The sequence below is a fragment of the Podarcis erhardii genome (assembly GCF_964252035.2).
Source record: "Podarcis erhardii genome assembly, chromosome: 13".
In the NCBI taxonomy this organism is placed as follows: Eukaryota; Metazoa; Chordata; class Lepidosauria; order Squamata; family Lacertidae; genus Podarcis; species Podarcis erhardii.
Window position 1 is genome coordinate 20,150,773 of NC_138502.1, and position 144,179 is coordinate 20,294,951.

General features: G+C 41.0%; 7 protein-coding genes and 1 long non-coding RNA gene across 8 annotated transcripts in view; 1 reads left to right on the top strand and 7 right to left on the bottom strand.

Moving 5' to 3' along the window:
• Nucleotides 1–15,427: 15,427 nt before the first annotated feature.
• On the top strand, nt 15,428–30,307 carry LOC309327707 (serine protease 27-like). Its single transcript, XM_081837109.1, has 6 exons — nt 15,428–15,796; nt 25,427–25,453; nt 26,994–27,156; nt 28,370–28,641; nt 29,313–29,482; nt 29,973–30,307. Exons 1-6 carry the CDS (start codon nt 15,646–15,648, stop codon nt 30,267–30,269), a joined length of 1,080 nt encoding a protein of 359 aa, XP_081693235.1. The 5' UTR covers nt 15,428–15,645; the 3' UTR covers nt 30,270–30,307.
• Nucleotides 25,906–26,467, bottom strand: LOC309327727. The gene is made up of 2 exons (XR_014150632.1): nt 26,382–26,467; nt 25,906–26,238 (listed from the first exon to the last, which is right to left on the bottom strand). It is a non-coding gene; the product is annotated as an uncharacterized lncRNA (long non-coding RNA).
• A 7,843-nt stretch (nt 30,308–38,150) lies between the features above and the next one.
• On the bottom strand, nt 38,151–43,198 carry LOC309328440 (vomeronasal type-2 receptor 26-like; the record flags this gene model as incomplete). The annotated part of the gene is made up of 5 exons (XM_081838436.1): nt 38,151–39,307; nt 39,647–39,773; nt 40,581–40,808; nt 41,097–41,957; nt 42,911–43,198. 5 exons carry the CDS (start codon nt 43,196–43,198, stop codon nt 38,397–38,399), a joined length of 2,415 nt encoding a protein of 804 aa, XP_081694562.1. The 3' UTR covers nt 38,151–38,396.
• Nucleotides 43,199–45,950: 2,752 nt separating this feature from the next.
• On the bottom strand, nt 45,951–57,501 carry LOC309328442 (vomeronasal type-2 receptor 26-like; the record flags this gene model as incomplete). Its single annotated transcript, XM_081838438.1, has 5 exons — nt 45,951–46,852; nt 47,576–47,702; nt 49,332–49,544; nt 55,421–56,281; nt 57,214–57,501. 5 exons carry the CDS (start codon nt 57,499–57,501, stop codon nt 45,951–45,953), a joined length of 2,391 nt encoding a protein of 796 aa, XP_081694564.1.
• A 2,824-nt stretch (nt 57,502–60,325) lies between these two features.
• LOC309328443 (vomeronasal type-2 receptor 26-like) lies at nt 60,326–73,771 on the bottom strand (the record flags this gene model as incomplete). The annotated part of the gene is made up of 7 exons (XM_081838439.1): nt 60,326–61,227; nt 63,212–63,338; nt 67,338–67,418; nt 69,338–69,550; nt 69,918–70,778; nt 72,736–73,027; nt 73,554–73,771. The coding sequence occupies 7 exons, from the start codon at nt 73,769–73,771 to the stop codon at nt 60,326–60,328; spliced, it is 2,694 nt and encodes an 897-aa protein (XP_081694565.1).
• Nucleotides 73,772–104,838: 31,067 nt separating this feature from the next.
• Nucleotides 104,839–111,959, bottom strand: LOC309327701 (vomeronasal type-2 receptor 26-like; the record flags this gene model as incomplete). Its single annotated transcript, XM_081837097.1, has 4 exons — nt 104,839–105,740; nt 109,141–109,267; nt 109,668–109,895; nt 111,123–111,959. 4 exons carry the CDS (start codon nt 111,957–111,959, stop codon nt 104,839–104,841), a joined length of 2,094 nt encoding a protein of 697 aa, XP_081693223.1.
• An 11,264-nt stretch (nt 111,960–123,223) lies between these two features.
• Nucleotides 123,224–129,356, bottom strand: LOC309328444 (vomeronasal type-2 receptor 26-like; the record flags this gene model as incomplete). Its single annotated transcript, XM_081838440.1, has 4 exons — nt 123,224–124,187; nt 126,336–126,462; nt 126,870–127,097; nt 128,799–129,356. 4 exons carry the CDS (start codon nt 129,354–129,356, stop codon nt 123,286–123,288), a joined length of 1,815 nt encoding a protein of 604 aa, XP_081694566.1. The 3' UTR covers nt 123,224–123,285.
• A 9,228-nt stretch (nt 129,357–138,584) lies between these two features.
• LOC309328445 (vomeronasal type-2 receptor 26-like) overlaps nt 138,585–144,179 on the bottom strand; it is a gene marked incomplete at its 5' end in the record, with an annotated part of 7,431 nt that continues 1,836 nt past the window's right edge. Inside the window, 2 exons of the mRNA XM_081838441.1 lie at nt 138,585–139,501; nt 144,030–144,156. Of these exons, the coding sequence (XP_081694567.1) occupies nt 138,600–139,501; nt 144,030–144,156 (1,029 nt within the window). The 3' untranslated portion in view covers nt 138,585–138,599. The remainder of the gene's footprint in view (nt 139,502–144,029; nt 144,157–144,179) is intronic.

Consider the following 144,179-nt stretch of genomic DNA (forward strand, 5'->3'; position numbering starts at 1 on the left):
ACTTGACATTGGTCAAGTCCATTAATATCAGTGGGACTACTCTAAGTAAGGCTGGCATTGGACACAACTCTTAAGTACCTCCCTACCCACTGCCACAAATCTTAATTCTACCTTTACTACATTTCCTTCCAAAGGGGTGGAGGTAGAAATCTCTAGGTCTCTTAGTTCTCAGACTACTTGGCAATCGCTCACCACCCAGGAAAATCCAACCGCTTTCCACACTGGCTGGAACTCTTGTCTTTAAGCCACAAGTAGGTGGAAAGACAAACATCGTGTTCTTTTTCCTTCAGTTTCTGCATGCAAATTGGCTTGCTCACCTATCTCTTTTTTAAAAAAAGAAATAGCAGTGTTTTATTGCTTTACCGGGAAGGGTGGGTTGGATGTGTTGGAAAGCCTGAAGGTGCACACCTCAATAATAATAAAAAAGCATTTTTATAGCCTGGTAGTGTGAAGCTGAGGTAATCTGAGGTAAAAGGTGCAAACTCAAGAATATTGGTTCTGTTCCCAGCTTGATAAAGGGATTAAAGTTTTGAAGAAAGCCTACATGTCCCTCTCAATTAGTGTTGTCCCTGCCCCTGTATGTTTGGCACGGTGGAGATATTCACTATCCCTTTAATTCACAGCACTCGCCTTCTGCCTTTTGGCCAATATGTTCAAAGTTTAAAACAATAGCCTACAGATTTAATAGACATGATACAAAGTGGGAAAGGGACTGGGAGGGGAGAAGGAAACAAGCCAGTTCAGGTTTAATGAGGCAGTTATGGCAAGAAAGGAGCCAGATAGCAAAAGAGTCCAGCTAAGCTGATGAAATGGGCCTTGCTTTCTCACCTCTGTCTCTGAGGCAGCCAGAAAAAAAGTCTGCTGATGGAGGCAGTTTTGGGAGGAGAGGAGTCAAATAACAGTAAGACCTAGCCTATAAATGAGGAATGGAATCTCTGGCTCTCCAGATGTTACTAGGCTCCAACTCCCATCAGCCTCAGCCAACATGGCCAATAGCTAGGGTTGATGGGAGTTGTAGTCCAACAACATCTGGAGGGCCACAGGTTTCCCATTGCTGGGCTTGGTCCAGTAATGGCTATTAGTCATGATAGCTCAATGGAGCTTCCATATTCAGAGAAATCAACCTCTTCTTGGTAGTGGTTCGCTTACTCTGTTCTTTCCCCTCGCTGATTGCAGTTCCAATTGTGAGAAGGTTATCTAATCACTGAAATATGAGCTGGTGTCTGCTTGCCACATGGAAACATCTTGGCAAACAGTATTACAAAGGTTTTGGAAATTACTTTTACATTTTGCCTCGAGCCGTCCTTGAGCTCAGAGGCCTCTGCCCCTCGTTTGGTTGCTCAGATGCTGATATTTGATTCTGTACACATTGGGTAGGTACAGAGAAAAACAAGATGACCAAAGTACACTCCCTCCACACTTACAAAATACATTTTACTTAAAAAAGTGTTTTCTCTATGGATGAAGTATGGGGCCATATATTCACATAGTTTTAGACCCAATGGTCTTATGCCTCTGGACTTCGTGATCTCAGGGGTGGGAGTTTCTTAGATGGACTTCACTTACTGCAAACGATCCTACAGATTCCTTCCCTCTTTAGATGGCAAAGTGAGGTGTCCTACCTAATCATGTGGTTGCTTGTTCTGCTGTGTAGGGCCCTAGGTGTCCTATCCCCCCTGATTCTTCCCTGCCAGCCCCACTGACAAATAAAGAGTTACACATTGGGCTGTGCACTGTTATCCTTCACATAGTGCCTCCCCCAGAGACAGTGTCTACATTTTGCACATACCCATTCTATGCATGAAAGGAACGACTCATAGCCACTTTTTACAGAAGCATTGACCATGGACCGGCAGCGAGTAACAAAACAATCACTTCATTCATGTCTTTTAAATTTCTGGATCAAACTTGCCAGTTACCAGGGGTACTGAGTGGGGGATGGATGGACAGGGGACTAGGTCCCCTATTTCTGTTGAAAGTCCCCCCCCCCAAGTTCTGCAGTGGCCACGCACACACACCACAGGGTGCGTTTGTGTCAAGCTCGCAAGCTGTGGGGCATATGCACGACATGTCAGCATGCTCCACAGCATGCGCGAGTGACATTGCTTGGCCCTGTGGCCCCTCAATTGCGGGGGCAAGGCAGCGCGTGTGCCAATTACAAAGGAATCTGCCAATAAGTGCTGTGCCTTGGTAGTGCAATTAAGTCCAGGATGATTAATCCCAGCTAGTTTCATAACACAGTGACACAATTCCTTGAATAAGTAAAAGAGAATTCAAACACTCCCCAAATCCCATGGCGGAGCCCAGCGACACATTGCTATTACGATACCCAGTGCACCTCATTCAGGCAAGCGCTCGGTTCAGGAATGTTTCCAAATTCATGCATAAACAGATGTGAAATGTATACATTTGCAGCAAAGAGTTGGAAGAGTAAGGAAGCCAAGACCACACTGGAAGAGAGAACGGCTTCCCGGGGGGTCTTAAGGAATTTGCTCTAGCTACAATTGGCTATAATTAAGGTTGGGACACAGTACTGCCAAGCCAACACATGCATTTAAGATAATACATTATGACTACACTGCAGATGTAGTAATGACAGATTGGGAGGGCAATTTGGATCAGGAAAATTGTGGTGCCCCCAGCTAGACTGTTTCATTTTATTATTTTTCAAACTAAATGTCTAGAGATCATTTCTGGCTTTCCTGATGTATTTTGTAGACTGGCCCTAAAACACCTCCAGGTGTGTTCGTTCTCTCTCACTCCTCTCACACAGGGATAGATGGATGAATCTGTCAATTTCACCCCCCCACCCCCCCGGTTTCTCATTTTTCTAATCTTAAGTTCAGTTCTTCACATTTCCAAATAAGTCTGCATTCTTTTTTAAAACTTCTCTTGAATGTTCAGCAGATATTTTATCCTTATATGCATGTATGTTAATTTCACTATACAGTGGTACCTCAGGTTAAGTACTTAATTTGTTCCAGAGGTCTGTTCTTAACCTGAAACTGTTCTTAACCTGAAGCACCACTTTAGCTAATGGGGCCTCCCACTGCCACCACGCCACCGCTGTGCAATTTCTGTTCTCATCCTGAAGCAAAGTTCTTAACCCGAGGTAATATTTCTGTTTTTTTTTTAAATGATATTTATTCAAGTTTCACAATAAAAACATACATAAACAAAAAACAGAAAAACACACACACGTATAATTTCCATCCTTATTTTCTTAAACCTAATTTCCCCGACCTCCTCATACCTCCCCCTTCTGTATTCTAATTTCATTATCTAATCAGCAAATCCAATCCCTTATTTCCCAAAATCTTTAATAATTCTGTTCTTTTTCCATAATTAACACCCCTGAAAACCACATAATTTTTAAACCCATGTCAATTCTAGCCTTCATTAATTTTATAATATTTGTTAAGATAGTCTTTAAATTTCTTCCAATCTTCTTCCACTGTCTCTTTCTCCTGGTCTCGGATTCTGCCAGTCATCTCTGCCAGTCCCATGTAGTCCGTCATCTTCATCTGCCATTCTTCCAGAGTGGGTAGATCTGGTGTCTTCCAATACTTTGCAATAAGTATCCTTGCTGCTGTTGTAGCATACATAAATAACGTTCTGTCCTTCTTTAACACCACTGGCTAACCATACCCAGGAGAAAGGCCTCTGGTTTCTTCAAGAAGGTATATTTAAATACCTTTTTCATTTCATTATATATCATTTCCCAGAAAGCCTTAATCCTTGGGCATGTCCACCATAGGTGAAAGAATGTACCTTCATTTTCTTTACATTTCCAACATTTATTATCTGATAAGTGGTAAATTTTTGCAAGCTTGACTGGGGTCATGTACCACCTATAAATCATTTTCATAATATTCTCTCTCAAGGCGTTACACGCCGTAAATTTCATACCGGTGGTCCACAACTTTTCCCAGTCAGTGAACATAATGTTATGTCCAATATCTTGTGCCCACTTAATCATAGCTGATTTAACCGTTTCATCCTGTGTATTCCATTTCAGCAGCAAGTTATACATTTTTGACAAGTTCTTAGTTTTGGATTCTAACAACTCTGTTTCCAATTTTGACTTTTCCACCTGGAAACCAATTTTCCTATCCAACTTATAAACCTCCATTATTTGATAATAGTGTGGCCAGTCTCGCACTTTATCTTTTAGATTCTCAAAACTCTGCAATTTCCACTTGTTACCCTCCTGTTCTAAGATTTCACAATATTTTGGCCATTTAGACTCCATATTAAGTTTTTTCAATGCCTTTGCCTACATTGGTGACAGCCACCTTGGAGTTTTGTTCTCCAACAAATCTTTATATTTAATCCAAACATTATACAATGCTTTCCTGACAATATGGTTTTTATTTTATTTTTTATAATAATTTTTATTCAGTTTTTAAAACACGTAATTAAAAAACAAACACATCACAAAATACAAACAAACATAAACAAATCAAACATAAATAAATTCATAATCTTATTTTCTTGTAACTTCTTTCAATCGACTTCCCCTTACCTCCCTTTCGCTGCATCCTTATTTTAAAATTTTTTAGCAACCCTTTAGTCAATTTATCCATTTAGTTCCCTTCATTAAATTCCCGTAAATTTGTTAATTACAGCTGTAGTTCTCTGCTTCTTACCCCTTGACATCTTAACACTCCTCAATTTTACAACAGTTTTTAAGATATATTTTAAATTTCTTCCAGTCTTCTTCCACTGCCTCTTTCCCCTGGTCACGAATTCTGCCGGTCATCTCTGCCAGTCCCATGAAGTCAATCACCTTTGTCTGCCATTCTTCAAGAGTAGGTAGTTCTTGCATCTTCCAATACTTTGCCAGAAGAATTCTTGCTGCAGTAGTAGCATACATAAAGAAAGTCCTATCCTTCTTTGGCACCAATTGGCCAACCATGCCCAGGAGAAAAGCCTCTGGTTTCTTAGTAAATGTCCATTTAAGGACTTTCTTAATTTCATTATAGATCATTTCCCAGAATGCTTTCACCCTCGGGCAGGTCCACCATAGGTGATAAAAGGTACCTTCATTCTCATTACATTTCCAACATTTATTATTGGGCAAATGGTAAATTTTTGCAAGCTTGACTGGGGTCATGTACCACCTGTAGATCATTTTCATTATATTTTCTTTTAAGGCATTACATGCCGTAAACTTAACACCAGTGGTCCACAACTGTTCCCAGTCAGCAAACATAATGTCATGACCGATATCCTGTGCCCATTTAATCATAGCTGATTTCACCGTTTCCTCCTGTGTATTCCATTTAAGCAGCAAATTATACATTCTTGACAGATTCTTAGTATTGGGTTCTAACAGTTCCGTTTCTAACTTTGACCTCTCCTTCTGAAATCCTATTTTCCTGTCCTCTTTAAATGTCTCATTTATCTGATAGTAATGCAGCCAATCTCGAACTTTGGACTTTAGTTTTTCGTAACTCTGAAGCTTTACCCTTTCACCTTCATATTCTAAGATTTCACAATATTTTGGCCACTTAGAATCCATATTAAGTTTTTTCACCCCCTTGGCTTCCATTGGTGACAACCACCTGGGAGTTTTAGTTTCCAGTAGATCTTTGTATCTGCTCCAAACATTATATAATGCTTTTCTAACAGTATGATTTTTAAAACCTTTGTACACCATTGCCTTGTTATACCATAAGTATGCATGCCAACCAAAACAATTATCATATCCTTCCAAATCTAAGATGTCTGTGTTCTCAAGAAGTAGCCAGTCTTTCAGCCAGCAGAAAGCTGCTGCTTCGTAGTATAATCTTAAGTCCGGCAGGGCAAATCCCCCTCTATCCTTTGCATCAGTTAAAATCTTAAACTTAATTCTGGGCTTTTTGCCCTGCCAGACAAATTTTGATATATCTTTCTGCCACCTCTTAAAACAATCCATCTTGTCCAGAATTTGTAAGTTTTGAAACAAAAAAAGCATTCTAGGCAATACATTCATCTTAATAGTAGCAATTCGACCTAACAAGGACAATTTCAACCTTGACCATGTTTCTAAATCTTTCTTTACTTCTGACCAACATTTTTCATAATTGTCTTTAAATAAATTCAGATTCTTAGATGTTAAATTTACCCCCAGGTATTTCACTTGACAATATGGTTTTTAAAACCTTTGTGAGCCTTAACTTTGTCGTACCAGAGATATGCATGCCACCCAAAAAAGTTGTTGAAACCTTCCAGATCTAAAATGTCTGTGTTCTCAAGAAGCAGCCAATCCTTTAACCAGCAGAAAGCTGCTGATTCGTAATAAAGTTTCAAATCTGGCAGGGCAAATCCCCCCCTTTCCTTTGCATCAGTTAAAATCTTAAATTTTATTCTGGGCTTTTTGCCCTGCCAGATAAATTTAGAGATGTTTTGCTGCCAACCCTTGAAACATTCCATCTTGTCCACAATTTGTAATGTTTGAAACAGAAACAACATTCTAGGCAATACATTCATCTTAATAGCTACTATTCGACCAAACAAAGAAAGCTTCAAATTTGACCAAATTTCTAAATCTTTTTTCACTTGTTTCCAACATTTCTCATAATTATCTTTAAATAAATTCATATTTTTAGCTGTCATATTAATCCCTAAGTATTTTACACTCTTAACCACAGTTAAACCTGTCTCATTCTGAAACCTCTCTTTCTCAGTAACTGTTAAGTTTTTTTTCTAATACCTTAGTTTTTGACTTGTTCAATTTAAATCCTGCCACTTGACCAAATTCTTGAATTAATTCCAAAACCCTTTTGGTACTAGATTCTGGCTCTTGTAATGTAAGTACCAAGTCATCTGCAAATGCTCTCAGTTTATATTGTTTCGCTCCGACCTGAACCCCTTTAACCAGCTGGTCCTTTCTTATCATGTTCAGCAAAACCTCCAGGACCGAAATAAAAAGTAGTGGGGAAATTGGGCACCCCGACGTGTCCCTTTTTCTATCTTAAGTTCTTCCGTAATCACATTATTCACTATAAGTTTAGCCTTTTGTTCAGAATATATCGCGCCTATACCGTTTTCGAACCCTTGACCTACCCCCATCCCCTGGAGATTCTTCTTCATAAAAGTCCAAGAAATATTGTCAAAGGCTTTCTCCACGTCAACAAATATCAAAACAGCTTTTGTATTTATATTAACTTCTAACATTTCCAAAATGTCTATTATGTTCCTTACGTTATCTGATAAATGTCTTCTCGGGAGAAAGCCTGCTTGATCCCTATGAATCTCCCCCATCAAAACTTTTTTCAGTCTTTTAGCTAAAATGTCAGCAAAAATTTTGTAATCCACATTTAGTAAAGAAATTGGGCGGTAGTTCTTAAGTTGGGTCTTTTCAGTCTCTGTCTTCGGTATAAGCGTGATGTAGGCCTCTTTCCACGTTTCAGGAGCTTTTTCCCCCTCAAGAATTTTGTTACAGACTTCCTTCAAAGGTTGTAATATCCATTCCTTTAAAGTTTTATGATATTTGGAAGTCAATCCATCAGGCCCCGGAGATTTGCCCAATTGCATGTTTTGAATGGCACCTTCTATTTCTTGTTCAGTTATTTTCTGGTTCAAAAGTACTTTATTTTCACTTGAAATTTTCTTCAGTCCATTTTTCTCCAAAAATTGTTCTATATCAGAACCTTTTTGTGGCCCTTGTGCATATAGTTGCTTAAAGTATCTCTGGAAGCAGCTTCTAATCTCAATTGGATTATAAATACTCCTTCCATCCACTTCCAAATTTGTCACTGTATTTAGTTTTTGTCTCTTCTTCAATTGCCAAGCCAAAAATTTACCACATTTATCTGCGGATTCAAAGGTCTTCTGTCTCATTTGTTTGATTTTCCATTCCATTTCTTGATTCATCAGTTCCATATACTGGATTTGATATAGTTTAATTTCTCTCAAAATCTCCTGAGACTTTGGTTTTGATCTTAATTTCTTTTCTCCTTCTTTTATCTTTTCCAAAATCTTATCCTTTTTCGCATTTTGGCTTCTCTTTTTTATTGCATTTTGTTGTATCAAGAAACCTCTCATAACGGCTTTGCTTGCGTCCCAGATTACTCTTTTTTCAACATTAGTCCTCATATTAATCTCAAAATAGTCTCTCAATCTTTTTTGGGCCTTTTTGCAGAATTCTTTATCTCTGAATAAGGTGTCATTCATCCTCCATCTGAAGGTGCCAGCTGTTGTTTGATTCATCTCCATCTTCACGGCATTATGGTCGGAGCATGTTTTTGGGCAGATTTCCACTTTTTTTTATCTTTGGTGCCAATCCTCTAGTAACCCATATTTGGTCAATTCTGGTCCAGGTCATTTTGGCTTCGGAAAAGAAGGTTCCCTCTCTCTCAAGAGGATTTTTTGTTCTCCAAATATCAACCAAGTCCATATTGTCAGTCATTTCAAAAAAAGTTTTTGGTAGTCTTCCATCTTTAGAAATCACTTGTCTTTGTGCTTTGTCCATATTTGTAGAGACTACCCCATTCATGTATCCCATCAAAATTACATTAAAGTCCAAATAGTCCAGCAATGTCTCATGGAGCTTCTTAAAAAATTCAGATTTACCTTCATTCGGTGCATAAACTCCTACAATCAGAAGTTTCTGTCCTTGAACTTGAATTTCAATTGCCAAATATCTTCCTTGTTCATCTTTAAATATCAATTTCGGCATCAGACTGTCCTTTGCATATATAACAACTCCCCTTTTTTTCACTCTGTCAGATGAGATAAATTCTTGTCCTAGTTTTTTATTAATCAGTAATCTTCTATGTACTCTCATCACATGTGTCTCTTGTAGGCAAATCAAGTCCAATTGTTGTTTCTTTAATATATGAAAGACGTTCTTCCTCTTGCGAGGTACGTTCAAACCGTTACAATTCCAGCTTAAAAGTCGCAGAGCCATGATGGGGTTATTTGCTTACTCCTCCTACTGCTCCCAGTCGTTGTTCGTCTTCTGTTGGTGGCTGCAATCCAAACGATAAATTTGCTATATCCAATATTCCTTTTCCTGGTGATGTTGGTTCCTCTCCAGCCTCCAGTTCCTTCAGCAGGTTTTCTCTCAAGAATTTATCTTTGTCACTCAGTGTCTTTATTCTTATTTTCTTTTCTTTCCTCTGTATTTGAAAGATAGGCCTTGGGGGAATTCCCATCTAAAGAAGATTCTGCTTTTTACTGGAAAAAAAAAAACCTGAGGTAATATTTCTGGGTTAGCGGAGTCTGTAACCTGAAGTGGTACCACTGTAGAGTGATACCTCGGGTTACATACACTTCAGGTTACATACGCTTCAGGTTACAGCCTCTGCTAACCCAGAAATATTATCTTGGGTTAAGAACTTTGCTTCAGGATGAGAACAGAAATTGTGCTCTGGTGGCGCAGCAGCAGTAGGAGGCCCCATTAGCTAAAGTGATGCTTCAGGTTAAGAACAGACCTCCGGAACGAATTAAGTACTTAACCCGAGGTACCACTGTATATATTTCATGCACACTTTGTCCTGTACATTTTTGCACACATTGCTTGGAGGGACAACCACACTGCACAATTAAGAAAAGTGTTAATTTCAAAGGATAGTTGTGTTTAAGTTTGCTTATTATTTTCGAAAGTGCAAATTTTGATAGATTCAGCTTTCAATGCATAATGAACTGAATTTCTTCTCTATCACAATACTTGATTTCCCTTAGATATGTGCAACATGTAATGAAGAGTTCTGCAGTCAATAATTTTAATCAGCTCATTGTTATATATGCCTCAAACTCCCAGCATGTTTTTCAGGACACTGAAGCTGCAATTCCAAGCACACTTACTTGGCAGTAAATCTTTTTCTCCTCCTTGAAGCATACTTTTGAACAGAGATACATTATGTTGTGCTGCCAGGAGAACAACAGTTCCCACATCATGCACATGCACTACGCAAGATTTCCACAACACCCTGCCGTGTCATCACCTCAGTTTACCTAAATCCTGCAAGTCACACCCATCTTGCAAGTTGCAGCACTGGCCAGTTTTATATAAGCTCCAAGAGGTGGCGAATTGCTTGATGCCCAGTCTGTTGAGAAACCTCAGGGGCTTCTCCTGGTGATGGCAGTGTAGCTTCTGAGTCCAGGTGGATGCTTTGGGTCTTTCCAGACCACACACACACACACACAGACATTTCATGATAACTCTGGATGCATTGTCCCCACCACCGCTGATGTTCCAAATCTGGCCTGGATCTGAAACGGCATTTGAAAATTCACAGAGTTAGAGTCCCAAATCCTGAGCAATGCTGGATTCTTTTTTTTTTTGATAAAGTTTTTTTTATTTGATTTTACATTTAATGTTTACATTTAGACATAAGTCATAATCACAAAAATATAGGATTCCCTGAATCCTTGGACTTCATTCCACCCCTCCATGGGTTCCATTGTTAGTCCCTTTCCGCTGCATCTTACATTGTCCTCCATTTTTTTTTAACCTTACAAATGTTATTACAGTCCTGCTAATGTTTTTAATTGTTTACAGTGTTCTCCAAGTTAAATTATAAAATTTCCCCATTCCGTATCTTCCTAGTTTCTGATCTTTCCAGTAATTTTTGCCAATTCAGCATAATCCATCAACTTGATCAGCCACTCTTCTCTGGTAGGGATTTTGTCATCCTTCCTGAGCAATGCTGGATTCAGTGGGAGTCTAAGATCAGTGTAGGCAAGATGAAGCCAAGAAGAAGAAGAAGAAGAAGAAGAAGAAGAAGAAGAAGAGGAGGAGGAGTTCGGATTTGATATCCCACCTTTCACTCCCCTTCAGGAGTCTCAAAGCGGCTAACAATCTCCTTTTCCCTTCCTTCCCCACAACAAACACTCTGTGAGGTGAGTGGGGCTGAGAGACTTCAAAGAAGTGTGACTGGCCCAAGGTCACCCAGCAGCTGCATGTGGAGGAGCGGAGACACGAACCCGGTTCACCAGATTACGAGTTTACCGCTCTTAACCACTACACCACACTGGCTCTTAAGTAGCCTCAATATGTAACAATCAATTCAGTCAAGATGATTTAATCCTTCTTAGTCCATTTCAGATTGGGCTGGCAACTGGTCCTCTATCTTGTGGTGGCCCTTGTGTCCTGCTTACAGGTTTCACATAGCCATCTGTAAGAACAGAATTCTGGACCTGATGGGTTTTTGGCCTGATCCAACGGAGCTCCTATGTTATGTTCTGACCCTGAGCCTGTCAGAGGCAGTTTTAGGGTAGTGTGACCCACCAGTCACAGTGGGTGCCATACTACAGGGAATTTCACAATGCTGTAGAACAGAGTGCAAGAGGTGGGGGGATTTTAGCATTGCACAGGGCACCGCTGAAATTTGAGAGCCCAAAGTCCACCACTGAGCCTGTGCTTTCAACAATGCCCAATAAATCCTGCCAGTAGAACACTGCCCACCCTTGTACTTCCATGCCAGGAAAAAACTTCCATTGCTTTATTTCTGCTTTTCAGGTTTCTATTACAGACCCAGGAGCATGGCCCAGTAAACAAGACAGCCAGGAAACAAACAAAACAAATACAATGCTGGCAACACTAAAAGGAACCTCAGAATCCTAGTACAGTGGTACCTCAGGTACAGACGCTTCAGGTTAAGAACTTTGCTTCAGGATGAGTACAGAAATTGCACAACGGCGGTGTGGCAGCAGCTGGAGACCCCATAAGCTAAAGTGGTACCACAGGTTAAGAACAGTTTCAGGTTAAGAACGGACCTCCAAAACGAATTAAGTTCTTAACCCGAGGTACCACTGTACCTGATGACCTCCTCCCCAGTCAACTGCATCCAATTCACAAGATTATAAAAAGCTGACTTACAGTGGTCCATTTGGCCCAATAATGTTCACAATGGCTGGCAGCAGTTCTCCAGGATTTCACCAGCCCTAACTGGAGATTTTGGGGTTTGAAGGCCTTCTGCAGGAAAGCAGATGCTCTACCAATGAGCTACAGTCTTTCCCCATGTCCAGATTCCCTGCCCAGATCTGGAGGAGGAAACCACTGCATTTCCCATTCTCCTTAGCTTTCAGTTCACCACATGTAACCCCCCAGTCCTCTCTTGCTTCCCAGATCTGGCAACGAAACCCAGACATTTTGCCTCATGTTGCCAGACCCCACATCTTCCAACAATGAAAACTTGGAATCTTATGTTCCAAGAAATCCTACGTTCCTAATAGCTGGGTTGTACTGGAGTTGTCTGAGTTAATTCTCCGTGGTGCGTAATAACAGTAACTATGCTTGCTTAGCACCTCCGAGCTTTTTTATGAACGTTAGCTAATGAGCTCCACCACACCCTAGCTTAAGAAATGATTATTATCTTCATGTGACAAGGCTGAGAAAAGTAGGCAATTGAAAACACTGTGACTTCCCTACAGGCAAATTTCTCCAATATGGAATGGGTCCCTTCCCTAAAACAGGTAAATGCTACAACATATGCACGCTTACTTGGGAGGGAGCCACCAAGTGATTTACTTCTGGGTAAATGTGCATAAAATCAGCATGCCTTAATGCCCTTTGCTCCTCACCCCATTTTCTCTCTCTCCCTTTTGGAACCTGTACGTAGATGCAGTTAATGCAGCAGACAATTATGACCTTTTAAAATGAAGAATAAATCTTAAACTATGGAATTCATGGCCACAAGATGTGGTGATGGCTGCCAATTTAGATGACTTTAGAAGGAGCTTAAACAAATTCACGGAGCATAAGGCTATCAAAAGCCATTAACCACTATCATAATATTTTGCCTTTGGTGCACCTCTAAATAGCAGTCATTGGGGAACAACAAAAGGAGGGTGAAATTGCTTGTGGGCATCTGGCTTGGCCACTGTGGGGAACTGCATGCTGGTCTAGACAGGGCTTTGGTTGGAGCCAACAGGGCTCTCATTGTTCTTACCTCCCTCTTTTTCAGTGCAACGGCTCCACTCAGATTCAGCACCCCACACCTGCCCCTATGCAGTTGTCCTTAATCAAAACCACAGAAGATTCAATCCCAAAAATATTTTCACAAGTTTGGCCCCAAGTTTCTGAACTGATCGCACGAATCTTCTGAGAGTTATGCTTTTATTTATGTCTTACATTTATGCCTGGCCTTTCTGCCATCATGGAACTGAAGGCAGTGTGTGCACAGTTCCTTGCTTAACTTCAACATGCTCCTGTGCCTTTAAACTGTGCTCTGGAATTTTATGTAATGGGGCTGAGTCCGGTTGTTGTCTAAAACTTCGGGGGGGGGGGGGCACCAAGTTGGTGAAGGCTGCCCTAGAGAAACACTACCAGTCCAAGTAAAGCAGTCCAGGTCTAGATAGCCCAATAGATTGATTCAGTGCTTTTTTTCTGGGTGTATGCAGGGGTATGCATACCCCTAAACATTTTGTGAATCTAAGATTGGCCTCATTGAGGGGCAGTATTTCAATATGAGTAGGAAAATGAGAGTACCCCTCACCTTTTTTTTTAATAGAAAGAAAGCACTGGAATGATTCAGTATATGGCAGAGTCATACAGAAGCGTGTGTGTGTGTGGAGATGAAAGGACAATTTCCTTTATGCCTGCTGAGAAATCAGAAGCTTGAAATTCTACTTTGGCTGATCCACCTAGATCAGAGTTGGCCAACCTGCAGCCTTAGGCCTAATTTCAAAAACCTTCTACAAGATATCATATCAGACCTCTGGCTAGCAAGAACAATGCTCCACCCACCTCTGGCTGCAGTCTTGCCCCTTATTGGCAAGAGGCCACTGGCAGATTACCCCTGAGGGAATGTGGCCATTGACAGACAAATGGTTGCCTACCCCTGATATAGAACATCTCAAGTGGCCCGACTTGCTAGTAGAACACCCTTGGCAGCAGTTGGTTGATGTTCTGGGAAAGTACATGACTATGCTTTCAGCATAGCATAGAGAGACTTTTTTGTTTAACATTTCAGGCATGTTAATTTAGGATGAGAAATGAGTCCTGCCAGATAGAGATCCATCAAGGTAATGCCATTGATTCCAATCTTTGTAACCCCACGGTAAAAGCTAAACCTCGTTCCCTGAAGAGTCAGATTTCTTGAGGGATAAGGAAACATCACACGTATTTTCTTTTTTCTTTTACGTCTTAGTTCCTGTTAGGGAAACCACAGATAGAGAGATACTTCTGTCTCTCCGTCTCATATATACAGTAGATGCAATATAGCCAGACATATTAATTAGAACATTGCAATAATCCAACCGATACATGATAACAAAACCATGATGTTGAATATTTATCGCCGGGCAGATCATGGAGAAACAAAGGCAGCACGCTGTAACGGTTCGCCCACATGCCGTGCACCTGATAGCGGATCTCAGAGGCTTTCAACTAAGCAACAGCCTATTTGCAAAACTCAATGGGAGAGTGGCAGCAGCCACAGCAGAGCAAAAAATAAACAGTTCTACCTCCATCAGAGTACAGAAAACACCACAGAAAACCGCAAAGCTGATGGTTGGCCAACTCTCAGTCTATGGAATGTGCTTCCCTTGGACACCAACTGTGTTTAGCGTCAGGGGCCAGCTAAAAACCTGCCTTTTCTGTCAGGATTATTATTTTCATTTTTTATGGCTGGGTGGCTGGAAAAGTGACCAATGCTCTGTTTTAATATATTCTTGATTTTATTTTCTTTTTATTACTGATTGTTGTATGTGCACATTTAAAGCAATTACTAATCCACCATAAACATAGATCTCTAAGCAATTTGCAACAAAATACAATACAGAATAATTTACCTCATAAATGAAACAGTAGAGTACTAAAAGTGACCGGATAAGTTAACGTTTCAGAAATGAAAATGTTTTTGCAGCACATCAAAATCCGTTCAATGTTGGCATCTGTCTCACTCCCACTGGGCAGGTGTTCCATCATGCAGGGGCTAATGCACTGAATTCTGATTATAGAGATTTGATTTTGGGAGCCAGAAACACCTCCTAAAGCTCAGCCCCTGTCAATCTCTGTGATCTAGCTAGCCTATAGGGAACAAGGTACTATGTGTTTATTCTTGCAAGTCATCCTAGGATGAAGGGCGGAATATACTCATCATGTCCCTGAAGTTCAACTGGCCTTTACCAGAGGCCAAGCTTTCAGTGAGGCAGGCTCATTGTTGTGGAACTCCTTGCTAATAGAGGTTCAGCAGGAGTCATTTACCTCCTACATATAATTTCTAATCTGCTAACCTCACCCTCCTGTTCCTCAACACATGGAAGTATTGAAGGCTAATTGGCCCATATGATCAGCCCCATGTTTTCCAAGAGCTGCGGTTTGGATTAAGCAGCCTCTTATATCTTCCTGGCTTTGCCATTTCTCCACCTTTTATATCTTCCCGGATACCATTTCTCCACCAGGTACTGGCACATCCTCCAGGGATGCTGGAGCACAGCTGGCTGGATTCTCCGGGTGGATATCTTAGGCTTCATCAGCCGGCTTCCCCACTTGGCTGCCAGACGCCACACTCACAACCCAGCACATCAGTCAAACCAGTTTGGTGACATTGTGCCCGCCCTTCTGAGGGCTAGGTATTAAAGCATCTGCATCTTGGAGAGAAACAAGCCCTGTCACCCCAGAGGGCATCCCTCTTGCCGCTCTCTCCCAGTTCGGGGAGGATTGAGTGACAGCAGATCCGAAAACAAAAGAAAAAGAAAAACGGAATCATGGCAAGACAGCAAGGGGCACCCAGATTTGGCACCGCAGGAGTTCTGCTACTGATTTTGGCTGCCCTGATGATTCAAAGAGGGATCTGCAAGCAGTGGCATTATGGATATAATTCTTGTGAGAATGACCAGCAGATAATACCCGACAGAGGTAAGCATTAGAAGTTCCCATTGCATTCATTTAGGCCACCTTTATTTCAACAATTTATATACTGCTTAAACAGCAGACAACAAGCTCAACAAATGCAAGAAAGATTAAAAGAAATCAGGTAATAACTATCAGATCAGAAATGCCTTAAAATGCTCTATGAGGAAGGACCATAGCTTAGTGGTAGAGCACTTGCCTTGCGAGCAGAAGGTCCCGGGTTCAATCCCCCACATCTCCAGGTGGTGTTGGTAGAGACCGCCTGCCTGAAATCATGGATAGCTGCTGCCAGTCAGTGTAAACAGTACTGAGCTAGATGGATCGATGGTCTGACTTGGTATAAGGTAGTTTCCTATTTGCCTATGCTTTCTGAAATATAAGAAAGTATTCAGTAGGTGTCTGAAGTTTAACAGGGAGGGTCCTCCTGTCTGATCCCATTTGGAAGAGAGTTCCACCAAAGATTGTGGGATCGAGACACCTAAGAGTGGGTCTAGGATTCAAGAGTCCTGGGGGGAAAAGTAGTACTTCGGGGTGTGGTGAATTTGGAAGGCAAAACACCTAAGGCTTGTAGGGGCAAACATTCAAGATCCTTGGAAAAGTGATCCTTTAGCCAGCTTCATTTTTATTATTGTTAATGAACAGAGTGATTAAATGATGATAAAAAATGATATTTCTGTCCTTCTAGTGCGTGGTTAGGGCCAAAGAATGAATTCTAAGCTATGATTTTTAGTACAGAACCAGTGGTTGCCAAATGATTCTGGAGTAATTAGGTTAGTGTGGCCAAGCTGTGTGTGGTTTTTTGGGGGGAGGGGGGAGAGTGGCATACAGGAGAAAAGTCTCTCTTGACCCACGATGGAAAGGCTCCTGCTTTTCCTAATTTGACTCTATGGTAGTGATACCGAGTGGGTGTGTTGATTAGTTTTCCTTTTATTTATATCTCACTTTTCTATTAAAATAATAACCAAAGCACATTACAAAAAAAAAAAAAAAAAAATACACGCGTACACACACACACACACACACACACACAATAAGAGAGTGTAATGATACATCATTAAAACAAAACAACAGTAGGAGATCACGGAGGAAAACATCAAGAGGCAGAAAAACTAAAATTAGACTTAACAATTAACAATAATTATACATTTAGTTTTTCTGCCTCTTGATGTTAATTGCTGCTTGAAATATTATTGCTAGACACTGGACAGATTTACTAGGGGCCACACTTCCAGCAAGTAGGTTTACTAGGAAACTCAATCATAAGCTAAGTAGCAGGGGACAAAGCAAGACATCCCCCCCCCAAACATGGTATGATTTTATTCAAGATGTAAAAGATGACTCTTGCATTCTGAGTCCACATCCAACTTTTCAAAGTATACGGCTACCCTGAGACAATGCAACAAACCTTTCTGTACCTCTCTCCTCTCCCCCACACTCTGAATGCACATTGCTGTATGGGTTTGTAATGTGACTTTTTAATCTTTTAGCCTTTATCAGCCTGAGAATTCCGTAAAGATGTTCCTGACAGTATCCTCTTTCCCTCCCCCTCCAACACAATTATTCTTCTTATTGCTAGTTTCTTGTTTATGTTTGCATTTATATTTGCTACTGATCTCTGTATCCTATTTTGAAACAAAGTGCCTCCTTGAAATATGCAAATCAGTAAAAATATGTTTGTTTTAGTTTTTTATATTTTTAATTTTAAAAACAACCAATAAAAACTATTGATATAAAAACTACAATTATATTGAGAATAGGGAAGAGTATTTTTCAATTCTCCACATTTCCACAACGGCTTTCAACATTTTAGTTGCTAATTTATGCTACCATAACACACTTTTGTGTGCAATTTTGCCTAATATGCACATTTTTTTTGCAAAGCAACTTTGCCCCATATGCATTTTGTATGTCATTTCCACTAATATGTGCATTCATATGCACACCTGCATTTCTGTGCACATTACTTGGCTGGAGAACTGCACTGCAAAAAATAAAAAAAGAGAAATGCTAATTTAAAAGGATGACTGTTCTCCAGTCCATATCTTGTTTCAGAAAGTGCAAACTGGGTAGACATGCCTTTAAATACAAACTGAATCAATTCCCACCCCCATCCCATCATAAAACTAGCAAGTTACTGATTATGGAAGAATATAATGAAAGGGATGGTAGTCACATGGTCTTTGGAAATTCCAGTGCTAGGTGAGGTGGGTGTACACGGATCGTATAACAACCCTTATAATTTCCCGCTATTCAGCATCATTCTGAAGCATTGTGGGTGATTAAAAAGGGTGGCTAGACACAGCTGCCCAGTCCTGTTTGGGTCACTGCTACTGCAGCCAGGTAGGCCCCACTAACAGAGGGAGGGACCCACTAGAGGACACTTTGCCCAGGGAGCCCATCTCAAACTTTGAACTAACCCTGCTTCCTACTCTGTGTCATCTTGCATATGGAAAGGAACTGAGACCATAGATGTCCTAACAACTGCAGTGTTTATATCTGGATGCACAGAAAGAAGAAGAGAGTGAGAAAGGGAGGTTGATACCAGAGAGCATTTCACATAGACTAAACTTCTTTGGTCACCATCTCTCTTTCTCCTACAACACACCATTTACAGTAATATGTGGTTAAGCCTGCCTAGTGCTTCCTCCTTTGTTAGAAGTGGGCAGAAAGTATGTTGCCAAGTTCTGAACTGGCCCCGGGAGCATCACTTCAGGAGCAGGCTGGATCAACACCAGCTTAGCAGGTGATAGTGCTTATCTCTACAGCCTGGAAAAAACAAACACCAGTTGCTGATTTCGGCATATCAAACAGCTGCTTCAAGGCATAAGAGCAAGCTAGGCTGGATTGGTTTCCTCATCTCCTGGCCAGTTGCCATCCTGATGTACAAATGCGAAGCTTAAGAAGGGACCCATCCTGCTGATCCTAAAAGATGGCTGAGACGAGGAAAAGCGCTGTAGGAGACCATATGTGGGAGACCATTTGCTTTGTGTGCAGAAGGTCCAAGATTCAACCCCTGGCCTTTTCAGGTAGGGCTACGAATGCCCTCATTTGGAAGCCTTCCTTATTAGGTTGTCCCTAGCATCTGGTGTCCAGATTTTGCTGCCACAAAACATGGAATTTCCATAACTTTAGAGCCATTGATAGGCCTATTTCTTACCCCTCAGAGCAAATGTTTGGAGTCACTGATGATGTGGCTGAGTTAGGGGGGTGGGTGGCACCACTTTGCAATAGTTCTGGTCCTACTTGGATGGTCGTTTCCAGAGGGTGATGCTTGGTCAGTGCTCTTCAGCCATGTGGAGCCTTCCATATGGGTTCCCTCAGGGTTCAATTTTATCCCCTGTGCTATTTAACATCTACATGAAACTGCTAAGTGGGGCTATCTGGAGTTTTGTCAGCAATATTCTGATGACACAAAGATCTACTTCTCCTTTACATCTATAGCTATGGCAGTGGATGGGCTGGACCATTGTCTTGCTTCGGTAATGGACTGGATGAGAGCCAACGAACTGAAGCTCAACCCAGATAAGACTGAGACACTGTTAGTGGGTGGTTCCCTAGACCACGTGGGTGCCTGCTCTTGATGCGTAGCTTGCGGGTACTTCTGGATCCTTTGCTGTCACTTGAGGCTCAGGTGGTCTAAGTGGCCCAGAGTGCCTTCCATCAACTTCGGTTGATGGCCCAGCTGTGCCCCCATCTGGACAGGATTAGCCTAATTTCTGTTATCTATGCTCTGGTAAACTGTAGGCTAGATTACTGCAGTGCATTACATGTTGGGCTGTATAAAATGGTTTGGAAACATCAGCTGCTGAAGAATTCAGTGGCCAGATGGCTTAGTGGGGCAGGGCAGTTTGAGAATATTACACCATAGAATCATAGAATCATAGAATCCTAGAGTTGGAAGAGACCACAAGGGCCATCGAGTCCAACCCCCTGCCAAGCAGGAAACACCATCAGAGCACTCCTGACATATGGTTGTCAAGCCTCTGCTTAAAGACCTCCAAAGAAGGAGACTCCACCACACTCCTTGGCAGCAAATTCCACCAATCCTGGCCGAATTACACTGGCTGCCAATTAGTTTCTAGGCCCAATTAATAGTGCTGGCTTTGATGTTAAATGGCTCAGGACTGCAATACCTGAAAGACCACTTCTCCCCATATGAGATGACCCGGACCCTGTGATCATCAGCTGAGGCTCTTCTTCATGCGCCTCCTTCATGAGAGGTCTGGAGGGTGGCAACACGAGATCAGGCCTTTTCTGGAGTGGTTCCCCATTTGTGGAGTGGTTCCCCATCTCTCCAGGGGTGGATTCATCTGGTGCCTTCATTATACATCTTTTGGTGTTTCTCTTCTGCCAGGCCTTGGGCTGATTAGCATTCTATGTCCTTTTAAATGTGTGTGTGAGAGAGAGAGAGAGAGAGAGAGGGAGGAGATTATGGGTTTGTTTTGTTCTGGTTTTAATATGTATTTTGTGTTTTTATTTTGTATTTTTATGCTGTGAACCACCCTGAGATCTTCAGATGAAGAGCAGTGTATAAGTTGTAGTAATAATAATAACAATAACAATAACAATAATAACAACAACAACAACAAACAACAACAATAATAAATAATAATAATAAATAAATAAATAATAAATAAACAAACAAATAAATATTGAGACCTGCCTAGCCCTGAAATAGAGAATTTGCTACTCTTGGTGACCCTTGCTTTCATGAATTCCCAGCTGCACACATGTGGGTGGAGCTATTTGGAAAAAGAAGGGTGTGTGAGGTATCTGGGAATGTTACATGATATTCCAAAAGATATTATGGGATAAGCTGTTTGAGGACTTCTTGAGTGTGCTGTGTGCCAATCTGGGTGGTGTGGCTGATTGGATTAATTATGTATGGATTGTGTGCATATGGGGTGCGGATAATGTGTCTGTGATTCTAGTCCTGAATGATTTATGCAGTGCTCTCTCTCTCTCTCTCTCGGGAAAAAAATGAGATGCTGGTACTCATATCTTGATAAAAGTGCCATGGGTGTCAAAACAATATAGTTGCCATGGGCACCAAATAAGAAGGAGAAGGAGGTGATAGTACTTTCTACTGGTGGATATCATCACCCTTTGATCTAGGACAGAATGGTTGTTGAAGAAGCTTCCAGGATAATCCTACAGCCACAAATATTTTCCTACAAAAGTAGTAGTTTGACAAGTCTGCCACTGGAGTCCCCTAGTTTCTTTCACAGAATTGTAGTTCCCAGGATTTCCCCTGGGAATGACTGTCAAACCAATTTACATATGTAGCATCAGTAGGCCCACATGGAAATGGGAGGCAGCAATAAATAAATACTTGGGAATAAAATTTTCACTGTATTTATTGCTACAGTTGTCTGCAAATTATTATATGATGCAGGCTTCCTTGTTGTGAAACTCCACTGCGAAGTCTTCAAGCTAAAACCTTTATGCTGAATAAATGGATGGTTAATTACTAATGATGATTTCCATAATTAGATCTGATATAACTTTATTTGTTAGCTTGCTCCTCAATGGCAGGTTAAATAGCTCCGTGACCACATGATTGACAAGCTATAATTTAATCCTGAGGTTGGGAGAGTGGTTTTTAAACATTCCATGGCATCAGTTTAATGAATTCAAAGTCTGGCACTAATTGAACTAATGAATACTGAACACCAAGCTAATTGCACTAGATACATTTGCTCCTCAACTCATCTGACATAATGGTGCCAAGGTTCAAGTGAAGATTGCACTTCCCTTGAATTTAGTTTAAATACAGTGTTTAAATAATTTGCTCCCACTTAGCACATCTTATGCTTTTTTTCTTTATTGTCCTCCTCATGAATTTGTGTGGTATGCATGTACCATACAAATAATAACAGATTTGAAGTTGGCTTTTCCTAGACAAATCAAAGTTAAAGCTAAGCATGATTTATTCTTGGATGGGTCAAATGTCAAACTCTGATTACATTTGTAGATAGTTTTGCTCTTGTCCTTGTGACCATGCCAGAGGAGGGGCAGGGGAGTGCAAAAGGGGGGATCTGGGAGCCTGAGACTCATTTGTGTAGCACTAATCCAGGGGTGGCCAATGTTGTAGTCTCCAGAGGCTGTTGGACTACATCTCCCACAAGCCCCTGCCAGCATGGCCAATGGCCAGGGATGATGGGAGTTGCAGTTCAACCACAGCTGGACTGCCCCTGTACAAAGCAATGGATGCACATATCCACCCTCTTTCACCCCTTCCTTTCCCCCCTTCCTGAAAGAACTGCATGCTACTGCATGCCACAGCCCAAACCTCCAAGGGATATGGCACTCCCAAGTTCTATATAACCTTCCAACCTTTCTGTTGCTTGGGAGATTTTGTTAGCAGCTTGTGAATCACCTTAGTCATCCTGTCTTTGGATGTGACTGCACACCTCACCCTTTCCCATCTTGTATCTGTGGCTTTGCCATGGGTTGGGAAATCACTAATCTCACAGAATGGCACACCCTCATTTCTCCCACTGTAACAAAGGGGAAAAAAAAGCAAACTGGAAAACAAAAAACCTAAAGCAAGATTCAATTTGTATTGAGAAAGATAGTTCTGGCTGACGAATGGATTAGGATGATGTGAAATCATGAATATTAAGATTGTGGGTTCTGACTCTGCATGTGTGAGATGTATTAGAGCTGCTTGTCTGATTAGGAATATCCGTCAATTAATTGCATCCCTTTTAGGGATCTTAACTGATTGAGGTTGCATATGTTGCACATCAGGAAAAATATGCATATACTAATGAAACTAGCATACAAAACTATTATATTCAGGAAAGCTGTGCAAAACTATGTTTACTGGGCAGAATTACATATAAAACTGTGTATATTAGGATAAATTTGCACTAAAATGCTGATGAATTTTCACAAACTGTTGCAGAAATGTGGAAAGCTGAACAATGAAAAAAATGAGAAACTGAAATTGACAAATTTGCAGTGCACATTCAAAACATTGTTTCTAAAGGAGTCCTATTCAAAGCAGATCCCTGCAATTGATGTGCCTCAGTTAGTAATGTCCAACTTAAACCTTTTTCCTAGCTTCAGGCATCCTACCTGTAATTTATTTGTCAGATTTGGCATTCATGCAGCCTGACAGAATTTGACATGGAAGCTGGTTTACCTGGTGGTTATGGGCAAAGTGCACACATATTTCTTGGGCTTGACTGTGGGTTAGCAGCCAAACCTAACAAATGCATATTCTTGCTAGTTGGCATGAGAAGCTGCTAAGTCCATGGAGCTGTATGGCTGATAGGCAGATACTCAGACCATAGAAATGCAATTGGTAGAGAGGGCTCAGTGTAGGGTTGCCATATTTCAAAAAGTGAAAATCCAGACACAAAGGTTTTTGACCTTTTTTCATAAAAGTTATTGAACTTTCCTTTCTGAGGTTTTTGTTTTTAGTTTTTGATAAAATCTCAACAAAAATATATATTTTTGAGCTAATTTTTAAATGAAAATCACCAACATCTATACTACTGACATGGGATGCCATATGTCAGAATTCCCTGGACATTTCAGTGATTTTTGCCTGGATGTTGCTTAAGGGGGCTGAATACCAGCTACGTCTGGAAAATTCTGGATGTATGGCAACCCTAGCTCTGTGCATATAGTATTTTGCCTGTATAGTTTTGACTGCTACTGTTTCTGTGAACTGAAACTGAGAAACTGTAAACTGTCCTGGTGGTAGAGGAAGTAAAGCACATAGACTCTCCTACCTGAATCAAAATACATTATACCAGACAATCAATGGTGATTATGTGATATAATAAATTGATTAGGATTGATTACATTTTTGGTTATGTCAGACACAGGAGATTAGTTAACATATATTATAATTTTTTTAAAAAGCAATTATATTTGATTTGGAATGAATTAGATTGTGTGCCTTTCTTGTAATCAGAAATTACCACAATGGTTGGATGTAACTGGGATATATATTTAGAGGGGAAAACGTTGTACATGCTATACTGAAAACGAAAGCACTGGATTCTTTTTAGCTTGAAAGGTATACAATTGATAGGCATATTTCAGATCCCTAATGGTAATCAGGTAAGTGCCTAATTTTCTGGGAGAGAATGAACTCCAAACCAGCTATTGTTTCAGGAATTCCAAGAAGAAACTTCCAGGCAAAGATTTGCAATTCAAATCTATTGTGATGTCATCAGACTTGCTGTGTGCTCCCTGACAGGGTGGACTAATTCAGGGCGACTAATTCAAAATACATTATACCAGACAATCAATGGTGATTATGTGATATAATAAATTGATTAGGATTGATTACATTTTTGGTTATGTCAGACACAGGAGATTAGTTAACATATATTATATTTTTTTAAAAAAGCAATTATATTTGATTTGGAATGAATTACATTGTGTGCCTTTCTTGTAATCAGAAATTACCACAATGGTTGGATGTAACTGGGATATATATTTAGAGGGAAAAACGTTGTACATGCTATACTGAAAACGAAAGCACTGGATTCTTTTTAGCTTGAAAGGTATACAATTGATAGGCATATTTCAGATCCCTAATGGTAATCAGGTAAGTGCCTAATTTTCTGGGAGAGGATGAACTCCAAACCAGCTATTGTTTCAGGAATTCCAAGAAGAAACTTCCAGGCAAAGATTTGCAATTCAAATCTATTGTGATGTCATCAGACTTGCTGTGTGCTCCCTGACAGGGTGGACTAATTCAGGGCGACTAATTCAGGAAACACTGCCCTGCATCTCAGTTGTCCTCATTTGCCCTCAATGATGTCAGTGCATAGCTAAATTTGTTTAGCTATGTAATTGTGCTGCGCCTCAGTCAACCCAAATTTAATATCTTATATACTGCTTGATATAACAAGAACTCTAAGTGGTTCACACAAGCTGCAGTCATAAAACTGCAAGCAAAAACAAGTCAGTACACAATATCGACATGCAATAAATACCCAGTAAAGCATTGAGCAAAACGTTAAAACAAAAACACTGAAATTGCAAGTGCACTATTACCGTGATTTGGAGAAAAGACATGGTGGACCACATCCCTGAAGCATCTCTGACAGTGAAGGAAAAACTGGGCAAGATGGACAAAGCGTCTTCTGTCAAGGAACTTCATGTGTTCCTTTCGTGACATCATTAAATGGCATTGATTTGATATCTACAAACTTAAGGCGTGCCCCCCTTTCTTTTAGTAGGAAACTCTTCCTGTGAAACACTGTGCAGCAAAAAGCAGTTCAGTTATTAGATCAGCTGTGCTCTCCTCCAACAGTGCATTGGCCGATGCCATTCACATTCAATTGACATCTTATTGGCCAGCATCTTTTGTTCCCACTGCTTGCCCTTGTCTGAGAGCTGCGAGATGGAGATCCTGTCTCCTCCTGTCCATTTCACACCAAGGCTTAGGTTTAAGCACAGTGCCTGGGGAGGTGGGAGAGAATTAAAAAAGCAGTGTCAGCATCAGGAGCTGGGGAGAATATTTGGGGCAATCCAATCCTCCCCCCAATTATTTTCTTCTTCTTGGAATAAAAGTCCTGTGATTACTTCTGGGTTTTGATTGTGTATCTTTAGCTTTAAATCCTGGGTCACAGTTGCCCCTGTTGATTCCTCCTCTTTCTGTTGCAGGTTATCATATGACTCGTTCCCATTGGGGTAAGTTTTTATCACCAGACTTTTTAACCTTTTACACTGGGTTCTGGGGATAAGCAACCTGTGGCCCTCCAGATGTTGCTGGTGTGGGCAATGGTCAGGTATAATGGGAATTGGAATCCAACAACATTGGAAGGCAACAGGTTGTCCATCCATGTCTTGTGCATTCCAGGGGACCCCACTAAGCAACACAATATAGACATCCACATCCTGCTTCTCTACTACAGATGTATCTTAGATCCTGTGTTTAGAGGTCACCTATGACAAGGCTAAAAGTGCAAATCTTTGCAGTGGGATGCAACAAATTCCCTATGAGCACAGGCAACCCAGGACTCAGCTATGCAGTTGCAAATACAATGTTTTAAGTGTGCTGTAGAGTGCATTATACAAATGTAACAGTAGATGGTGATGGTGAGCTATGGCAAATTCAATATATTTTTCAAAACATTAAAAAAAAGCATTTTCACAATGTTTTTTTATATGTGTCTAGATTCCACCCCTGTTACTTCTTAAAAGTTGCTTTGGCATGGAATTTGGTCTCCGTAGTTGGGGTAGATGGTTTCAATGCCTTTCATCTCTTGATATAAGGCAGCTTCCTATGTTCAAAACATGGGAGAGGTCTTGGTCTCCCCTTTGTTGTTCCCACAAAGGTTGTCTTTTCAGTTAGGGCAACATTAGTCCCTCACACCTGTTAAATTTGAAGTTTGATGCAAAGTTCAGAATGCTGAGAATCTTGTAGTGTCTTTAAAAGCAAGCTTACGAGGTCTCGTGGCTGAAACAAAATGAATCTGAAAATGAAACATAGTAAGGTGACGTAGTTCAGTGCTCTGTGTTATCCTTTTCCCCTCTTTGTGCCTAGCAGAAATAGAATAAGACTGCAATCCCTTTACACACTTGCCTGTGTTTAAGCCCTCTTGTCAGTGGAACTTACTTTCCAGTTCATAGGCTGCGCCGCATTTTAGACACAAGGTGTAGACATGTGCCAAATCTACTTCCTTTGCAAAATGCATTGTCTAGCAGGCTTTGGAAAAAAAATGGAAATAAAACCAGTATCCATCCAAAAATTTTCCATTCCCCACTCCTCCATGAGTGATTTTACAGCTCTGGTCACACAAGAAGGCTTCCATTGAAAATATCACCATTCCAATCTCTGAAAGGCTTTCAGTATCATCACCAGCACCTGAATTAGGTTCAGAAACAAACTGGAACCCAGTGCCATTGCCTTAGCAAGAGAAGCACATGTACCCAGCAGGTGGGCCCCTATTAACAGTTGGCCCACTGCATTCTAGACCTTTTGGAGTTCTTGGAAACTTTTCAAAGGCAACCCCAAATAGAACACAACAGTAATCTAGGAGTGATGCAACTAAGGCATCAGATGACCACTCGGAGAACAGGATGCTGGGCAAGATTTGGCCTTTTGTCAGATCCAGCAGGGCTGCTCTCCTGTTCTTAAGGAGTGTGTTGACTTAGCCAGATGTGCAGTGTACAGAACAGATTGCTCCCAGTGTTGAGTTTAACCCCACCCATCTCTTTCTTTTCCTAGTATGTGGGCGACCAATCACCCTGAATAGAAATGTCGGGGGTGAGGACTCTGTGGAAGGTGAATGGCCATGGCAGGTCAGTGTGAAGAAGATGGGCAAGCATATCTGTGGAGGGGCTTTGATAACCCATGATTGGATTGTGACCGCAGCACATTGCTTCCCACCGTGAGTAACCCAGAAATGGCTCTTTTCCTCCCACCTGTAGTCCACTGAGCCCGAGACTCTTTACAAGTCAGGTGGGAGACTATCCTATAAATGCACCCCCCCCACTGAAAAGTCCCTGTTCTCTGTGTCAACCATGTCATCTCAGATGTTGTGGGAACTATAAGAAAAGCCCAGAAGATATAGGCTGTTTTCAATATATAGATAGGTTCGCATGAAGATGTGTCATCCTTTGGATATCCTGGCCCAAGCCCTGCAGGTCTCTGTGTTAGACTACAGTCTTGGGGGTAATGCAGATTATGTCCAAGGCAAAGAATCCAGTTGTCTATAGACTACAACCCTGGTCATCTATCTTTCAAAAATAATCTCTGCTGAATTTCTCTCCTGACCATTGTAATTCCCCACTCAGCATTCCTATTCCTTGGAAACCAGGTTGCATATTTTAATTTATACATCCACTGCATTTCTGTTTCTAAAAATAAACTGAAGGCAAATATTATGAGGCAGCTTCATATTGTTTTAATGTTTCACAGTATGTTAAAGCTTATAAGGTTCTGCAAATTCTGCTTTCCAGACCCAGGTTTAAGAATAAAGTATTCAAGTTCGGTTATCTTGATTAGTTTGCAAAAGAGCTGAGATATGGACACATGTTTCTTTTAAAGTGCCTTAACAAAAGGTATTTTCAGGGCTTTTCGCCCAGCTGGAACTCATCGCAAATCAGTTCCAGCACCTCTCAGGTGGGTGCCATTGCCATTCTAAGAGATTGAGGGAGGTTTTTTGAGAAACATAGCACTGGGTATCTTAATGAACTTCCCAAGGACATGAAATTAACAAGGAGCTCTGATCCAATCTGTTAGCTCAACTGCTGCAAGGCTTATTTTAATTAGCTGAAAGAATTGTTTGGCAAGATGATTTGTTTTGATCTGGTAAACTTTGCTCTTGGCAAACTTCCTAGCTGTAAGATGCTTCAGATAAAGTGTACCCAGAACAAAGGCACAATGGGAAATCAGAATCAGAATGTCCATGGGACCATCTCAGGCTTAAAGTGCAGGTTTGCCCAATGTGTCCCCCCTTTTTGTTGTTGTTGCAAATTTGAGATATTCTGAATGCTTCCCTGGGTCTAATAGCATCCCAAAGCCTCCTGATCCCAGCCAAGTAAATTGTATGCAATGGCAACAATGTTCCTCATAGCAATTTTTCATCCATCCCCTTGCAGAGAAGGTGATCTCTCCCAATACTCCGTGCTGCTAGGGGCCAACAAACTGGAGAATTCCTGGCCCCACAAACAGTCCATAGGAGTTGGAGACATAATCAGAAATCCCCGCTATGCAGGGGAGGCCACAAGTGGAGACATCGCCTTGGTGAGGCTGATCTTCCCAGTGAGATTCACCAATTACATCATCCCAATCTGTGTACCTGCACCCAACGTGGACTTTCCTGCAGGCATGATGTGCTGGGTCACTGGCTGGGGAGATATCAGTGAAGGACGTGAGTACTGGGAGAGGGAAAAATGTTAGAACTGGACAAGGTTTCCTTTCTTGTCCAGGAAAATGCAAAATAATAATGATGCACCCTTCCTGCTCTAAAAAGCCTGTTTCTAAGATCCGTGCCCCAACTTTCCTTTCCCTTGTAATGGGATTTGCTGAGAATATGTATGAATGCTTTGAAAAAATACTGTGATCAATGGTTAGTGGTCATGATGGCTGTATGCTAATTCTGGGATCAGAGAGAGAAGGCTGCTGCCCTTGTGTCTTGCTTGTAGGCATCTGATTGGCTAGTGTGGGAAGCAGAGGGCTGGAGGGGAAAGGATGAAGCTCAGTGCTAGAGCACATGCTTTGCACTCCAGCATCTCCAATATAATACAAACGCCCAGCCTGCTTGAAGAAAATTAGGAACTTGACTTACATCTGGAGCTTGGTAAGTATGCTAGAAGTAAAGGTTGGTCTTGCATGTTACCCAACAATTGGAAACTAGTAAAAACTTTGTTCCAGCTGATTGCATCTATACCCTGAAGGTATACTTGCTTGACCTTCTTGCACATCTGTTTACGGTGTGCCTTCCAACTCACAAATGGATTGTGCAAGTGGTAAAGGAAATATAATAAAATGATGACCGTGTCTCCATGTTTCTGCTTCACTATCCCATGTTCTTCACGTCAGAGGATCTGCCTTCTCCAAAGAAGCTCCAGAAGCTTCAGGTGCCCATAATAGATCTTCAGACCTGCAGACGGCTCTATAGTATTGACATGGGACCAAACCTGCCCCAGAAACCCATCCAGGACGACATGATGTGTGCCGGGTATGCTGAGGGCATGAAGGACACGTGTAAGGTGAGGGATTTCTCTCATCAAGACCTGCCTTCAGTTCCACATGGATAAGGCCCTTCCTGTCTCACTTGCTATCCAATTCTATTATTCTTTAAGACACCTGATATTCAGCCTCGCCATTGAAAAGAGACTGTATGAGATGGCATACATTAACTGTCCAGGGGTCCTTTACCTTTTCCCTTGTGGGTCCTGCTTGTGGGCCTTCATGGGGCATCTGATTGGCACCTGTAAGAACAGGACGCTGGACTAGATGGGCCTTTGGCCTGATCCAACAGGGCTCTTCTCATGTTCTCATCCCCTCCCCACAAAAAACTATGCATTCCCAAACATCTTCTCCACCTTCAACGTACGTTTCTTTGTAAAATGCATTTTGCTTTGGTTTCTGAGCTGAGAACTACACTGTTGGGAAGTATGAGAAAGTTTCCCCACTCCCTAACAACCATGCCACACTGAATCACAAATGCATCTAACACCCATCTTTGTGTTGGCCTAGGGTGATTCTGGTGGCCCACTGATGTGCAAGATAAACCAGGAATGGCTGTTGGCTGGTATTGTCAGCTGGGGAGAAGGCTGTGCTGAGAAGAACCGCCCTGGCGTGTACATACGCCTTACCGCATATCACGACTGGATTCACAGGATTATCCCCAATTTGGAATTTGTTGAACCTAGGAGGGGTTACAATACCCGGATCAGGAATCAAGGCACTTCTGGAGCTGTTGGGAGGGGACAGGCCTTCATAACTGCTCTGCTACAGGTTTTGGTGTGGACCCTTATTCATATCTTGCCATAGGATCTGTGGGAAAAAGAAGTTATAAGTGGTCAAGTGCTGCGGGGTTACCTCTCATCTCATCTTTCTCCCATTCATCTGCCCAGGATTCTATCCACTTGGCTGTGAGCAGCACTTGCACAGGGAGATACAAATGAAGTGAGGGCATGGATGTCTCTGCAGACGTAGAGATGGTGTGGGGCTTCCTTCTCAGCAGAGGGATGCAACACCCTTTCTCATGAGCCCTACTAGCCACTGTTTCCTTTCTTGCCAGAAAACTTTTACATATGTATGGTGCGATCAGAAATCATGGGTAGCTGGGACTGGGGAGCTGGTGGTCTCTGGAATCATCATATGCCTGTTGCTGGGTGATGCCTTAAGGTTGTTGTTATTTAGTCGCTTAGTCATGTCCGACTCTTCGTGACCCCATGGACCAGAGCATGCCAGGCACTCCTGTCTTCCACTGCCTCCCACAGTTTGGTCAGACTCATGTTTGTAGCTTCGAGAACACTGTCCAACCATCTCGTCCTCTGTCGTCCCCTTCTCCTTGCGCCCTCCATCTTTCCCAACATCAGGGTCTTTTCCAGGGAGTATTCTCTTCTCATGAGGTGGCCAAAGTATTGGAGCCTCAGCTTCACGATCTGTCCTTCCAGTGAGCACTCAGGGCTGATTTCCTTCAGAATGGATAGGTTTGATCTTGCAGTCCATGGGACTCTCAAGAGTCGCCTCCAGCACCATAATTCAAAGCATCAATTCTTCGGCGATCAGCCTTCTTTATGGTCCAGCTTTCACTTCCATACATCACTACTGGGAAAACCATAGCTTTTACTATATGGACCTCTGTCGGCAAAGTGATGTTTCTACTTTTTAAGATGCTGTCTAGGTTTGTCATTGCTTTTCTCCCAAGAAGCAGGCGTCTTTTAATTTCGTGGCTGCTATCACTATCTTCAGTGATCATGGAGCCCAAGAAAGTAAAATCTCTCACTGCCTCCATTTCTTCCCCTTCTATTTGCCAGGAGGTGATGGGACCAGTGGCCATAATCTTTGTTTTTTTGATGTTGAGCTTCAGACCATATGTTGCGCTCTCCTCTTTCACCCTCAATAAAAGGTTCTTTAATTCATCCTCACTTTCTGCCATCAAGGTTGTGTTCATCTGCATATCTGAGGTTGTTGATATTTCTTCCGGCAATCTTAATTCTGGCATGGGATTCATCCAGCCCAGCCTTTTGCATGATGAATTCTGCATATAAGTTAAATAAGCAGGGGGACAATATACAGCCTTGCCGTACTCCTTTCCCAATTTTGAACCAATCAGTTATTCCATATCCAGTTCTAACTGTAGCTTGTAACTGTAGCTGATGCCTTAAGGTAGGGGTGCCCAAACTTTTTTCAAAGAGGGCCAGATTTCATGAAGTGAACATGTGTGAGGGCCTTTTACCCCACAGTTTTTGAGCTTTTTAAAGGATTTCACCCCAAGACATATACTGCCACGGGGGCCGGATTAAATTGACCAGTGGACCACATTAGGCCCGCAAACGGACTTTGGACACGCCTGCCTTAAGGGACAGAGTTGGACCTCTGAGGCAAATTAATTGAGACTCAAACTACAGAAAACACTCAGCTGTCTGATTCCCCCACTTGTTTTTTTAAGGCAAAACAGCTTTGTAAACTGTCTTAAACTTTCCAGTAGCACCTTAGAGACCTAGCTGGTCTCTAAGGTGCTACTGGAAGGAATTTTATAATTTTGTTTTGACTCCGGCGGACCAACATGGCTACCTACCTGTGTTTTAAACTTGATTGGACTCTTTTGTTTGTCCCACACTGTAAGTTAAAACACATGACCTCTTCCACAGAATCCCAGGGCTGTAGTTGTTATTTTTTTAAAGGGTGATGGGAATTGTAGATCTATGAGGGGAAAAACTACAGTTCCCAGGATTCTTTGTGGGATGAGGGGGTCCTGTGGTTTAAATCTGTATTGAATACATTTTAAATGTGTGGTGTGAATTTCAGCAGGCAAATGGCCATAAAGGAAAGCATTAAGCAGCTCTTCCTACTACCAATTGCAGTTTCCAAGCCAGTTTTGCATTTAGCAAGAAAACCACTGCTGGGAAAGTACCATGCTACGGGACCTCACTTAATGTAATGGTCAGGAAAGCTGAACCTATCCCTTAACATGCCACAGAAAAGCCACCTGAGCCTCTCTATTTTATGTCAGCAGGCATTCCCCAAAGCACCTTTCTCACCCATGTGTGAGACACACACATGCAGATGTGTCAATTCATTTTGTTCCCTAAGGCACAGCAGCAAATGACACCTCCATCTCTAGTCAACATACACAGAACCCAGGGCAGATTTATTTTGACACCTGAGGCCTCTGCCCTTCTCTGGTAGCAAATAATAATAATAATACAACAATAAATTCAATAATTAACAATCTGATGCCCTTTCACGACACTGAAATTCAGGTACCTGAGGTAGCTGCCTGATTCATGGTAAATGCCAATTTCTACCTCTGAGACTGAACTTGCTTTTTACTGCATCAAAGTTGAAAAGCAGTCATCAAAGTATTTTGATATGTTCAAATTGCTAAAGGTCAGCATTATCTTCACCTCACCTCCCCCCACCCAGGTCAGCATATCACAAAATGCATTAAAAAAAAAAGTTTCAACTTTAGGATGCTAGTGTTATGACTATTTTAAAAGTCCATATTTCAGTCTAGTACAAAACTGTCTGTTTGGAATACGTATGTTTGAAACAGGTTTGTGTAAGAGTTGCTTCAAGGAATCCTTACCTTTACTCCCCCTTTATCTACTTCTATCTGCCCACATCACTTTATGTTTTCAAGTATACCTGAAATACAAAATTATAGTGATTTTATGACAATTTAATTGTCATGGCATCCTGGGAGTTGCAGTCTGGGAATAATGGTCTGTTAGGCAGTGTTTCCTCACAGAACTGCAATTCTCAGGAGGAAAGGATGACTTTTAAAGTAATTAAAAACTGTGATGTAGATGATCCCTTAATTAATCACATGCACTATTCCTCAGCTGGCCATGACACTAAGCAGCGGCCATTATCCTGTCTTCTATGGGTTTAACTATTTTCCATTACACCAACCAAATTATTAGCAATCATGTAGTGGGTTTCGGAGAAAATTGAAGATGAGGCATAGACACCCTGATGGTGATTGGCACCACAGTACAAGGGCAAGGGAGATCTAAGAATAATTTTTATTAACCGACCAATCACATCGAATCAAACCAAATTACATAAATTCCAAATTACACAGCCGAATTTTAAGTTTTTGTTGGGGGTACCCATATTTCAAGTTTCGAAGGGGATCCAATCAACTTCTTGCTTCTTGCTGCTGTTTTAATGTCCACAAATGTAACCTTATGATGTTTACAGTACTATCCAGTCCTTTCTTATTGTTTTTCCACATCTCTTGTTGTTATTTTCATATATTTTTCCTTTCTCTTTGTGACCTCTGATAGTATCCACAAGCTGGTTAGAACAGTTTGTAATCCTGCGTGGATATTATTTTTTTATCCAGTAGCCATATCCAGACGTTTTCCATATAACATCACTTCCATACATCAAAACAGTCTTAGCGTCATTAATCTTCACCAATCTGCTGCAGCTACTGCGCAGAATATTTTTACTGAGACCAAAGTTGGGGAGGAATGACTTAACCCTCCCCTCCCTCACTTGCTGCAGTGGTGATTACAGCTGCCCCGATCCCGCAGCCAGGTATTTAATTAAAACAAATTCATGACATGATAGCTAATCACATTCTAGCACAATGTGTAGTTAGGGGCCTTACATTTTGCTTCCTTTATGGAGTCCAGAGCCAGATGCCCTGAAACTTTAGCTCTCAAAATATTCTCAAGAATCTTGTAAATGAATGAAAAGTGGAAAAAATTAAAGGGGTGGAAAAGTGAAAAAAATGAGGGGTGGGAAAATTGAAGGGTGAGTGTTCAAAGTGTTGGCCACTGGAGTGTATGGTTTGTGTGATTTGCAAAACGTCACATATTAATAAAATACTTTGCTTAATAAAATCCTTTGTTGGTGTTCAAGGTTCTTTAATGGTGTATTAAAGTAGCTGGAATAAACAGCAGCACTGATGAAAGATTAAAGCAGAAGGGGGAAATGTTGTAATGCACATTGGATGAAAACAGCCAAGAAAAACAGTCAGATGTCACTTATCAGCTTTCAGTATATCCCTTTTCTGCCCAAGGTGGAGCAATTAATATAAGCTATGAATACCTTTCAGTAGCTGTACGAGGTGAAATAATGTTAACAATGTTTCAACAAGTGGGCGGAACGAAACCCAGGTGCCATGGTTGCCAAATCTAGGCAACAAGAGCAGAGCAGGAACAGAAAGACATACTGTTCTGAAAAACACACCATAGAATGGCAGTTATGGCCACAAGCCCAGCATCAATTACACCACCACCAGCATCCCTCTATCATGGCTCACTGCAGTGACAACCTGCCCCCCCCCCCCGATGCTCAGACATGTAGGGAGCCAGTACATTGGTGCTGCCAGGCACCTCCACCCACTGACCCACCTAAATAGTAAGTTGCCTTGTGACTGTTTTTAGTTGGAAAAATCAAACATGGACATAACTAAATAATAATACCCTCCATTCTGTGCACAATGACACCACAGCACCTCCATGCTGGGAGACCTTACTCCTCTGAGATCCCAGGTAGCCCAGAAGGGGGAGCTAGGGTAAGACTTTTTCTGCCTGAGGTGGAGCAATGAATAGCACCCCCCCCCACAAGTCTAGGTGCTTAGGACCCAAGGCTGGTCAATTTACTTTTTTGGACTCCTGAGGCAGAAAACCCCCACAAGCAACTCTCCTTGACCCTGGCAATCAAAATGGATTGGGCCAGATTAAACGAACTTGGTGTGCTAGTAAAAGATTGCGCAAGGACTCCCATGAGCATAATGGGGCTTCTCCCATGCTTCTTGGCCACTTGCCCCCACATCTCCCCCAAATCTGCTCTGCGGAGTCAGGAGAGCTCCCAGAACAGCATACAGAGGGAGGAAAAGGGAGACAAACACCACAGTGGTGTTGCTACCCAAACAGCCACCGTCCTCCTGCAAACCTTCCTCCAATTATCCTGAATTCTATTGCGTAGGTAAGGGGAACCTGTGGTTCTCCAAGTCCCATCTGCCCCAGCCAGCATGACCAATAGTCAGGGTTGATGGGAGTCATAGTTCAAAATATATGGAGGCACCAGGCTGGGGAGGGCTGTAGAGTGCCATGCACATTGATACTGCTATATCAACCACAGTTGTCGCCCTAGCATCTGTTATATGGAGACTTTTTGAAATATGGCAACCATACTTCAGATATAAAATGTGTGTTTTCATATAACAGTGTCCTGGAACGGGCTTTCCAATGCTTTCCAGATATAAGCCCTCAACAATATCTTTAAGAAATGGAGCAGCAGTCAGAGTAATAATAATAATAATAATAATAATAATAATAATAATAATAATAATTTATTTATACCCCGCCCATCTGGCTGGGTTTCCCCAGCCACTCTGGGCAGCTGCCAACAGATTAAAAACAGAATAAAACATCAAACATTACAAACTTCCCTAAACAGATGTCTTCTAAAAGTCAGATAGTTGTTTATTTCCTTGACATCTGATGAGTTTGAAATCCATTGCTTTTTTTCTTGTTGCTGTTCTTTCACCTTAGCTGTATGTACTCATATGTTCCCTTCTTCCCTGAAATGCACACTTTAACAGAATCATTGGATGCTGTGTTCTACAAAGCTGGAAAGACACAGCTATAGACATTTCAAAACACGCCTCAGGGCTTCCCTGTTCCAGTGCTGAAGAACATTCCACTTTCCTCTAGTACAGCAATTGTGCACTTGGTAGTGATGAAAGAGGCTGCATATTAATCTGCCAAGTTTCAAAAAAAATGAATAAGTGGTAAATGCAGCCTCCTCACAATCTTGACATTGTTTAACACTGATGAAAGCAGAGTTGTGAAAGTCTAGATTATTTATTAGCATCTGCAGAGCCAATCAAATCATATTATTAAATATATACTGCAGGATGCACAAGACTCCTACAAATCAAGGTCAAAAGGTTGACTGAGGTTGCAACACTATATACACTTACCTGGGAGTAAATCCCATTGAACTTATTAGTGTTTACTTCAGGTAGACATGTATAAGTTTGTACTGTTAAAAAATAAATACCCTATACTATGTATCACATGCTCCGAACCTGGTTGTGCATTGGCCACAACCTTTTGTACAGCAGGCTAGTTGTACAGCAGGCCCCTCTCTACCCCCCCCATTCAGGAAACAAAAATCCAAGTTCAGGGACACAGTCCAGCCAGGCAAAAGCACCTGAGGAAGGTAGAAAGCAGGGCCAATAAGTGGTGTGATTCAAGAGGGTGTCGGGCTATGGGGAAAGTCCTGAGAGCCAGGCAAAGAGACTCCTGGGCCTGAGGTTTACCTATCTCTGAACCAGATGCCCAGCTTGTTAAAAAAAGAGAAAAGAGTCAAGGTTGCATTTTCAGCCAGCTGCATTCCTCTTACAAGTGTGATGTAGAATAGCTTATACAAACCTCATTAAACGGTAAGTTTTACAAGTCCTTGGAGGCAGCATCCCCAGAGTGTGCTTGGTGGCTTGTCAGCTTTAGACTGTGTTGCAAATGAGAATTTATGAGATGACTATTCATGACAGAAGATAAGAAAGCAAAGTGCCTGTCTCTCAACATGGAGGCTACTCTGATTAGTGCCTCTGAAATCCCCAGCTCTACAAATATTTGTAGCTCTTTAAACCTGGTTTGCACAAGCTACATCAGTTCCCAGATAACTGGGAGGCCTGCTTAGGTTTATGGGGTTTTTTTTTTTGAAACCTAAATTTAAGAGAAGAAAAACACACTGCACCCAGTTTATTGGGGGTGGGTGGAGATGGAATTCTGAAGCAAGAGCTAATCTTATCAAATGCCCTATTTGTGGTCCTCACCACTGTTTGGTTTGTTCTTTATATTCTTTATATTATATTATATTGTTTATATTATTTATTGAAATTGTGGTTTTTTAATGGATACTGCAAGTTTTGTATATTGGTATCTTTCTTTTCCTGTATATTTATATTGTTCTTTTATTGCACTGTTCCCTGCTCTGGGATTGAAACATTCAGCGAAGAGTGGGTTATAAATATTAGGGTTAGGCACTGGATTTGGCTGAATCCTGAGGCAAATTGGGTTTATTTGGGCATCAGCCAAGTTGGGGCGAGACAGCCACAGGATCGCTGAGGGTCTGTGTCCTGCCATTTTTGGAATTGGGTCCCACATTATTTGCTGCCTAATGCTCCTCTTTGTGTTTTTTAGTATGCACTGTGCTGCTTTGCTTTGCCTTCTCCACTCCCTCAGTGACAACAGGAAGAGGTGAAACAGCATTCAAACAGTGCACACTCAACAATCATTGAAGTACAGAAAAGGTAGATTGCTCTGAAAATTTCTTAGTCAGCAGATCCCATGGGAGAAGTATTTGAGAAGCAGTTCATGGATTTCAAGAAGAGCTGCTGAAAGGGAGATGAAAGTAAGATGTATGGGCTCCATAGTTTCCCTTTAGATAAACTTTTCTCCAGTATTCCAAATGAGGTTTTTAACTTGGGGAGAATTGAAAAGCTTCTAAAAGAAAATGTGAGTTAGAAATATAATGATATATGCATTTCCTGCTTACGAAATACAATGTGTTCCTGGAAATCATTCATTAGGCAAGCGTTTGCATAAGAAGTCCATAATTTTCATTATTTCCTATGGAAACATTTCTAATCAGGGATTTGTCCAATCCCCATCCCCACCTGATTTCTTCCTGAAATGGCTGCAACCAATCAGTAAAAGAGAGACAAAGGCAAAAATTGATTTGTCCAGTTCCCCTGGACTCTGATTCATCTGTTCAAGTATCTGAATTTGCAGAGTGTATAGTGAGGTTTGGGCATAATTCTTTATGCTTGAATATGTAAATTTACAAAAAGTGAGGGGGCGGATAGTGGGACCCCTGTGTTGATAGATGAATAAGATTTATCTGTGCTGACTACTATAAATATTCCGCTCTGCATATTTGCAACTCTAGATCATAAACTAAAACAAGGGTTTCAGGTTCTTAATTTTTTCTGTATTTTCTTCTTATTAGCTCTTCCCTATTGTTCAGTTCAGGTCTCCATAATATAATGTAACATTTTGGTGAAAAGATGCACCCTAGCACCCCAGCGCTGGAGGCTAAGATAGAAAAGATCTCCACTGCAATCATGTATTTTCCTTTGGTGCTCAGGTAGGATGGAATAAAGGACAGCCAAACACTGCAAAAAACCAACATGCTAAAAGTGATAAACTTGGCTTCATTGAAACTGTCAGGTAACTTCCTGGCAAGGAAAGCCACAATGAAACTGATAATGGCCAGGAAACCCATGTAGCCAAGAACAGAGTAAAACAGAGTCACAGACCCCTCATTACATTCCAATATGATTTCATCTGTTGCAGAGTGCATGTCCACATCTGGGAACGGGGGGGAGGTTGCCAGCCACACCATACAGATACCTACCTGAACCAAGGAGCAGGACAGAACAATGGAGTTGGCTAGTCTTTTCCCCACCCACACCCTCATCTTGGATCCTGGCCTGGTGGCCATGAAAGCAAGAACCACAGTGATTGTTTTTGCCAAGACACATGAAACAGCCGCTGAAAAGATTATGCCAAAAGCAGTTTGTCGGAGGAGACATGTTACCTTCTCAGGTCGGCCAATGAATAGCAGTGTACAAAGGAAGCAGAGCAAGAGGGAGATGAGGAGAGTGTAGGTAAGGTTGCGGTTGTTAGCTTTGACGATGGGTGTGCCATGATGCTTCATAAATGCTCCTAGGATCAGAACTGTGATCAAAGCAAAGGAAAGAGAAAAACAAGCTAAACCGATCCCTAATGGTTCTTCATAAGCCAAGAAGGTTACAGTCTTGGGAATACAGAAATCCTGGTTTTTGTTTGGATAGTTCCCATCTGTGCATTTTTGGCAGTCGTTCATATCTGCAACATGAAATGATTTGGTCAAGCCATTAAGCTTTCTGGCACCAGTTTGAAGAACATGCCAGAGCTCCAAAACTACTACAAGTTCTCTATTTAAAATTAGTGCAGATGTGATGAAATGTGGCAGAGGTTGAGTGGTTAAATTATTTTCAATGGCCAGCTATTCACTGTTGTTTTTTTTTAAAAAATAAATAACAGATCCAGATACACACTCCAGATTATTTTGTATCCAGTAGCTTCCTCACAGCCTCTCCTTACCAAACTGTTCAATCATACCACCTAAGAAAAGTATTGCTATATACCAATTCCTCTTAATTACATTTGAAATATATTTCTTACCATTCTGGTTTGAAATCTTCCCTTCTGGACACAGGATGCAATCATAACAGCAGAATAGCTGACCCTCCTTCACTATCTTGCTGTAACCAGGAGCACAACTCTTGCTACATATTGACAGGGGTCGTGTCTAATCCATACATGAAAGAGAATAAACATGTTCAGACTAAAGAGTTTGGGGTCCTTAAGTTTCTAGGGCTTTTCCATATGCATTTGAAATGAGATGACAATTCAGTAATGCATGAATGGGATCAATACTTCTATTTCCCCCTTTTATAACAATAAAAATGGCACAACATTGTGGCTCTCACCAATCTACATGGATTGGTGAGAGCCACAATGTTGTGCCATGGTCGACGGTATGAAAAGCCAATGAGGGATCAAAATGCAGGAGCAAGGTCACACAGCCCACCACATTCTTGGCATAGGTCATCTACCTGGGCAAGCAAGGCCAATTCTATTCTTTGGCCATTTCTGAACCCAGGTTGGGACTGAATCTAAGTAATCTGTGTCTTCCAAGGATGCCTGCAGCTGCCCTTACAGGGCCCTCTCTGCCACCTTCCCGCCAAAGCGGATACCTACAACTGGTCAATAATTGTTCCAGTCCAAAGGGTCCAGAGTTAGTTTCAGCAGGAGCAGTCTCCCCACTGCCTCTTTCAATGCAACACTTGCAACGGGGACCACCTTCTCATGCAGTGCAGTATTAACCACACACTGGACTCAACCAGTCAGCCCCTGGCCCCTCTTGCTGTAAGCCAAGAGGGATGGGGCCAAGGGAGCACATGTAATGGCCTCAAGTTGCAGGTCTGCTTCAGTTAGCTGCTACCTAGAGATTAATATTTTAGTCATAAAATGTTTAGCCCACCCTCCAACATTTAATAAACCCAAGGCAGCTTAAAAATACAACATTCAACATTTGAATAATTCCCTATCCTACCTGGTTAAACCAGTTGTGCCATGTTACGTCATCCTCACTGATTGTGAATGCTTGGTCTGCAGGACTCTCAGGATCAACCTTCCCAACTTTCACGGAACGAAATGATTGGTTCAAGGAAAAAATCCAGTTGACAATGTCCAATCCAGCTACTACCTCCCCATTCTGGTTGAAGGATATTTTGTCCCCCACACTGTTGTTAAATGAGATAACTCTAAGGAATTGATGGAGCTAAATAGAGACATAAAAGGCAAGACTTGAAAAAGGCTCCATTTAGATCTTTCAGACGATGCTTTACATTTGAGTGGAAAAAGAATGATGCAAAATATGCCCATTCTTTATAACCCAGAGAAGACCACAAAAAGTCAAACAGGATGTTTGATTGGAATAAAGTCTATCGTGTCCTTTCTAGGTGGAAAGGAAAGGAAGGAAGAAGAAAATGTTAGCACAGTAAGAACTGGGAGAGAATAACATCAAATATACAGTGTGATGCCAAATGAAAGATTTTTAATTCAGTACCTGCCAGAGCTGTTGATTTTGAAGTTTTGGTCCTCTTTCATCCACCATTCCTCTCCGTTTGGGTATAGATGAGGACATGTCATGTAACGCATGGGCCACAGCATAGACAGCATTGTAGATGCTGTAGCTATGACCAGTCATGGATAACTCAAAATAAGTTCCTGGAAGGCTTTCCATCTTCTCCCACCCTGTACAAATGTCTCCACTCACATTATCCACAACCACATTAGGGAACGTGCAGCCAAATGCCTGTTGCCAGAATGGCATTATAAAACTATCTCCTCTTCTGTTGGATGGGATTCTGCTCGCAACAAATTGGGGAAAACTAGGTATACTACTGGAGTGAATTTTGAAAGACAGAGCACCATGGAATGATTCAGTTTCCCAAGTTCTTTGATAGACCAATGAAGTGAACTCCACTTGTGCTGTCATTATCCATACTGTACCTTTTGGATTCTCGCTCATGTGTTCGAGTTCTGATACATATGGAAACCATCTGAAAATGGTCATGGAATATGATTCTCCATAGGCTACCACTACATTGGCTTTGCTGCCAATTATGGTATCATGAATTTTTGCTCCCATTTCTAGCATATCATTAATTTTACTGACAAAATTAAAACTGGGGACTTTTTCTAGGAAGGCAAAGCAGATACCATTCTTGGAAAACAGGGGAACTACAATATGTGCAAATCTTTCTCCAATGTCATTATTCATAACAATGCCCCCAATCCACGTCCATCTAAAATGCAGCAGCAAAGAGAGAATCCCCATGTATTGTTGGCTTTCCTGAGGTGCCATCTGGTAGAAGGAAAGGCCTGGAGTTTTATCATTCATCACAGGAGCAGAACCATAAATGAGCTAAGGAAGTATTCACAACAGGGGAGAAAGACAATAATAAGAATGCCATTTTAAAATGTTGGGGGAAAACCCCAAATCCACATTCAATTAATAGTCAGAACAACCCTCTATGAAAGGGAGATTTTATTGTTCCTGTGACACAGAAAGGAATCTGATATTCAGGAAATGGGAGCCAGTCTGTTATCATCTAGTTAGTGCAATGCTTAATGGATAACTGCTGTTGACTCTCATGAAAAGAAATAGACTTGAACTCAAATACCTTTACTAGGACACTCCATTAGAATGGAGTTAAACAATTCTTCATCTCATCCACCTCAAAAATGGCTGTTTTATAAATGGGGAAAGCTATATTCTAAGGTGTTTTATGAACTTGGAAGCAAGTACTCTCCCATCTGAAAGTCAGACAAATTTTGCACTAATCTGAAGACCCTGAAAGCCACTTACCTTTTCATGAGAAGGGAAGTCTGGTGACAGTGTGTGTGTAGGTCTGTCTGTATAAGCCCCTGTCCTACTCCACAGCCTATATTTTGATATCAAATGCAATTGGCTCAGAGAGCAAGAAGTGTGAGGCAGTGAAAAGGTTGGTTTCATGCCCATCTGCAACATGTTCAGGTTCATAATAAATATAGACTCCCCTCCTACACTGTAGCCAAAGGGGTGAGCTCTTTTTATTTTAGGTTGAACTTTTACACATGTTCAGTTTGGCTCTCAGAGTGTGGACCTTGACATGCAGATAAAAAGTTAATCCTTATCTGATTAGCCACAACATTCAGCTGCAATGAATGTTCATGAAGAATGTCTTTCTCAGCCAGCACAAGACAGTCATAAATAAATAAATAAAGAAATAAAAGATATGTATGATTATTTCATTTGCACTCATTTCCGACTCCAATGAATGAAATGAAAGTAGAAAGCAAAAAATAATGGATTCCAATACTCCACATATAACCTACCTGTGGAATCTTATAGATATCCAAGATGGTTGCAATGTAAAGGGATACTTCAGAGTCCAGTCCTCCAATGACTGCTGTCAGACTATTCTGGACACCACATCTGAAATTGGGGACAAACCTGTCTAGAGTGGATTGAAATAGCAGAGTGGCCTGATAGGTCCACTTTGCACTTAAATAGCTGTCATAGATGTGGAAACCCAAGGTGACATTGGGTAAGAGCTGTGAGTTTTCATTGATTTCCTTCACCGCATACTCCAAGGCCAAGATGTGTTGGTAGTTCTTAGGCATAATGCTAGAATGAGAGATGGATTCTGTATCAGAAGGGTTTCTCTTATGTTGGTAAAAAAGAGATGAATGGAAAAAAGAAGTGGAAGAAAATGTAAAGAAGAAGAAGAAGAAGTAAGGTAGCTTTGAAAAGTGTGACTATGTAGAGTAAAGGGAGCTTCTTTTCTTCATTGTTCTCTTTACCATCATAACATTTTCTACAGCTCAAATGAATAACCCAGAGTTCTGCAAATCCAATACTTCATTATATTCTGATTATTCTGGTGGAAGAAAGGAAGAAAGAAAAGTCCTTACACAAGCTCTTCCAGTAATGCTGGAGGGGGTTCCTTAGTGAAGGTGAATGAGCTGGAGATGAAGCGAGCCTGAGAGACAATTCCACCAATGATAAGATCTCCTGGCTGATGGTACTTTTGAGGCGGAGGATGAGGACTAGGGACCCTGCATTGAACATTGCAAACTTTGCATACCATGTGAGGAAGAAATACCAGCTGCAAGACCACTAAAACTGACTTCATGAGTACAATGGAAATATTCCTTCTACACCCAGATTCTCTTATTTTGTTCTTCCACAGTAAAATTGGGTTTTCTGTGATGATAAGTGTCTGCTAGTTTGGTCTGCCGATAGGCCAGAACCCAGGAATATCAGAGTTCAAACTATAGAATAGAAACTATAGAATGAAAAGGAGAGGTGTGCAGAAGATAGGTCAGAATCTACTAATACATGGTATTATGACTGCAGTTCTGGTTCTGAAAAGAAATTCCAGGGCTGAGCATGTACTCAAAGGTATCCTTAGGATATGTTGTCTCCCTGCTGCTATCTGATACCTGGCTCCACTGGTGGTTCTTGGGCTTCTATAATAAAACAAAGGAGATTTTGCAAGCCTGATATCTGCCTGCTCCTGATGCCAAGTGTCCAAGTCCTTTCTCTGGTTCTAAATGGTAGTGGCTCTACTTATGACATTGTTCACCGTCTTAGCTATTAATTATGCTCATGATTCCTGAAACTGTCTAGGATTTTTGAGAAGCATCGGAGTTATAATTAGAGTTCTTTTGATAATGAGAGAAGCGGGCTATTATGGTCAAAATTGGGTATTCCTGTGGGTTTTGAGATTTCAGCAGAATTAATTACCATCATTTTGGTCATTAAATAGGAAGTTAATCACCATCTGAAATCTGGGGAATTGCTGAAGAAATCTTGTTTTTCACATCTGAACTATAGCTTTCTCTCCTTTGAAGAGAGTAGGACTTGGAATGACAGAGAACAAGAAAATGATACCAAGAAAGCTTGCCACATTTTTGTGACATTATTTTGGTTCTTCCCAAGGCAAGGCATTTCTCAAGTGTAGATTCCAGTAATAATAGACTGGTGTGGTAGCAGAGAAGTAATGATTATACTTGTTGATGCAGCTGAGCTTCTTGAGAATATGCCAAATAAAAGACGTTTGCTCAATAATTTTTTTTTAATTTTGAAAAAATATTTTAAACCACCCCCCCATCCAACCCTGTGTTATTTTTGGTTTTTGCAACCTGAGCATGCCTCTGTTACAGGGGGAAAATCCTTTACCTATCATACTGTCTAATGGAATACAGTTAACAGAGCTATCTGTCCAGGGTTATATCTTTCATTTACGGTATATACAGAAAACCCACAACTCATGCACATTAATTTGTGTTCATTCAACTTTATGTGCTTGGCATAGATAGCTAGATAGCTAAATGAATAAATAAATAAATAGATGATAGATGGATAGATGATAGATAGATAGACAGATAGATAGAGATAAGGAGTGGCAAGGAGGTAGGTGTCCAAGAAACAACATTGTCATTTTGACAATTTGAAATATTGGTTTCAGTGCAATCCCTGGAATGTAACCCCCATATAAGTTATGGGCTTACTGTACTGTGGTACCTCAGGTTAGAGACACTTCAGGTTACGTGATTTCGGGTTGCGCACTGCGCCAAACCCGGAACTACTGGAACGGGTTACTTCCGGGTTTTGGCGCTCGCGCATGCACAAATACACTAAATCGCACTTTGCGAATGTGCAGAAGTGTTGAATTGTGACCCACGTGTGTGCAGACGTGGCACTGCGGGTTGCAAACGCTGTGGGTTGCGAAGGTGCCTCCCGCACGGATCACGTTTGCAACCCGAGGTTCCACTGTATTTCAATGTAGCAGATTCAGTGGCACAGACTGTAGTGCTTTTCTGGTCAAATTTGACTTTAAATTGGCCTTTATTCTGCAGCCAGGGCATTACATAGGGTGTTGTTGTTTAGTCGTTTAGTTGTGTCCGACTCTTCGTGACCCCATGGACCAGAGCATGCCAGGCACTCCTGTCTTCCACTGCCTCCCGCAGTTTGGTCAGACTCACGTTTGTAGCTTCGAGAAAACTGTCCAACCATCTCGTCCTCTGTCGTCCCCTTCTCCTTGTGCCCTGCATCTTTCCCAACATCAGGGTCTTTTCCAGGGAGTCTTCTCTTCTCATGAGATGGCAAAAGTATTGGAGCCTCAGCTTCACGATCTGTCCTTCCAGTGAGCACTCAGGGCCGATTTCCTTAAGAATGGATACGTTTGATCTTCTTGCAGTCCATGGGACTCTCAAGAGTCTCCTCCAGCACCATAATTCAAAAGCATCAATTCTTCAGCGATCAGCCTTCTTGATGGTCCAGCTCTCACTTCCATACATCACTACTATTACATAGGGTAGCTGCTGAAAATAAGTTTCTCACAAACTATTGTATAAAGACACAAATTATTCATTCTTTTCTTCTTATTAGCTGTTCCTTGTTGTTCAGCTCAGGTCTCAAAATAATAATGTAGCATTTGGGGGAAAAGATGCAACCCAGCAAGCCAGCACTGGAGGCTAAAATGGAAAAGATCTCCACAGCAACCATATATTTTCCCTTGGTGCTCAGGTAGGTTGGAACAAAGGACAACCAAACACTGCAAAAAACCAACATGCTGAAAGTTATAAACTTGGCTTCGTTGAAACTGTCCGGCAACTTCCTGGCAAGGAATGCTACAATGAAACTGACAATGGCCAAGAAGCCCATGTAGCCAAGAACAGAGTAAAACAGAGTCACAGACCCCTCATTACATTCTAGTATAATTTCTTTAGTCATTGAGTGCCTGTCAGCATCTGGGAATGGAGGAGAGGTTGCCAGCCATAAAGTACAAATGCCTACTTGAATAACAGAGCAGGAAAGAACAATGCTATTAGCTAGCTTTTTCCCCACCCACTTCCTCATCCTGGATCCTGGCCTGGTGGCCATGAATGCAAGAACCACTGTGATGGTTTTTGCCAAGACACAAGAAATAGCCACAGAGAAGACACTTCCAAAAACTGTTTGTCGCAGGAGACATGTCACCATCTCAGGTCGGCCAATGAACTGTAAAGCACAAAGGAAGCAGAGCAAGAGGGAGATGAGGAGAATGTAGGTGAGGTCGCGGTTGTTGGCTTTGACGATGGGAGTGTCGTGGTGCTTCATAAATGTTCCTAGGTTCAGAATTGTGATCAAAGCAAAGGACAGAGAAAAACAAGATAAACTGACCCCTAATGGTTCTTCATAAGACAAGAAGGTTACAGTCTTGGGAACACAGAAATCCTGTTTTTTGTTTGGATAGTTCCCATCCGTGCATTTCTGGCAGTCGTTCATATCTGAAAAATGAAAAAGGTTTTGTCTTACTCCATTAATCTTGAAAGAACACGCCAAAATCATTCCTCCAGGACCAATAAAAACCATGTATTCAAATTACAGGCCCACCGTCCCTCAGACCATGTGGTGGGCCGGACTATATTTTTCTGGGGAGATGTGAGCAAATTCCTATGCCCCAGAAATAACCCAGAGATGCATTTTAAATAAAAGCACACATTCTACTCATGTAAAAACACCAGACAGGCCCCACAAATAACCCAGAGATGCATTTTAAATAGAAGGACACATTCTACTCTTGTAAAAACACACTGATTCCCAGACCATCCGTGGGCCAGGTTGAGAAGGCAATTGGGCTGCATCCTGCCCATGGGCCTTAGGTTGCCTACCCCTGCTCTGTGTCATAATATGCATAGTATATGCACATATTTCATTTCACACCATCATTGGCTGTTCAAGCGCCACTAGAATCGGAAACCGCCCACCCTGGCTACTGTTTGATAAAGTATGTGGACATGTATGTGGAAACCATCTGCTCTTATATGACCATATCACCTTTAATTCTGTTATCATAAAGAATGATGCCCACCATATATAGCAAAACATATGTCCCAGAGTGCAGAAGAGTAATAACGTCACACCACTTTTTTAAAAAAAGCAGTTCTGTATACCTATTCCTCTGGATTATATTTGGTCTACTTGGTAAACCAGGAGAATATATTTTTTACCCTTCTGCTCTGAAATCTTCCCTTCTGGACATGGGATGCAATCATAGCAGCAGAATGGCTCCCCCTCCTTCACCTTCTTGCTGGTCCCAGGGTGGCAACTCTCGGTACATATGGAAAGAGGCTGCGTCTAATCCAAATATGAAAGAGGAGAACAATGTTCAGAATGAAGAGCTTGGAATCCTTAAATTTCCAGGAATTTTCCATATGCTTCCAAAGTGACAAGACTACTGTATTCAGTAATGTATGAATGGGCTCAAAGCTACCACCATTTTCTTTTTCTACAAACAATTAATATGGTACAGTGTTATTCTTTTATTTATACCTACACAGGCAACATATTGTAAAAACTGAACAGGTTTCTCTAAATTTGGTCGCAATTTTGCTTCCTATACAGTAGTATGATTTCACTATTGTTGCCATGTTTTTAAAAAGAGTAATTCAGAGCTGGAATATCATTTTGGTTCCATTTCTTTTTACAAGATGACAGTGATTTTGTTCACTGCCATTTCCCTCCAAATTGACTCTTGTTTTAATGCATATTTTGGGCACAGTATTTTCAACAAAAATCATCTTATTGAAAATATTTGTAACATGGTGGCAACAATCCTATTTTTCTTTATTAAATCTCCAAATTATGAACTCCCCCCCCCCATTAATGAAATGTGATACCTGATTTCTCCTAAGAAATCTATTAGTTTTATTACAGAAGCCAGAGGGGAGATACCTGGACTTAATTCATTTTTATACTTATCCCATATTTTTAATAATTGTGATAGAGTCACATTCTGTTTCAGAGTTTCTTCCCTCTATTTACCCCTTAGCAAATATTACCAATGTAATAAAAACAATAAATCAATCTAATACAAGGGAATAGGAGAGGGGAATGCAGAAAACAGAGGTGAAACAACAGAATATATATATAGGGTGGCAAAATGGTATATTGAACATCATTCCAGAGATTATAATTAAATTGCCAGTTTTCACAATTATTATTGGAATGAGTCCTTCAAGAGGATCCGATTAGTTTCTTTTAAATTACTTCTAGAGGGTAAATATGGACTATTATTTCATTTTCTGCTTCTCTCAGCGAGTGTAGATGGAGCAGCAGGTACCACCCCTTCCCACAAGGAAATATTCAACCTGGACCCACCGGATCAACTCTCCTTCACTTGATTTCACCAGCCATGATGGGAAGGGTTTGAGAGGGCATGTAAAAAAAAGGTAATGGACCCCTGAGAGTTAGTCCAGTCACGAACGACACTGGGGTTTCGTCGCTCATCTTGCTTTACTGGCCGAGGGAGCCGGCATTTGTCTGCAGACTGTTTTTGGGTCATGTGGCCAGCATGACTAAGCTGCTTCTGGTGAACCAGAGCAGTGCACGGAAATGCAGTTTACCTTCCCATCGGATTGGTACCTATTTATCTACTTGCACTTTGACATGCTTTCAAACTGCTAGGTTGGCAGGAGCAGGGACCGAGCAATGGGAGCTCACCCCATCGTAGGGATTTGAACCACTGACCTTTCAATCGGCAAGCCCAAGGCTCAGTGGTTTAGACCACAGCACCACCCGTGTCCCCTTGAGAGGGCATGTAGTCAGACACATTTCTGCAAGCACCCTGTTCACATAATTAGGCCATATAAGCCGCAGATTGTGCTTTGGGCTGAACACTGCCCAAAGAAATTAAATGTACAGATTAGAAGTGAATGTTCACTCAACATTTGAATACTTCCTTGTCTGCTAAAAATTGTACCATACCTGGTTAAACCAGTTGTGCCACGTTATGCCATCATCTCTGATAGTGAATGCTTGGTTGGCAACGCTTCCAACTTTCACAAGATGAAAGGACTGGTTTGAGTGCAGAATCCAGTTGACAATATCCAATCCAGCTACTACCTCTCCATTCTCATTGAAGAATACTTTGTCCCCCACACTGTTGTTAAATGAAACACCTCTGAGAACGCGATGGAGCTAAATTGAAAGAGAAAAGGTAAGACTTTAGAAAGGGCTGCATTAGGGTCTTTCAGATTAAGGTTCAATGGCAGCAGCAAAACAACTTTGTATATTTGTGTGGGAAAAGGGTTATTTTCAGGCAACTGCCATCGGAGCCCAGGGGGGTGGCAAGGCTCCCGGACGCTGGGGAGGGAACCAGCAGGGAAAGAGGGAGAGCTTCCACTGAGGAAGTTGAGGAGGAGGGGGCATCGGAGGGAAGGCTCAGGGACGCTTCCAGCGAGACCAGTGGAGAGAGCTCAGGACCTCCCCTTGGGACGCACAGTCTGCGCAGAAAGCTGTCACGCAGGGAATCCAGGCAGAGACTCTCTGTCAAGGAGCTTTTATGTTTGAAGAAATTCAGGAAACGCCCACTGACGGATTCTGCCAGTGATTAAGACAGCCACAAAGTAAGGGCTGTCCGGTCAGGGAAAGTTTTAGCCAACTACTCAGCTTGGAGCGGTTCGGCGCTTACGCACAAGCAACCCCTTATCCCATTACAGCAATCCGTCAGTCCTCAACGTTGTTTGTGCGGAGGGGGCATCATGAAGAAAATAGGAGGAGTCGGCGGAGCAGAGGGAGCCAGGGAAGGACCAACTCTGGAGGAGAGAAACAGAGATTTGGAACAAAAGCTGGCTCTACTAGCGGCGCGGCTTGATGAAAGGCGGGCTCAGGATGCACAGGGGAAACCCACCCCCATTGCAAGGAAGGTACTGGGACTGGTGCATAAGTTCGGGGGCGATCCGAGGGACTACCAGGCATTTAAGACAGAGGTGCAGTATGCACTGGACCTGCAGTATGATGACTTGGTGGACGAGGGGGGCAAGAGTAGCCTTCGTGATCAGACATCTGGAGGCTGGGGCCAGAGAGTGGGTTAGACCACTGATGGCATCTGATAATGCTGCCTTAAAAGACTTGAGGAAGTTTTTTTCAGCCATGGATTTGATGTTTTCCAGCCAAATTGAGCAGAGCGTTGTACGCAGGCAGTTGATGGCGTGCAAACAAGGGAACCAATCAGTCAGAGAGTACTGGTCGCGATTTGCCATGCTCATACACCGACTGGGGTGGGATCTGACTTCGGAACCGATTCAGATGTTATTTGAGGAAGGCCTAGCCCCCGCAGTGAAGGACGAACTTTCCCGCGCGCCCCGCCCGCAGTCGATGGATCAGCTGACCAAAGCTGTGCTTGCGATTGGAGCGCGGCAGGAAGCACGGGCTCTAGAGAAGCGGGAAGGCAGAGGAGAGCGTTGGAATGACTTCCGCATTCCTGAAATACCAGAGCAACCTTCCCCGCCAGTGGAGCCAATGGAGATCGGAGGCGCGCGGGCGCGCGCGCGGGGGGGGGGGTTCAAACTCTAGCAAAGTTCGAAAGAAGGAGGGGAAAACAGCCAAAAAGTGTTTTCTCTGCCAACAGCCAGGACATTTTGCCAAGGTCTGCCCTCAAAGAAAGGTATGGCAAGGAATGGTGGGGGCGGCTGGGAGTGAGGAGGAGGGGCTTAAGGAGCAGGGAAAAGCCAACGCTTGGCTGCCGACGACAGGGCACAGCAGCTAGGCAAACAACCAGTAAATGTGCCCAAGCCAGAGCCCCCCCGAGCAGCCATCGCCATAGAAGTGGTGCTAGTGCTCCCCAAAGGCCACCCACTCAAGATAAAGGCTCTGTTGGACTCAGGCAGTTCTTGCAATTTTCTTAGCAAGGAATTTGCGTTAGAGCACCAACTGCAGACTCTGCTTCTAGGCAGTCCCTTGCAAGTCACGACCATTGATGGGAGGGAACTCCTGGGAGGAGAGGTGACACACCAGACGCCTGCCATGAGAATGAGGGTTGCCAGGCACACTGAAATCATTGCCTTTCACATAGCCACCCTGGCGGGGCCACCAATCATACTGGGAATGAGCTGGCTGGCGCTACATGATCCGTTTGTGGGATGGCACCAGCGGACGGTCTCATTCGGGTCAGCCCACTGCTTGGAACACTGCCACGGGGGGAAACCCTGAGGATGGCAATAGCCAGAGTGGCAGGGATGGCGGTGGGGGAGAAGGGGCAGGTACCACCGCAGTACGCTGACTTGCAAGATGTCTTCAGTGAGAAAGAAGCGGATAGACTGCCCCCTCATAGGCCCTTTGACTGTCAAATCAACCTACTCCCAGGAGCCCAGCTGCCAGTGGGCAAACTGTACGCCATGTCGGACAGGGAGATGCAGGAGTTGAGGGAATTTATAGACAAGAACCTAAAAAGAGGTTTCATAAGGGAATCAAGGGCGGTGGGAGGCAGTCCAGTGTTCTTTGTGGACAAGAAGGACACTAATAAGCCCAGGCTTATAGTGGACTTTCGGGCCGTCAATTCGGTGTCAGAACCAGTGGCCTTCCCCATGCCCAGGATTGATGACATTTTGACCAGGGTGAGGAAGGGAAAGATTTTCACCAAGCTGGACCTAAGGGGAGCGTACAATCTGATCAGGATGAGGGAGGGAGATGAATGGAAAACCACCATGTTCACCCCTCTGGGGGCCTTCGAGTACCTCGTTATGCCTTTTGGATTACAAGGGGGTTTGGCGTGTTTCCAATCTTTCATGCATCACGTTTTGGGACCATTGCTGTACAAGAATTGCGTAGCCTTCTTAGATGACATGTTGATTTATTCGGAGGATGAGATGTCCGAGAAGTGCTAAAGAGGTTACAGGTGCACCAGCTGTGGGTCAAACTGGAGAAGTGTCAGTTCCACACCCGAGAGGTGGAGTTCCTGGGGTACCAGTTGTCAGACAAGGGCCTAGCTATGGATCCGGGCAAGGTACAAGCGGTACTGGAATGGAAGACACCCAAGACCCGGAAGGACGTGCAGAGGTTCCTGGGGTTTGGAAACTTCTATCGGAAGTTCATCAAAAACTTTGCCCACTTAACTGCACCCATCACAGATTGCCTCAGTAGCAAGAAGAAGTTCGTCTGGACGGAAGAGGCGCAGCAATCTTTTGAAAGGCTAAAGAAGGCGTTCGCTTCGGAAGAGCAGCTCTTGCACGTGGATTTACAGAAGCCAATGAGGCTGGAGACCGATGCATCGGACAGAGCGGTGGGGGCAGTACTGCTTCAGCCGGGGGGGAATCCGTCCGACTGGAGACCGTGTGCCTCTTTCTCCAGGAATTTGAACAAGTTGGAGCAGAACTACACGGTGTATGACCGGGAGCTGCTGGCTATTTATGAAGCGTTTCGATGCTGGAGACATTTGCTAATAGGGGCGCAGCACAAGATCCAGGTGTGCACGGACCATAAGAACCTGGCATACTGGAGGATGGCAAGGGTACTCAACCAGAGACAGGTGCGGTGGGCGCAGGAGTTTTCCAAGTTCCATTTTGAGATTCGTTACGTACTGGGGGAGGAAAACGTCAGAGCAGACGCCCTCTCCCAGAAGCCCGAGTATCTGGAAGGAGAGAGAGCGCCGGAAGAACGACATGTGATACCCGAGGACCGATGTGTGTGTGTGGGAGTGCTGGTAGGGCGACAGGAGCTTGCAGAGGGGACGGCAGACGACAAGTACGCCCAAAACAAGATCAGGGAGCTCAGGGGAGCAGGAGGAAACCCGGGGGGTTTTGAGGAAAAGGATGGGGCACGGTATTACAGGGGGGCATTGTATATACCAGAGGGGGATTTGAGGAGTAGAGTACTCAAACAATTACACGACAGCCCCACAGCGGGACATTTTGGTCAACACAAAACCATGTTGCTAGTCACCAGGCAGTTCTGGTGGCCAAAGGTGAGGGAAGATGTACGAGAATACATAAGGGGGTGCGACCGCTGCCAGCGAGCCAAGGGGGAAAGGGCGGCACTCGTGGGGTTACTGGAACCATTACCCACACCAGAAAGACCATGGGAGGCAGTGTCCATAGATTTTATGACCGATTTGCCCAAATCAAGGGGCAAAACGGCCGTCATGGTAGTAGTCGACTTGTTAACTAAGATGTGCCATTTCATTGCTTGCTCGCATGTGGTGACGGCGGAGGAAACCGCCAAGCTGTTTGTGGAACACATTTTCAGGCTACATGGCGCCCCCTTGAGGGTTGTATCAGACAGAGGAAAACAATTCACGTCCAGGTTCTGGAGGAAGCTCATGAGCCTACTATACGTCGAGGTCAATTTCTCGACAGCCAGGCACCCGGAGACCAACGGGCAGGCGGAAAGAGCGAACAGTATACTCCAACAGTACTTGTGGTGCTACGTCAGCGAGAGGGAGAATGACTGGGTAGAGAAATTAGCTTTGGCCGAATTTGCCTACAATAACGCGGAGCATGTGTCCACGGGAATGAGCCCGTTCATGGCCAATTATGCTTGTCACCCCAGGGCCTTCCCAGGGGGAGGGGAGGAGAGATGGAGTGTACCAGCGGCAGAACAGTTTGTGGAAGAAATGGAAGCACTGCACCAACAGCTTAAGATGAACTTGGAGAGGGCCAAGGAAGTGTACAAAGGGCAGGCAGGTAGGAGCCGGAGGGAAGGAGAGACCATAAGGGTTGGGGACTGGGTGTGGTTGTCAACCCAAGGGTTACCGTTCAAGGGAGATTGCAAGAAATTAAGGCCAAAGCGACTGGGACCCTTCGAGGTAACACAGCAGGTGAATCCGGTGGCCTTTAGGCTCAAATTGCCTGACAACATGAAACTACACCCGGTATTCCATAGATCATTACTCTCACCATACAGAGAAGGGTGGGAATTTCAGGGACGAGAGGGAGAGGTTCCCGTGCCCCCACAGGTAGAAGAGAGGGAGCGCAGCAGTCATGCAGTGGAGATACTAGATTCAAGGTGGAAGGGAAGACAGGTGGAGTATCTAGTGGCTTGGGAGGGGGAGCCTGAGTCAGAAAATGCATGGGTGTCAGCGGAAACTATCAAGGATGAGTTTCTCCTGGAAGAGTTTCACCGCAGGTTCCCAAGGAGGCCCAGACCTTTAGCGAGGTTCTGGGAGGAGCAATTTGGCACCACAGATGACGAAGAGGATTTTGCGGGGTTTCTGGCCTCTGAGCAGGAGGGAGGAGAAGTATCTGAGGGGATGGAATTGGATTGGGAAGATTCTCCAGTGGGAAGAGATAGTAGTAAGTGGAGAGCAGTGTTCGAGTCATCAGAAGATGGGGACGGTTCCTTCCGGGGGTTCCCAGCATCACTGGCCAAAGAGAGGGGACAGACCGGGGGTGAGGGGGGTCCTGGAGGGGAGGTGGATGTCAGGGAACTGCCATCGGAGCCCAGGGGGGTGGCAAGGCTCCCGGACGCTGGGGAGGGAACCAGCAGGGAAAGAGGGAGAGCTTCCACTGAGGAAGGAGAGGAGGAGGGGGCGTCGGAGGGAAGGCTCAGGGACGCTTCCAGCGAGACCAGTGGAGAGAGCTCAGGACCTCCCCTTGGGACGCCCAGTCTGCGCAGAAAGCTGTCGCGCAGGGAATCCAGGCGGAGACTCTCCGTCAAGGAGCTTTTATGTTGGAAGAAATTCAGGAAACGCCCACTGACGGATTCTGCCAGTGATTAAGACAGCCATGAAGTAAGGGCTGTCCGGTCAGGGAAAGTTTTAGCCAACTACTCAGCTTGGAGCAGTTCGGCGCTTACGCACAAGCAACCCCTTATCCCATTACAGTTATGGAAGACATGCTCATTCTTGATGACAAAGAGATTGCATGAAGGACTTGTACATGAATCTGCAAAAATTAGTACAATGTACATATAGTAAATTAACAAACCACAAACATTAAAACAGAATAGCAGATTGACATAGGGACTATTCTATTCTGTCAATGTGGAAGGAAGAAGAAAATGTTAGCACAGTAAGAAATGGGAGAGAAAAACATTCAATATACAGCGTGATGCCAAATGAAGGATTTTGATTCCGGTACCTGCCAGAGCTGTTGATTTTGAAGCTTTGGTCCTCTTTCATCCACCATTCCTCTCCGTTTGGGTACAGATGAGGACATATCTTGTAAAGCATGGGCCACAGCATAGACAGCATTGTAGATGCTGTAGCTGTGACCAGTCATGGTTAATTCAAAATAAGCCCCTGGAAGGCTCTCCATCTTCTCCTGCCCTGTACAAATATCTCCATTTATATTCTCCACAACAGTATTTGGAAACTCACATCCAAATGCCTGTTTCCAGAATGCTGTAATAAAACCATCTTCTGTTCTGCTAAATGGGATTCTGCTTGCAACAAATTGGGGGAAACTAGGTATATTACTGGAGTGAATTTTGAAAGACAGAGCTCCATGGAATGATTCAGTTTCCCACGTTCTTTGATAGACCAATGAAGTGAACTCCACTTGTGCTGTCGTTATCCATACTGTACCTTTTGGATGCTCGCTCATGTGTTCGAGTTGTGATACATATGGAAACCATCTGAAAATGGTCATGGAATATGATTCTCCATAGGCTACCACCACATTGGCTTTGCTGGCAGTTATGGTATCATGAATTTTTGCTCCCATTTCTAGCATATCATTAATTCCACTGACAAAATTAAAACTGGGGATTTTTTCTAGGAAAGCAAAGCAGATACCATTCTTGGAAAACAGAGGAACTACAATATGTGCAAATCTTTCTCCGATGTCATTATTCATCACAATACCCCCAATCCACGTCCATCTAAAATGCAGCAGCAAAGAGAGAATCCCCATGTATTGTTGGCTTTCCTGAGGTGCCATCTGGTAGAAGGAAAGGCCTGGGGTCTTATCATTCATCACAGGAGCAGAACCATAAATGAGCTAAGGAAGTATTCACAACAGGGGAGAAAGACAATAATAAGAATGCCATTTTCAAATGTTTTTTTGGGGGGGACTCAATCCACATTCAATTAATAGAATAACCCTCTAAGAAAGAGAAATTTGATTGTTCCTGTGACACAGAAAGGAATCTGATATTCAGGAAATGGGAGCCAGTCTATTGTCATCTAGTGAGTTCAATGCTTAATGGATAACTGCTGTTGACTCTAATGAAAAGAAATAGACTTGAATTCAAATACCTTTGCTAGGACACTCCATTAGAATGGAGTTAAACAATTCTTCATCTCATCCACCTCAAAAATGGCTGTTTTATAAATGGGGAAAGCTATATTCTAAGGTGTTTTATGAACTTGGAAGCGAGTACTCTCCATTCTGAAAGTCAGACAAATTTTGCACTAATCTGAAGACCCTGAAAGCCACTCACCTTTTCATGAGAAGGGAGGTCTGGTGACAGTGTGTCTGTATAAGACCCTGTCCTACTCCACAGCCTATTATTTTGATATCAAATGCAATTGGCTCAGAGAGCAAGAAGTATGAGGCAGTGAAAAGGTTGGTTTCATACCCATCTGCAACATGTTCAGGTTCATAATAAATATAGACTCCCCTCCTACACTGTAGCCAAAGGGGTGAGCATGTTTTATTTTTGGTTGAACTTTTACACATGTTCAGATTGGCTCTCAGAGTGTGGACCTTGACATGCAGATAAAAAGTTAATCCTTATCTGATTAGCCACAACATTCAGCTGCAATGAATGTTCATGAAGAATGTCTTTCTCAGCCAGCACAAGAAAGTCATAAATAAATAAATATAAGATCTGTATTATTATTTCATGTTCGCCCATTTCTGATCCCAATCAATGAAATGAAAGTAGAAAGCAAAAAATAATGGATTCCAATACTCCACATATAACCTACCTGTGGAATCTTATAGATATCCAAGATGGTTGCAATGTAAAGGGATACTTCAGAGTCCAGTCCTCCAATGACTGCTGTCAGACTATTCTGGACACCACATCTGAAATTGGGGACAAACCTGTCTAGAGTGGATTGAAATAGCAGAGTGGCCTGATAGGTCCACTTTGCACTTAAATAGCTGTCATAGATGTGGAAACCCAAGGTGACATTGGGTAAGAGCTGTGAGTTTTCATTGATTTCCTTCACCGCATACTCCAAAGCCAAGATGTGTTGGTAGTTCTTAGGCATAATGCTAGAACAAGAGATGGATTCTGTATCAGAAGGGTTTCTCTTATGTTGGTAAAAAAGAGATGAATGGAAAAAAGAAGTGGAAGAAAATGTAAAGAAGAAGTAAGGTAGCTTTGAAAAGTGTAACTATGTGGACTAAAGGGAGCTTCTTTTCCTCAATGTTCATAATAATAATAATAATAATAATAATAATAATAATAATAATAATTTTTTAGTTGCAACCCGCCCTCCCCAGCCGAAGCTGAAATGTTACCATCATAACATTTTCTACAGCTCAAATGAATAACCCAGAGTTCTGCAAATCCAATACTTCATTATATTCTGATTATTCTGGTGGAAGAAAGGAAGAAAGAAAAGTCCTTACACAAGCTCTTCCAGTAATGCTGGAGGGGGTTCCTTAGTGAAGGTGAATGAGCTGGAGATGAAGCGAGCCTGAGAGACAATTCCACCAATGATAAGATCTCCTGGCTGATGGTACTTTTGAGGCGGAGGATGAGGACTAGGGACCCTGCATTGAACATTGCAAACTTTGCATACCATGTGAGGAAGAAATACCAGCTGCAAGACCACTAAAACTGACTTCATGAGTACAATGGAAATATTCCTTCTACACCCAGATTCTCTTATTTTGTTCTTCCACAGTAAAATTGGGTTTTCTGTGATGATAAGTGTCTGCTAGTTTGGTCTGCCGATAGGCCAGAACCCAGGAATATCAGAGTTCAAACTATAGAATAGAAACTATAGAATGAAAAGGAGAGGTGTGCAGAAGATAGGTCAGAATCTACTAATACATGGTATTATGACTGCAGTTCTGGTTCTGAAAAGAAATTCCAGGGCTGAGCATGTACTCAAAGGTATCCTTAGGATATGTTGTCTCCCTGCTGCTATCTGATACCTGGCTCCACTGGTGGTTCTTGGGCTTCTATAATAAAACAAAGGAGATTTTGCAAGCCTGATATCTGCCTGCTCCTGATGCCAAGTGTCCAAGTCCTTTCTCTGGTTCTAAATGGTAGTGGCTCTACTTATGACATTGTTCACCGTCTTAGCTATTAATTATGCTCATGATTCCTGAAACTGTCTAGGATTTTTGAGAAGCATCGGAGTTATAATTAGAGTTCTTTTGATAATGAGAGAAGCGGGCTATTATGGTCAAAATTGGGTATTCCTGTGGGTTTTGAGATTTCAGCAGAATTAATTACCATCATTTTGGTCATTAAATAGGAAGTTAATCACCATCTGAAATCTGGGGAATTGCTGAAGAAATCTTGTTTTTCACATCTGAACTATAGCTTTCTCTCCTTTGAAGAGAGTAGGACTTGGAATGACAGAGAACAAGAAAATGATACCAAGAAAGCTTGCCACATTTTTGTGACATTATTTTGGTTCTTCCCAAGGCAAGGCATTTCTCAAGTGTAGATTCCAGTAATAATAGACTGGTGTGGTAGCAGAGAAGTAATGATTATACTTGTTGATGCAGCTGAGCTTCTTGAGAATATGCCAAATAAAAGACGTTTGCTCAATAATTTTTTTTAATTTTGAAAAAATATTTTAAACCACCCCCCCATCCAACCCTGTGTTATTTTTGGTTTTTGCAACCTGAGCATGCCTCTGTTACAGGGGGAAAATCCTTTACCTATCATACTGTCTAATGGAATACAGTTAACAGAGCTATCTGTCCAGGGTTATATCTTTCATTTACGGTATATACAGAAAACCCACAACTCATGCACATTAATTTGTGTTCATTCAACTTTATGTGCTTGGCATAGATAGCTAGATAGCTAAATGAATAAATAAATAAATAGATGATAGATGGATAGATGATAGATAGATAGACAGATAGATAGAGATAAGGAGTGGCAAGGAGGTAGGTGTCCAAGAAACAACATTGTCATTTTGACAATTTGAAATATTGGTTTCAGTGCAATCCCTGGAATGTAACCCCCATATAAGTTATGGGCTTACTGTACTGTGGTACCTCAGGTTAGAGACACTTCAGGTTACGTGATTTCGGGTTGCGCACTGCGCCAAACCCGGAACTACTGGAACGGGTTACTTCCGGGTTTTGGCGCTCGCGCATGCACAAATACACTAAATCGCACTTTGCGAATGTGCAGAAGTGTTGAATTGTGACCCACGTGTGTGCAGACGTGGCACTGCGGGTTGCAAACGCTGTGGGTTGCGAAGGTGCCTCCCGCACGGATCACGTTTGCAACCCGAGGTTCCACTGTATTTCAATGTAGCAGATTCAGTGGCACAGACTGTAGTGCTTTTCTGGTCAAATTTGACTTTAAATTGGCCTTTATTCTGCAGCCAGGGCATTACATAGGGTGTTGTTGTTTAGTCGTTTAGTTGTGTCCGACTCTTCGTGACCCCATGGACCAGAGCATGCCAGGCACTCCTGTCTTCCACTGCCTCCCGCAGTTTGGTCAGACTCACGTTTGTAGCTTCGAGAAAACTGTCCAACCATCTCGTCCTCTGTCGTCCCCTTCTCCTTGTGCCCTGCATCTTTCCCAACATCAGGGTCTTTTCCAGGGAGTCTTCTCTTCTCATGAGATGGCAAAAGTATTGGAGCCTCAGCTTCACGATCTGTCCTTCCAGTGAGCACTCAGGGCCGATTTCCTTAAGAATGGATACGTTTGATCTTCTTGCAGTCCATGGGACTCTCAAGAGTCTCCTCCAGCACCATAATTCAAAAGCATCAATTCTTCAGCGATCAGCCTTCTTGATGGTCCAGCTCTCACTTCCATACATCACTACTATTACATAGGGTAGCTGCTGAAAATAAGTTTCTCACAAACTATTGTATAAAGACACAAATTATTCATTCTTTTCTTCTTATTAGCTGTTCCTTGTTGTTCAGCTCAGGTCTCAAAATAATAATGTAGCATTTGGGGGAAAAGATGCAACCCAGCAAGCCAGCACTGGAGGCTAAAATGGAAAAGATCTCCACAGCAACCATATATTTTCCCTTGGTGCTCAGGTAGGTTGGAACAAAGGACAACCAAACACTGCAAAAAACCAACATGCTGAAAGTTATAAACTTGGCTTCGTTGAAACTGTCCGGCAACTTCCTGGCAAGGAATGCTACAATGAAACTGACAATGGCCAAGAAGCCCATGTAGCCAAGAACAGAGTAAAACAGAGTCACAGACCCCTCATTACATTCTAGTATAATTTCTTTAGTCATTGAGTGCCTGTCAGCATCTGGGAATGGAGGAGAGGTTGCCAGCCATAAAGTACAAATGCCTACTTGAATAACAGAGCAGGAAAGAACAATGCTATTAGCTAGCTTTTTCCCCACCCACTTCCTCATCCTGGATCCTGGCCTGGTGGCCATGAATGCAAGAACCACTGTGATGGTTTTTGCCAAGACACAAGAAATAGCCACAGAGAAGACACTTCCAAAAACTGTTTGTCGCAGGAGACATGTCACCATCTCAGGTCGGCCAATGAACTGTAAAGCACAAAGGAAGCAGAGCAAGAGGGAGATGAGGAGAATGTAGGTGAGGTCGCGGTTGTTGGCTTTGACGATGGGAGTGTCGTGGTGCTTCATAAATGTTCCTAGGTTCAGAATTGTGATCAAAGCAAAGGACAGAGAAAAACAAGATAAACTGACCCCTAATGGTTCTTCATAAGACAAGAAGGTTACAGTCTTGGGAACACAGAAATCCTGTTTTTTGTTTGGATAGTTCCCATCCGTGCATTTCTGGCAGTCGTTCATATCTGAAAAATGAAAAAGGTTTTGTCTTACTCCATTAATCTTGAAAGAACACGCCAAAATCATTCCTCCAGGACCAATAAAAACCATGTATTCAAATTACAGGATATATTTAATGCTGATACTCTGCAATGTAGCAGCATCTGGGTATTTAAATCTGGAGCCTTTAAAGTAATTTAAATAGATATAAGTCCAATTTTGGGTTTAGGCATGAGGATGTAGTAAGCCAGCTGTGATAAGAGAGCCCTGCTAATGGTGAATGGAGTCCAATTATCATTAAACCTTCAACAAAAATTGACTGCATCAGTGTATTGGACACACAGCATGCTGGGTATAGCTGACCTCACAGTAGTTTTTTAAAAATAAAATATGTGCCATGAGCATACCTATGATTATTTATATAGTTGCTACAATATTAAACATGTATACAATATTGCAAATAATGATTGTACAACTGAGCAAGAATAATCTGTTGTGAATTACTGGTAAGAATGAGTATTCAGATCTTGCAAGCATAACATACACTGCCTGAGCAGCCTACGCACATGTAGGTGGACAAAACAGTTGCATAAAGCATATTGTTGCTGCAATTTTTTGTCATTGCATCAGTTGCAAAGATGACACCCTTCTCTTTTCTCAGTGTCAGCGGTGCTAGGTGCTACTACTTCTGAGGGTGCCTTACTTGATGTCCCAGGGAAAGTAACTTTGTTTTTAACTCAACCCAGTGCTTGATTTAGGGATCACAGAGGAGTTTTATTTAATCTGCATTATGGAGTGAACCTGTGCATTCTATCCCTCCCAGAGCCATGTGCAGAAATGGATTATTTTTCATCTATGCAAATGGATGTGCACATGGGCAAGAGGTGGCCCAAAGATGGTCTTCTTTATTAACAGATAGGTAGCCGTGTTGGTCTGCCATAGTCAAAACAAAAAAAATTCCTTCCAGTAGCACCTTAAAGACCAACTAAGTCAGTTCTTGGTATGAGCTTTCGTGTGCATGCACACTTCTTCACAATCTTTGTTTTTTCTTTATTAACAGTTTACAGTAGGGACCAGAGGAGAAATGACCACTGGGGGGAGTGTAGAGAGAAAAAAAGACCATGGTGCATCTGTAGCAACAGAACCGGACTCCTTCATCTGCCCCACCTGCAGTAAAACATGTCTCTCCTGTATCAGTTTCTACAGCAACAGCAGGCACTGCAGCTCTTCAATGGTTTGATCTCAGCCCTGAAGGCACACTCTTTCATTGTCTCCTGAGACAGATGAATGCCATCAACAACAGTTGCTGCTTGGAGCACCAAGAAAAACCCATGCTCCATGGGTTGCTCTATGTCAGGGGTCAGCAACCTTTTTCAGCCGTGGACTGGTCCACCGTCCCTCAGACCATGTGGTGGGCTGGACTATATTTTTCTGGGGAGATGTGAGCAAATTCCTATGCCCCAGAAATAACCCAGAGATGCCTTTTAAATAAAAGCACACATTCTACTCATGTAAAAACACCAGACAGGCCCCACAAATAACCCAGAGATGCATTTTAAATAGAAGGACACATTCTACTCTTGTAAAAACACACTGATTCCCAGACCATCCGTGGGCCAGGTTGAGAAGGCAATTGGGCTGCATCCTGCCCATGGGCCTTAGGTTGCCTACCCCTGCTCTGTGTCATAATATGCATAGTATATGCACATATTTCATTTCACACCATCATTGGCTGTTCAAGCGCCACTAGAATCGGAAACCGCCCACCCTGGCTACTGTTTGATAAAGTATGTGGACATGTATGTGGAAACCATCTGCTCTTATATGACCATATCACCTTTAATTCTGTTATCATAAAGAATGATGCCCACCATATATAGCAAAACATATGTCCCAGAGTGCAGAAGAGTAATAACGTCACACCACTTTTTTAAAAAAAGCAGTTCTGTATACCTATTCCTCTGGATTATATTTGGTCTACTTGGTAAACCAGGAGAATATATTTTTTACCCTTCTGCTCTGAAATCTTCCCTTCTGGACATGGGATGCAATCATAGCAGCAGAATGGCTCCCCCTCCTTCACCTTCTTGCTGGTCCCAGGGTGGCAACTCTCGGTACATATGGAAAGAGGCTGCGTCTAATCCAAATATGAAAGAGGAGAACAATGTTCAGAATGAAGAGCTTGGAATCCTTAAATTTCCAGGAATTTTCCATATGCTTCCAAAGTGACAAGACTATTCAGTAATGTATGAATGGGCTCAAAGCTACCACCATTTTCTTTTTCTACAAACAATTAATATGGTACAGTGTTATTCTTTTATTTATACCTACACAGGCAACATATTGTAAAAACTGAACAGGTTTCTCTAAATTTGGTCGCAATTTTGCTTCCTATACAGTAGTATGATTTCACTATTGTTGCCATGTTTTTAAAAAGAGTAATTCAGAGCTGGAATATCATTTTGGTTCCATTTCTTTTTACAAGATGACAGTGATTTTGTTCACTGCCATTTCCCTCCAAATTGACTCTTGTTTTAATGCATATTTTGGGCACAGTATTTTCAACAAAAACAACATCTTATTGAAAATATTTGTAACATGGTGGCAACAATCCTATTTTTCTTTATTAAATCTCCAAATTTTGAACTCCCTTGCCCCCTAATTAATGAAATGTGATACCTGATTTCTCCTAAGAAATCTATTAGTTTTATTACAGAAGCCAGAGAGGAGATACCTGGACTTAATTCATTTTTATACTTATCCTATATTTTTAATTATTGTAGCCGTGTCACATTCTGCTTCAGAGTTTCTTCCCTCTATTTACCCCTTAGCAAATATTTCCAATGTAATAAAAACAATAAATCAATCTACTACAAGGGAATAGGAGAGGAGAATGCAGAAAACAGAGGTGAAACAACAGAATATATATAGGGTGGGAATGACCGCTCCCCGCCAAACGGGGGGCGCCCTTTGCGCCCTAGATCTGGAGCGGCTCCAACAGCATAGGCTTGGCTTTGCCTTCCCTCAGGTGGGATACCTGGAGGTCTCCGCCTACCTCAGTCAGTTGTCCAATCTCACCTGGGGGAAGCGTTGCCAAGGAGACCAGGCCAGGCAGGGGAGGGATTACCTGCCCACACAATAGAGGGAGGATCTTACCTGGGAATCCTCACTTGGCTCCAGAGCTTCTCCCACCCTACCCACCCTCAGTTAATGTCTTATTTTGCAGGTTAACTTTTCTTCACAGGTTTTGCAGGTTAACTTTTCTTCACAGGTATGTGGGTGCTACTACGTTAAGGACGCTGTTGAAGGGCTGGAAAGGAATTTCCCTGCATTGGCAGGTTTCGCCTTTCCCATAGCAAAACGTCACAACTTGGGCGGTATCAGGCCTTGGGCGGAATCCTTTAGTCCATCTTTGCGGCGGCGATACCAGGGTTCCCCGTTAAAGGGGTTTCTGAAGGGAAGCTTTGACCGTACGCCGAAAGGTCGTCATTGCTCTCCCCTGCGGCGGCGGTGTAATGGGGGCGGCTATCTCTGCTTGAACATATGTTCTCCAGAGCCGGCCCATCCCCCCCCACACTGATAACCCTGATGCTCCCTCGGTCCCCGGCTGGGGACTGGGGAGGGAGAACGCCCAATGCCTGAGCCAAGGTCTACCCACATTTGAAATTTAATAAAGTTGTGGCCAATTTAATCCAATAGCACGTTGTCTTGAGACGTTATTCCACATGACGGGGGGGGGGGGGGACAGGACTGCGTGGGATCTGGGGACTCCGCCTGTCCACGCAAAATGGCATATTGAACATCATTCCAGGCATATTGAACATAATTATAATTGCCAGTTTTCACAGTTATTATTGGAATGAGTCCTTCAAGAGGATCTTATTAGTTTCTTTTAAATTACTTCTAGAGGGTAAATATGGACTATTATTTCATTATCTGCTTCTCTCAGCAAGTGTAGATGGAGCAGCAGGTACCACCCCTTCCCACAAGGAAATATTCAACCTGGACCCACCGGATCAACTCTCCCTCACTTGATTTCACCAGCCATGATGGGAAGGGTTTGAGAGGGCATGTAAAAAAAAAGGTAAAGGACCCCTGAGTGTTCAGTCCAGTCACACACGACTCTGGGGTAGCGTCGCTCATCTTGCTTTACTGGCCGAGGGAGCCGGCATTTGTCTGCAGACTGTTTTTGGGTCATGTGGCCAGCATGACTAAGCTGCTTCTGGCGAACCAGAGCAGTGCACGGAAATGCAGTTTACCTTCCCACCGGATTGGGACCTATTTATTGTGTGATTTATTGATTAGGGCGTGACCTGCTAATTTGTTTACGATCCAAATTAGCTCTTTACAGCGGTCCGGCACGCTTCCTCTCAGCTGCGCATTCCGCTCCGTCCAGTCACGCCTTGCAGAGTAAACACAGCGGCAAAGCTGTCACTTAGCTTCAGACAAACACACAGAGTACCGGTTTGTCTATTAACAGTTCTTTATTGCGACATTTCTCAGAAAAACACTCCTGGACTTCTAGCAGCCATGACAAACCGCGTCCTTCTCCCTCAAAGACAGAGAGGAACAGACAGAACTCCTCCCAGCTTCGAATCCTGACGTCAGAATGTTGAGGCATCATGGGAACAACTTAACCTGTTAAGTTCTGAACTCTAACACCCCCTCTTGTCTCACATTCTGACAAGACCTGTGGAACATTCACACACCTCTCAGATTCGCACTGTGCGAAACTTACCCACGCACCTGTGGCCTGATACCTTTCAGGTGGAATACCCTTCGTTGTGCGACTGGACCGCCTGGGCACAAACTCAGGTATTTCCTCTGACTCACCATCACCAGCAGGTGTGTCCTCTGTATCACGGGATTCCCCCTCTGACTTAAAGCGTCTTTGAATCCTCTCCATTACACTCACAGGAGAACTAGGCTCACTCTTGGGCTCTCTTTTAACAACTTGTGGAGATGCCCCATCCTGCTCCTGACCTTGGTCAGTGACCTGATCATCATTAGCAGACTCAGCCTCTCCTTCCTCCTCATCAGAACCTTCCTGCTCTGGATCAGAAAGACATTCTGAAAGAACATCACGCTTAACAGGTGTCTTTGACCTTTCATCCTTCTCATAGAACTCAGCGTGTTTACTGATCAGCACCTTACTCTGATCACCTGATGGGTACGCAAACCTCCATGCACGAGCTGCTGGCTCATACCCACAGAAGATCATTTTCCGGAACTTGGATCCATCTGGCCCTTGCAAAGCCTTAGGCACCGGCACAGATGCATTCGAACCAAACGACCACAGAAAATGAATCTGGGGTTTCCTGCCATGCAACAAACAAAAAGGTGTGTCACCTACCAGTGAATTGTAAGTACGATTCCAGGTGAAGCTCACATAACTGACCGCCTCCAACCAAAACCTTGGAGGTAACCCAGAGTCTGCCAGCATCACCTGTGCAGCCTTAACCAGAGCCTCACTCCTAAGCTCTGCCACCCCCCTCTGATTGGGTGAAGTAACTGTGTGACGTATCCCTTTCTTGCGAAAGAACTTCTGCAAAGCAGACCCTGTAAACTGAGCATTTCTGTCACTGGTGACTGCTTGCACCCTGGTGGAGAACCTTAGTTCCACCTCCTCAATCCAACCTTTGATCAGCTGTGCTGCATCTTCCTTGGATTTGAGACCATGGGTCCAGGTGTTCTGCGTAAAGCTATCCTGCATCGTCAGCAGAAACCTGGCCCCTCCCAGACTTGGTTCCTTTACGGGACCCAACAGATCTATGTGAACCAGTTCAAAGGGTTTTGTGGTTACCCTCTCCACCTTTGGGTAACTGCACCCTTTTACCTTTGCCTGTCTGCAAGTTTCACAATTTATTGCATTCCCACATTTTGTAATCTTACAACCTTTGGAAACCTCAGGTAGCGCCTGCAGTTCTTCTAAAGAACCATGAGCTGTCCTTGAATGCCAAACACAAGAACATGAAACATGAGTGGGAACTGTAGCACGCAGGGCTTGTGCTTTCTCAACCTTCCCCTCACCCTCCAGAGACATTTTAAGAATGAAGAGATCATTCTGCCCCTTTTTAACCTTGGCAAGTATCTTCCCTCCTTTGGAGATTGTGCAGACAGCATTCTCAAAACAAACCTTAAACCCCTTTTTTAACAAATAAGGCACAGATAAAAGACAGTGATGCATCCCTGGGACGGTGCACACTTCGACCTTTTCCTGCAAAACAGAAAGAGAAATTGTTGCAACATTAGTTACATTTCTTTTTTGTCCATTTGCAAAAAGTACAGTTTTTCCGGCCGGAACTGCCTTGCAATTCCACATCTCGACAGCAGGGGTCTCTGGAATCAAATTGCAATTAGCTGCAGAGTCTATTACAAAGCAAAGCTCAGTGTCTCTCTCACAGCTGTCCTCAAACAATGCCAGACTGGCTGTCAGCTGATAAGCTTCTTCCTCGCGTTTAGCACATCCACTTTGCTCAGTCCCACGCCTGGCTGTTTTTCCAGGCTTGTTGCCATGGAAACCCGGCTGGTTCCCATGGGAAGTGACCTTGACAACATCCTGCCTCGTCTCTCTGCTCCGGTGGGGGCAACTGCGACGCAGACGTTCAACTCCAGTGGAAAAACACTGCCCGGGGCTCCTTTCAGCCGGCCTGGCCCTCCTTCTTCCAGAAAAGCTCCTTCTGCCAGCCCTGCCCCCTCTGAACTCCACTCCAGCATTCACAGTGGAAAACGTTTTAAACTTGCCTTTGGAATTCTTCGCCCCCCCCAATCTGCTCACCAGCGCTCCTTGAGGCTGCTTGATGAACAGGGGCTGCTTCTCCAGCTTCTCCAGGGCTCTGGCCTCCTGCTGAAGTTTCACACAAACTTCTCAGCACCTCCCAGGCAGCCCTCGCTGACTTTACGCCCTCCAAGTGGGGTTTCAGCGATGCGTGTACGCATGCTTTCAGCATATCAAGCTCTCTTTGCATTCTCTGCTAGCCATCTTCAGGCAACGCAGCCTCAAAGCCTGCAACGTCTGTCAGGGGTAGTGGCTCTTTCTGGCTTACATCCCAAAGCCCAGTAACCAAGAACCAACCTCTCACTCTTTTGCTCCAGGTTGCCCAACTTTTTAAAGTGAGCTTTTCAAGCGGAATGTCCTCAAGGACCTGGCTCTCTGCCATCTTCTCCCGTTCTCCCGAGGGGCCCAAAGCTGTACTCACTGATCACCAGCTCTTCCGGCTCCTGTCCGTGGAGAAACGATTCCCTGCTGCTCTCAGCACTGCAGCAACTCAGCAACTCTGCTTCTCAGCATCAGGCAGCCAGCTGCTTGCCTCCGAGTCAGACCTCCGCCTCCGGCAGCTCCTCTGCCTCAGAATGCAGACTTCAAAGCATTCCGGCAGCCTCCAGCGACAGCTTTACAAGCGGTAAATCAGTCCCATAACCTGTGTGATTTATTGATTAGGGCGTGACCTGCTAATTTGTTTACGATCCAAATTAGCTCTTTACAGCGGTCCGGCACGCTTCCTCTCAGCTGCGCATTCTGCTCCGTCCAGTCATGCCTTGCAGAGTAAACACAGCGGCAAAGCTGTCACTTAGCTTCAGACAAACACACAGAGTACCAGTTTGTCTATTAACAGTTCTTTATTGCGACATTTCTCAGAAAAACACTCCTGGACTTCTAGCAGCCATGACAAACCGCGTCCTTCTCCCTCAAAGACAGAGAGGAACAGACAGAACTCCTCCCAGCTTCGAATCCTGACGTCACAATGTTGAGGCATCATGGGAACAACTTAACCTGTTAAGTTCTGAACTCTAACATTTATCTACTTGCACTTTGACATGCTTTCAAACTGCTAGGTTGGCAGGAGCAGGGACCGAGCAATGGGAGCTCACCCCATCGCAGGGATTCGAACCGCTGACCTTTCAATCAGCAAGCCCAAGGCTCAGTGGTTTAGACCACAGAACCACCCGTGTCCCCTTGAGAGGGCATGTAGTCAGACACATTTCTGCAAGCACCCTGTTCACATAATTAGGCCATATAAGCCGCAGATTGTGCTTTGGGCTGAACACTGCCCAAAGAAATTAAATGTACAGATTAGAAGTGAATGTTCACTCAACATTTGAATACTTCCTTGTCTGCTAAAAATTGTAACATACCTGGTTAAACCAGTTGTGCCACGTTATGCCATCATCTCTGATAGTGAATGCTTGGTCGGCAATGCTTCCAACTTTCACAAGATGAAAGGACTGGTTTGAGTGCAGAATCCAGTTGACAATATCCAATCCAGCTACTACCTCTCCATTCTCATTGAAGAATACTTTGTCCCCCACACTGTTGTTAAATGAAACACCTCTGAGAACGCGATGGAGCTAAATTGAAAGAGAAAAGGTAAGACTTTAGAAAGGGCTGCATTGGGGTCTTTCAGATTAAGGTTCAATGGCAGCAGCAAAACAACTTTGTATATTTGTGTGGGAAAAGGGTTATGGAAGACATGCTCATTCTTGATGACAAAGAGATTGCATGAAGGACTTGTACATGAATCTGCAAAGATTAGTACAATGTACATATAGTAAATTAACAAACCACAAACATTAAAACAGAATAGCAGATTGACATAGGGACTATTATATGCTGTCAATGTGGAAGGAAGAAGAAAATGTTAGCACAGTAAGAATTGGGAGAGAAAAACATCCAATATACAGTGTGATGCCAAATGAAGGATTTTGAATCCAGTACCTGCCAGAGCTGTTGATTTTGAAGCTTTGGTCCTCTTTCATCCACCATTCCTCTCCATTTGGGTACAGATGAGGACATATCTTGTAAAGCATGGGCCACAGCATAGACAGCATTGTAGATGCTGTAACTGTGACCAGTCATGGTTAATTCAAAATAGGTTCCCGGAAGGCTCTCCATCTTCTCCTGCCCTGTACAAATATCTCCATTTATATTGTCCACAAGAGTATTTGGAAACTCACATCCAAATGCCTGTTTCCAGAATGCTGTAATAAAACCATCTTCTGTTCTGCTAAATGGGATTCTGCTGGCAACAAATTGGGGGAAACTAGGTATATTACTGGAGTGAATTTTGAAGGACAGAGCTCCATGGAATAAATCTGTCTCCCAGTTTCTTTGATAGGCCAGTGAAGTGAATTCCACTTGTGCTGTTGTTATCCATACTGTACCCTTTGGTTTATTTCTCATGTGTTCGAGCCCTGATATATATGGAAGCCATCTGAACATTGTCATGGAATAAGATTCTCCATAGGCCACCACAATGTTGGCTTGGCTGCTCATCACTTTATCATGTATTTTTGCCCCCTGATTTATCATGTCATTAGTTTCAGAGACAAAACTATAACCAGGGATTCTTTCTACGAAGGCAAAACACACACCATTCTTGGAAAACAGAGGAACTACAATTTGCACAAATTTTTCACCATTGTCATTATCCATAACAACTAGCCCAATCCAAGTCCATCTAAAATGCAGCAACAAAGAGAGAATCCCCATGTACTGTTGGCCTTCCTGAGGTGCCATCTGGTAGAAGGAAAGGCCTGGGGTCTTATCATTCATCACTGGAGCAGAACCATATATGAGCTAAATAGATATTAATAATGGGGGAGAATGACAATAATAAACATGCCACTTGCAAGTATTCAATTCAATTAATAGTTATAACTATCCTCCAAGATAAGTGAATGTCGTTGTTTGCATGGTGGAGATAGGAATTTAATATTTAGGAAGCAGGAGGCAGCCTATGGTCATCTAGTGAATTCAATGTTGGACAGAGATCTGCATTAGATTCCAGTGATAGAATAGATGTTGGAGAAAAGTAGAGACCCAAATGAAAGGGTTATCCAGGAAGGGGACAGGGGAAGGTGTTAGAGTTCACAAGTACATTTTACATGGGATGGGTATTGATAGTGGAGGATAAGAAAACCTCCTCACTGCCACACATGATTATCTGAAGCATGTCTTAAAACCACATTTGCCTTGCTGGAAATGTTGCTCTTTGGGGGAAACTCAGGTGCCACAATTTTCTCTTCTGCACTTTGAGAAAAATAGGGAGGAGAAGGTGAACTGCAGAAATTTAAAAGCACATTTCCTATGGCCATTGAGATCTGGGATAAAATAGCCTCCTCACCTGCACACGTAATTCTGGGAACCTCTGGTTTTGGGGGAACTGTAGGGGAAGGGCCATAGCGGTTGCTGCTGATAATAATAATAAAAAAATATTATTTATACCTTGCCCATCTGGCTGGGTTTCCCCAGCCACTCTGGGCAGCTCCCAGTGTAATATTAAACAGAATAAAACTTCAAACACCAAAAACTTCCCTATACAGGGCTGCCTTCAGATGTCTTGTACCCTGGCGATCAATGGGGTGACAGATGTTGCAGCCAGATCACCCTCACATCCTCCTTCAGATGTCTTCTAAAAGACAAGTACAATAGTTGTTTATTTCCTTGACATCTGGTGGGAGGGCATTCCACAGGGCGGGTGCCACCACCGAGGAGTTCCCTCTGCCTGGTTCCCTGTAACCTCCCTTCTTTCAGTGAGGGAACCACCAGAAGGCCCTTGGCACTGGACCTTAGTTTCGGGGGTGAACGCTGGCGGTGGAGGCGCTCCTTTAGGTGTACAGGGCTGAGACTGTTTAGGGCTTTAAAGGTCAGCACCAACACTTTGAATTGTGCTCAGAAACATACTAGGAGCCAATGTAGGTCTTTCAGGACCTGTGTTATGTGGTCTCGGTGGTCACCAGTCTTGCTGCCGCATTTTGGATTAGTTGCAGTTTCTGAGTCACCTTCAAAGGTAGCCCCACACAGAGCGCATTGCAGTAGTCGAAGCAGGTGAGAACTAGAGCATGCACCATGCTGGCGAGACTCTCTGCAGGCAGGTAGGGTCACAGCCTGCATAGCAGATGGAGCCCTGAACACAGAATTGACCTGTGCCTCCATGGACAGCTGTGAGTCCAAAATGACTCACAGGCTGCACACCTGGTCCTTCAGGGGCACAGTTACCCCATTCAGGACCAGGGAGTCCTCCATACCCACCTTCCTCCTGTCCCCCCAAAACAGTACTTCTGTCTTGTCAGCATTCAACCTCAATCTGTTAGCTGCGCCTCAAAAGAGGGAAAGGGAAAATTATAGTTTATCAACACAGTCCTATCCATGTCTAATCAGAACTGAGCCCCATGAGATAAGTAGGATTTGATAAAGGTAAAGGTAAAGGACCCCTGGATGATTAAGTCCAGTCCATTTGATAAAGAAAAAAACAGACTCCCCTCTCTTATTTTATAGCCAAGCAGGTAGGCACTTTGTTTGTTAAACATACACAGGTTCAGTTTGGCTCTCAGAGTGTGGACCTAAGTATGTAGATAAAAAGTTCATTGGTATCAGATATTCTGAGTTTCAGCAGGAACCAAGCTATATATGAAATGAATGTTCATGAAGAATATTTTTCATAGCCAGCACAGGACGGTCATAAATAAATATCTATATTAAAGCAGAAAGAAAAATGAAGTAGATAGAATCCTATACCCCACTAAAAACATACCTGTGGAATCTTATAGATATCCAAGATTGTTGCGATGTAAAGAGAGATTTCAGAATCCAGTCCCCCAATGACTGCTCTCAGGCTATTCTGGACACCACACCTGTAATTGGGGACAAACCTGTATGGATTTGATGTAAGTACCAAAGTAGCATAATAGGTCCACTTTGCACTTAAATAGCTGTCATAGATGTGGAAACCCAAGGTGACATTGGGTAAGAGCTGTGAGTTTTCATTGATTTCCTTCACCGCGTACTCCAAGGCCAGAATGTGTTGGTAGTTCTTAGGCACAATGCTAGAATGAGAGATGAATTCTGGATCAGAAGGGTTTCCCTTATGTAGTTAAAGAAAGAAACGACTGGAATAAAGGAGTGGAATAAAGGACAAAGAAAATCAATAAGGAAGAAGTAGGGTAGCTTTGAAAAGTGTGACCATTCTTTTAACATGTGGAGTAAAGAGAGCTTCTTTTCTTCAGTGTTTTCTTTATCATCTTAACATTTTCTACACCCCAAAGGAACAACACAGCGTTCTGCAGCTCCAATAATTTCTTATACAGTGGTACCTTGGGTTACAGACTTTTCAGGTTACAGACTCCGCTAACCCAGAAATAGTACCTCAGGTTAAGAACTTTGCTTCAGGATGAGCACAGCAATCGTGTGGCAGCGGGAGGCCTCATTAGCTAAAGTGGTACCTCAGGTTAAGAACAGTTTCAGGATAAGAACGGACCTCCAGAATGAATTAAGTTCTTAACCCGAGGTACCACTGTATTCTGATTATCCTGGTGGAATAAAGCAAGATTATTTTTTTAAAAAAATCCTTACACAAGCTCTTCTGTTGAAGCTGGAGGGGGTTCTTCTTTGAAGATGAATGAGTTGGAAACCAAGCGAGCCTGAGAAGCAATGCAACCAAGGATAAGGCTTCCGGACTTATGATACTTTTGAGGTGGCGGGTGGGGATTATGGTCCCTGCATTGAACACTGTGAATGTCACATACCACATGAGGAAGAAGTACCAGCAGCAAGAACACTGCAACTGTCATCGCAAAAGTGAGCAGAAATCTTGACTCTACAGTTCCCCCCTATTTTCTTTAGAAACACTTTTCTTTAGCAAATAAGCACTGTCATTAGACTCTCCATAATTACGTCTATCTGACTTGAATGGTAGATTCAAGATTTGAAAATTGCAAGAACTTAGTCTGATAGATCTGATTCTTATTTTATATAATGTGAAGTATGCAGAATCATCACCTGTTCCCAGCCCCCCTCCCTAGCTCTATATGGCTACTGGCTCTGGGGTTTTGAGAAGCTTCAGAATTAAATACAGCTATGTTGATAATCAAGGTAATTATTGCCAAAGCTAGAATTGCCCTGTGGAATCACTAAAGAAAATGTGTTTGTTACATATTCTGAAGAGAAGTTTTTTTCTTTTACTGAGATAGAAAACAAGGGGCAGTAAGTTTTGGAATGACTAAGAAAAGAAGTTCAGAAATAGAGTATGAGTGTGGATCTGTTACAAAGGCTATGCATCCAGTTACAGATAGGTAGCCGTGTCGGTCTGCCATAGTCAAAACAAAAAATTCCTTCCAGTAGCACCTTAAAGACCAACTAAGTTAGTTCTAGGTATGAGCTTTCGTGTGCATGCACACTTCTTCAGATACACTGAAGAATTTTTTGTTTTGACAAAGGCTATGCATGTTTCCTTTTCTTTATGGAGCTATTACCACAGGAAGCCATTTTAGGAAGATTGCTCCAGAACTGAAGCAACTGAAAGAGAATTGGTTTTAGTACTGAGAGTGAAGCACAAAACAAGATTTTGTGTTAACAGTTTGAAAGAAAGAACTTTAAAAGGACAACACACCAATATTTTATTGCTTTATCACGGCACTATATATTTAAGAGAGGTTATTGCTTTATTTCCCCTTCATGGATCACTGCCTTGCCATGGCGAAGTGTCTTGAATAACTGAGAGAAGCTATGAGCTATGCCGTGCAGGGCCACCCAAGATGGACAGGTCATAGTGGAGAGTTTTGACCAAACGTGATCCACCTGGAGCAGGAATGTATGTATGTATGTGAGTTACATGCCATTTGCCTCTGCAGCAGTTCTTTCAGAGCCTCTAAATAAAGAGCCTAGATTGAATATCCATTTGGCCAGAGATTTCGGTTATAATATTCAGTTTGAGGATTGGAAAAGACTGTGGAAAGAGAATTTAAGATTTACTGCTTGTACGGTACTTAAAGAAAATGTTATGAAAATGTTTTACAGATGGTATATTACACAGGTAAAATTAGCAAAGATGTATAAGATGTGTAATAAGTGTTGGAAATGTAAAGAAAAAGAAGGTACGTTTCATCATATGTGGTGGGAGTGTAAGAAAGTGAAGGGCTTCTGGGAGATGATCTATAATGAAATGAAAAAGATGTTAAAATATACATTTGTAAAGAAACCAGAGACCTTTCTTTTAGGAATTACAGGGAATGAAATAAGAAGAAAAGACTGTAAACTTTTTCAATATGCAGTCACAGCAGCAAGAATTCTACTGGCCCAGAAATGGAAACAAGAGGAAATACCAACAATAGAAGAATGGAGACTGAAGCTGACTGACTATTCAGAACTGGACAGACTAACCGGAAAAATTAGATATCTTCGAGACCAAAAGTTCATTGAGGACTGGGGGACATTTGTTGAATATCTGAAAAGAATATGTGATGTGCAAACAACACTGGCGGGATTTCAAGAAGCACTGTGAAAGTTGAGATATATTGCTAAAAAGAAACAGGAGTGGGAGGGAAGTTTAATGGCAATATAAACAGAGGAATGCGTAATTGAGAGGTAAATATGGATGATTGCCAGAGAAGCTGAAGGAAGTCCAAAAAGAACCAAATTTGTGGAATTTTGATGAAATTGTATATTTGTGTTGGAAAATTAATAAAAATTATTTATTAAAAAATAGATTGAATATCCATTTTACACTGTCAAATGTGGTCAAAATCCAAGGTGATACTTATTTTCCATAAAAGCCTTTAGCCCCATGGAACACCAAGGAGGTGGATTTGTGCCCACAGTGAAATTGCTGGTGAAAGTTCCCATTGGTTGGAATTTTCAAGCTGAGAAAAATAGCCATAATGACATTATTCTCCTTTGGACTGAAACACCCACACCCACCCACTTTTGGATACTAGACATTATCCCAGGACAGGTATTTCCAATGTGTGACTCATTTGATTTCATTACAATTAAAAATTCAGAATAAATTGACACTTACCTTGACACTTAACCTGAACACCACAAGAAAACTGATAATGTCCAAGAAGCCAATGTAGCTAAGAACAGAGTAAAACAGAGTCAAAGACCCCTCATTACATTCAAAGACCATTTCTTCAGTCATTCGATGCCTGTCAGCATCTGGGAATGGGGGAGAGGTTGCCAGCCAAACAGTACAAATGCCTGCTTGAATAACAGAGCAGCAAAAGAACAATGGAGTTGGCTAGTCTTTTCCCCACCCAGTTTCTCATCCTGAATCCTGGTGGCCATGAATGCAAAAACCACTGTGATGGGTTTCCCCCCAGTACACAAGAAACAGCCACAAAGAATACAATTCATATCTATATCTATAATTTTATTAAAGTTTTTCACAATACAGAAGATAACAGCTACAAAAATAACAAGCAAAACAAGTAGAATACAGAGTCCTCTCAGCCCCCCCAGCTAAAGAGGGTAGCAGTCACTCCCAGGAATCATCCTTTCCCCTCCCAGCCTCTCACTGTGGAGGACCCACCCAAGGTTCTCCATCAACCATCCATCATTCCCATGACTACTTAATCCCTGAACTTTAACAAAGATCCTAAACATAGGACTTCAAAATAAAAATGAAATGGAAAGAAAAAGAAAGAAAGAAGAAAGAAAGAAAAGAAGAAGGAGAAAGGAAAGAATGAGAGAATAAGAAGATAAAGAAAAGGAAAAAGACAAAAGGGAAAGAAACACAAAAGATAGATAAAAAGAGCTTCTAATTTTCCATCTTCTGGTTACGTTAAAAAAGGATTATTTGAAACATTCAGTCCATGTTAACATTCGTCTTCACCACTTTCTGTTAGACAATATTTCTTTGAAGTCAAAGTGTCTCAGAATAATTTATTTATCTTCCCCATGAAAAGTCCAAGAGGGATTCCCAATTTGTTATTATTATTGGTAATTAACTTTACCTCCATTAATTCCCATCACTATTCCAATGCATTGAGTAATAATAAATTCTTCCATCCATATCCATATTAAAATTTCTCCACTGTGATCACATATTGGATTAATATTCCATATTTCCCCTCATTATATATCTTTTAATTCATGCCCAGTTCTGTATGGTCAGATTCTATTTCCTGGTGTTTCCATTTTCTGCTGTGTTTATGGTAGTATTCTGATCACCTCCTCTAGGTCCTTACATTTTTTCTTTTCTTTCCAGTCTTTTCAATCTCTTTCCAGAGGCAAAGTTCCCAAGAAGGCGGTTGCTGTCCAGATCAGGCTTTATTGGATGAGATCATTTTTTTTAATCCATTTCAATCAGGGTTTAGGTTCACTTTAGGCACAGAAACTACCTTGGCCACCCTGGATGGGAATCTTTGTTGAAAGAGAGACAGAGCTCATTTCAAAGTGGTGTTTTGGAGCTATAAAGCCTTACATGGCTCAGGGCCCCAGAACCTCAAGAATTTCCTGTGATCGTATGATTTATAACCAGAGGCCTTTCTCCATGTGTCTCCTGAGGAAAATACAGAGGATGGCAATATGAGTGTGGGCCTTCTTAGTGATAGATCTCTTTTTATGGAATACATGCTGGGAAGCATGCCTGGCATTATCACTGTTTGTTGTTAGGCAGAAGGCCAGAACATTTCTGTTTATATAGGCCTTTGGAAGGCAGTGAGTTATGGTGTGTGTATTTGTGTGTGCATGTGCGTGTGCATATTTTTACTGTTTGTGGGCTCATCCACACTTCTGTCTGCCCTGCTTCTTTATCCCGGGAAAGCCTGAGGAAACAGTGGGTTTTCTGCAGGAAAGCTGTGGGGTATTTTGGAGACCTGTAGATAAGACTAACATAAGACAACTGCCAAGAAATTATTATTATTATTGTTTACAAATAGTCAATTTCATATGCATGCATGCGCTTGCTTGCGCACGAGTACACACACATAGACTTATTGATTATAAACTATATCAAATACATATTTCTTCACTTTTTAATTCTTATTAGTTGTTTCCTGTTATTTAGCTCAGGTCTAAACAAAATAATATAACATTTGGGGGAAAAGATGCAACTCAGCAATCCAGCACCAGAGGCTAAGATAGAGAAGATCTCCACAGCAACCATATATTTCCCCTTGGCGCTCAGGTAGGATGGAATAAAAGATAACCAAACACTGCAAAAGATCAACATGCTGAAAGTAATGAACTTGGCTTCATTGAAGCTGTCAGGTAACTTTCTGGCAAGAAAAGCCACAATGAAACTCACAATTGCCAGGAAGCCCATGTAGCCAAGAACACAGTAAAACATAGTCACAGACCCCTCATTACATTCTAGTATAATAAGTTCAGTCACCGAGTGCATGTCAGCGTCTGGGAATGGGGGAGATGTTGCCAGCCACACAATACATATGCCTATTTGAAGAAGGGAGCATGAAAAAACAATGGAACTGGTCAGTCTTTTCCCCACCCACTTCCTCATTCTGGATCCTGGTTTGGTGGTGATGAAAGCCAGAACCACAGTGATGGTTTTTGCCAGCACACTGGAAAGAGCAACTGAGAAGATGATTCCAAAAGCAGTTTGCCGAAGGAGACAAGTCACATTCTTAGGTTGGCCAATGAACAATAATGCACAAAAGAAGCAGAACAGAAGGTTGATGAGGAGAATGTAGGTGAGGAATCGGTTGTTGGCTTTGACAATGGGTGTGTTGTGGTTCTTCAGAAATGTTAGCAATACCAGTGCTGTGATCAAAGCAAAGAAAAGAGCCAGGAAGGCTAAACTGATGCCCAAAGGTTCTGCATAAGACAAGAAGTTTATGTCCTTGGGAATACACACATCCTGGTTCTCACTAGGATAGTTTTCATCTGAGCATTTATTGCAGTCATTCATATCTGGAAAAAAAGGATGTGACATGATTATCTGAGCTAATATACTTGTAATCAATTTCAACAGCATGCTGTGACTGCTTTCCTTGCACAGATCCTTTGAAATAAGATTATACAGACTTCCGGAGGCGGCGCGAACGGCAATGGCTGCCCTCTTCTAACTGGGAAGAGGGAGCTCCGTGGAAACGGGTCGTCCGCTACGGCGAAGCGGAGACCCTTCTTGGAAAACCACAGGCAGTGAAAACCTGTGGCCATGGGACTCAGCGGGCACCCTAAGCGCTCCCCCAAACTGGAAAGGAACCCCGCAAGGGGCTCCGGAAGGTGACGGGGGTGGCGCGGTGCTGAGAGTCGATCGCTCTTTCCGCGGAGTGAAGCTGTGAAGCTGCTGTCGGTGAGCGCTGACATTTTTCCTGGGACAATTCGGCTAAGAAACGACTACCGTGAGTAGGTGAAATTTAAGAAATTTGGATCCCTGAAAAAATAACTTTAAATTTGGACACTGAAGTGGGAGACGCAACCAGGAAGTCCGTCTTCCGGCTCTGTTTAAAGATCCAAAGCAATGACATTTAACGTACTTCTGCTTTGAACTACGCTGCAAAAGATAGCTATCTGAACATTGGATATAGAATTTCACCTTGTTTTAAGGTGGAAGAGGAAGAATTTGGCTTTCCCTCTTCTTGTGTGGATTTACAAAATTTTCTTGAACTTTATTGAACCCTCGGAGACCGGGCTGCCAGACTATTTGAGCTGTCAGGCTGCAGGAACTGTTATATTGTAACTCGCACCTTTTGGGGACATTGTAACCTTTTATGATCAACTCTGCAAGTTAAAAGATTCGAGCCTCCCTGGATATTGGAAACTGTTACAAATTTGAAGGGACATTTTGTAAAGTTAAAAAGACTTTGAAAAGATCTTACAAGTTAAGACTTTGGTGATAAACATTGTGTCCCTCTAGTGGAAGATTGAAGCAGTGTAAGCACTGGGGTTTTTTTTCCATCTGTGAATTTGGGGATTTCCATGGGAATTACAAACTGTGTGACTGACCTTGACACGTAGACAGCAATGGAATGAGAGGGAGGACAAGATCAAGCAAAGCCAAAACACAATAGCCTAGCATAATCTCACAGCTGCGCAGATCATCTGTTCCTATTATTCCTGTGGCACAAGAGGAAGATTTAGAGCAAATAAGGCCTGAAGGAATGGCCACAGGGGGAGACCTTACTGCAGCTTTAGACAAATTTTTTGAAAAACTAGACGGCCTGAGTAAACAAGTGACTGAACAATCAGCTAAACTTGACCAAAACACAGCCAGTGTAAACAACTTGACTGAGCAAGTCAGGTCAAATGCAGAATCTATTGGGAAATTATTTGAGGCTACTACAGTAAATCGCAAAACAGCTGAGGAGAACAGACAGAAAGTAGAGGCCGTGCAAGAGGAAATCAAACCTATGCGCAAACAGATTGGTGAACACCAGGCATATCTGTCTATGATAGAACTGAAATCTAGGGAAAATAACTTGAGATTGAGGTCAGTCCCAGAACTTGAGAGAGAGGACTTAATTGAGTTTTTGACAAAAGAATTTGCAAAATTTTGGCCTTTGGAAGAGAAAAAAGACTTTAAATTCACAACTGCATTCAGACTTGGAAAAGGAGGGAGGAAGGTCAGGTCAAGGGATTGCCTGATCTCCCTCAGAACAAAGGAAGAAAGAGACAAGATACTGGGTGCACATTTTCAAAAGGCCCTCGAGATCCACGATTTTAGAGTGGAAATTTACAAGGACATCCCGAAACACCTTTTGGACCTCAGATCTAACTATGGAAACTTGGTGAAACTATTGAGAGGTAACAGAATTATTTTCAGATGGGAGTTCCCCCAGGGATTATCTTTTAACTTTAGAGGGGAAAAAAGTTAAAATTAGAACAGTTGAAGACAAGGAAAAATTTATGAGTGATTACGGAGAAGACCTTCAGAAAGAGATAGAAAAAGAACTAAGAGCCTTAGGATCTGGCCCACTGAGTTGCTTACTTACACCCTTGGGCCTTGACGAACCGGAGAAAGTGATACCACCGTCAAAAGGAGAAGAACTTCTGGGAGCAGTTGGAGGTGAACAGACACATTTCAACATGTCTCTGCAACTTTTAAGCTGGAACATTCATGGTTGTAACTCCCCTCATAAGAGGAAGAGGATCTTTCATATATTAAAAAAGGAACAATTAGACCTAATCTGTCTACAGGAAACGCATGTGATTAGGCTACATAGGAAAGTTCTAATTAACAAAAGACTAGGCCAAGAATTTATTTCATCAGACAGAGTGAAAAAGAGAGGAGTTGTTATCTACGCAAAAGAAAGCCTATCACCAAAATTTCTATTTAAAGATGAACAAGGGAGAATTTTGGCAATCGAAATTCAAATACAAGGAGAAAAATTTTTGATCTTAGGAATTTATGCACCAAACAAGGGGAAGTCAGAATTTTACAAGAAGTTGCATGAGACAATGCTGGATTATATGGACTGTAACAACATCATTATGATGGGAGATATGAATGGGGTAGTATCTACAAACATGGATAAAGCACAAAGACAAAACATAACAAAAGATGGCAGACTACCTAAAACCTTTTTTGACCTAACTGACAACATGGACTTGATTGACATCTGGAGAACCAAAAATCCCTTAGGGAGAGAAGGGACCTTCTTCTCTGAAGCCCAAATGACCTGGACTAGAATTGACCAAATATGGATAACTAGAGGACTGGCACCGAAGACTAGAAAGGTGGAAATCTGCCCAAAAACGTGCTCTGACCATAACGCCGTGAAGATGGAAATGAAACTAACATTAACTGGCCCCTTCAGATGGAAGATGAATGACACCTTATTAAGAGATCAAGAGATTGTTAAGAAGGCCCAAAAGACTTTGAGACATTATTTTGAAATAAACCTGAAAACTACAGTTGAGAAAAGAATAATCTGGGACGCAAGCAAAGCGGTTATGAGGGGGTTTCTGATACAACAAAATGCAATAAAAAAGAGAACCCAAAATGAGAAAAAAGAATTTTTTTTGGAGAAAATAAAAGAAGAGGAGAAAAAATTAAGATCGAAACCAAAGTCACAGGAGATCCTGAGAGAAATTAAACTTTATCAAGTACAATATTTGAAATTGATAAATCAGGAAATCGAGTGGAAAATTAAACAAATGAGAAAAAAGACCTTTGAATCTGCAAATAAATGTGGGAAACTGCTAGCATGGCAGTTGAAAAAAAGACAGAAGCTGAACACGGTTACAAATCTTGAGGTCGGGAAAAACATTCAGAATCCTGTGGAGATTAGAAAGTGCTTCCAGAGATACTTCAAACAACTTTATACCAAGGGGCCACAAAATGAGACTGAGATAGACCAATTTTTAAGAACAAATGGATTACAAAAAATATCTCAAGAAAATAAGACAATATTGAATTATAAAATAACTGAACAGGAGATTGAAGGTGCCATTCAATACATGCAACTAGGCAAATCTCCAGGACCGGATGGATTAACCTCCAAGTATTATAAGACTCTGAAAGACTACTTAATTCAACCATTAAAGGAGGTATGTAACGAAATTCTGGAGGGAAAGAAGGCGCCGGAGTCGTGGAAAGAAGCCTTCATCACATTAATACCGAAATCTGAATCCGAAAAGACACAACTTAAGAACTACCGTCCCATATCCCTTTTAAATGTGGATTATAAGTTTTTTGCAGACATTTTAGCTAATAGACTAAAAAGAGTTTTAAATGAAGTGATACATAAAGATCAGGCAGGCTTTCTCCCAGGTAGACACTTATCTGATAATACAAGGAATATTATTGACATTTTGGAGTTATTACAAGAGAATATCAACACAAAAGCAGTTTTAATTTTTATTGACGTGGAGAAGGCCTTTGACAACATATCTTGGAACTTCATGAAGAAAAATCTTAAAGAAATGGGAGTGGGACGGGGGTTCGAAAATGGTATAGAAGCAATTTATTCAGAACAAAAAGCAAAATTGATAGTTAACAATGTAGTGTCAGAAGAGTTTAGAATAGAAAAAGGAACACAACAGGGCTGCCCTATCTCTCCATTGCTATTTATATCGGTCCTGGAGGTGCTGTTAAACATGATTAGAAGGAACCAGTTGATCCAAGGAATTAGGGTCGGAGCTAAACAATACAAATTGAAAGCTTTCGCAGATGACCTGGTTTTGACACTACAGGAGCCAGAATCTAGTACAAAAAGGGTGTTAGAATTGATTCAAGAATTTGGTCATGTGGCAGGGTTTAAATTGAATAAACAAAAAACTAAGGTATTAGAGAAAAACTTGACAACAATGGAAAAAGAAAGGTTTCAGAAGGAGACAGATTTAACTGTGGTTAAGAAAGTGAAATACCTAGGGATCAACATGACGGCTAAGAATTTGAATTTGTTTAAAGATAATTATGAGAAATGTTGGTCAGAAGTTAAACAGGATTTAGAAATTTGGTCAAAATTGAAGCTTTCCTTGTTGGGTCGGATTGCTGCTATAAAGATGAATGTATTGCCTAAGATGTTATTTTTGTTTCAAACTTTGCAAATTGTGGACAAGATGGATTGTTTCAAGAAGTGGCAAAGAGACATTTCTAAATTTATCTGGCAGGGCAAAAAGCCCAGAATAAAATTTAAAATACTGACTGATGCTAAAGAAAGAGGGGGGTTTGCCCTGCCAGATATGAGATTGTATTATGAATCAGCAGCTTTTTGCTGGTTGAAAGATTGGCTACTTCTGGAGAATACTGACATTTTGGATTTGGAAGGGTTCAATAATACTTTTGGGTGGCATGCATATTTCTGGTACGACAAGGTTAAAGCTAATAGAGCATTCAAAAGCCATATTGTCAGAAAAGCTTTGTTTAATGTCTGGACAAGATACAAAGATTTATTGGAAAACAAGACTCCAAGGTGGCTATCGCCTATGGAGGCTAAGGCTCTGAAAAAACTTAATATGGAGGCTAAATGGCCAAAATATTGGGAGATATTGGAACAAGACTGAGACACATTCAGATTGCAGAGTTTTGAGAAACTAAAAGATAAAGTGCGAGATTGGTTACACTACTATCAAATAAGAGAAGCCTTTAATTTGGATAAAAAAATAGGCTTCCAGGTGGAAAAATCGAAATTGGAATCAGAATTGTTAGAACCTAAAACTAAGATACTTTCGAGAATGTACAACTTGCTGCTAAAATGGAATACTCAGGATGAAACGGTTAAATCGGCCATGATTAAATGGGCACAAGACATTGGTTATAATATTATGTTCGCTGACTGGGAAAGGTTGTGGACCACTGATATGTGGGAAATATGTGGACCACCGCTGACTGGGAAAGGTTGTGGACCACTGTAATGCCTTAAGAGAAAATATTATGAAAATGATATATAGGTGGTACATGACCCCAGTCAAGCTTGCAAAAATCTACCATCTGCCCGATAATAAATGTTGGAAATGTAAAGCAACTGAGGGAACATTCTTTCACCTTTGGTGGACATGCCCAAAGGCTTTCTGGGAAATGATATATAATGAACTAAAAAAGGTATTCAAATATACCTTCTCTAAGAAACCAGAGGCCTTCCTTCTGGGTATTGTCGGCCAATTGGTGCTAAAGAAAGACAGATCATTTTTTATGTATGCAACGACTGCAGCAAGAGTGCTTATTGCAAAGTACTGGAAGACACAAGATTTGCCCACCTTGGAAGAATGGCAGACGCAAGTGATCGGCTACATGGAATTGGCAGAAATGACTGGCAGAATCCGAGACAGAGGAGAAGAATCGATGGAAGAGGATTGGAAGAAATTCAAAGACTACCTCCAAAAACATTGCAAAATGTTTGAATGTTAGAAAGATGTTGGATATAAAAATAATATGGCATTAGGGAATTGGTATAAAGAAGTATGTAAAAAAAAAGATTTGGAAAAGAAGGGATAAGACTGAAGTAATATTATGTTGTGATTAAACAAACGACATAAAGGATTAAGCTATAAAGAGCATGTGAGAAAATAGTTTTAAAAGAAAAGGAAACTAAATGCATAATACCCTGAAATATATAATATTGAATATGATTTGGAAAGAGGGCAGGAAATTGCTAAAACTGATTGTGTAAAGGGGAACACAGAAAAGGGAGATGCGAGGAAGTCAGGAAAGAAGGTTATAAAGATAGTAATGCAAATAATAATTTTTTCTTTTTGTTTTTGTTGTTTTTGTTGTATTGTTTTTGATTTTGTGTTTGTGATTTGGATTTGTTTTGAAAAACCTTAATAAATATCTTAAAAAAAAGAAATAAGATTATACAGCCAATGTGGTGTGTAGGGGTGAGTATGACGGCTTAAGTTTTACATGGATCTAAAGTAGCATCTGACTGGGGTGAGGAATGCAGCAATGGAAACGATGTCATAAGCTATGTGGGATCAAAAACATATGCTAAATGTGGTAGTAATGTTATTCTCTAGGAAACTGCACTAGCTATTTCAATAATCATTCAGTAACTAACAAATTAAAAAATTAGAAGTTGGAGCTGCATAATTTGATGTGCATATTCCTCTGGATTACAGCCATTTTGCATTATAATTTAGTTGCCTTTGTGTTTGATCCAGACTAATTTAAATAGGCTTACATGTATTTGAGAGCAATTTGTCAGACACGACTTAATTTCAATACCATTTATTCCTTTTCTCTTATTTTGGAAAGTTTTATTGAGAATTTTCACAACACATTACAATAAAAAACTAACTAAACAAAACTAAAAACATAAAAAGAGGGGGGGGGGAAATATAGAAATTCCTCTCTCAGAGGTATATCTTAACTCTTATCCCACACAGAAATCCTTGTATGGAGGTCATTTCCATTTCCATGTGACGGTCTGCGTCCTTCAATTTGATTATTTCTTGATCCAGTCCTGCCGACTTTTCATCAATTTGATCTGGCCCCTCTGTTTATTCCCTGTTTCCATTTTCTATGTTGTATTTCTGTGGTTCATCATCTGGCTCATTTTCTTTATTTTCTTCATCTTCATCAAATATTATTTGATCATTTTTAATTGTTTAGCCATCAACTGCTGAACAATATCAACAGTTATTGGTTGATCCAAAAGTACCTTTACCATACTGGATATTTTCAATAATCTGGTTATTATTAGCCTTTCAGTCCTACTTAATACATCCTCCATAGGATCATAGTCCTGAGCTTCCTCAGCAGTGACTGTTATCTCAAAGCAAATTATTTTTCCTCACAGTTTACAATAATCACTCCTCTTACCATATATTTCAAAGGAAACTAAGTACAATTAACTCTTACCCTCTTTGTTTGATATCTTCCCCTCTGGACATGGGATGCAATTGTAGCAGCAAAATGGCTCCCCCTCCTTCACTTTCTTGCTAGATCCAGGTTGACAACTCACAGTACATACAGAATGAGGCTGAGTCTAATACATAAAGAGCAGAATAATGATAATGAGAACAATTATTAATTCAGGAATCCTTCTGGTAGTAGGTTATTTTCTAAGAGGAGAGGGAGGATTACCTGGTATGATGTTCCAGACATTGATAAAGCAACTTTAATTGGGCATTAGGAGAAAATGATGATAATATCACAAATGTTTTCATTTCAACTAGACAAAGCATTGCCACACAGTGAACACTTATAGGAACTACTTTTGGGGACTGATATTGAGGTGTTTGGGCAGTATTCTATATGATCAAGGTCACAAACTACAGTACAAGAAAGCAACCACAATATAATTGTACACATATAACCCTGAAACACCTCAGGACTGCAATTCCTTAAGGACTGCCTCTCTCCATATGAAACTGTGATTGGCCAACCTTTTTGTATCAATACAAACACATTGATAGACATTAACCTTCTTTCAATGAAAAACCAGCTTTTCATAGGTGTGTGTGATTGTCAAATTAAAGAAGTTTTAGAGGTCAAGACAGATGATCAGTGCTCATTTAGAATTAGAATTCTTCAAAATAGCTCACACAAGAGCCCTACCTGGTTAAACCAGCTGTGCCACATTATGGCATCTTCATCAATGATAAATGCTTTGTCTGGAGGAGCCTGTGAATCTATCCTTCCAACCCTCACTCTAGTAAGGGAGTGGTTGGATGAAATAATCCAGTTGATAACGTCCAAGCCAAATACTACCTCGCCATTTTCATTGAAGGAGACCTCATCCCCTGCAGTGTTGTTAAAGGAGACACTTCTCAGAAAGTAGTGGAGCTAGACAGAAAGAAGATGAAAGGAGGCATTCATAGAAGACTGCACTTTGATCTTTCATACAATGATTAAATGTAGGGATGGTATACCTGTTGCTCTGAAGGGATATTGACACAAAGGAAAACATTAAGGCATCATCTAATAATGAGCAAAGTCCCAAACTAATGGTGGGTGTTGAGAGAGGTCTTGTCCTCACTTCCGCTTATTCCATGCCTCTGATTCAGCAGTAAACCATGAGTTTACCTGGGGGAAAGGAGTGAGGCAAACAGAAGCATGGACAAACTCTGAGTCAGATGTAGGGTGGACTCAGAGCCAAAAGCCAAGACAACAATTTTTTTCTTTCTCTTTTTGCTAGCCTGGAGTGGTGTTACTTGCTGATTCCTTTTATAAGGAAACCAAGCACTTTTTATGTCATTAGGATTTTATTTTTTTTTAAATATCTTTGTTTTACTGCCTGAAGATGGAGACTTGCTTACTGTAACTTCTGAAATTCTGAGTAAAATATTCACTTACTGTATTTGGAAAGCTAAGTGTCTGTAATTTATTCTGGTCTAAGTATTTTTGTGGGGAACATTTGTTTAAAGGTGGATGAGGGGAGATGTAAATCTAACCAAGTCTAATGTGCTTGGAACAATTTGCTAACTCTGCTACGAGGCAGTAAGAATCTCTCCTCCAAACCTCTCTCTTCAACAGGTGCCACAAATGTCCAGAATTTGGAAGTATCACAATATATCATAAATCAACCAGGCCACCTTTAACTTCAATTCCTCCTGCCCTGCCTACAAAGTATAAATCCAGCACTGGTTTCCTCTTCTTGATACACACAAAGAAAGCTGTGAAGCCAAGCAGCAAAGACCAGGTCTGCAACATTGAGGTAGCCCAGATGTTGGAAGGAAGTAAGACCCAATTTCTGCCACTTGAGAATCGTCAACTCAGGAGTGCCTACTCGAATAAAATATTTTGGGGTTCCAGGTAAGCCCCACCCCACATAATCAATCTCATGCCGCAGTGCACACACACCATTTGAATGAGAATGCTCATAAACTTTGCGGGGGCCCAGTCACCTCAAATATTTTATTGTGGGGACCAAAACCCCACAGCCCCTAAGAGTTGGCTCCTATGGTTCAACTCCTTACCTTCCAAAACTGTTGGCTCCAATTCTTCTGTTTCCTTTTGTGCACAAGTCCTCTGTGTCTAAGCCTACCTGCAGACATCACATGTAAAGCATGGGCCACAGCATAAACAGCATTGTAGATACTATAGCTATGACCTGTCATGCTCATTTCAAATAAGTCCCCAGGAAGGCTCTCCAGCTTTTCTTCCCCAGTGCAAATATCCCCCTCCATTTTATTATCCACGGAATCTGAGAATTCACAGCCAAAGGCCTGTTGCCAAAAGTCCCTGATAAAACCATCTCCATCTGTAATGGATGGATTTTGGCTCTTGACATATTGCTGAAATCCTTCTACGTCATTCAAATGAATTGCAAAAGATAAAGTGCCATGGAACATATCTAAATTCAAATTCCTTTGAATGCTATATGCAATGAACATCATCTGGGCATTTGTTATCCATACTTTTCCTTTTACACTCATAGCCACTTGTGTAATGCCCTTTAGATATGGAATCCACCTAAAAAATGCCATTGAGTAAGATTCTCCATAGAGCACCACAACATTAGCTTTACTAGCCATTATTTCATCATGCACTTTCCCCCCTTGTTCGAGAATATTATCTGAGTTACTGACAAAAGTAACTTTTGGGATTCTTCCTACAAAAGCAAAGCAGATACCACTTTTTGTAAACATTGGGAGCACAGTTTGAACAAATCTTTCTCCATTGTCATTATCCATCACAACAACACCAACCCATGTCCATCTGAAATGTAGAAGCAAAGAGAGGATCCCTGCAAACTGTAGGTGTTCCTGGGGGGCCATCTGGTAGAAGGAATATCCTGGGATTTTATCACTCATCACTGGAGCAGGCCCATATGTGAGCTAAAGAGAGATCAGAGAAAGGTGATACAGATTTTATCATTTTACAGCAGATTCAACTATTTACAGCCACTCACACACATTTCAGGAACTGTTTTCTAGTCTGATATCCAATTTAGTTAATCCCTCAGAGATTAACAGGATTTAAGTTTCAGTGAACAGAGATAATGCTGGTAAAATTTCAATCTGGTCTCAATCTACAGTTTATCCCATTCCCCCCACCCCAAGTCAATACACACAACAGAATTTATACAGACGCACTCTCACCTTATACCCCTTTCTTCATAACTCAGGTTGGGAACCTTTCTTACTGCAAAGAAAATGAGAGCTTTGCTATTTAGGGGGTACTGACGCTTTTCTGATGTGGACTCCATTTTTTTCAGGTGAAATCTGGTGGTTGCCACATGCCAGTGAAGCTGAAGCTAAAATCCAGTAGAACTGGAGTCAAATGTGTGTTGGGCAACTCCCCAAACAAATCTCTTTGTGTCTTTCATTTTTTCTCCTTCTCGCTTCCTATCACCACTCCCCTTCATGTTACACATATGAAATCAGGGCAGCTGGAGAGATATATTAGAAGTGCATTCTTGGCATCTGCAACCACTCCACCTCAGTAGTTTTTAAAATGCAAATTACATATTTGGGTGGGTGGGAGGAGATCTGGATCAGAAAAGTGGCATATAATTGGTATGGGGTGTTTAACCCTATCATTGCATTGTGTTCCCATTCCAAAATTAATGCACACCAAAATCTTGCATTGGGAAAAAACAATTATTTCAAAGCAAAGCAAGATCCCAAGTTTGGATTGGGACCATAGTGGATTTGTATGTGCAAGGAGTTAAAGCCTCCCTACCCTTCAAACCAAGGAACTGATCCAGATTAGCTGCCACAACTGCAAATTACATCAAAATGTTTATCATATTTACCTAGAAAGCTAATCATGCAATTTCTATTTATGTAGTTGTTATCCTGATTGATTTGGATCTCACATGTATCTAAGTTACCCTATTTTTGATGGGTTATGTCAGGGGAAATCACGGTACATTTTATAATGTGGAGTTCATTCCTAGACCTACATATGTTCAGTCTGGGACTGGAATCAACCCAGAAATGCAGAATTCATTCAGAAGATACACGAGTGATTGTTAAAAGGTATACAACATGAAAAACATGTAATCAAAACTTGGAGCATAAAAATTCTGAATAAGATGCTTATGGGAACATGGTCTGTGACACTGCAGAGGTGGTGTAAATTTTCAAATCCATGACTACTTATATAAATTTTAATATCAAAAATAATTTATCTCTCTACTTTCCCCCCAAAAGAGCCTAGGATACAAAACCCACAAACAGTAAAACACCTAAAAAAACTTCTAAAAACAATTCCAATACAGATGCAGGTTGCGTAACATCCACTAAAAAGGTTTATGTGAAGAGGATTGCCTTAGGCACTGAAACAGCAACAGGGACTGTTTCTGCTTGATATTTAATGCTCCTTCAGGGGAAGAATTAACTGAACCAAAGCAGGCAATAGATCAATTAAATGGACTTGGGGACCCTTCCCCAAGGTGCCTCCATCTTGCTAGGATTCAGAATCAGTTTGTTAGCCCTCATCTAGAGCACCATTGAGTCCAGGCTTGCACAATATCTAGTGATTTTGCAGTGAAGTAGCGTACTGATGACTTCCAGTCCAAATCTTCTAATGACCACACTCAGTGGCTTCATAGAGGTGTTAAATGACATGTGGTATTTGATGATGCCCTGTGGCACCCCTCAGAGCACAACTGCCATGGGATTGAAAGATAATTGCCCAATGTTTTTCTCTGAAAGCAACCCTGCAGATAGGATCACAACTAGTGCCTACAATCCCAATTAACTAAGTTGATTCAGAAGGACCATATGGTTAATGGTATGAAAGGTCATTGAGAAATCAAGTCAGCCATATTCTCCTATCAACTCCCCGTAAACATTATCCATCAGGACAACCAAAGATGATTCAGTTCCATAACCTGACCTGAACCCAGATTGAAATCGGTCGAGATAATTGGTTTTATGGAACAGTACTTGCAATTGTTGCACATTAAAACTTTCAATCAGCTTCCTTAAAATGTGATTTGTGCAACTGGGAGCTGTTTGTCACAAACCAATGAACATCAAAACCTGTCTTATATTAAAGACCAACTAGCAGTCTGAGTTTGCCTAGTTCTGTATATCAATTATATTTTATAAGCTTCCTGTTCCCAATCCCATTTTCTTCCCTTATTTATGAATTTAAAGGTGGGCTTTTCTTAATCTGGGTATAAGAATGAAATAACGTTTGATCAGATTATTCCTAATGCATCCATTTTGCTTCCAATGCACAAAATAAAATCTCAAAGAATAAAAGATGTATGGAAAGAGTATTGGATTTTCACGCAGAAGTGTTCTACCTGTGGAATCTTATAGATATGTGAGATGGTTGCCACATGAAGGGAGATCTCAGTGTCAAGTCCCCCAATGACAGCTGTCAGATTATTCTGGATATCACATATATAGTTGGGGACAAATTTCTCCAGTGTGGATAAAAGCAGCATTGTGGCATGATAGGTCTTCCTTGCATTATCATTGCTGTCATAGATGTGGAAGCCCAAGGTGTAGTTGGGTAAGATGTGAGAGTTTTCGTTGATCTCCTTTACTGCAAATGCTAAGGCCAGGATGTGCTGGTAACACTTAGGCATCACCCTAGAACAAGAGTTGCAATCTTTATCAAAATGATACTTCATACTGGTATGTCCTTTACATTTAAACTCAGAAGTTAATCATTTCAGTGTTATGTGGCCCTCACAGGGACCATAAAATGGAAGAATGAGATTTCTACTTCAGAAAAGAAGCTTTCCTATTAATTCTACTTGTTGCAGAAAGATTATATGAACTGCCCAAAGGTACACAAATTTCAGGCACATAATTATACATTCCTCCAAATAAAGTGTTATTCATTCCCCTGTGGAGCAACAGGACTTTTCCCTGTTAAGTATTCTATTAATTGCCTTAATTTAACAGTATAATCCCCTGTATCTTCAGTCAGAAATGGATTTGAAGGCAGTTATTCTCACATAAGTGTGTATAGGTTTGCAGCCTCAGCAGGTGTTCTGAGGCTGCTGTTCTAGGACTGTTCATTCCAGTAACAAAATAAATAGAAGTATAATAATAATAATAATAATAATAATAATAATAATAATAAGTTCTTACACAAGCTCTTCAGACAACTCCGGTGGGACTTGTTCAGTAAAGGTTACTGAATTGGAGAGGAAGCCACCATGAGAAGCAATGACACCAATTATAAAATCTCCTGACTGATGGTACTTATGAAGTGGCTGATGTGTAAACTGAATCCTGCACTCTTCTATGTGGACCTGACATACCTTTGGAGTAAATATTGCTAGCAGCAAGACAGCAAAAAAGACCATCTTCCATATAAGGGCATATCTACCTTCAACTACATATTCATCTAATCTCTTCCACAGCACTGTCATCATATTAAATTACATTACAACTGTCTAACCTGAGAGGTAGTTTAGTTTTGGGAGAGGTGGGAATCTAGGACATCCAGGATCAAAGTAATGTACCCCATACAGTTTTTTCATGTTCATGGCTATATTTATAACATCCTCCAACAGCTTTGTTTTGTGTTTTTCCAGGGCCACTGAAAGTACACAAAGGATTTGTGAAGCAGCAGAATTAATTACAGACCTTTCGATCATCAAACAGGAAGGTAATTATTAAGACAAAATGCTGGGTTCCCTGTAGAATTGCTGGAGAATATTTACAACTCTCATTTTACCCCCCCCCCCTTTGTAAGATTATATGGAAACTGTGGTGGAGAGGGGAATTTTGAAGGTAGGAACTTATCATAACAATCCCTGTAGAAAGGAGACTCCAAAATTTAAAGTGGTATATGTAGCATGTAGGAATTAGGCAATGGTTCACATCTGTGATTTGAGAGAGAGCTCCATTGATCTCTGGATTTATTAACTAGGCATAGTTTTACAAATTTAGTTTTAAGAAAAGATATTCAGTGAGCTAAAAGACAACCTTTTGCTTTTAATTAAAAGGACAAAAAGAGGAAGGAGACTGGGAGGAGGAGGTGTCAGAAGTGGAAGAAGTAACAGGGTTTAGTGAGCAATGAGAGTCGGTGGCAGAAAGAAGTCCAGAATCAGGATCAGAAGCTGAAGCAGGAGAGGAGGAAGGCAAAACAGCAGAAATAAGTTTGGCTGGTGAAGAAGTCAGGTGTCTTCCCCTCCTGCTGCAAGAAGTCCCCCCCCCCATCTCCTTGGACCAGAAGAGATATAAAGAGGGAGGAGCAGAGAGCTAACGAGAAGAGTTGCTGTGCTCATTAGGCATGGCACTTCTGAGCAGACCTTATTTCTTCTAATATGGAGTTAACTTCACTTACTTTGTGTGATTTATTCTTGACACCAGCTCCTGACAGTCCACCATCTCCCAAGCGAGCCCATTCTGCTGTGTAACAACACTTACTGTCAGAGAGTTAGTCCTGATGTGCAGTCAGAATTCCCTTTTTTTGTAACTTGAAGGCATTGGTTCGTGTCCTACCCTCCAGAGTAGGAGAAAACATGCTTGCTCTGCCCCCCTCAGGTCCTATGCCAGACACAACCCTGCTCAAGTGTCCACCTAGAAGCTGGAAAATGGATAAGCGCCTAATGCCTGGACCAAAGCCTACCTACATTTGTAATCAATAAAAGTTGTGGCTAATCTTAAATCCCAGAATGTTGTCATGTGCAGTTTGCTTACACCTGTGGTTGGTATTGCCTTTCACCGCCGGGGGGCACTGTGAGTAGGTCGGCAATAAGAATTGCAGCTGTAGTTGATATTGGTTGTCTCTAGCAAAGAACAGGCTATGGGATACATGTTGGGAGAGCACCAATTATCAGTCAAGGAGTGTTTTAATAATTTATTTAACAGAAATTGTATATTGTTTAAGTGTAAATCAAACCTAAGCAGCTTACAGAGACTCTAACACATATAACACAGCCAAAGATCTGACTGTACACCATGACTGGACAAGGCTTCTCACTGTGGATAGAGACTGCAAACTCACATAGGGCTGCAAACGACCCCAAGGTGCCATGCACTTGACTCGTGGTCTGGGGAGAGGCTAAATCTGATAGTGCCTGTTATTTCCAGAATTGTGGGGAATGGAGGTTGTGGCCTGGTGTGGCCATGGTGGGATGTGGGCTATTCCTATTTCTCAGCTACATTACAATGGGAAGGGTCATTTTTGTGGTTGAACTGGACTAGATGGGCTTTTGATCTGATCCACCAGAGCTCTTTATAACTTTGCATGGTATAAAAAAGAAGATAGGTGTTACATGATATCAATTCCCCTCCTCCAAATTCTCAAATGCTAGAAACTGAAATCCTGGTTTGTTTGGTTTGTATATTAAATATCACTTCACAAAACCTGCTTCCTGATCCCTCTTTGGTTTTTGTCTCTGTAAAGAGTGATGCCAACCATCAATCAGGTGGGGTTGGTGATCAAAATGAATAGTCAAATCCAGATGGTTCTCCTTTCATTGAGCCTCACGCTTTAACTGAGGAGCACAGATGAAATACCCAGGTAACAAAAGAGACCACTTATTTCCATAAAGAAAGAAAAAAGAGGAGCAAAGGAAGTGGTTCAAAGGGGCTATCCTAATTCCATTTACCTGGGAATAAGTCCCCTTGAGGTCAATGGGACTTACTTCTGATCAGACAGAATTAGCATTGAAGCCTTAGTGCATATTGACTGTCTCTAGTAATAAATAATGAAGATATGAGACACAGGTCAGGAGAGAGACGATATTGTATGCCGCTTAGTTGTAAATTGTAATTGGGACTTACTTCTGATCAGACAGAATTAGCATTGAAGCCTTAGTGCATATTGACTGTCTCTAGTAATAAATAATGAAGATATGAGACACAGGTCAGGAGAGAGATGATATTGTATGCTGCTTAATTGTAAATAAAACCTCTACTCATTTTACATAAAATATAACATATACATTAACATTGTAAATAAAATTCAGGGTTAAAAAGAAGGTGTTTTTTAAACTAGCAAAATATAAATGAAGTCAATAGTTACAAATGTTCATCATAAACTAGTATTACAGATTTAAATGCATAAATACTTAAATAATGTGTATTGCAGAGCAATTTACACTTCTTTTTACATATAATGGATACATGATTTAATTTTTTAGATTTTTTTCTTTCTTTTAGCAAACCAAGGTGGAAAATACTTTGTTGAAGGTTGAATAAGTGGGAGGAAGGCTATACACTTGAGAATTCAGTAGATTGCTTTGACATCCCCACTCACATGTGAACAAATATAGAAGAGGAAGCTGAATCACACTGCAAAGCCCCACCCTCTCAGGTTCATACAATGCACCATAAGCTTTATAGTAAGAGAGGCAACTAGTGTATCATGACATGAAAAGGCTCCCCAATGCACATACAATAATTTAAAATCAAGGAGGACTGCAAATGAGCCAAAGGTGATGTACTGGAGTGGGCAGCATTTGACATGCTCCTCTTCCTACTTTTTTTTTTTTTTGGACTTGGAGTAGATGGCTCTTTGGCATCTTCCACTATGACTTGTTTTCTGTTTGCATGGAATAAGAAGGACTGTAGACTTGATTCGGCTCTCCAAACACATTCCTCAACTGGGAGAGACTGAAGTCTTGTAGATAAAATTTCCGTTAAGCTGCTGAATAAAAGGGAACTACAAATATTGTGCTGTATGGAAACATCCATAAAACACATCAGCATAAATCAACATTCCATAACAAAGAACTCACAATAATAACTTCATTCTTTTCTTCTGATAAGCTGTTCCTTGTTGTTCAGCTGAGGCTGCAACAAAAGAATATAACACTTTGGGGGAAAAATACAACCAAACAACCGAGCACTAGAAGCTAAGACAGAGAAGATCTCCACGGCTACCATATATTTCCCTTTAGTGCTCAAGTAACTAGGAACAAAAGATAACCAAACGCTACAAAAGACCAACATGCTGAAAGTGATGACTTGGCTTCATTGAAACTGTCTGGCAACTTCCTGGCAAGGAAAGCCACAGTCAAACTTACAATTGCCAGGAAGCCCATGTAGATGAGGACACAATAAAACATAGTCACAGACCCCTCATTACATTCTAGTATAATTTTATTAGTCAGTGAGTGCATGTCAACGTCTAGGAATGGGGGAGAGGTTGCCAGCCACACAATACAAATGCCTGTTTGAATAAGGGAACAGGAAAGAACAATGGAGTAGGCCAGTCTTTTCCCCACCCACTTCCTCATCCTGGAACCTGGTTTGGTGGCCATGAAAGCCAAAACCACTGTGATAGTCTTTGCTAGCACACAAGAAACAGCTACTGAGAAGATAATGCCGAAAGCAGTTTGTCGGAGGAGACATGTTGCATTCTCTGGTTGGCCAATGAATAATAAAGCACAAAGAAAGCAGAGCTGTAGGGAGATGAGGAGAGTGTAGGTGAGGTTTCGGTTGTTGGCTTTGACAATGGGAGTCTTGTGGTTCTTCAGAAATATTCCCAGCACCAGTGCTGTGATTAAAGCAAAGGAAAGAGAAAGGAAGGCTAAACTAATGCCTAAAGACTCTTCATAAGACAAGAAGCTTATATCCTTGGGAATGAATGTATCTTGCCTCTTGCTAGGATAGTTTTCATCTGAGCATTTATTACAGTCATTCATATCTGGAGAAAGAAAGATGTTTATTGCCATTAATTTTAACAGCATGCCATAATTGCTCTCATTTCACGTATCCATTAAAATCCAGGGAAACCGTCAGTGTTGATACTATAAAGTTGTTCGATGGATATAAAGTATCATCAGAGTGGAAATAGGAATGCTGCATTGAAAATGATGTGGTCATCCATTTGGGGCTAAATGTGGCATAAATGTTTTGATAACATCTCAATAACATTCTAAACATTCCTCTGGAAAACAGAACACAGCAGCCTTTGTGTTTGATCCAGAATAACTTAAGCAAACTTACACTGCTTGCATTTATTTCATTTGGAGGTGAGGGCAAGTAATGTCAAGTGGATCCTGCCGTCTGTGTCTATTGCTTACCCTCCCTGTTTGAAATCTTCCCATCTGGGCATGGGATGCAATCGTAGCAACAAAAAGGCTCCCCTTCCTTCACTTTCTTGCTAGATCCAGGTTGGCAACTCACAGTACATACGGAATGAGGCTGAACCTGAACCATAATGAAAGAGCATAATGTTGATAAAAAGAATAATTATTAGGAAATCTTTCTGGTTCTGGGTAGCTTTGTGTAGGGAGAGGGAGAAACTATTTGGTAACTATTTGGTAACTATTTGGTAACTATTTGGTTACAATCCTTCTGTCTCTTTTTGTGAACCATTCCTCTGAAGTTAGATGAGGTCAACATATGCAAAGCATGGGCCACGGCATAAACAGCATTGTAGATGCTATAGCTGGGGCCTGTCATACTCATTTCAAAAAAATCCCCAGGAAGTTAGGATTCCAGGTGGAAAAATCGAAGTTAGAAACGGAATTGTTAGAGCCTAAGACTAAGGTACTTTCAAGAATGTATAACTTGCTGTTAAAATGGAACACACAAGATGAAACGGTTAAATCGGCTATGATAAAGTGGGCACAGGACATTGGGTATAATATTATGTTTGAGGACTGGGAAAGGTTGTGGACTACTGGGCTGAATTTCACTGCATGTAATGCTTTGAAAGAAAATGTAATGAAAATGATATATAGATGGTACATGACCCCAGTCAAACTTGCAAAAATATACCACTTGTCTGATAACAAATGCTGGAAATGTAAGGAAAATGAAGGAACGTTCTTTCACCTTTGGTGGACTTGCCCTAGAGTGAAGGCTTTCTGGGAAATGATATATAATGAGCTGAAAAAGGTATTTAAGTATACCTTCCCTAAGAAACCAGAGGCCTTCCTTTTGGGTATTGTCAGCCAAGGGGTGCTGAAGAAGGACCGAACATTTTTTATGTATGCAACAACAGCAGCAAGGATACTCGTCGCTAAGCATTGGAAAACCCAAGATCTACCCACACTGGAAGAATGGCAGATGCAACTGATAGACTACATGGAACTGGCCGAGATGACTGGCAGAATCCGAGACCTGGGAGAGGAGACGGTAGAACACTGGAAAAAATTTCAGATTTACTTGCAAAAATACTGTAAATTGTATGAATGTTAAGCAGGATGCTTGATTATAAACAACTTTGGCACCATTGAAACAGACGAAATGAACTATGAAGATAAGTCAAATTCAAGAAAAAACAAATTTTTTAGATAATTATTAGGCTAAGTTTAATGCTTTAAGGAGTGAAATAAACGTATCTAAAATTTAAGATATAACATTGGAAAATTAGATTGTAAGGATGGGGATAAGGTGATAAATTGCTGGTTTAATTCTTATAATTTGGAACGCAGGAGTGGGAGATGTGAGGAAGTCCAAAGGAGATAAGAAAATATGTTATGATATGTAACATTTTTGCTTGCTTTTTTATATTGTAATCAAAAAACCCTTAATAAACATTATAAAAACAACAACAAAAAAACACACAAAAAAATCCCCAGGAAGACTCTCCAGCTTTTCTTCTCCAGTGCAAATATTCCACTGCACCTTGCCAGCCATGGAATTTGGGAATTGACAGCCAAAGGCCTGTTGCCAGAAGTCCCTGAGAAAACCATCTCCATCTGTAATGGATGGATTTCTGCTCTTAACATATTGATGAAAACCTTCTAGTTCTTGCAAATGAATTGCAAAAGATATAGTGCCTTGGAACACATCTAAATCCCAATTCCTTGGAAACTATATGAAGTGAATAACACCTGGGCTGTTGTGATCCACACTTTACCTTTTATATTCATTGTCACAGGTACTATGTTTTTTAGATAGGGAAGCCATCTTAAAAATATCATTGCATAAGATTCTCCATAGACCAGCACTACGTTAGCTTTGCTGCTCATTATTTCATCATGCAATTTTGCCCCTACTTGAATCATGTCATCAGTTGCAGTGGCAAAACTAATAATTGGCATTTTTTCTTGAAAGGCAAAGCAAATACCACCCTCTGCAAACATTGGGAGCACAGTGTGCACAAATCTTTCTCCATTGTCATTATCCATCACAAGGACCCCAATCCATGTCCATCTGAAATGCAGAAGCAAAGAGAGAATTCCTGAAAATTGGTGGTGTTCCTGGGGGGCCATCTGGTAGAAGGAAAATCCTGGGCTTTGATCATTCATCACTGGAGCAGGGCCATATGTGAGCTAAGGAGAGATTGGAGAGATAAATGTTAGGTTGGAAATTCTTATTTTAACATATCAAAAGTGGCATCATATCCTATGAATAATTATCCCTTAAAAGGGGCTATAGGTATAGGTATAGCTGGTATTCACCACAAACCAATTAATAAAGGGACATCAGAAAATGTGTTACACTGAATCAGACAAGTAGTCTGGTTTGTGTCATTTTGAATCTCAGTTATACTTTGTGACTATCAAATGACAATCATTTCATTCCCCATCCTTATTTATGAGGGTTTTCTTAGTCTTGGAACAATGAGAAGAGGAAGGAAGGAAGGAAGGGCCACCCATCCATTTCTAGTGCACCCCCTTCTGGTTCCAACCCACACAAAACAAAATCTGGAAAGACCAAGGAAGTATGAAAATGGTATTGGATTCAAATATTCCACACACAGACAGAAGTGCCCTACCTGTGGAATCTTATAGAGATGCAAGATAGTTGACATATGAAGGGAAGTTTCATTGTCAAGTCCCCCAATGACAGCTGTCAGATTATTCTGGATATCACATATATAGTTGGGGAGAAATTTCTCCAGTGTGGATAAAAGTAGCATTGTGGCATGACAGGTGTTCCTTGCATTGACATAGCTGTCATAGATGTGGAAGCCCAAGGTGACGTTTGGTAAGATGTGATGGCTTTCATTGATCTCCTTTACTGCAAATGCTAAGGCCAGGATATGCTGGTAACCCTTAGGCACCACCCTAGAACAAGAGTTGCAATCTTTGTCAAAATGATATTTCGTAGTGCTAAGTACTTTGCATTTAAACTCAGAAGTTAATTATTTTAGTGTGAGGTGGCCCTAATAAGGACCATAAGATGAAAGAATCAGATTTCAGCTTCAGAAGAGAAGTTTTTCTATTCATTCTACCAGGTTGCAGAAAGTTTATAAGAATGCATGCCTCTCAATAAAGTGTTATACATTTCCATGTGGAACAATGAGATTTTTCCCGCTTTTGGTATTCTATTAACTTCCTAAACCTAATACCACCATCCTCTCTATTTTCAATAAGAGATGGATTTGAAGGGAATTATTCCCAAATATGTATGTATAGAGTTGCTGCTCAAGCAAGTGTTTTAGGACTGTTCATTTCAGTGACAAAATAAGTAGAAGTAAATAATAATAGCTAAGTTCTTACACAAGCTCTTCAGGCAACTCCTGTGGGACTTGTTCAGTGAAGGTTGCTGGATTGGCGAGGAAGCCACCACGAGAAGCAATGCCACCAATGATAAAATCTCCTGACTGATGGTACTTATGAAGTGGCTGATGTGTAAACTGAATCCTGCAGTTTGCTATGTGGACCTGACATGTCTTTTGAGTAAATAGTGCTAGTTGCAAGACAACAAAAACTGCTGTCTTCCATACAAGGGCACATCTAACTTTTATCCACATGTAATCCCTTCTACAGCACTGTCAATACATTAAAACTGGCTAACCTGAAAAGTTGTTTAATTTCACGAGAGGCTATATTTATAACATTTCCCACAAACTTTGCTTTGAGTTTTTACATTGGCCACTGAAATTGCACCATGGATTTGAGAAGCAGCAGAATTATTCTGATTATTAAGTTAAAATGCTGAGTTCCCTGTAGGATTGCTGGAGAATAGTCAGAACTGTCATCTTAAATTCCCCTTGGTTATATAATATAGGAGCCGTAGTGCAGAGAGGAATTTTGAAGTTGTAGCCAAAGGAGAGTCCAAAGTGTAAAGTGGTATATGTAGCAAGTTGGTATAAGGGCATGGCAACCTGGGTTCACAGCTTTGGTCACTGAGATCCAGCACCGAGGGCCTTCTGGTGGTTCCCTCATTGTGAGAAGTGAGGTTACAGGGAATCAGAGACCCTTCTCAGTAGTGGCGCCCCCCTGTGGAACACCCTCCCATCAGATGTCAAGGAAATAAGCAGCTATCCTATTTTTAAAAGATATCTGAAGGCAGCCCTGTTTAGGGAAGTTTTTAATATTTAATGCTGTATTGCTTTTAACACTCGATTGGGAGCCGCCAATCTCAGCCAGATGGGCGGGGTATAATAAATTATTATTATTATTATTATTATTATTAGGCATGACAGCAATTCTGAGTATAGTAGTTATTTGAGAGAGAGCTTCATTGATCTCTGGAATTCTTAACTCAGCTGTCAGGAGCTGGAGTCAGAAGTAGGTCACTAATAAAACACCCAGTGAGAGTGAGGTTAGCTCCTTATTTAAAGAAACCAAACCAACGCAGGCATAATGATCACAACAATTCATCCCAATAGGTCTTGCCCCAATGAGGCAGTTGTGAGGACCGAACATCCTTGCCTTTCCACTGCTCTCTAAGGCTCCTCTCCTAGGCCATTCCCCAGCAACCGGAGGCTCTTTCCTCTTGTCTCTCTTTCCTCCCCCCTCTTCATTCCTCTCTGTGTTTTAGAAGACCAGGGAGGAGGGGAGCTGGTCACAGCAGGAGGGCAAGACTCCCTGGCTTCCTCAACTGTCTGCCCCCACTCCAGTCTCTGCTTCTGCCTTTGATTCTGGACTGCCCTTGGCCACAGCCTCTTCCTGCTCACTAAACACTGTTACCCCTTCAGCTTCTGACACCTCCTCCTCTCAGCCTGCTCCCTCTTCTCCATCTGACTACTCATCATCATCCCACCACCAGTCTCCTGGATCTGAGTCTTCTTCCCCTTGGAACAGCTGATGCCTCCTACCACTCTTCTGCATCTAGCCAGTCCATGACATCAGCATGGTTTTTCAAATTTCAACATGCAAACCATATTTAGCTTCAAGAAAAGATATTTAGTGAGCTAAAAGGCAACCTTTAGCTTTTAATTAGAAATATATTATACTTGTAAACTGTTAGTATAAATGAGGAAGGCTAGCAAAAGAAAATATCCTGTCTCTGCTTAACAGTTTTCCCTAATCTCTGAGTTTTGTATGCTGTTTGTTCACAAGCAATAGCAAAACTTGAAAGGTTCATTATCTTTTCATTAGCAGAGAAGCCCCACCATTTACCCTTGTGCTGCGGCAGATGACACCACTCCTGTTCTGGAGAAAAAACACCCCAGAACTGTGCTCTATCAGTTTCTGCTGCTGTTCACCATGACAAGAGGCATTTGGATTTGGCATATCAAGAAACGGACACCAGAAATAACAGCAACAAACTGTTTATTGAGGTTATTAATATTACACATTTGGAAGTAATAGGATGAGTAAAAACTGATACTTCTTGAAATAAAAATTGCCCAGTCAAAAAATATAGTTCAAAAGCTTTACTAACAGAACTTACTCCAAAACAAAATTAAAACAATAAAGTTAGATGCATAACATTATGTCCTGATCCCAACTCAGACAAAAACCTCATAGAAATATGAATATCTCAAGAAATTTAAGATGTATTTACAAAAACATTGAAATTTGGTTGAATGTTAAGAAGGATGCTAGATTATAAAAAATTGGCCACCACTAAATTAGATTTTGAATTTGATGATAAGTGAGATTAAAGAAAACATAAATTTTTTGGAGAATTGCTAGATTATACTTAAATGAGTGGATATAAGATCGTAAACAAGTTGATAATTTGCTTGGAAAAACCTTTTAACGATGTAAATGGGAGCGGGAGACGTGAGGGAGTCCAAAGAAGTGATGAAACTACGTTGTGATAGAAGTAAGATTGTTTATTATTGGTGCATTTGTATTTAAAAACTCTAATAAATATTTATATATAAAAAAAAGAAATATGAATATCTCCATGCAGAGCTGAAATCAAAGCTCTGCCTCTCCAAATAGCCTGCATTTAAGCCTTAGGCTGTCTTTCTTGGAGAGACTCAAGAGATGCTGTTGACATACTCCATCTAGTGAACACTCTTCGCTCCTGACTCCAGTGCTTCTCCATTCATACTTCTGGCTACTAGGACAGTTTTGCTGATTGCTAAACCCCACAAAAAAGTAGCAACTCTCTTTTGAAGAGGAAAAAATCATGGTACCTATTTAAGATTGATTATACCTTCCCAGTTAACAGAGAGTTATATCTATTTCCGTTCAAAGCAAAACTACCATTTTACAGCATATCTGTATCAGTTTTGTAGACCTTAAGGTTTATTCTTTTTGAGGAGAAGGGGAAAAGTAAAAGAGATTGGCTTTCTTCTCTGGAGTCTTGTATATATATTTTTTAAATGTATTCATTTAAACAAAAAAAAATTATTTCAGTGACACAAGAAGAAAGAAAGAAAGAAAGAAAGAAAGAAAGAAGGAAAGAAAAACAATAGAACTGAATGTAAAGGAAATTTAAACATACAAAGAAAGTGCAAATCTGGCTTGATTCATGGAAATTTGTTGAAAATAATAATAATAATTACTGGAGTTGAGGGTAGTAAAAATGCTTTATTTATAAATATCATGGAAATGGTCCTCGAGGTCTTATGATATTCTCACTTAAAAGTAACTAAGCATTCCAAATTGCAGCCTATTTCAAAGGAAGTATTTGAACATCGTTATAATGATGAACATATATTTAATTGCCCACATTCCCCCCCCAACGTTTTTGTTTGTTTGTCCTGTATTATACCTTCATTGCTGAGTTATTTATTCTGCAGTAGCTTTGGACCAGATTTGATGATACGATACATCATTATTTAGTTCCTCTCATCATTTTCATATTCTCATGATAACCATACTGGCGCTATCAATAACAACATAATCAATTATTTATCCAAACTATATTTGGCCACCTCATACCCCTAGTAATGCTAATGAAGGAAATGGTATCAGTGCTGGTTTAGTAATTAAATTAATTTCTAGGAAAACAAACTCCCCAAAGTGGAAATATGTGACTTTATGGGGTGTTTTTTTAAACAACAACAACAACAACAACAACAACAACAACAACAACAACAACAACAATACCTGCATTTGGGGGACAGATTGGAGTTAATAGATGGTAAAAATACCAGGGTATAATATAACCTAAGGATTATCTTAAAAATAGGGGAGAAATAGATGTATCTTTGCTGAATTAATTTTCTAGCCATCTTGTTCCATATTATTTCCCATTTAATGGGGTAAATATTAGAACATAAATTTATAGGAAATCTTATATAATTGATGTGTTGATCATATATAAAAAACTGGGTTTTATTTTTGTAGATAAAAGAAGAAAGTGTGGACTGAGTAAGAATTAGTTGCTTTCATCTAGATTTGAAAGTTGCAACTGTAGTTTTTAAGGAAGGGACTTTTCTGTGCTTTTTAAGATTCTAAGTGATTTTTTTCCAGCCAATGAGAATTAGACAACAGTGAAATGTGTATAAGTCTTTATATGTATGTACAAATATTTGATGTATATACAGAGAGAAAAATGCACAAACACCCTTTTGTTTAGAAAAGGACAGTCTTTTTTTTTTAATATTTTAGTTTTTCTTTCTTATTAGCTGCTCTCTGTTGTTCAGCTGAGGCCTGAACACAATAATATAACATTTAGGGGAAAAGATGCATCCCAGCAGTCCAGCACCAGAGGCTAAGATAGAGAAGATCTCCACAGCAACCATGTATTTTCCCTTGGTGCCCAGGTAGGATGGAATAAAGGACAGCCAAACACTGCAAAACACCAACATGCTGAAACTGATGAACTTGGCTTCATTGAAACTGTCAGGTAATTTCCTGGCCAGGAAAGCAACAATGAAACTAATAATTGCCAGGAAGCCCATATAGCTCAGAACAACGTAAAACATCACCACAGACCCCTCATTGCATTCTAGTATAATTTCTTTAGCCACTGAGTAACTGTCTACATCTGGAAATGGGGGAAAGGTTGCTAGCCACACAATACAGATCCCTGCCTGAACAGAGGAGCAGGAAAGGACAATGGTGTTGGCCAATCCCTTCCCCACCCATCTCCTCATCCGGGATCCAGGTTTGGTGGCCATGAAAGCCAGAACCACAGTGATGGTTTTTGCCAATACACAAGAAACAGCCACTGAGAAGATGATGCCAAAAGCGGTTTGTCGGAGGAGACATGTCAGCTTCTGAGGTTGGCCTATAAATAGCAATGCACAAAGGAAGCAGAACAGGAGAGAAATGAGGAGAGTGTAGGTGAGGTTCCTGTTGTTTGCAATGACTATGGGAGTGTCATGGTGCTTCACAAATGTACCCAGCACCATAGCTGTGATCAGAGAAAATGAAAGCAAAAAGCAGACTAAACTGATGCCCAAAGGTTGTTCATAAGACAAGAAGCTTATATCCTTGGGAATACATGCATCTCGGTTCTTGCTTGGATAGTCTTTGTCTGAGCATTTATCACAGTCACTCATATCTGGAAAAAAGAAAGGTACAGTCCCCAGTTCATACACATTCCATCAATCACATCAACATTGAGGGATGCTCAAAAGCTGTAACATGACTTGGTAATTCAAAATATATTTTGGTTACGTTAACATTCCCAAAGTAAAATCATTTTTAGAAATACATAAATTCATTAAAAATGACTTTCAAGTATTTCCAGTTATATTATATATTAATATTATATACAGAACTTATTGAATTTTATTATTATTATTTAGCATTACAGTGGTACCTCGGGTTAAGTATTTAATTTGTTCCGGAGGTCTGTTCTTAACCTGAAACTGTTCTTAACCTGAAGACCACTTTAGCTAATGGAGCCTCCTGCTACCGCCGTGCCACCAGAGCATGATTTCTGTTCTCATCCTGAAGCAAAGTTCTTAACCCGAGGTACTATTTCTGGGTTAGCCAAGTCTGTAACCTGAAGCATATGTAACCCGAGGTACCACTGTACTTGACATATTCAGAAGATAAAACTAAAATTCTTTGATTTTCTGAAAGCAGTATATATGCTTTTTAATCAAATGTCGACTTAGCAAGCTAATTGTGGTTCGAGGACCCGACCACCGCGATGTGAAAAGAAGACACAGGGACACGTGATATAAGGTTAATGGGCTAGAAAAGGCCACAACTTTATTGATTACAGCAATGAAAAGGTATTGGCTTAGGCATTGGATCGCGAAACAAGTGGGTTTATTCACCAGGGGTTCATCACCTGTTGATGCTAATCCAACTATAGGCTCACCCCTGCTGTCACCGAGGGTCGTGCCATGGCCTCCCGCCAAGCAGGCATCGGACAGAATACACGACTGCCAGATTCCTTTAACGGAATACCCCTAAACATTGAAGGCATAGGCGATGGCCACACCTAGCACTTCGACTCACCACAGCACATTATTCCAATGCCTAACCTACCCACCAATACCACAAAAGTTGTGACGATTGCTACGAGGTAGGCGAAAAAACCAAAAAGCCTAATGCCAAATGGAAAAACTCCTACCAGGCCCCCCGTGCAACCGGGGCGACCAACCTAAGGTCCATAGCAAGGTCAATGACCTAAGCCCTAACTCAATGGGAGTGGAGGGTGGGTGACTCGCACAGGACGACGAAGAGAAATGAGGCCGGGGAGAGGCTGACGCTGCAGCATCAAGGCTGCTGGACACGCCCCCCACGGCACCTGGTTGGACGGCCACCGGGGGGGCGTGAGTGCCAGCCAGGTGAGCTGGAGGCAGGGGGCTACGCCCCCTGCTAGGGGCGGTGTTCAGGCTCCCGCCCACAACCACTCCCCTCTTTTTCAGGGAGGAGAGTCTTTATTGTTCAGTCACCAAGATAATATAGTGGAACCCTGGTTTTTGAATGTAATCTGCTCCAGGAGACCGTTCGACTTCTGAAACATTCGAAAACTATGGAGCAATGGGTGGTCTGCAAAATCCATTGAGAAAATTGAAAAATATGCAGCAGAAGCTGTTTGAATTCTGAGGCACGTTCGAAAATGGAAGCAATTACTTCCGGGTTTTTGGCATTCGCCTTGCGAAACGTTCGGTTTCCGAGACTCTCTAAAACAGAGGTTCCACTGTAGCAGATTTGAATTCCTGACACCCGAAAACTTGTTTTTACTGAAGAAATTAAGTTTCATTCACTAAGATGACATGCCGTCATGTGCTAAGCCAGGTATGATAAAAAAGGCATGCTAAATTTATCCCATGTTTGTGAAAAAGTAATGGTAGCTGGTTACATAATTAAGTTGGAGAGATCTCAAAGGAAAAGATGAGGTACTGACTAAATAGGACGCGGGTGGCGCTGTGGGTAAAAGCCTCAGCGCCTAGGGCTTGCCGATCAAAAGGTCGGTGGTTCGAATCCCCGCGGCGGGGTGCGCTCCCGCTGCTTGGTCCCAGCGCCTGCCAACCTAGCAGTTCGAAAGCACCCCCGGGTGCAAGTAGATAAATAGGGACCGCTTACCGGTGGGAAGGTAAACAGCATTCCGTGTGCTGCGCTGGCTCGCCAGATGCAGCTTTGTCACGCTGGCCACGTGACCCGGAAGTGTCACCAACCCCAGAGTCTGTCAAGACTGGCCCGTACGGGCAGGGGTACCTTTACCTTTTACTGAATATATAGGGTGCATCAAGACTAACATTATTTGGGTGTGGGACTCAATCACGTATGTGCAAATTCAGGTTCTGCCATTAAAGTGGATTTGGAGCTCTTGCACAAGAATACCCCACCTCAAAAAACACAGACTTTTTAAAACATGGAAAATGATTAGGAAGTACACTGGAAAGTTTGAGATTACAATTTTTTCCATGTATAAGGTGCCCCCATGTACAAGGCTACTCTTATTCTTTTGAACCCAAAATTAAGGAAGTCAAACCCCAAAATAGAAGTGAAAATCTGGATGATCTGTGTTTATCTTTTTGGGGGCAATCGCCTCCAGGGGAAGCGAAGGTAAGGAGGCTCCCAAGTAGGATACCGAGGAAGAGCTATGGGAAGGCAGCACTCACTCTGTGCCATCGAGCAAACTAAACTGAGGAAGGTGGTGAGTGGGCATGGGGCAGGGCGAGAAAAAAAGGAAAGAAGGGCAGGGAGAGGTAGCTGACGCAGCTCTCCGTGGTGGCGGTGACAGCTGCTCTTATTCCAGTGGTCGAGCCAGCAGGGGCTTCAGGAGGCAAGCCAGTCATTAGCATGCAGCCCGGAGGGGGAGGAGAAAGGGAGAATGGCAGCAGGAGGGACTGACTCAGCCCACCCAAGCCAAAATCCTGGACATATGCTCAAAGAGTTTAACAAATCCTCCAGGATGCCCATGTTCCATGTACAAGATGACCCCCATTTTTTTTACTATTTTTGAAAAGCAAAAACCCTCGTCTTATACACGAAAAAATATGGTACATTTGTTTGATGCAACCTTTTCTAACATTTGCACAAACTAAGCCGAATGAGTACACAATAAACAGCTGCTTCTGTTTTTTCTCAAACAAATGGCATGTAAACATTGAGCACACAAATTAGGATTAAGGTTTAATAAAGAGATTGCTTGGAAGAAACCTCAGTGGGTAACATTTGGTCCCCTTGAAAGCAAGTGGACCAGTTAGTCATAAGAAAATGTATGTGCAATGGCAGGGATGGCTGGTGCGGACGCATTTGAACGGCAAGCCACGCCCCTGCCGAGCTTCCCTATTGGGTGCCTAACTGGGGAGGGGCGTGGCACGCCAGCCCTGGAGTTGAAGCAGGGGGCGGAGCGCCCCCTGCATAACGTGGGAATCGTCTCCCGCTCACAACCTCTCCCCTCTGGGAGGAGGAGAGGCTTTGTCCCATTCTTTTAAAGGGAAACTCAATGGAAGTACTGTATCTGGATCCAAATTTCTCTGTATTTCTCTTACCTTCCTGGTTTGAAATCTTTCCCTCTGGGCATGGGATGCAATCATAGCAGCAAAATGGTTCTCCTTCCTTCACTTTCTTCCTTGATCCTGCGTGACAACTCTCAGTACAAACAGAAAGAGGCCGAACCTAATCATTAAATGGAGAAACATGATATTCATGAGAATAATGCATTTGGAATCAGTCAGGTTCTGGAGACCTTCCTTATGTTGCTAAAGTGTCACAGCAATTCACTAAGTCGTGGATCAGCTCTGCAGAGAGTAATTCATCATCGTCTGTATTAAAACAATGAATACAAAGGAGATATTATACATATTTTACCAGATTGCATGATATTACCCCCCTTTGGGATGGAAAGTGTGCACAATTTGATCCTGGACAAATATATGAATTTACATCCACTAAAAAAAAGAGAGAATTTTGTAAGTTTTCTGATTCTCCAGTGAACATTATCTTAGACATCAAAGCATAGAACAATTGCTCATTGAAAAATGAATCTCTTTTGAATTAGCTAACAATGAGACTCCACCTGATTAAACCATCCATGCCATGTTATGGCATCTTCATGAAGGGTGAAGGCTTGGTCTGGAGGAGCCTCAGGATCCAACCTCCCAACTTTTATCCTATGAAAGGACTGGTTGGAGGAAATAACCCAGTTGATAACATCCAAGGTAGATATTACCTCCCCATTCTGATTGAAGGACACTGTGTTTCCAGCACTGTTGTTAAATGAGACACCTCTCAGAAAATGATGGAGCTAGATTGAAAAGAGAGAAGGCAAGCATTTAGAAGAGGGTGGATCTGAATGTTTCAAAGAGAGATCTAGTGCAAAGAGTGTAGCCCCGCTGCCTGCAACATACATGTAGCCTATTTTAGGCTCACACGTGGTCTGCAGTGTTCTCTATACTCCACTCCCCATTAGCACTGCTAAGGTGTAGTCTAAAGTGTGTATGGGGGTGGGTGGGGGAGGGAATCCTATTTGTTTGACAGGCTTCAGATGGAGGTAAAGGTAAAGGGACCCCTGACCGTTATGTCCAGTCGCGGATGACCTTGGGGTTGCAGCGCTCATCTCGCTTTACTGGCCGAGGGAGCCAGTGTACAGCTTCCAGGTCATGTGGCCATCATGACTAAGCTGCTTCTGGTGAACCAGAGCAGTGCACAGAAACACTGTTTACCTTCCCGCCGGAGCGATACCTATTCATCTACTTGCATTTGACATGCTTTCAAACAGCTAGGTGGGCAGGAACAGGGACCGAGCAATGAGAGCTCACACCGTCTTGGAGAGAGAAGTGTTAATTCCTCCCAACATCATATTTTAGTGAATGAGATCATAACTGACAATTGGGGGTAATAGTGAGAGAGAGAAAAGGAATGAATGGGTGTGTGAATAGGTACATAAAGTAGTAAATAAATGTCTTTCTGTGCATCTGTACATGGACAATGTATGCATGTAGAGTTCAATGCTGAAAGTGTACTGGCCATCATGCATACTTGGACAGCATCATATTTTAGTGAAAGAGATCATAATTGAGAATTGAGGGTAATAGTGAGAATGAGAAAAGAAATGGATGTGCGTCTGTGCTTGGACAATGTATGCATGTAGAGTACAATGTGGAATGTGTACTGTCCCATCATGCACACTTGGACAGTTATGAAGTACAAGACTGAAGGAAGATACAATCACCCATTATGACCCAGATATTGCAAACAGGGATGCTACAAAAATTAGCAGAGTTGCCAGCATACACATTGTTCATAAACAACAAGGAGTATTGTGCAAAATTTGAAAGGCTCTCAAATCACATTTCTTTGTTTTCTATACTGTAACAGAATTATGTAATTATATCTGTGGAAAGTATTATTAAAATTTAGTTTTCCTTTCTAGCTGCCAGGGAGGGCAGGGAGGAGAACAAAATGGTTAGTGGTTAGGGAAATCAAAACCTAGTATATATTCCATGCAATGTATGGACTTCTTGCCCCTTACCTGCCAAAACTGCTGCTTCTGAAGCTTCTGTCTCCCTCTGCTCACCATTTGTGAGTGTTTGGGTATTGCTAAGGACATGGTATGTAAAGCATAGGCCATGGCATAGACAGCATTGTAGATGCTGTAGCTTTGACCTTGCAATATCACTTCAAAGAGAGATGCAGGAAGGTTCTCTAAATTCTCCATTCCTGTGCAGATATCCCCCACCACTTCGTCCAGAACGCGATGTGGAAATACACAGCCAAATGCATGTTGCCAGAAATCCCAGATGAAATCATCACCTTCTGCATTCAAAGGGTTTCTGTCCTTAATGTATTGATGAAATCCTGGTAGATCATGGGAGTGAATTCTGAAGGATATACCACCATTGAATATTTCTGCATCCCAATCCCGCTGAAAGGCCAATGAATTGAACTCCACTTGGGCTGTCGATATCCATACTTTACCTTTTACGTTCGTTTTCGTGCTCCCAAGCATTGAGAGATATGGAAGCCATCTCAAAAATATAGTGGTCGAAGCTTCTCCATAGGCCACCACAACATTGGCTTTGCTACTCATCACTCTATCATGTATTTTAGCCCCTTGTTGCATCAGAGCGAATCCTTCAGTGAGAAAACTAAATTTGGGGATTGTTTCTAGAAAGGCAAAACAAATACCTCTGTTTGAAAAGAGTGGGAGCACATTTTGTACAAATCTTTCTCCATTGTCATTGTCAACCACAGCGACCCCAATCCACGTCCACTTGAAATGCAGAAGCAAAGAAAGAATCCCTGCAAACTGGTGGCTTTCTGGGGGGGCCATCTGGTAGAAGGGTAGTCCTGGGATTTTAGTATTCATCACTGGAGTGGGGCCATATATGAGCTAAATAGATATTTGTTGGGAAAATGGAGAAAGAGAGAAAAAACACCCTCCATTTATATAGCTGTGTTATGCATGGTGAAATGCAGTTGACATGTGCATTTGAACATCCATATAAATAGCGCATCCTTTACAACAACAAACATTTTTTCCCTCAACTGTGCTACTTGAGTGACTAATGATAGGAGAGCAAAGGGCTAAAGGCACGATCTTCATTCACACAAGGATCTCAGTCTGCATCAGCAACCACCCAGTTTTTGTTAAAGCTTTTCACAGTATTGTCAATTGTCTGACGGGCAGAGTGTCTAATTCCTCCTCTGACAAAGCCAACCTAATTAGTCTTTGAACTTTATAGTGTTTTCAGTTAAAGCCAGGCTCTGCTTTATAAAGCAGGTCCCCAGCCTATACATACAGATTGTTCATGTTTGGCATGAATGGGCCACGAAGAAGTTTTCAAATGGGGGGAAAGGAGACAGAAGAGGTTTAGCACAGGAAGAGAACACTGAAAAGACAGATCCTTAATCAGATTTGACAGAATTTGTTATGGAGCTATTTGCTCAACAGAGGAAGGATTTTGAATAAAAGATGTTGGAATTTGAAAAAATGAGTGTTAAAATACAAGAAAGTACAACCCAGCTGTCATGACAGAGAGAGAGGATGGATGTAACATTTAAGGAGCTTGAACAGGTGGCACAATTGAAACAACAACAAAACACATGTAAGGAAATTCTGGGTGGGGCTGTGGGTAGATTGGACTCGCTAGAAAATTCTATTCTTATGACACAATTGAGGCAGGATGAAAATACAGTGAGAATACACAATTTACTAGAGCAACAACAAGATCAGAGATTAGAGAAGTATATAGTAAAAATACTAGTGGAATGGCTAGGAGAAAGAAAAGAATTGCTGGCGGAGGCTATTCAGAATTGTTTCGGGGTCAGAAATAGGAGAGACAGAGGGAGATGGCTGCCTGGAGATTATTTTGTTACTTTTGTAACCAAAAGAATCAAAGAAACAATTCTCCAGAAGGGATTTGAAATGGGACTAAAGGTTGGGGATAACAGGGTCAAGATTTTTTAGGGAAATCCCTTTTAAATTAAGAATTAGAAGACAGAAATATAAATTTTTGACAGAGGCCCCCCTAAAAAATGCAGACATACTATGTAGAGGGGAGTTTCTGGAAGGACTCTCATTTATATATAAAGGCAAATGATACAGACTCACAACAGAAATACAGGCACATGAATTTTTTGAAAAACAAGGCAGAGACTTAGAAAGACAAGAAGCAGGTAGGCATGGGAGAACCCCACTGGAACAGCAAAGGCTGGCAATGCAATTGCTGGCACAAAAAGAAGAGAAAGGTGCAGTAGGGGGTAGTCCTACCTCAAGAAAACTAGACAATGGCAAACATTAAAATAGTGAGCTGGAATGTGAATGGGCTGAATAATAAAACCAAGAGAAATAGGGTACAACATTTAATTATTAAATAAAATTTAGATATAATTTGTTTACAAGAGACACAAATAGCAAAAAGACACCAAAGAATCCTAACAAATAAAAAAATAGAGATAGATTTTATTACTGCTGACAATACCCCCCCAAAAGGTGTAGTTTTTTACATCAAACCTGCGCTGGAGCCCAAACTGATTAAAAAAGATGAAAAAGGGAGAATCTTAATAGTTCAAATAAAACTTCAGGGAGAGAATATATATTTGGTAGGAGTATATGCCCCTAATGACAACAAATCAGATTTTTACAAAAAAAATAGAAACAGACCTGATGGGGTTTGCAGATCAAAAAATCATTATAATGGGAGATTTGAATGGCGTACCATCATTAGAGATGGACAGAACTATTAGAAAAAAAGAGACAAAGGAAGGGAAACTTCCAAAAACTTTCTTTGATATGGCCCAAACTTTGAACCTGGTAGACATTTGGAGAGTTAGGCATTTAATGGAGAAGCAGTTCACGTACTATTCTCATGTCCATGAGAGAAGTGTGAGAACTGATGGTTTGGATTACTAAAGAGTTAGAATTAAAAGTTAGGAAAGTTGAGATTGATCCAAGGACTTTGTCGGACCATAACCCAGTGTTTATGGAAATGCAAAAAGAAGAATGGTGAGCTTTTAGATGGAGACTTAATGATGATTTATTGGATAATCAATAATTAGTAGACAATATATAAAAAATAGAAGAATATTTTAAATTGAACTTAAACAAGGAAACAAAAATTCAAACTGTATGGGATGCTTGTAAAGCAATCATGAGAGGTCTTTTTATACAATAAAATGCTGGGGAGGAAAGAGCCAAGGAAGCAAGGAAAAAAAGAAATATTGGCTGCTTTATCAAAGAGAGAAAATGAATTAGGAAAAAACCCAAATAAACAATCAATAAAACAGGCAATGAAATTACTACAATCACAGTATTCAATGATAATCAATGAAGAAATAGCATGGAAAGTTTAAAAAAATGAAAGAAAAATTCTTTGAGCATACAAACAAACCTGGAAAATTGTTAGCATGGCAATTAAGGAGAAATCAACAGGTGAATCATATAGGTAAAATTAACTCCAATGGGGAAGTTTAAACAAAACAAAAGAAATGAGGGAAGTCTTTTAAAAATATTTTCAGAATTTATACAAAAGAGGAAATGAAAAGGCAATCAACATACAGGAATAAAAAGAGTCATCTGCCAAAGATAAAACAAGAAGAGAGAGTATTCTTAAATACATAAGTAACAGATCAAGAAATCTCTGATGCAATAAGTCAAATGAAGGTGGGCAGATCACCAGGACCAGATAGATTATCAGCAAAGTACTATAAAATTTTTAAAGAACAGCTTGTAAATCCAATGAAAGATATAATGAGTGAAGTACTAACAGAAGGGGAAATTCCAGAAAAATGGAAGGAAGCTTATATTACTTTGATTCCAAAACAAGATACAGATTTGACCTTGGTCAAAAACTCTAGACCTGTCTCATTATTGAACAATGATTATAAGATATTTGCTAATATTTTAGCTATTAGATTGAAAAAGGTCTTAAATGTTTATTACAGATAGGTGTATCTGAAGAAGTGTGCATGCACACGGAAGCTCATACCTAGAACAACTTAGTTGGTCTTTAAGGTGCTACTGGAAGGAATTTTTTTATTTTGTTTTAAATGTTTATATACATCCAGACGAAGTGGGATTCCTTCCAGATAGGCAGATGAAAGATAATATGAGAAATATCTTAAAGGTAATAGAGTATTTAGAAGTAAGAAATGAGGGGGGAAAGCAATGATATTTATAGATGTGGAAAAAGCATTTGATAATATATCTTGGGATTTTATAAAGAAAGTGATGGAAGAAATGGAACATGGAGAAAAATATATAAAAGGGATACAAGCTGTATATACAGAACAGAGTGCAAAATTAATTATTAACCAGGTGATAACGAACCAATTGAAAATAGAAAAAGGAACGAGACAAGCATGTCTGTTATCATCTTTATTATTCATTCTGGTTCATGAGGTTTTGAACGGAAACAAGAGCAGACAAGCAGATTGTGGGAATAAAAACAGGGGGAAATGAATTTACGTTGAAAGCATTTGCAGACGACTTGGTAATCACAGTTGAGGAACCAAAACTATGTCTCCTTAAGGCTTTAGAAAAAAATACAAGAGTTTGGGTGAGTGGCAGAATTTAAATTAAATAAAGGAAAGACAAAAATACTAACAAAAAATATGACAGAACTGGAGAAAAGGGAATCGCAGGAGATTACAAGAATAGAAATTCACAAAAAAGTCAAATATTTAGGAATTTGGCTTACTAATAAAAACTTAAATTTGTATAAAGACAACTATGAGAAAGTTTGGCAAGAGATTAAGAAAGATTTGGAAGTTTGGAGTAGAATGAATCTCTCCTTGATGGGAAGGATAGCAGCAATAAAGATGAATGCACTACCAAATATGTTATTTTTATTCCAGTCAATACATCGGTAATAACCAATCTTGTCTGCTTCAGAAACTGGCAAAAAGATATTTCTAAGTTTGTATGGAATAGGAAAAAGCCTAGAATAAAATATATAATACTTAAAGATACAAAAGATAGAGGAGGCTTCTCCCTTCCAGACTTGAAATTATACTACAAAGTGGCTTGCATCACATGGATTCGGGATTGAATTAAATTAGAGAGATGAAATACTGGACTTGGAAGAACATGATAATAGATGTGGTTGGCATTCATATTTATGGTACGGGAAAGATAAAAAACATAAAGGATTTCATAATCATATAATAAGAAAAATGCTTATAAAAGTTTGGAATAAATATAAAGACTTTCCAGAACCATGGTGGCTCTCGCTGGTGGAAGTATTAGCATTAAAACCACTTAGTAAAGGAGGAAATTGGTCTACATACAGATAATTATTAATAGAGGCAGAAAGAGGGTTAAGGCTGAAAGGATATGAGGAGTTGAAGATCTTTTTACAAAGCTGGTTACATCATAGACAATTAAATGAACAGTTTAAGATAGAAAATAAGAAAGGTTTTACTTATACAGTTTAAAACTTTCAAAAAGAGATAGTCGAGAGCGACACAAAAGTACTTTAAAAAAGTACAATCTCCTACTTTATGGGGAAATGTTAAATGAAATGGTAAAGTCAGCACAAATAAAGTGGGCTCAGGATTTAGGTCTTAATATACAATTTGAAGATTGGGAAAAGATGTGGAAGGTGAACCTAATATTTACAGGTACAGTAGTATCTTATTGAAAGAGAATTATATGAAAATTATGTATGGATGGTATATAACACTAGAAAAAGTGGTCAAAATGTATAAAAAGGGATCAAAAACTTGTTGGAAACATAAAGAAAAAGATGGTACACTCTATCCTATGTGGTGGGAATGCAAAAAGATTAGAAAATATTGGGAAATGATATATAATGAATTGAAAAAAATGTTTAAAAAGACATTTGTTAAGAAACCAGAAGCATTCCTCCTAGGAATTTTAGACCAAGCTGTAAAAAAAGAAAATTGGAAATTATTTATGTATGCAACAACAGCGGAAAGAATTATATTGGCACAAACTTGGAAAACAGAAGAAATACCAACGAACAATGGCAAGGAAAACTTATGAAATATGCAGAACTGGCAAAACTAACAGAAAAATTACATGAAAAGGACAACAAAAACTTTAAAAGAGAATGGGAACCATTTACAACATATATGAAGAGGCAACATAAAGAAATGGACTCATTGGCAGGGTTTGAGTAAACAATCACAACTGTATACTACAAAAAATGAGACTATATGTATTGGGGAAATTTTGGGGAATACACAGGATGAATATGGAAATAAAACTAAATGGGAGTATGAGGGAAGTCCAGGGGAGGAGGGTGGAAATATGAAAAATTGTTAAAGATATACTGTTAGAAGTATACATGGAAAAATCATTTAAAAATATTTTTTAAAAAAGAAGTTTTCACATGGTGCCCTATTAATTATTGAAGAATTCTTTCCATCAACAATATAGAAAGTAAAAAGAATCAACAACTTGGAGCATTGGAAACATTAACGGTGATGTCCATGTGGAAAATATATTGCTCAATTTATTTCTAATCTATGTAAACCATGTTCCAGTTATAGGTTCATTAACTTTTTCATTTGTTAATGAACTGCTTTCAGTCTGCATAAAACATGCAAAGGAAAGAAAGAAAAATAATAATTGTTCTGATTTTTTCCAATGCACCCATTCCTGTTTCCAAACAGCATAACACAAGCTAGAAAAAACAAAAAATATGAAAGCACTATTAAATTTTCATACTCCTCTCAGAAGCAGGCATAGGCGTCCTACCTGTGGAATCTTATAAATATCCAAGATAGTTGCGACATGAAGGGAAGTCTGGGAATCGAGACCCCCAATGACAGCTGTCAGATTATTCTGTGTATCACATATATAGTTGGGGAGAAATTTCTCCAGTGTAGATGAAAGTAGCATTGTGGCATAATATGTCTTAATTGCATTGACATAACTGTCATAGATGTGGAAGCCCAAGGTGAGATTTGGTAAGATGTGAGGGTTTTCATTGATCTCCTTGACTGCAAACGCCAAGGCCAGGATGTGCTGGTAAGCCTTAGGCACCACGCTGGAACAACAATTGCATTTTTGATCAGAAAATATTCCACAGTTTCATTCATTCATATATATGGATATATATATCCATCCATCTGACTGGGACTCCCCAGTCACTCTGGGCAGCTTCCAACAAGATATTAAAAACACAATAAAACACCTAACATTAAAAACTCCCCCAATGAAATTCATATCTCATTCTTCCTCCCAAATGAGTCCAGAGGACTTATCAGAAATATATACTTTGATACAGAGAATTTTGAAGATTGATTTTCAATTGAAACTAGAACTTTTCCTGCTGGAACTTAAGGATATACAGTTAGAAAAGGACTATTGAATTTTATTACAATATATGATTATCATTGCTAGACTTTTATATGTAGAAAGATTGAAGGACCCATCATTACCAACAATGGAAGAATGCCTGGTAAAACTAACATTTTTCATCAGAGAAAAGTCATTGTTAATATTTGTCAAAGACTGGAAACCCGTCATGGACTTTTTGCATGAAAAAGAAAAAGAAATAATGATATTACTAAATTACGCCAACTTCAGAACACACCATATGCTATACTTTCCCAGTGAGATTCCTTTTTAAAGAAATTTTGTCAAAATGAACAGAATAAAAGAGCTATTTTATTCAAACAACGATACATTTAACCAAGCACATTATTTTACTACAGTACAGCGCTTACCACCAAGCACCTTGAAAAGATCTTTTAGAAGGAAGAGTTCATTGATCTCCCTGAGTTTATTGAGGTTTTCTCCCTTGTATGTGGATATAAAACTGCAAGACTACAATCCCATGAACTGTTACGAGGGAATAAGCTGCTCTCTCCAGAAAATCCGCTATAGTGCATTTTCTTTCCCTTCTGCATTTTGCTTAATGGCCATGATGCTTTGAATTTTATTATAGTAATCTTGTTTAGATATTATGTGTTCTGAGGCAGTCCTTAGCTTAAGTTGGCTTCAAGAAAAAACGTACACAATGCCAACTTCAGAATACCATATGCTGTACTTTCTCAGTGAGATTCCTTTTAAAAAAGTTTGTCAAAATGAACAGAATAAAGGAGCTATTTCATACCTTTAATCTAGTCATACTATTTCAACTATACATTTAATCCCGTACATTCTTACTACACTTACTACACTACAGTATTCATCACCAGGCATGTTGAAATGACCTTTAACTGAAACAGAGATGTAGAAGGAAGATAAAAGAAGAAGGATAGCTGTGTGAAAGTAGGATGGTACCAATCATAAGTCACAAGAGTTGTACTTCATAGCTTAAGCAACATAAATATCAGGCAGCATAACTGTCTTCTGGGTCCACAGTACAGTGGTACCTTGGGTTACATACGCTTCAGGTTACAGAATCCGCTAACCCATAAATAGTACTTCGGGTTAAGAAATTTGCTTCAGGATGAGAACAGAAATTGTGCTCCAGCGGTGCGGCGGCAGCAGAAGGCCCCATTAGCTAAAGTGGTGCTTCAGGTTAAGAACAGTTTCAGGTTAAGAAAGGACCTCCAGAACAAATTAAGTACTTAACCCGAGGTACCACTGTACTAGATTATTACTGGTTTACGAGAGCAAATTTCCTGACTTGATATAAGTAAGGGAGCTACATATGTTTGTTTGGAAGCTTCATTTTCGAGGAGGAAAGTTCAATATGGTACAGTGATTAGGGCATTGGTCTGGCAAGAGAAGGGCCAGTTTCAAATCCTTGCTCAACCTTCAAACCATGTGATGACCAGTCTTTCATAGGCCATATTAAAACCATACATTTATAGTATGATAGCATTTAAAGAGTCTTGGCTTCCAGAAAGAATCCTGGAAGCTGCTGTTTGTTAAGGGTAGCGAGAGAAATTTCATAGTAAATCTTTCTTTTCAAAGAACTTTGAAAATTGTAGCTGTTAGGGAAACTGCTCTCAGGAGTGTCTATGAAAACTGCTGAAACACAAAATGAGAGTTGACAGAATGGAAATTGAAAGGGGAACACAAGATGAGTAAAAAACAAAGAGGAACAAAGGATAACAGAGCAAAAAGTGAGAGGAAAGAATCAAAAGGAAGAGGACAAAGATGGTGTAGTAAAATAAACAAATGCATTTTAAAAACAACAAAGCATCTTGCATTTCTTGTGCAGATTCCCTTGGTTATTTTAACTGCTACTGCAGCCTGCATGAAGATTAACACAATCCTTGCTCATGTCTACTCAGAGATATCCCTTTTAACTCAATGGAACTACAAAACGGAAATAAAAACAGACACAATACACATTCTTACGCAAGCTCTTCTGACAATGCAGGTGGGGGTTCTTCAGTAAAACTTGCTGAACTGAAAATAAAGGCACCGTGAGAAGCTATGTCACCAATGATGAAATCTCCTGGCTGATGATACTTGTGAAGTGGGTGGTGTAGATACTGAACCCTGCATTTAACGGTGTGGGCCTCCTGTGCCATGTGAGGAAACAGAGCCAGCAGCAAGACCACTAAAACTACCATCCTCTATGGAATGGTAAATCTTCAATCTAAACACAGATTCCTCCGTTGTTTGCTGTAGTAAAATAATGAGAGTCTCCGGGATCAGAACTTCTTGCCTTAATGGCAGTTCACTCTGTACACAGCCCTGAGCTTCAGGGTCAATCGTGCAAAGAATCAGAGATCACAACAGATGGTTGTTCTTGGTCCCCAGCCCCTCTGTCTCTAAATGGTGGCAGACATATTTGTAATATTCTTCAATGTCTTTGCTATTTGTTTTGTTCATGGCAACTGAAATTCCACAGTGGGCTAGATGAGCACCAAAATTGGTTCTTTTCAGAATTAATGAATCAGGAAATCGCCTGTTCAGATGTGGGGATTTCCTCTGGGAATTGCTGAAGAAAACATGTTTGTCACATTGGAATGGAAATATATCTGTTTTGCACAGTTAGATGGCAAGAGACTATTGTGATTGGAATGACCTACAACATGAATCAAATTGGATGTTTTCCATGATCTTAGCCAAAAGGCTGTGAAGGAAATACTGCATAAATCATTGACTGTAATAAGAAGACTGAGTGACTGACACTGGAGATAATTGTGTACCACCAGTAAAGGAAATACTGCATAAATCATTGACTGTAATAAGAAGATTGAGAGACTGACACTGGAGATAATTGTGTACCACCATTAGAGCGAAAAGCAACTTTTTTCTTCCTGAAAAAATGTTATTACCAACATAATGTATAGAAAGAAAAGTTGCTTCAGTATCTTTTTGTAAGCATTGCCCCAGTTTTTTAAACATACAAACTTTTCATGCCACAATAACTCAAAGTTTCTCAATGTGACCCCTTTGTGCTGTCACCCATCCCTTTGCCATGATAGAAACACCCCCATGTGAAGGAATTTCCACAATTTACTTTAAATCAGCTGGATGCAAGATTAACTATTTACTAAGATTGTTAAATTGATATTTTATACATCAATGAAAAACTGATATTTACATTAGGCAATTTCTAAGAACTCAGGAGATGGTGCTATGATGCATTGTATACTGTAGCTAAGTGATTCCAATCTATATACAGCCATAGATGGTGTATCAAGTGAAGCTGGTAGAAGCCATTCCTAGCCAGCAGGGTCATTTGTCCCTCTCATGATTAAGACATATCGAAGAGTATTGCCAAGCTGGTACAAGCCATTCCTAGCCACTGAGATCATTTGTCCCTTTCATGATTAAGACATATCCAAGAGTATTGCCAAGCTATGAACCTGCTCCTTTAGATGGAGTGCAAATTAACCCAGGACAAGCAGTGAGCCATAGGAAATTAGGAATTTGTGTGCAACCCTGCCCCCTACTCTACAAATCCTGAATTAAGAAATGGAATGAGGCAGATGAGCAGAAGAGGGTTCTTGCCAAACATCTCAAACTGACACAGGGACCTCTGAAGCACTTGGGGGCATTTTCTTTTTCAGAAAAACCTTTCTTGTTCAGGTTTATCTTAATTCAATTTGGGTATATACAGCTGAAGAATAACTCGTGAAAACTAAACCAAATTAACAGAAGCCAAATTATTGGGCGTAGGGGAGAGAAAAATGGGGAATAAAAATTCAAATAACAAACACATCATTGTATAATATGTTTAATTTATAGAAAGCATAAAGGATTCAGTAAGTAAAAGAGAATATCCTTTGCAAACTTTATAAAGTGCAACAAAAGCAGATAAGCAGATAATAGTTGGAGATTTATGCTCAGGAGGCAGTGGCCCCAATGATTTCAGCATCAAATCAAACTGATGGGTTTTCTTTTGCCAACAAAATACTCATGTCAAAACAGCTTTGTGCTTCATTTATGTGACTCTTCATACTAAATGTGCAGAACACAAGTCTGGACGTACCCCCCACATCCAAGTTTGTTTTTCTGACATTTGTTTTTTTCCTTCTTCCTAGCTGTTCATGTCTTATTCTTTTGCAACTTTGTAGGTATCATTAGGCTAGGAAGCAACCATCATTGATCTGAGTTCTGAATTCACAGGCAAAATCAAACCACATGAGCAAATAGCAAGCCATGAGCAATAGCAAGCCATGGCTTCAGAGAATGCTTCCCCCCCCCCCGAGTATAAATAATATAAATAATGTAAATAAATAAATAAAAATAATTATTATTGATAGTAAAAATCCTGAGTAAAACCACTGGCAGAGATCACACTTAATACTAATTCATAACTGTTAACTACAGTTTCTAAAACCTTGCAACCAGCATGATTAGCCTCATCTTTCACCAGCTCCAGTCCTGCTTATTTTGGCCATTTGGTATTAACATACCAAAAAAAGGCATGTACTGCCCAAGGGCAACATGGGGCTCTTTGAAATCCCTATTGCACAAAGCTCTGATGCCTGCCATTCCTTTCCGCACTCCACCCCCGAAGGATTTGTTGCTTCCATCTAGATTTGAGTAATGCAACTGTAGTTTTTAAGGAAGGAGCGTTTCAGTGCTTTTGTAAATGCCAAGTGATTTTTTTTCCAGCCAAGGAGAATTGAACAACAGTGAAATGTGTAGAAGGCTTAATATGTATGTACAAATATTCTACTGCATATACAGAAAGAAACGTACACACATACACTCCGTTATGATGAGCAAAGGACATATTTTCTTTCTTTCTTTCTTTCTTTCTTTCTTTCTTTCTTTCTTTCTTTCTTTCTTTCTTTCTTTTTCTTTAGTTTTTCTTCCTCATAAGCTGCTCCCTGTTGTTCAGCTGAGGCCTGAACACAATAATATAACATTTAGGGGAAAAGATGCAACCCAGCAGTCCAGCACCAGAGGCTAAGATAGAGAAGATCTCCACAGCAACCATGTATTTTCCCTTGGTGCTCAGGTAGGATGGAATAAAGGATAGCCAAACACTGCAAAAGACCAACATGCTGAAACTGATGAACTTGGCTTCATTGAAGCTGTCAGGTAATTTCCTGGCCAGGAAAGCAACAATGAAACTAATAATTGCCAGGAAGCCCATATAGCTCAGAACAACATAAAACATCATCACAGACCCCTCATTGCATTCTAGTATAATTTCTTTAGCCACTGAGTAACTGTCAACATCTGGAAATGGGGGAAAGGTTGCTAGCCACACAATACAGATCCCTGCCTGGACAAAGGAGCAACAAAGGACAATGGTATTGGCCAGTCCCTTCCCCACCCATTTCCTCATCCGGGATCCAGGTTTGGTGGCCATGAAAGCTAGAACCACAGTGATGGTTTTTGCCAATACACAAGAAACAGCCACTGAGAAGATGATGCCAAAAGCGGTTTGTCGGAGGAGACATGTCAGCTTCTGAGGTTGGCCTATAAATAGCAATGCACATAGGAAGCAGAACAGGAGAGAAATGAGGAGAGTGTAGGTGAGGTTCCTGTTGTTTGCAATGACTATGGGAGTGTCATGGTGCTTCACAAATGTACCCAGCACCAGAGCTGTGATCAGAGAAAATGAAAGCGAAAAGCAGACTAAACTGATGCCCAAAGGTTCTTCATAAGACAAGAAGCTTATATCCTTGGGAATACATGCATCTTGGTTCTTGCTTGGATAGTCTTTGTCTGAGCATTTATCACAGTTACTCATATCTGGAAAAAAGAAAGGTACAGTCCCCATTTAATACACATTCCATCCATCAACATTGAGGGATGCTCAAAAGCTGCAACATGGTAATTCAAAAGATATTTTGGTTACATTAATATTCTCAAAGTAAAATGATTTTTAGAAATACATAAATTCATTAAAAATGACTTTCAAGTACTTCCAGTTATATTATATATTAATATTATTTACAGAACTTATTTAATTTTATTATTGTTATTTAGCATTACAGTGGCACCTCGGGTTAAGTACTTAATTTGTTCCGGAGGTCTGTTCTTATCCTGAAACTGTTCTTAACCTGAAGCACATTTTAGCTAATGGAGCCTCCTGTTGCTGCCTCACCGCTGGAGCATGATTTCTGTTCTCATCCTGAAGCAAAGTTCTTAACTCGAGGTACTATTTCTGGGTTAGCGGAGACTGTAACCTGAAGCGTATGTAACCTGAAGCGTATGTAACCAGAGGTACCACTGTACTTGACATATTCAGAAGATAAAATTAAAATTCTTTGATTTTCCGAAAGCAGTATATATGCTTCTTAATCAAATGTAGACTTAGCAAGCTAATTACTGTTCAGTCACCAAGATAATATAGTGGAACCCTGGTTTTCGAATGTAATCTGCTCCAGGAGACCGTTTTACTTCTGAAACGTTCGAAAACTGAGGAGCAATGGGTGGTCTGCAAAATCCATTGAGAAAATTGAAAAACATGCAGCGGAAGCTGTTTGAATTCTGAGGCACGTTCAAAAATGGAAGCAATTATTTCCGGGTTTTTGTCATTCGGCTTCCGAAACATTCGGCTTCCGAGACTCTCTAAAACAGAGGGTCCACTGTAGCAGATTTGAATTCCTGACACCTGAAAACTTGTTTTTACTGAAGAAATTAAGTTTCATTCCCTAAGATGACATGCCGTCATGTGTTAAGCCAGGTATGATAAGAAAGGCATGCTAAATTTATCCCATCCTTGTGAAAAAGGAATTGGTAGCTGCTTGCATAATTAAGTTGGAGAGATCTCAAAGGAAAAGATGAGGTAGTGACTAAATATGCATGGTTACTGAATATATAGGGTGCAACAAGACTAACATTATTTGGGTGTGGGATTCAATCACATATATGCAAATTCAAGTTCTGCCATTAAATTGGATTTGGAGCTCTTGCACAAGAATACGCCAGCTCAAAAAGCACAGACTTTTTAAAACATGGAAAGTGATTAGGAAGTACACTGGAAAGTTTGAGATTACAATATTTTTCCATGTATAAGATGCCCCCATGTATAAGACTACCCTTATCTTTTGAACCCAAAATTAAGAAAACAACAACCCCAAAATAGAGGTGAAAATCTGGATGATCTGTGTTTATCTTTTTTTGAGGCAATCACCTCCAGGGGAAGTGAAGGGAAGGAGGCTCCCAAGTAGGATACCGAGGAAGAGCTAGGGGAAGGCAGCACTCACTCTGTGCTGGGCTATGTATTCGAGCAAACTGAGCTGAGGAAGGTGGGGAGCGGGCATGGGGCAGGGCGGTAGTTTGAGAGGGGAAGCGAGAAAAAAAGGAAAGAAGGGCAAGGAGAGGTAGCTGAGGCAGCTCTCAGTGGTGGCGGTGCCAGCTGCTCTTGTTCCGGTGGTCAAGCCAGCAGGGGCTTCAGGAGGCGAGGCAGTCATTAGCATGCAGCCCAGAGGGGGATGGCAGCAGGAGGGACCGCCTCAGCCCACCCAAGCAAAAATCCTGGTCATATGCTTAAAGAGTTTAACAAATCCTCCAGGATGCCCATGTTCCGTGTACAAGATGACCCCCAATTTTTTACTATTTTTTAAAAGCAAAAATCCTTGTCTTATACACGGAAAAATATGGTAAATTTGCTTGATGCAACCTTTTCTAACATTTGCACAAACTAAGCAGAATGAGTACACAATAAACAGCTGGTTCTGTTTTTTCTCTAACAAATGGCATGTAAACACTGAGCACACAAATCAGGATTAAGGCTTAATAAAGAGATTGCTTGGAAGTATCCTAAGAGAGTAACAGTTGGTCCCCTTGAAAGCAAGTGGACCAGTTAGTCATAACTTAATTTGTCCCATTCATTTTAAGGGAAACTCAATGGAAGTACTGCATCTGCACCAAATTTCTGTGTATTTCTCTTACCTTTCTGGTTTGAAATCTTTCCCTCTGGGCATGGGATGCAATCATAGCAGCAAAATGGTTCTCCTTCCTTCACTTTCTTCCTTGATCCTGCGTGACAACTCTCAGTACAGACAGAAAGAGGCCGAACCTAATCAGTGAATGAAGGAGAAACATGATATTCATGAGAATAATGCATTTGGAATCAGTCAGGTTCTGGAGACCTTCCCTATGTTGCTAAATTGTCACAGCAATTCACTAAGGCGTGGATCAGCTCTGCAGAAAGTAATTCATCATAGTCTGTATTAAAACAATGAATACAAAGGAGATATTATACATATTTTACCAGATTGCATGATATTATATCCCTTTGGGATAGAAAGTGTGCACAATTTTATCCTGGACAAATATATGAATTTACATCCACTAAAAAAGAAAGAAAGAGTATTTTGTAAGTTTTCTGATTCTCCAGTGAACATTATCTTAGACATCAAAACACAGAACAATTGCTCATTGAAAAATTAATCTCTTTTGAATTAGCTAAGAATGTGACTCCACCTGATTAAACCATCCATGCCATGTTATGGCATCTTCATGAAGGGTGAAGGCTTGGTCTGGAGGAGCCTCAGGATCCATCCTCCCAATTTTTACCCTATGAAAGGACTGGTTGGAGGAAATAACCCAGTTGATAACATCCAAGGTAGATATTATCTCCCCATTCTGATTGAAGGACACTGTGTCTCCAGCACTGTTGTTAAATGAGACACCTCTCAGAAAATGATGAAGCTAGAAAAGAGAGAAGGCAAGCTAGAATGAAAAGAGAGAAGATCGCAGCTATCTGCCAATCACCCATTCCCACCACCCTTCTGAGTAATACCCCTCCCCACCTTCTCACTATATAGAAAGGTCCGGTGACTTCTGTTTCAGTGTATCTGAAGAAGTGTGCATGCACACGAAAGCTCATACCTAGAACTAACTCAGTTGGTCTTTAAGGTGCTACTGGAAGGAATTTTTTTATTTTATTTAGAAGAGGGTGGATCTGAATGTTTCAAAGAGAGATCTAGTGCAAAGAGTGTAGCCTCGCTGCCTGAACATACATGTAGCTTTTTTGCGGTTGCGCTTCGAGGCCCCCAAGCCCTTCCCCTGAAAATAACTTCACACTGACTCGTAATTTTAGTTTAAATTATTGGGCAAAATTTAGGCTGCAATTCTGTTGATTACAGCAAGTTGAGCGGTGTTGGCTTAGGCATTGGCAACAGACTATAACTGATTCCTGCCTCTCTGACTGGAGGTCTGAAAGGGTAAACACCAAACAAGGGAGCAACATTGATGAAGACCAACCAAAGCTCACCCTGGGGTTCCTGTGGTCCTCTCATGGCCCTAGGCCCTCAAGTGGACTTTGGACGGGATCCAGGACCCCCAGATTCCTATCCCGGAATACCCTTATACATCCAATCTTCCAAATGAAAAAAATTCCTACCCAGCCCCTATTCCAAAGCAGGCGACCCAATCCAAAGCAAGGCCAAAGCAGCAGCACCTTAAATTAGGGAGGGCGGGTGTTTGGCAGCGCGATGTAAGTTCCCCCAGTTACACTGCGCTACCACTTTTATAGGCCCCAAGAATCATGCCAACCACCCCAATTGGCCCAAACAGCCTGGCACAACTCTGGGGCCCAATGGTTAAGGCTTGGGCCACGCCCGGCAACAACTCTCCCAGTGGGGGTGCCTTAGGGGCCCATGCAACCAGGACCCTCATTAAGGAGGATCTCATTTCACATATGGCCTGCATTGTTCCCTATATTCCACTCCCCATTAGCCCTGCTAAGGTGTAGGCTAAGGGGTGTGTGTGTGTTTGTGTGTATGTATGTATGGGGTCGGGGAGGGAATCCTATTTGTTCGACAAGCTTCAGGTGGAGAGGGAAGTGTCAATTCCTCCCAGCATCATATTTTAGTGAAAGAGATCATAATTGAGAATTGGATGGGTGTGTCAATAGGTACATAAAGTAGAAAATAAATGTCTTTCTGTGCATCTGTGCATGAACAATGTATGTATGTAGAGTACAATGCGGAAAGTGTACTGTCCCATCAAGCAAACTTGGACAGTTATGAAGTACAAGACTGAAGGAAGATACAATCACCCTTTAGGACCCAGATATTGCAAACAGGGATGCTACAAAAATCAGCTGAATTGCTCACATATACACTGTTCAGAAACAACAAGGAGTAGTGTGCTAAACTTGAAAGATTCCCAAATCAAGTTTCTGTGTTTTCCATACTGTAACACAATTATGTAAGTATATCTCTGGAAAGTATTATTAAAATTCAGTTTGCAGACAGTGAGGAAAGCAGGATGGTAGCTTGCATGATAGGTAATCTATCATTTCTAGGTGCCAGGGAGAACAGGGAGGAGGACAAAATGGTTAGTAGTTAGAGAAATTGAACACCTAGGATATATTCCATGCAACGTATGAATTTTTTTGCCCCTTACCTGCCAAAACTGCTGTTTCTGAAGCTTCTGTCTCTCTCTGCTCACCATTTGTGAGCGTTTGTGTATTGCTAAGGACAGGGTATGTAAAGCATGGGCCATGGCAAAGACAGCATTGTAGATACTGTAGCTTAGACCTTGCACTGTCATTTCAAAGAGAGATGCAGGAAGGTTCTCTAAATTCTCCATTCCTGTGCAGATATCCCCCACCACTTCATCCAGAATGCGATGGGGAAATACACAGACAAACACATTTTGCCAGAAATCCCAGATGAAATCATCACCTTCTGCATTGAAGGGGTTTCTGTCCTCAATGTATTTATGAAATCCTGGTAGATCATTGGAGTGAATTCTGAAGGTTATGGCACCATTGAATATTGTTGCATCCCAATTCCGCTGAAAGGCCACAGAAATAAACTCCACTTGGGCTGTTGATATCCATACTTTACCTTTTATGTTTGTTTTTGTGCTCCCAAGAATTGATAGATATGGAAGCCATCTCAAAAATATAGTGGTCGAAGCTTCTCCATAGGCCACCACAACATTGGCTTTGCTACCCATCACTATATCATATATTTTAGCCCCCTGTTGCATCAGGGTGAATCCTGCAGTGAGAAAATTAAACTTGGGGATTCTTTCCAGAAAGGCAAAACAAATACCTCTGTTTGAAAAAAGCGGGAGCACCTTTTGTATAAATCTTTCTCCATTGTCATTGTCAACCACAGCGACCCCAATCCACGTCCACTTGAAATGCAGAAGCAAAGAAAGCATCCCTGAAAACTGGTGGGTTTCTGGGGGGGCCATCTGGTAGAAAGTTAGTCCTGGGATTTTAGCATTCATCACCGGAGTGGGGCCATATATGAGCTAAAGAGATAGTTTGGAGAGACAGACAGACAGACAGAGAGAGAGAGAGAGAGAGAGAGAGAGAGAGAAACACCCTCCATTAATATAGCAGTTTTATGCAAAGTCAAATGCACTTGGTATTTGCATTTGGGCATCCATATAAATAATGCATTATTCAAAGCAGCAAACATTTTATTTCTCAACTGTACTACCTGAGTGACTAATGATGAAATTGCAAATCCAGGGGAGTTTATTCTGATCAATACTGACGTGGAGAGCTAAGGGATAAAGGCACTATCTCTATTCACACAAGGATCTCAATCTGCATCAGCCACCACCCAAATTTTCTTTAAAGCTTATCACAGCATTGTTAATCGCCTGATGGGCAGTGCTTCCAATTCCTCCTCTGATAAAACCATCTTAATTAGCTTTTGAACTTTATGGTGTTGCTTCAATGAAAGCCAGGCTCTGCTTTATAAAGCGGGTCCCCAGCCTATGCATACAGATTGTCAGTTCACGGTTGGTATGAATGCGCCCCCAAAGGTTTTAAATGGTGCCCTATCGATTAAGAATGCTTTCCATGAACAATATAGAAAGTAAAAAGAATCAACAACTAGGAGCATTAGAAACAGTAAGTGGGGTGTCCATGTGATTTTTTCCAATTCACCCATTCCTGTTTCCAAACAGCATAATACAAGCTAGAAAAAAAAACAAAAAATATGAAAGCACTATTAAATTTTCATACTCCTCTCAGAAGCAGACATAGGTGTCCTACCTGTGGAATCTTATAAATATCCAAGATAGTTGCGACATGAAGGGAGACCTGGGAGTCGAGACTACCAATGACAGCTGTCAGATTATTCTGTGTATCACATATATAGTTGGGGAGAAATTTCTCCAGTGTAGATAAAAGTAGCATTGTGGCATGATATGTCTTAATTGCATTGACATAGCTGTCATAGATATGGAAGCCCAAGGTGAGATTTGGTAAGATGTGAGGGTTTTCATTGATCTCCTTGACTGCAAATGCCAAGGCCAGGATGTGCTGGTAACCCTTTGGCACCACGCTGGAACAACAATTGCATTATTGATCACAATTCAAAAATTTCAATGATTAATAATAAGAATATTAATAAATTTCTTATACCCCGCCCATATGGCTGGGCCTCCCCAGCCACTCTAGGTAGCTTCCAACAGTATATTCAAAACACAATAAAACATCAAACATTAAAAAATTACCTAATGAAATTCATATCTCGCTATTCCTTCCAAATGAGCTGAGGGGAGAGACATTTTAGCATGTCTGGTAGAAATGTAGAAAAGCCAAAAGATATTGGACCAAAATATATACTTTGATATAGAGAATTTTGAAGATTGATTTTGAATTGAAATGAGAACTTTTGCTGTTGGAACTTATCAATACATAGTTAGAAAAGGACTTCTATTAAAATATATGATTATCGTTGCAAGACTTTTATATGTAGAAATATTGAAGGACCCAACAATGGAAGAATGCCTGGTAAAGCTAATATGTTTCATCAGAGAAAAGTCATTGTTATTATTTGTTAAAGATTGGAAACTTGTCATGGACTTTTTGCATGAGAAAGAAAAAGAAATAATGATATTACTAAACTACACCAACTTCAGAACACACCATATGCTATACTTTCCCAGGGAGATTCCTTTTTAAAGAAACATTGTCAATGTGAACAGAAAAAATGAGCTATTCCATTCAAACAGTGCAGACATTAAATTCAATACAGTCATACCTTGGGTGACAGCCGCTTCAGGTTGTATTTTTTTGGGTTACGCACCTGCTGAAACCTGGAAGTACCAGAATGGGTTACTTTTGGCTTTCGGGGTCGTGCATGCGCAGAAGTGCTAAATCGCGCTTTGCGTATGCACAGAAGCACCAAATCGCAACCTACAAGTGCACAGACGTGCCGCTGCGGGTCACGAATGCTGCCAGTTGCAAACGTGCATCCTGCACAGATCACGTTCGCAACCTGAGCACCCACCGTACATTCTTTTACTACAGTACAGCGCTTACCACCAATCATCTTGAAAGAAACCTTTAATTGAGAGATGTAGAAGGAAGAGTTCCTTGAGGTTTTCTCCCTTGTATGTAGATATAAAACTTTGAGACTACAATCCCACAGACTGTTCCAAGGGAATAAGCTACCTGTCCCCAAAAAACCCACTTTACTGCATTTTCTTTCCCTTCTGCTTTTTGCTTAATGGCCATGATGCTTTGAATTTTATTACAGTTATCTCATTTAGATATTATGTCTTCTGAGGGAGTCTTTAGTTTAAGGTGACTTCAAGAAAAAAAAATAGTACACAACGCCAACTTGAGAACACACCATATGCTGTACTTTCTCAGTGAGATTCCTTTTAAAAAAGTTTGTCAAAATGAACAGAATAAAGGAGCTATTTCATACCTTTAATCTAGTCATACTATTTAAACTATACATTTAATCCAGTACATTCTTACTACACTTATTGCACTACATCATTTAGCACCAGGCATGTTGAAATGACCTTTAACTGAAACAGAGATGTAGAAGGAGTATAAAAGAAGCAGGATAGCTGTGTGAAAGTAGGATGGTACCAATCATAAGTCACAAGAGTTTTACTTCATAGCTTAAGCAACAAAAATATCAGGCAGCACAACCTTCTGCTGGGTCCACAGTAGTAGATTATTACTGGGTTACGAGAGCAAACTCCATGACTTGATATAAGTAAGGGAGCTACATATTTTTGCTTGGAAGCCTCATTCGCAAGGAACAGAATTCAATATAGTACAGTGGTTAGGGCATTGGACTAGAACTAGGGTAAGAACCAGTTTCAAACCCTCGCTCAGCCTTCAAACCATGTGATGACCAGTCTTTCATAGGCCATATTAAAACCATACATTTATAGTGCTATGACAGCACTGTAATGAGTCATGGCTTCCACAAAGAATCCTGGAAGCTGCTGTTTGTTAAGGGTAGCGAGAAATTTCATAGTCAATTCCTCATTTCAAAGAACTCTGAAAATTGTAGCTGTTAGGGAAACTGCTCTCAGGAGTGTCTATGAAAACTGCTGAAACAAAAAATGAGAGTTGTCAGAATGGAATTAGAAAGGGGGGCACAAGATGAGTAAAAAACAAAGAGGAACTTGGAATAAGAGAGCAAAAAGTGAGAGAAAGAATCAAAAGGAGATTCCCTTGATTATTTTAACTGCTACTGCAGCCTGTGTGAAGATTAACACAATCCTTGCTCATGTCTACTCAGAGATATCCCTTTTAACTCAATGGAACTACAAAATGGAAATAAAAACAGACACAATACAAGTTCTTACGCAAACTCTTCTGACAATGCAGGTGGGGGTTCTTCAGAGAAACTTGCTGAACTGAAAATAAAGGCTCCGATAGAAGAAATGCCACCAATGATGAAATCTCCTGGCTGATGATACTTGTGAAGTGGGTGGTGTAGATACTGAACTCTGCATTTAACGGTGTGGGCCTCCTGTGCCATGTGAGGAAACAGAGCCAGCAGCAAGACCACTAAAACTACCATCCTCTATGGAATGGTAAATCTTCAATCTAAACACAGATTCCTCCGTTGTTTGCTGTAGTACAATCATGAGAGTCTCTGTGATGAGAACTTCTTGCCTTAATGACAGTTCACTCTGTTCACAGCCCTGAGCTTCAGGGTCAATCGTGCAAAGAATCAGAGATCACAACAGATGGTTGTTCTTGGTCCCCAGCCCCTCTGTCTCTAAATGGTGGCGGCGGACATATTCATAATATTCTTCGTGCCTTGGCTATTTATTTTGTTCATGGCCTTTCAAATTCTATAGTGGGCTGCATGAGCAGTAAAATTAGTGCTTTTAAGAATTAATGAATCGGGAAATCACCTGTTCAGATGTGGGGATTTCCTCTGGGAATTGCTGAGGAAAACATGTTTGTCACATTGGAATGGAAATATATCTGTTTTGCACAGTTAGATGGCAAGAGACTATTGTGATTGGAATGACCTACAACATGAATCAAATTGGATGTTTTCCATGATCTTAGCCAAAAAGCTGTGAAGGAAATACTGAATAGTTATAATTGACTGTAATAAGAAGATTGAGTGACTGACACTGGAGAGAATTGTGTACCACAAGTAGAGCAAAAAGCAACTTTTTTCTTGAAAGGATTGATCTTCCTGAAAAAATCTTATTGCCTGCCGATAATGTGGTACTAACAATAGAAGAGCCAACTGCAAGTGTGAAAGAAGAATTAGAGGAGATAGAACAGTTTGGGCAAGTGGCAGGTTTTAAATTGAATTTTAGAAAACTAAAATTTTAGAAAACTAAAATGATATTTAAAAATATGAAACAGTGATGGGATGCTATGAGTCTTGCACATGACTGTGGCCTGATGGGAAGTCTTGCTCCTAAGCTTCGCTTCTGTACAAAATGCTGCACAAACCATCCTAATACTAAGACATTCACTCACCACCTTAGAATGTTCAGTTCACATTGAGTTCAGGAAAACATTGTACTTTGACCTGTTCTTATATGCATAGTTGATCACATCTACGGAACGTGCTTGTTATGCTCTTTTAAGTCTCCTATATCAATCATTAGTCATTGTTTTAAGTCTTACTATATTAATCATTGGTTATAATTTAATTAGGAGGTTTTCATGCCTGTCTAGTTCTGTGCTCCCTTTCCCAGTCTTTAATCTATTGGTGATTAATGCAACCTTTGCTTTGTACTTGTGTTAACCAATCAGCAATAAGCACATATGTGGCAATGCTGTAATAATCAATAAAAGAGGCTCCTTGAGACTTGCTCAGGAGATGCCTCCCAGATGACACATGCTACCTGTCTGTCGTTATTTCAACCCAACAAAACAGGACCTGGTGGAAGTGTTGCAGCAACAAACCGGTATAGAAGTAGTTAAAAGTGTTAAATATTTGGGAATTTGGTTAACTTCAAAAAAGATTGATCTATTCTAAAATAATTATACACCGGTGTGGAGTGGTATTAAAAGAGACTTATAAATATGGGGAAGGATGAAATTGACATTTTGGGGAAGGATTTCAGCTATTAAAATGAATGTGCTACCAAAGATGTTATTTTTGTTTCAGACAATTCCAATAATTAAAGGGGCAACAATTTTTAAAGAATGGCAAAAAACAATTTCAAGATATATCTGGCAGGGAAAGAAGCCAAGAATACAGTATAAGTTGTTAACAGATGTTAAAGAAAGAGGAGGCTTCGCTCTGCCAGATCTGAAATTGTATTATGAAGCATCTTGCCTCTGTTGGTTAAAGGAATGGATGTTATTAGAAAATACAGATCTGTTAGATTTGGAAGGTTATGACAATAGATTTGGGTTGCACGCATATTTATGGTATAATAAAACAAAAGTCCATAAAGGATTTGGAAGCCACATATTTCGAAGATCTTTAATAGAAATATGGGATAGGTATAAAAACCTATTGGAATGTAAAACACCGCATTGGTTATCTCCATTAGAAGCAACGAGTGTTAAAAAGATCAATATGTGTGGGAAATGGATAAATTATGGGAAATTAATACAAAAAGAAGGAAGTAAATGGAAGATGAAACCATATGAGTAAATTAAAGAATATGTGAATGATTTGCTGCATTACCGTCAGGTCAATGAAATGTTTAAACAGGATTTTAAAGAAAAAGGATTTGATGAAAATAAATCAAAGTTTAAAGTAGAGATACTAAGTAATAATTGTAAAATTTTGTCTAAAATGTATAAATTGCTGCTTGTATGGCATTTGAAGGATGAGGAGGTAAAGTTAGTTATGATTCATTGGGCTAAAGATTTTGGGTATAATATACAGCTGAGTGATTGGGGAAAACTATGGAAAGAAGGTTTAAAGTTTACTGCATGCAATGCCTTAAAAGAAAATGTGATGAAAATGATGTATAGATGGTATATTACACCGTTAAATTAGCTAAAATGTATAAAGGTAGTAATAAATGTTGGAAATGTAAAGAAAAAGAAGGAACATTTTATCACATGTGGTGGGAATGTAAGAAGGTGAAAAGCTTCTGGGAAATGATATATAATGAGAGGGAAAAAAGTTGAAGTATATATTTATAAAGAAACCAGAAGCATTTTTACTGGGCATTGTAGGGAGCAACATAAATAGAAAAGAGTGTAAGCTGTTTTTATATGCAACGACGGCAGCAAGAATATTATTGGCACAAAAATGGAAGCAAGAAGAATTACTGACAAAAGAAGAATGGAGGATGAAATTAATGGATTATGCAGAACTAGACAAACTAACATGAAGGATTCGAAATCTGCGGGACCAGAGATTCACAGAAGACTGGTCTAAATTTATAGACTATTTGAAAAGTAATTGTGATGATCAAATTATGTTTGTAGGTTTGCAAGAAGTTTTGTGAGGTGAATGATTGGAACTATTGCAAAAATGAATAAAGGGGAGGATGGTTAGTTAAGATAATTGAAGGCAATATGAATTTAAGAAATGCATAAGAAGTGATAAAAACGGTGGATCATCAGAGCTGCTGATGGAAGTCCAAAAAAGATTGTATAAGTGGTGAAGTTTTGTGGTATGTATTATAATTTATATGTTAAAATTAATAAAAATTATTTTTTTTTAAAAAGAAAAAATGTTATTGCCAACATAATGTATAGAAAGAAAAGTTGCTTCTGTATCTTTTTGTAAGCTCTGCCCCAGTTTTTTAAACATACAAACTGAGATATTTTTGCTACTTTTCATGCCACAGTAACTCAAAGTTTTCAATGTGACCCTTTTGTGCTGTCACCCATCCCTTTGCGATGATAGAAACACCCCTGTGGGAAGGAATTTCCACAACTTACTTGAAATCAACTGGATACAAGATGAACCATTCACTAAGATTGTTAATTAAATTGATATTTTATACATCAATGGAAAAGTGATTTTTTCATTAGGCAATTTCTATGAACTCGGGAGATGCTGCTATGATGCACTGTGTACTCTAGCTAAGTGATTCCAATCCATATACAGCCATAGATGGTGTATCAAGTGAAGCTGGTACAAGCCATTCCTAGCCACATGGGGCCATTTGGCCCTCTCATGATTAAGACATATCGAAGAGTATTCCCAAGATATGAACCTGCTCCTTTAGATGGAGTCCAAATTAATCCAGGACAAGCAGTGGGCCTGTCTTCTGGATAGAGTAACCAGCTATACATAGAACAGCTGTCTTCCCAAGATTCAGTTTATTGCCCCTTATTGGGTTTTCAACAGGCTTGGGACACTGGCCCAGACAATCCTGAGTTAATGAGCCAACAAGGCAGGTGTTTATGCTCCAAATGCAGCCCACAGATCATGAATGAAAGCCTGCAAGGTGTTAAAATAAGGGAGTGGCTGTATCGAAATCCCATGGGAAATTAGGAGTTTGTGTGCAACCCCGCTCCCCAGCCTACAGATCCTGAATTAAGAAATGGAATGAGGCAGCTGAGCAGAAGTAAGTTCTTGCCAAATATCTCAAACTGACACAGGGACCTCTGAAGTACTTGGGGGCATTTTTTTTAAAAGGAAAATCTTTCTAGTTCAGGTTTATCTTAATTCAATTTGGATATATACAGCCTGACTGAAGAATAACTGGTGAAAACTTAACCTAATTAAGAGAAGCCAAATTGTTGGGGGTAGGGGAGAGAAAAATGGGGAATAAAAATTCAAATAACAAACATGTCATCATTGTATAATATGTTTAATATACTGACAGAATAAAGAATTCAGTAAGTAAAAGAGAACATCCTTTTCAAACTGTATAAAATGCAATGAAAGGGAAGAAACAAGCAGATGATAGTTGGAGATTTATGCTGAGGTGGCAAGTGACCCCAATGATTTCAGGATGAGATCAAATTTTATTTTGCCTCTGTGCCACAGGCCCACAACATACTCCTGTAAAAATCTGCTTTGTGCTTCATTTCTGTGACTTTTCATACTAAATGTGCAGAACACAAGTCTGGACCTACCCCCCCCCCCAATTGTGCAGTAAAAAAGCTCAAAGCTTGTTTTTCCTGACATTTGTCCCCTCCCCCCCTAGCTGTTCATGCCTTATTCCTTTGCCACTTTGTAGGTATCATTAGGCTAGGAAGTGACCATCAATGATTAGGAGACTGTGCTGAGTTCACAGGCAAAATCAAAACACATGAGCAATAGCAAGCCTTGGCTTCAGATTATGCTTTGTTCCCCAGAGTATAAATAATATAAATAATGAAAATAAATAAATTATTATTATTATTATTGATAATAAAAATCAAGAGTTAAACCACCGAGCAGAGATCACACTTAATACTAATTCATAACTATGGTTTCTAGAACCTTGCAACCAGCATGATTATCCTCACCCTTCACCAGCTCCAGTCCCGCTTATTTTGGCCATATGATATTAACATGTTCCCCAACGGAAAAAGGCATGTACTACCCAAGTGGAACATGGGGTTCTTTGAAATCCCTATTGCGCAAAGCTCTGCTGCTTGCCATTCCTTTCTTCACCCCACCCCCAGAAAGATTAGTTGCTTCCATCTAGAATAGAAAAATGCAAAGGTGGTTTTAAGAAAGACTTTTCTTTGTGATTTTGTAGACTGAATTCATTATGCCAAGTGATTTAACTTTTGTAGGTAAAAGAAGAAAGTGTGGATTGGGTAGGAATTAGTAGCTTTCATCTAGATTTGAAAGTTGCAACTGTAGTTTTTAAGGAAGGGACTTTTCTGCGCTTTTGTAGATTCCAAGTGATTTTTTTCCAGCCAAGGAGAATTGCACAAGAGTCAAATGCCTATAAGGCTTAATAGGTATGTACAAATATTCTACTGTATATACAGAAAGAAACATACACATACTCCATTTTGATGAGCAAAGGACATATTTTCTTTCTTTCTTTCTTTCTTTCTTTCTTTCTTTCTTTCTTTCTTTCTTTCTTTCTTTAGTTTTTCTTCCTCATAAGCTGCTCCCTGTTGTTCAGCTGAGGCCTGAACACAATAATATAACATTTAGGGGAAAAGATGCAACCCAGCAGTCCAGCACCAGAGGCTAAGATAGAGAAGATCTCCACAGCAACCATGTATTTTCCCTTGGTGCTCAGGTAGGATGGAATAAAGGATAGCCAAACACTGCAAAAGACCAACATGCTGAAACTGATGAACTTGGCTTCATTGAAGCTGTCAGGTAATTTCCTGGCCAGGAAAGCGACAATGAAACTAATAATTGCCAGGAAGCCCATATAGCTCAGAACAACATAAAACATCATCACAGACCCCTCATTGCATTCTAGTATAATTTCTTTAGCCACTGAGTAACTGTCTACATCTGGAAATGGGGGAAAGGTTGCTAGCCACACAATACAGATCCCTGCCTGGACAAAGGAGCAGCAAAGGACAATGGTATTGGCCAGTTCCTTCCCCACCCATCTCCTCATCCTGGATCCAGGTTTGGTGGCCATGAAAGCCAGAACCACAGTGATGGTTTTTGCCAATACACAAGAAACAGCCACTGAGAAGATAATGCCAAAAGTGATTTGTCGGAGGAGACATGTCAGCTTCTCTGGTTGGCCCAGGAAGAGCAGTGCACAAAGGAAGCAGAGCAGGAGAGAAATGAGGAGAGTGTAGGTGAGGTTCCTGTTGTTTGCAATGACTATGGGAGTGTCATGGTGCTTCACAAATGTACCCAGCACCAGAGCTGTGATCAGAGAAAATGAAAGCGAAAAGCAGACTAAACTGATGCCCAAAGGTTCTTCATAAGACAAGAAGCTTATATCCTTGGGAATACATGCATCTTGGTTCTTGCTTGGATAGTCTTTGTCTGAGCATTTATCACAGTCATTCATATCTGGGGGAAAAGAAAATTAGAGTCCCCAGCTCTTAGATGTTCCATCAAACACATCAACATTGAAGGATGCTCAAAAGCTATAACATGATTTGGAAATTGAAAAGATATTTTGGTTAAGTTAATATTCCCCAAGTAAAATGATTGCAGAAATACATAAATTCAATAAAAATGGCTTTCGAGTACTTGCAGTTATATTATATATTAATATTATATACAAAACATATTTAATTTTATTGTTATTGAGCATTACCTGACATATACAGAAGTTAAGATTATTATTTTTTATTTTCTGAAAGCAGTTTATATGCTTTTTAAGCAAACGTAGAGTTATGAAGCTTATTATTGTTCAGTCACCAAGATAATATCGTGGAACCTTGGTTTTGGATGTAATCCGCTACAGAAGGGGACGCGGGTGGCATTGTGGGTTAAACCATAGAGCCTAGGAATTGCCGATCAGAAGGTCAGCAGTTCTAATCCCTGTGGTAGGGTGAGTTCCCATTGCTTGGTCCCTGCTCCTGCCAAATTAGCAGTTCGAAAGCACGTCAGAAGTGCACGTAGATAAATAGGTACCGCTCCGGCGGGAAGGTAAACGGCGTTTCCGTGTGCTGCTCTAGTTTACTAGAAGTATCTTAGTTATGCTAGCCGCATGACCCAGAAGCTGTACGCTGGCTCCCTCGGCCAATAAAGCAAGGTGAGCGCCACAACCCCAGAGTCGGCCATGACAGGACCTAATGGTTGGGGTCCCTTTACCTTTACCGCTCCAGAAGACTGTTTGACTTCCAAAACGTTCAAAAAGCTAATTGTTGTCCAGTCGCAAAGATAATAACAGATTTGAATTCCTGACACCCAAAAGTTTATTTTTACTGAAGAAATTTGCTAAAATTAAGTTTCATTCCCTAAAATGACATGCCATCATGTGCTAAGCCAGGTATGATCAGAAAGGCATGCTAAATTTATTGCATGTTTGTGAAAGAGCAATGGTAACTACTTAGATAATTAAGTCGGAGAGATCTCAAAGGAAAAGATGAGGCACTGATTAACTATGAATGGTACCTGAATATTTAGGGTGCATGAAGACTGCCATTATTTGGGTGTGGGGTTAAATCACAAACAGTGGTACCCTGGGTTAAGAACTTAATTTGTTCTGGAGGTCTGTCCTTCACCTGAAACTGTTCTTAACCCGAAGCACCACTTTAGTTAATGGGGCCTCCTGCTGCTGCTGTGCCGCAGCTGCACGATTTCTGTTCTCATCCTGAAGCAAAGTTCAAAGTTCTTAACCTGAGGTAATATTTCTGGATTAGTGGAGTCTGTAACCTGAAGCGTATGTAACCTGTAGCATATGTAACCCGAGGTACCACTGTATGTGCAAATTCATGTTCTGCCATTGAAGTGGATTTGGAGCTCTCGCACAAGAAGCCCCCACCTCAAAAAGCACAGACTTTTTAAAATATGGAAAGTGATTGGGAAGTACACTGTAAAGTTTGAAATTACATTGGCTTGATGCAACTTTTTCTAATATTGCCACAAACTAAGCAGAATGAGTACACAATAAATAGCTGCTTCTGTCTTTTCTCTAACAAGTGGCATGTAAACACTGAGCACACAAACCAGGATTAAGGCTTAACACCAACTACTGGTGCTGAAGAAACTGAAATTGACCAATTCTAAGAAGACTTATAACACCTTATAGAAGTGACACCAAAGAAGGATGTTCTTCTCATTATAGGGGATTGGAATGCTAAAGTAGGGAATCAAGAGATAAAAGGAACAACTGGCAAGTTTGGCCTTGGAGATCAAAACGAAGCAGGGCAAAGGCTAATAGAGTTCTGTCAAGAGAACAAGCTGGTCATCACAAACACTATTTTCCAAAAATACAAGAGATGACTCTACACATGGACATCACCAGATGGGCAGCATCACAATCAGATTGATTATATTCTCTGCAGCCAAAGATGGAGAAGCTCTATACAGTCAGCAAAAACAAGACCTGGAGCTGACTGTGGCTCAGATCATCAGCTTCTTAGAGCAAAATTCAAGCTTAAACTGAAGAAAGTAGGAAAAACCACTGGGCCGGTAAGATACAATCTAAGTCAAATCCCTTATGAATACACAGTGGAAGTGAGGAACAGGTTTAAGGTTTTAGATTTGGTGGACAGAGTGCCTGAAGAACTATGGATGGAGGCTCGTAACATTATACAGGAGGCAGCAACTAAAACCATCTCAATGAAAAGGAAATGCAAGAAAGCAAAGTGGCTGTCCAACGAGGCCTTACAAATAGTGGGGGAGAGAAGGCAAGCAAAATGTGAGGGAGATAGTGAAAGATACAGGAAATTGAATGCAGTTTTCCAAAAAATAGCAAGGAGAGACAAGAAGGCCTTCTTAAACGAGCAATGCAAAGAAATAGAGGAAAAACAATAGAATGGGAAAAACCAGAAATCTGTTCAAGAAAATTGGAGATATGAAAGGAACATTTCGTACAAAGATTACCATAATAAAAGACAAAAGTGGAAAGGACCTAACAGAAGCAGAAGACATCAAGAAGAAGTGGCAAGAATACACAGAGGAATTATACAAGAAAGATATGGATGGCTCGTACACCCCAGGTAGTGTGGTTGCTGACCTTGAGCCAGACATCCTGGAGAGTGAAGTCTAATGGGCCTTAGAAAGCACTGCAAATAACAAGGCCAGTGATGGTATTCCAGCTGAACTATTTAAAATTTTAAAAGATGATGCTGTTAAGGTGCTACACTCAATATGCCAGCAAGTTTGGAAAACTCAGCAGTGGCCAGAGGATTGGAGAAGATCAGTCTACATCCCAATCCCAAAGAAGGGCAGTGCCAAAGAATGCTCCAACTACCACAAAATTGCACTCATTTCACATGCTAGCAAGGTTATGCTTAAAATTCTACAAGGTAGGCTCAAGCAGTATGTGGACTGAGAACTCCCAGAATCCAAGCTGGATTTAGAAGAGGCAGAGGAACCAGAGACCAAATTGCAAACATGCGCTGGATTATGGAGAAAGCTAGAGAGTTCCAGAAAGATATCTACTTCTGCTTCATTGACTGTGTCGACCACAGCAAACTATGGCAAGTTCTTAAAGAAATGGGAGTGCCTGATCACCTCATCTGTCTCCTGAGAAATCTGTATGTGGGACAAGAAGCTACAGTTAGAACTGGATATGGAACAACTGATTGGTTCAAAATTGGGAAAGGAGTACGACAAGGCTGTATATTGTCTCCCTGCTTATTTAATTTATATGCAGAATTCATCATGCGAAAGGCTGGGCTGGATGAATCCCTAGCCGGAATTAAGATTGCCAGAAGAAATATCAACAACCTCAGATATGCAGATGACACAACCTTGATGGCAGAAAGTGAGGAGGAATTAAATAACCTTTTAATGAGGGTGAAAGAGGAGAGCACAAAATATGGTTTGAAGCTCAACATCAAAAAAATGAAGTTCATGGCCACTGGTCCCATCACCTCCTGGCAAATAGAAGCAGAAGAAATGGAGGTAGTGAGAGATTTTACTTTCTTGGGCTCCATGATCACTGCAGATGGTGACAGCAGCCACGAAATTAAGAGACGCCTGCTTCTTGGGAGAAAAGCAATGACAAACCTAGACAGCATCTTAAAAAGTAGAGACATCACCTTGCCATCAAAGGCCCGTATAGTTAAAGCTATGGTTTTCCCAGTAGTGATGTATGGAAGTGAGAGCTGGACCATAAAGAAGGCTGATTGCCGAAGAATTGATGCTTTTGAATTATGGTGCTGGAGGAGACTCTTGAGAGTCCCATGGACTGCAAGCAGATCAAACCTATCCATTCTTAAGGAAATCAGCCCTGAGTGCTCACTGGAAGGACAGATCGTGAAGCTGAGGTTCCAATACTTTGGCCACCTCATGAGAAGAGAAGACTCCCTGGAAAAGACCCTGATGTTGGGAAAGATGGAGGGCACAAGGGGAAGGGGACCTCAGAGGACGAGATGGTTGGATAGTGTTCTCGAAGCTACCAGCAGGAGTTTGACTAAACTGCGGGAGGCAGTGGAAGACAGTAGTGCCTGTCGTGCTCTGGTCCATGGGGTCATGAAGAGTCGGACACAACTAAATGACTAAACAACAACAACGTGTTATATACCTTAGGATGGGAAGGAATTAGGGACACATTAAGGACACAAATTAAGGACTATTGTAGTACACATATGGTGCTCTGCCTCTTGATAATGTTGAGCATGTTACCTGCTTGAGAGATTCCAAGAGACTGCTTGGAAGTAACCTCAGTGGGAACACTTGGTCCCCTTGAAAGCAAGTGGACCAGTTAGTCATAACTTAATTTTAGTCATTACTTCAGGTATCTGAAGAAGTGTGCATGCACACGAAAGCTCATACCTAGAACTAACTTAGTTGGTCTTTAAGGTGCTACTGGAAGGAATTTTTTTTCTTTTCTTTTGTTTTAATTTGTCCCATTCCTTTAAGGGAAACTCAATGAAAGTACTACATCTGGATCCAAATTTCTCTGTATTTCTCTTACCTTCCTGGTTTGAAATCTTTCCCTCTGGGCATGGGATGCAATCATAGCAGCAAAATGGTTTTCCTTCCTTCACTTTCTTCCTTGATCCTGCGTGACAACTCTCAGTACAGACAGAAAGAGGCCGAACCTAATCAGCAAATGAAGGAGAAA

Excerpts from the sequence above, each read along its gene's own strand:
- LOC309327707 (XM_081837109.1), top strand. The coding sequence starts at position 15,646 with ATGGCAAGACAGCAAGGGGCACCCAGATTTGGCACCGCAGGAGTTCTG. Across the intron at positions 27,157-28,369 it reads GCAGCACATTGCTTCCCACC|AGAAGGTGATCTCTCCCAAT; the intron begins GTGAGTAACCCA and ends ATCCCCTTGCAG. Across the intron at positions 28,642-29,312 it reads GGGAGATATCAGTGAAGGAC|AGGATCTGCCTTCTCCAAAG; the intron begins GTGAGTACTGGG and ends TCTTCACGTCAG.